The sequence below is a fragment of the Vombatus ursinus genome, unplaced genomic scaffold (assembly GCF_900497805.2).
Source record: "Vombatus ursinus unplaced genomic scaffold, bare-nosed wombat genome assembly UNPS02010320.1, whole genome shotgun sequence".
Taxonomy (NCBI): Eukaryota; Metazoa; Chordata; class Mammalia; order Diprotodontia; family Vombatidae; genus Vombatus; species Vombatus ursinus.
In genome coordinates this window covers 5349811-5493989 of record NW_020950098.1, presented here as the reverse complement: position 1 = coordinate 5493989, position 144179 = coordinate 5349811, and the positions used below count along the sequence as shown (strand labels likewise).

Here is a 144179-nt window from a genome sequence, read left to right as displayed (position 1 = left end):
GTTGAGGAAATAGAATGTTTTTGAGATAAAGGTAATGGAAGAAGATTATGAATAGCTCTAGCCATCTAGCAAAGTTGGAGTAGAGGTCATTTTCTGAGAAGGAGTGAGGTAAAGTTGTCATAGAAGCTTGAGAAGGTTTGAAACAGCCATTGTGGGGAACGTGATGGAGGAATCATAGATGAAAAAAAGATTTTTTTTTTATGTGCAAAGTATATGCTCTTCATATGGTTATGTATGTCCATGAGAGTTGTCTAAAAGTGGTTCACAGAAAACATTGAGAGATACCTCTCTCAATACTGCTTGTCTAGGGCCACAATTTTCATTCACTGTAAAAAAAAGCTGCTTTCTCATCATGCATGATCAACTATGATTGACTCAGCTCTTCTTAGCAATATAAGGATCCAAGAAAATTCCAAAAGAATCATGATTGAAAATACTATCCACCTCCAAAGAAAGAACTGATGGAGCCCGAATGCAGATGGAAGCATATATTTTCGTTTTCTTTGGGCTTTTTTCGCGTGTTTTTTTTTCCTTTTGTTCTGTTTCTTCTTTCACAACATGACTAATATGGAAATACGTTTAACATGATTTCACATGTATAACTTAGATTGCTTGCCATCTTGAGGAGGGAGGGAGAAAAATTTTGAACTCAAAATCTTATAAAAAAGTAAATGTTGTGACTAATGTGAAAATATGTTTAATAAGAGTGTGTATGTAGAGCCTATATCTTGGGGAGAGAGGTGGAGAGGTAGGGGTAGAAAACTTAAAACTCAAAAGCTTATGGAAGTTAATGTTGAAAACTAAAAATAAACTAATTAAAAAAAAGCTTTTTTAAAAAAATGTTGAAAAGTATCTTTACATGTAATTGGGAAAAATAAAATACTATTAACATTTTTTAAAAGCTGTCCAGTAAGTGGCTGGCTGGCTACTGCTCCCACTCAAGGTTCTAGAGTAATGTCCCAAGAGAAGCAAATATTTTATATAAAGATGGATTTAGCTATAACCTTGCAATTTGGGGAATTTTTGATGAGCCTGAATTTTTTTAGTCATATTTTAATTTATTTCATTAAACATTTCCCAATTACATTTTTATTTTTAAATTTTAAATAAATTTCCAATTATATGAAAACCTTATTTCAACCCTCATTTTAAAAAATTTGCTAATATAACTCTTTGCGATCTCCAGCAGGTATATTTTTTTCTACCCAGACTTTAGGATAACAGTCCCTAAAGAAAGTCTGAATAGAACATCTATTTTTGGAGTGATAAGGTCTATAAGTATTCCTGGCATGGAAAAGTCACCCATATTGTCCAAGAAAAATGGATTTTGCTTTAAGGATTCTGAGATACACCTTGCTAAGGTTGGAGACAATCTGGATGGAGGATTGTCCTCCTGGACTGGAAATCATTGCCTCTAGGCAAACAGATTGAACCACAACCCGGAAAAGCTAAACATATAGCAGTTGCTACACCTGCAACTAAAAGAGATAAAATCCTCCAAATTTCCCAATATGGAAAGGACTGGGGGGTCAGAGTGAGGTCTTTTCAGCCTAATCTCCAAACATGGATAATAAGATCAGCAATAGTCTTTATCTCAAAATAGGTGATTTTGTTTATGACTTCATTTTCTCCTCCTATTGATTAATGATGTAAACAGAAAAATTCTCATTAGTTTATCCCTCCAGGGATCAGGCAATTTGAATTTTGAGGTGACCAGATTTTCACTATTGTAAAACATCTAACCCCCTCAGGAATAATATAGATTTTTTTTTTTTACTATTGTAGTCATGATGGCTAGCCCTGGATTACTCATAAGAATATTAGAATGCCTCTCTGGCTCAGATCCATGATACCTCTAGCCTGTGATACCTCCTCCTACAACGGCACTAAAAGGACATTTTTGGGAGGACAAATTTTCTCTTTATAGTATGCCTTAGAAGGTAAAAACTATACCGCCAACCACCACTATTTTCTCTTAATAACTCATCATGAAAACAGCATTCCTAAATGTATTTAAAACTTGAAGGCATGCCTGCATGTGGAGGGGGGCTTGAAGGCATATTGCCTGAGGAAAATGAAGCAGAAAAAAGGTCAATAACTTACCCAGCATCACCCAGCTAGTAAAAGCTAGGAATCAGACCCACATCTCCTAGTCCCAGGTATAGCTGTCTTTCCATTGGTCCACAGTGTCTCATCCCATTCAATCATATCCCCTCCCTCAGCCTATATCTTTCTAGACAGAAGAGTCTACAATTTTCAGGGATCGATTATCCTGTACATGATATATTGGATTCAATTCAACAAGCATTATTGAGGACCTGCTGTGTGTACAGTGTTGTATTAGGATAGAGAAGTATATATATGATATGACCTTGTGGTGCCTACGATGTCATCAGGAAGATAAGATTGAGACACAGGATACAACTAGAAGACAATGTAAGAAAATATAAAGTCAAATGCCAAAAATAATGATAGCTAATATTTCTACAGCACTTTATATTTTCCAAAACATTTGATGTATATTATCTCATTTAATCCTCACAACAACTCTGTAAAGTATTATTATTGTCTTCATTTATGATTATTCTACATGAGGAAACTGAGGCAGACAGGTTAAGTGACCTACCCAGGGTCACACAGCTAATAGGTGTCTGAGGCTATATTTGAACTCAGGTCTTCCTGACTCCAGCTATTTGTTATTCCTCCTAGATACCTGTAAAAAGTATGGGGTAAAAAATAAGTGCTAAAAAAGAAAATCATTATGGATCTGAGTGATGAGAGAAGGCTTCATCATGGAGGAGAGAGAGAATAGCAGAGGGTGTCTTAGCTGGGGAGCAAATATGGCCTAGAACAAATATGACCTAGTACAATGAAAAACAAAAATCCTGATTTAAACACAGGACTCGTGTTAGGGAGTTGTGTTAATTGAACTTGGGTAAGTAGGGTGGGATCAAATTAATCAGGGCTTTATTTCTCTCCCTGTCTCACCCTCAGCTTCCCCCTCCCACACCCCTCTTTTTTAAGGAGAAGGTATTATTTTGGCTCCTTTAGGATATTTCAAAGTTTATTGTGAAGTGAAACTCAAATTGGTTAGTCTTGATACTCAGCAGCTTAAATACAAAGTGGGATTTGAAACAACAGTCTGAAAAGAAAAATCAAAGTTATTTATACTTAAGGTTTGAAAAGAAGGCTTCTCTTTTTTTTGTTTGTTTGTTTTTGTTTTGGGGTTTTTTTTTTTGTTGTTTTAGGCAATTGGGGTTAAGTGACTTGCCCAGGGTCACACAGCTAGTTAAGTGTCAAGTGTTTGGTCTGAGGGCGGATTTGAACTCAGGTCCTCCTGACTTCAGGGCCGGTGCAAGGCTTCTCTTAAATTTGAAAATCTCAGCCTTCTCTGTGTTACTATCCAATAGATGCTTTGAAACTTCTTCACTCACACTCACACACACACACACACACACAAAACTTTATGCTATGAAGGATAGAATTTGTTGCCCCTGAAAAAGTATTTTCTTATTCAGTCATTTTCCAGTCATGTCCAACTCTTTGGGACTCCATTTGGGGTTTTCTTAGCAAAAGTATTGGAGTGGTTTGCCATTTCCTTTTCCAGCTCATTTTATGGATGAGGAAACTGAGGCAAACAGCATTAACTGACTTGCCCAGAGTCACACAGCTGGAAAGTATCTGAGACCATTTTTGATCTCAGGAAAATGAGTCTTCTTGACTCCAGGCCCAGTACTCTATCCACAGCTGCCTGACAAAGTATATTAACAGTAATATAAAAGGTATCAGATACCTTCAATATTTTAAAAATATTTTAAAAGGTATCCCTCCTTCACTACCACCCTCTTCCATATTATGCCCTAGGCCTGTCTTGGCTACCTCTAATACTGAATCTCCGCTCAAGGACTCTCTTTAGCCAATAGTATTCTGTATTTCAGGTGGCTTCTGTTTCAGATTATGTTGATTGTTAATCTGTGCCACCTCTGGCACAGTAATAATTTCAGTAATGTTGGGCAGGTGGACAGGGGCTAGATGACTCAAACTCCTTTTGGAAATATAAAATGGAACACAACAGATTTGGAAGCAACGATAAAATTGATATAATATTGAGAAAGCACAGAGTCCATCCTCCTAAGGCAACTAAAATAATATTCAAACTTCAATTTTTGGTATTGTACTTGGTAAACAGGTTAAAAAAAAACCTAGAGATATCTATGGAAAAAGCAGATACTGCTTCACTGAGAAACCGGAAGGACTCACAGAAATATGGTGTTTGATTTGTCCAATTTTAACTGAAAACACTTTCCCTCCTGATGTAGAAATAGCTAAGATCCCAGAATGAAATCAAAAGATGCTCCAGGGGTGACATCCACAGAAAGTAATGCTTAGATGAGATGTAAATTCAAAAGCAATTATGTAATGTAGAGGTATGTAAAGTATAGCTGTAAATACTGGAGATAGAGCTGTTATTCTGTAACTATGACTTTATCCAGAAGGCATATACCATCTCAAGGCACCAGACAGAGTAGTCAGTGCTGGACAACAAGACTGTGATTTTGTCATACCTGTAAAGAGGAATTTTTTCTCCTAGGGCAAAAGCAGTTGGTAGGGGATAAACTCAGTGATGTAAAGGCAGTCTGATCATGCAGGTGTTTGTGCAAGGAGAGGCCCATTGCAGAGTCCAGCCTGTATCCCCATGGTGAGCAGGTGGGACCCATAACCAAGAAATGATGCCTCATAGTGGTTGTGGTTTGGTTTTATTTCTTGGCTTAAATTTAGGGTCATGGATAATTAGAGTTGGAAGGCAGCATGGAACAACTGGTCCAATGTCTTCATTTTGAAGATGAGAAAACTGAGGCCTAGAGTTGTGAAATGACTTGCCTAAGGTCATACAGGTAGGAATTGATAGAGCTGGAAATTGAACCTGAGTAGTTTGACTCAAAATCCAATGATTTTTCTACTATACAACACACTTATTTTAGAGATGTTCAGTACTGGTCAAATTCTATCCAGACCCAAAGGAAAAGTACACAACTTCTCTGCTCTTTATACTGTTCTTTTTTTCTGCCTTAAAAATTTCATGATGTCTCTGTCTCTCACATACATATGTAGTGGTAGGTTTTTCTTTCAATCTTAAAGTAGAGAAAAAGTTGTCTAGTTTTTTTTAAAAAAAATGAAAGGTAAGGACATCAAGGTACTTTTTGAAGAGGCAGAGAGGATTTTCCTATTAAAGAGTTTGTTTTGTTCCTAACTAAGTTCAGAACAAAGAAATAATTCTAGGAGAAAAAAGCTGGTCAGGAACCAGCTGTGCCAGCTTCTCCCTAGGGTGTACAGAGACTCAGGCAAGAGAAAGAGCAAATAAGGCTAGACACTACCCCCAGTGGGAAAAATAGGGTGGGGGTGGGTGGAATATATCAGGAAAACAGGTCAGAGGGAGAGAAACCAAGAACAATGACAGGAAAGGAACTTTAAATCAATTGCTTCTTCATAAAAAGTTTGGAGAGAACTTGATTACTGAGACACAAGAACGGGGGGGGGGGGGCAAAGAGAAGGGTGACATAAAAGTTTGTGACTTGGAATGGCTACCATAGAAACTTTTAGCTCTCCAGGAACCAGTTTCCTCATAACTATATCCCAATACATTCACATAGGGGCCTTCAAAAGTCAGGTGGGGAAAAAACAAATGTGGGAAATGCACCTCTGTCTGGGACCGGAAAGGAGATTCAGTATTTCTTTTACCTGAATGCTGTAGGTAAAAAGCAATGTGGAGATGGGAGCTGGGAGGGGAGAAGAGAGGATTATTGGAAGGAAAGTGGAAGGAAAGGGACCATTTTTGTCCTAACCCCGATCCCCCTGCCCCGAAGGGCGACTCTCCTCCCCATTCCAGTCGCACAGACTGAAGGAAGGATGGAGGAGCTGGGAGAAGCGGGATCTAAGGCGCAGCCCGGACTTCTCACCAGATCAATGGCCAGGACGTCCTTGAGGGCCACAATCCCTCGGATGGACCTGGGCGGGTTCTCGGTCAGGTAGATGAGCTTGTCGCTGAGCACCGCGTACTTTAAAGTCCTGTGCTCAGTGTCGGAGACCACGATGCACAGCTCGTAGGCGCGGATGGTGTCGTACACCTCCTGCCGCAGGTGACGCTTCAGGAAGGAGTCCAGACGGCTGTTCCTGCGGCAGGGGAACCCCATCTGGCCGAAGCCAGCCATGCACGGCGCCGGGGCCGGCTTCGGACGCCGGGCTTCGTGAGTGGCACAGAGCACCCCTCGATGGCACCGCGCCAGGCCGGGACTGCTCAGCGGACGGAGTCAACCAGCGAGGAGGGCTCAGAGCCCCGCCCGCGCCGCACACTCGCCTCACCTCGCCAGGTGCCAGTCCTCCCTCCCCCAGCCTTGGAACCTGTGGCCGCCACAAAGCATCCTGGCCCGCCCCGTCTCAGTTCTACCTCGCCTCTGGCTTCTCTCCCCTGGGAGGGACAGGGTCCGCCCCCGGATTACTCCCTTTCCGCAAATTCTGGAAGGGAACGAGGCTGTTGAGTTCCCAGCTGTGAACCCACTTAGGTTTAGACCTTTAAGGTTTATTCCCTGCCGGTCCTTACCCCATCCTCCATTCGGTGTTTTAATCCACGCCCCATCTAAAAAGAAAAGGTGGGATATTAGTCCTTTAGTCAAAAGTCAAGGATGATGTTGTTCATAGATTTAGAGGGGTAAGACTAACCATCTTATTTTACAGGTGAAGAAACTGGGATCCAGGAAGGTAAGTGACTTTTACTCAAGATCACACTGAGAGTAAACCCATTCCTCGGATTTGAACCCACGTCCTTTTGACTACAGAGCCAGGGCTTCTTCCCATCTACCACGCTGCCTCCTTATGGGGGATGGGGGGGGGCTGAAAATCGGGTAGAATAACACCCAAGACACATCTGGTCTTCGGTTTCCTAATTCCTTTTGTAGTAACCACTAGCTAGATAACAGCTGTTAGATAAATACTGGTTGGTTTCAGAAGTTGATAGGATTATAGATTTAGAGACTGAAGGAAGCTTTGAGGTTAGTACAAGTTCCTCAGAGAAGTTGTGACTTGTCCAGAGTTAATACAAGTAGCAGGTGGCAGAATCAGGATTTGAATCCAGGTCTTCTGACTGAATTCAAAACTCTTCCTTCTGCATCATGTTGCCCATAACTGAGTGCCTTAAGGCACTACTGAAGACATTATACAGACAAAATTGTTGGTTGTAATTGAGTCCTTCAAACCTGACCCCTACCACCTCCAAAGGATTTGAAGAACACTGTGGTAGAAACCTCTGCAAAAGGAGGAGACTATCTTTTGCTCTATTAACAAAGGATAACCAATCCACTGCCATTTCCACTATTGGCGCAGGAAGGGTTGGTCAGTGACACAGCTTGTCAAGAAATCTCAGGAACTCTAAAGGTTGTTACAGTCCAAATGTTTACCACAGTTGCAAGGGAATAACTTCCTAGAAGTAGAAATGAAAGAAGCATTCATTTGTATCCAGGATGTGGAAAAGCTTATGTAGCTCCATGAATGTCAGTAGAATTAAGAAATGTGTAGGAATCCCTCTATCGCAGACCATGAAAACAACCCACATCCACACACAATTTAACATTTAATTTAATTAATGGTCTTTTAATTCTCCAATTCTGTTTTAAGTTTTGTTTTCCTAACAAGATTGCTGTAATGTTCTCTATTAAGATCTCCTTAAGAGAAGGGATCTTGTCTTCCACCTCCTAATTCTTTTTCTCTTTTGCCCACCACAGCCTAGCTAACAGTTGTTCAATAAATGTTAGTTGGTTTCAAAAGCTGAAAACAATTGACTAATTGTAAGGCTCTGTTAAAGATACTGTATATCTTATGGTTATTGGTTGGGATTGATCTCTTCAAATCTGACTTCAGCCATGCCAAAGCGATATGGAGGACACTGTAGAAGAAATTTCTGCAAAAGAAAAAAGGAAAAAAATGCCTGGTTCTTTTCAGAAACTAGCAAAGTTTTAAGGAGAGAGCTAGGGTATCAGATGGGAAATGTCTGAAGTATTTCTGCCTGAAAAGGCTGTATTACCATTGAGGAATGAGGTGCCACCTGCTGGTGAAACTTTTCAAGACTAAAATTATTATTATTTTCATCCAGTAGTGAGTATTGGCACCTTGGTGATTCCTAGTTCTTTGTAACTTTATCCTTTGGGAGGAGAGGAGTGAAAAAGATCATGGTATGGTTATTTCCTCTGGAATGGAAAATAGCATTCTTCACATATGCCACATGAAAACCAGCAGTTTAGCAAATATAAAGGGCAAAAGACATCTTAAAAAAAAAAAGACATGTGTCTCTTCCATGGAACAACTTATAGTTGATTTTGTGACTTGCAGGTAAGTAATAAAATGCTAGTTTTATTATTTCAAGTGCTTGATTATAGTCATATATATTATTCCACAGGGCAGAGGGCAGCAGCCTCCAACATAGATAGTGAGGCAATCTTTCATGATGCGCCACTCCCAGGTGACTACTTTGATTTTTTCCCCAGAGTTTCCTATGTAAAAAAGGAATAAAATGGCACAATTTTGGCCCCAGAGGCATATGATCGAGGACATTTGTTTTTGTTCCTTTGGTTGAGAACCATGTGTGAGGGTTCAGACCTTAAATTTAAAACTAACCTAAGACTGTAAACCTAAGAGCTTCAAAAATAAAGCTACTAAGATGAAGATTTTTAAAAGATTTGGTATCTATGGCAACATATTATTTAATTTTTAACTCTGCTACACAACAAGAAGGCATTTGTGGTTTCCATGAACCATTGTATCCAATCATACCTTCTAAATTGTTGCTAAGGTGACAAGATGTGGGTTCCATTTTTGCTGGGTGGGTTTTATATTTTATCCATTATATTCATCCACAAAATATGAAACTGTTTCTTTTTTTCCTAAGTCCAGTTAAGCATTCAAGTCAGGAATTTGGCCCAAGGTCTATTCACGAACTGCTGAGCGTGGTAATCCATGCACCTGGCACTTGTCTCTTCTGTCCCTGGACAATGACAAATTTGTTCATTGGTTTCTGTTCTGCTCTTATAATTTTATACTGCAAGCTCAAAGTGCTCAATACAAATGAACAGTATTTTTGCTTTCCTTTTTTTAATAGTATTTTTAGTGGAAATGTGTGAGCTAGAAATAGTTACAAACGTACTCATTGGGCTTACAAAATAAGCAAGTTAGAAAACCACTGGCCTAATAATATACTTGTGTTCAACCCACAGAACACATGACAGATGTTTAATTCAGCACTAACATTTGTTGCATACCTACTCAATTCAGCAAACATATATTAATGGCTTCAGACTTCCTAACTGAACTGAAACTGCTCCCTCCAAGGAAACCAATGATCTTTTTATTGCTAAATCCAATGGCCTTTTCTCAGTTCTCATCCTTCTTTATTTCTCTGCACCTTTGGGCACTATTAACCATTTTTCTTTCTTCCCTTGTCTTCCATCTACTTCTATCTTCCATAGTACTGTCATCTGATTCTCCTTCTACCTAATCTGACAATTTCTCAGTCTCTTTTGCTGGATTTTCTATCCCAAGACTGTAGGTATTCTCCAAGGCTTTATCCTATGCCCTGTTCTCTATACCTTCTCTTGGTGATCTCATCAGCTCCCATTTTATCATTTCTGACATTTCTGATACTTTATCCATGGGAGCTGACGTTTGTAACTATCTCCCTACCAACTTCCCCACCAAAACCACTTTGTATTTATTTTGTATGTGCGTCTATGTCTCTCCTAATTTTTGTTTGTCCTTTGTTCTCAAAGAGGACCATGACATCAAGGAGATGAAGACGTGACTTGCAATTGACTTTGATTTGAGTGAGGTCAAGGTCACCAGCCTTACTTTCTCCTCCAGAGCCATCTGGGTCCAGTGGCCAGTTATTCATCAGGACGACTAGAGATGGCCCAAGATGCAATGGTAGACCCTGCCCCTTTTAAACTAAGGTCTTTTTCAGGTTCTCAGTTTGAGTGAGGTAACACCCATTCAGTGAATAAGCCTCTTTAAGAAGTGAGTCAAGGGATGGCCCCTTCAATAGAAAAAATAAATCAGATTGGGAGGGGAAGACCCTCAGGGTTGCTGACCAAAAGAGAAACAGTTACTTTTTACATTCACTCTGAGCAAGGAGGGCCTGAAAAATAACCTTGAAGTGGTGCTTGGGCAGGGAGCTATTGTTGTGCAATATATGAGCTCCTGAGCAAACTGGGTTTAAGGCTTGGTCTTTGAGAAAGAAATCTAGCCAAAGGGAGAGGGAAAGGAGGGAGAGATGGAGAGGAGACAGGACAAGCTGAGTTACCCAACTGGAACTGGCCAACTGAGCCCCTATTCAGGCAGCTCATACCACTCACAGGTTGTGTTTGTCCTTCATTCTTCAAGAGGACCATGGCATTGGGGAGTTAATGACATGACTTGCAATTGACTTTGATTTGAGTAAGGGAGGGCTGTGCAAGGTCACCAGCCTCACTTTCTCCTCCAGAGCCACCTGGGTCCATTGGCCTGATATTTGTCAGGACAACTGGAGATGGCCCAGTCTCCCCTAATAAAATGTAAGAGCAGAACCTGCTCTTTTTTTGGTTTTGTATCTCCCAGACACTAACATGGTGTTTGACAATAAAAGAGACAATTACTCATTGATGGGTTGAATGGTTCACTGATCAGTGCATAAGGAAGACGAATCAGGCAGGAGGTGTGATAACTTATGACCGGTGGGCGTTACAGGCAATTAGATCTTCTCTTCTGAGCAAAGCCTATACAAATAGGGTTAGTCTTTAGCTATAGGCCTTCCCAGCCACATCACCATGGGGATATAGGAAGATCAACTGCTAAATATGAGTGGGAGATTGGATAGCCATGGCCCTCTGGGAAAACGTTACTATCACTCTAACAATCTGGGGATGGCAGGAAGAGGTACAGCACCTGCCATGGTGCTAGAAAAGGGCATGGGGGGTGGGCAGGAAATAATAACACCCTTCTCTGTGAAGAAGCTCTAGGTATGACTCCTGAAACATAAAATTGAAACAATTACTCACTAGCCTGGCTGAAGGGGCACTGGTGCTAATAACATTGTACCAGAAAGCTAGACACCCAGGACCCAGGCATTAAGGGCCCTTAAGCCCCACCTAAGCTAACGGCATCTCCTAAAACCCACACTCACTTGGATGTAGGGAGCTTCTGAACATTGGTATCCAGGAGACCCCCCCCAAAAAAGGTTCATAACACTCTAGTTTCCAAGGAGAGTTTCTAAAGGGCATTCTTTTGAGGGAATGGCATCATAACCTCATGGGCATTGATATCTATATGGGTCCTTTGGGCAATCTATGCCAGTTATTGTGGGTAGGGTCAAATGGAAATTCTTGGAGTAACCTGAGTCATACTGTGTACGATACTGGGTCTGAGGTGGGGAGATATTTCCTTTTTGATGCAGATGAAGAGTACTTCTCCATATTCCTTTTATAATAACCTTGTGAGGCTGGTGAGGAAGATAGATGAAACCCGGTGGCTTAAAGTGGACTACAGGGAGATAAGTTGGCACGCTCATGCCCTTTGCTGCAGCTGTTTCTGTCTTTGTCAATGCAGTGGATCGGGTAGCTCAGCCCTGGTGCATACCGCACTCCTTCCCAGGGAAAAGTAAACTGCTCCTGATTAGTCTCAGTTATGGTAAGAGAAAAAACCATGCATGGTTGTTGTAGACAACTCCGTGCCACCTCACCAGGGCTGAGCTATCATATGACTTTTTTTCCTTCGCCCCATCCCTGTCAACTCTGAGATGGCTACCATTTTACACACACACACACGTAAGTCAGTTCCTGCCATTTGCTTTTTTTTTTTTGTCATTTGCTTTTGAAAAGCAAGACCTTGCCTGTTGTGTGCTCCAATTACTACTGAATTGATAATGCAACACCACAATGTCACTCTTTATCCAGGGATGTTCATTATGAGTTAGTTCATGCACCAATAGTCCCATTAACAAAACATATCATGGGAGGCTTTTATTGTTAAAAAGGAAATAGTACATTCAAGATTGAATTCAGCTGGGTCCTTCAAATGCTAAAGCCCATCACAAAAAAAGTTGTTAGGCTGTCAGAGACTGAGACTTCCACTCCTATCCCTGATACTCTATCTTCTGTTAGTCATAGTTGCCTATGAGTACCTGGTGATGCCATGTTGTCCTGGGCATGGAAACATATTCCCTCACTAAGAATGATGCAGTTGTCTTGGCCCAACTGGATTCCATGCCAGTCAGAGAATCTATCTACACATCATAATCTTTGACTTGCTCTCAAAAGGCAAATTGACTCCCAACTCAGGGCAGAAGTTTGTCTTAATCATTTTGTCCCCTAACTGCCAGGATCAAGTGTCCTGCCTCAAAAGCCATGTCCAAGATGAAATGATGCCAACCTAGGAGAAAGACACTTTGCTGCAATGGTTTCTTGGATCCAATTTCTTTTTTCTTTTCTGATTTTTGCTAGGCAATCGTGGTTAAGTGACTTGCTCAGGGTCACACAGCTAGTAAGTGTTGTGTGTTATGTGTCTGAGACCAGATTTGAACTCAGGTCTTCCTGACTCCAAGGCTGCAACTTATCCACTGGGCCACCTAGCTGCCTCAAAGTTAGAATGGACAACTCTTTTTTTTTTTCTTTTTGGTGAGGCAGTCGGGGTTCAGTGAATTGCCCAGGGTCGCAAAGCTAGTAAGTGTCAAGTGTCTGAGGTCAAATTTGAACTCATGTCCTCCTGACTCCAAGGCCACAGCTCTATCCACTGCACCACCTAGCTGCCCCTCGGATCCAGTCTCCGGGAAGACTTACTCAGAATGGATGAACTGCTTTGGGCCATAGATTGAATTGATCCCCTTCAGTTCCTTATTCCATCCCTGGTGAAGATCTCAGACCCTGAAGTCCCTGAACTTCAGAGGGTTCCATATACCCGGTTCAAATTCCCCTCAATAGGTAGGTCTCCTTTTTCCTGAGATAGTTTGAAAACTCCCTCCCAAAAAGGGCTTTGGGGACCTAGGAATGATATTGTTGAGAGGTGCCTTTACTTTTTAAAGAAAAGGTGGGGACATAAAATTGTCTCTATAACTATGGTGAATAAGTGTTTACCTGGAACAAAGGGGATTCCCTAGCTGACTGGGGGTAATCCTGAGTTTCTGGATAAAGATGAGAAAGAGTTCTTGCCCAGCCCTCTTGGAAGAATCAGGAAGGCCCTCAGCAGAGGCCTCTAAGGGAGCAGAGATTTGGTATTACCCTCTGCCCGCAAGGAGTTTACATTCTAATGGAGATCACATATACAGAAATTGTTTCATACAAGATATGTGTTATTGTTTGTCCTTTGTTTTCAAAGAGGACCATGACATCAGGGAGGTGATACCATGACATGAAAGAGAATCCAATTGGAGTGAAGGAGGGTTGTGCAAACTCACCAGCCTCACTTTCTCCTCTGGAGTCATCTGGATTCAGTGGCAAGATATAGATCAGGATGATTGGAGATGGCCCTGGATACAGTGGGAGACCTTGGCCCTTTTAAGCTAAGGTCTTTAACAGGTCTCAGTTTGATGGAGGCCACACCCCTTCAGTGATTAAGGCTAGGTAAGAAGTGGGGCAGAGAATGACCTCATAACCTAGTCAAAAAAAGTCAGTCTGGGAGAGGAAGACCCTCAGGGTTTCTGGTCAAAACAGAAACAATTGCTATTTACATTTGCTGTGAGCCAATCAGGGCCCAAACAATGACAAAGTGGGACTTGACCTGAGACCTATTGTTGGCCAATCAATGAGAGCCAGCCCGGGGAACCCCCAGTTCCTGCAGGAGGGAACTGGGAGGTTATTCTGGGAAACATTCAGGCCAGAAGGACAAGCAATAAAAAGTCACAGTGATAGAAAATGGAGAATTGTGTGCAAGGAAAGGCAAGTAGGCTAGAATGGCTGGACTGTTGGAGGCAGTAAGGTGGTTCAGCAGATAGAATGCTGGGCCTGGAGTCAGGAACACCTGAGTTCAGATCCAACCTTAGACACTATGTGACTCTGGGCAAGTCACTTGGCCTCGGTTTCCTCAATTGTAAAATAGAGATAATAAAAGCACCCACCTCCCAGGGTCATTGGAAAGCTCAAATGAGATAATGATTATAAAACATTTAATACAGTGCCTGACACATAGTAGTTGCTTAATAAATGCTTTTCTTTCCATCAAGTGTGTGGAAGGGAATAATACATTGAGAAGACTGAAAATGTAGGAAAAGATCAGATTGTGAAGAGCTTTAAATGCTAGAGTTTATATTCTCTCCTAGAGATAAGGAGTAATTAGAATTTATTTAGTATTGGGGTGAATCCTTGAATGACAGTGATTCAGGGATCAGGGATTTGGGAATGAAGTAAAGATGTATGCTAGCCATGGGGGAAGGGGACTACAGAACACAGATGGTTCAATAAGAGGCCTGGAATTTCATTTAAAATGTAGGTGTGCCTCAGCTAGAAATAATCTCTCTTTCCTTGGATCTTTCATAGCCTTCTGTACTCTTAATACCTGTTAACACACTCAGATTTACATTATGGGGCAGCTAGATGGCACAGTGGATAGAGCACTGGATTTGGAATCAGGAAGACTCATCATCCCGAGTTCAAATCCAGCCTCAGACACCTACTAGCTGTGTGACTCTGGGCAAGTCACTTAACCCTGTTTGCCTCAGTTTCCTGATCTGTAAAATGAGCTGAAGAAGGAAACGAGAAACCACTCTGTATCTCTGCCAGGAAAACCCCAAATGGAGTCATGGAGAATCAGACATGACTGAACAACAACAAATTTATATTATATTTATTTACATAGCTATTCTCTCATACTAGATTGTGAGCTTCTTAAGGGCAGGACATGTATTAGCATTCCCACACACCCATATAATCCTTTCTATCTTCATGGTTGATACTTTAGAGTGTTCACTGAATTTAAGTCCTTGAATTATTACCCATCATCCTTAATGTTCTGCATTTCTAGGTGCCTGTAGGTGGCAAAAAGATGAACAACAACAAAAAAAAGATCTTAGGTCACTCTATCTAGTGATCTTAGAGAAAACTTTCATCTCTCAATTTTATACTAAAATTACCTTCATAAAGTAAATGAAATAAAATCATTGATTTTCATTCTTTAAAAAAAAAAAAGAATATTGATGGGATATGTTTCAGGCTGATTTCCCTGAGGGGAGAGAGAGGACAAGCGACAGAGACAGAGAGAGAATCTAAACATTGTTCCCCAAAGCAACACCTGCTAGTTACAGATAATGTTTCCATAGTCTAGGTCCCACCAGAACTTGAATTCACCTTCAGTTTATAGGCATACAGGTATATGAGAGGAAGAGATGGAGACAGATGGAAGATTCCAGTTTGCACACTTCAAGATCCAGAGCTCTGCCTCATTACTTCTCTATCTTTCCTTCAGATTTCAGCTAAAATCCCCCCTTCTGCAAGAAGTCTTTCCTGATTCCCCTTAATGCTAGTGCCTTCCCTCCTAAATTTCCAATTTATCCTGTCCATATCTTGTTTGTACATAGTTGTTTGCATTATTATCTCCCCCATTGGAGAGTAGGGACAACTTGTTGACTGACAGCTCCCTTTGACTTATGAGTAACATCATAGATTAATAATAGTTTTCCTTAAACTCATGTCTGATCATTTGACACTCCTACTCAATCAACTCCAGCTGTTTCCTATTGAATCTAGGATTAAATACGAGCTCCCCTCTTTAGCTCTTAAGGCACTACACAACCAGGTCCCAACGTATTTTTATTTTATTGAACATTATGCCTCCTCCTGAACACTGCAATATAGCCAAAGTGGCCTTCTCTCTTCCTCATGCATGGAGGTTCCATTTGCCATCTTTGTGGCTTTACATTGGTCATTCTCCATGTCTGGAATATACTGCCTCCTTACCTCCGCATCCCCTTCCTTCCTTAAAAGGAAGCTCAAGCACCATCTCTTACATGGAGTCCTTGCTGATTTCACAACCACTAGTGTCCTCCCTTGTATATAACTACTTGGTATGTGTTTATATTTATTAACTTTATGTATATAAACTTGATATATACTTTAACTATATATAAATATAGAGGTATATATATGTTTGTGTGCATATATGTACATACATATATACATGTAATTGTGGTTTTACCTATTAGATCTTTACCTATTAGACTTTCAAGCAGGGATTTTTTTCATTCTTTGTATTTGTAACCCCAGCACCCAGCACAGTATCTGGCACATGGTAGGTGGAAGGTGCTTAATAAATAACTTAATTGACTGAATGTAAACAAGATTTTTAAGAATAATGTTTAACCCATGTTGAAAAAAAAAAGGAAGAAAGAAAACTAGTTTTTCAAGCAGTTGAGCATCAGCCATTTGTGTGTGAAAGGTGTGATAATGACAATCACAGTTACCCCTTCCACATCGCAACTTTCTCCATCACAGTTTCAATATATTGTAGGTTGGCATAAGAAATCAATGGGAATGGGGTGGAGTTTTGTGAAGGCCAGAAGATGACACAGAAAAAGTATTTTTACTTAACTTTTACCTACATATAGCCTACAACCAAATACTTAACCCAGATTTTACAATACGGTGCTGTAAATATCTCACAAAAGAAAAAGAAGAAATTCAGACTTCTCTGATCCAAAGGACCAAAAATTTTATGCAGATTTTCCACATTTCAGGGCGCCGAGTCCCTTACCCCCATGATGTGGAAGGGATAACTATTCATTAACTCACCAACGCAGGTCTGATTTGACTTCTGTTTTGGTCTTATTTATTTCCATTAAAATGCATTACTATATATATTTTATGGTATTAAATGTTTTGGATTTTTGTTGTTGTTGATTTTTGTTGGTTTTTAAACAGGAGGACTTTATCTCCCTTCTCTTCAGCTGGAGTCATTTTGTATGTGTAAAATTAGCTGAAATCTGAAGGAGGTACCTTGGCACCTAAATTCGAAAACAGGAGCCATCCCACAGAACATGCAACAAGTTACCCTTCCTGCTCCTGACCCACTTAAATGCTGAGTCACTCGAGTGGTTTCTCAGAAGCAGGAAAGGCAACTTTACAGAGATTCCTTAGCAAAGTCTTCTTTATACTTTCGTTGTAATGAGGCCATGGTGACCTGGAGCTCTTGCTGAGGCATTAAGGGTCCTAATTTAGTGGAGGATGCTGCTAACCATAGATTCTTAATAAATGCATTTTGAATTTCGTTGAATTCTTTCTTAATCTCTTGGGCAACTGGTATACTTTCTGAGGTCTTCTCAGTGTTATTTGGTTTGAAGCATTACGAATTTCTGAACCCCAGAGAGGACTGTACCACTCAGGTGTGAAGGATCACTAGTGTTAGGTAAGATAAAGAGGTCATTTGATATAGGGTAATGGGAGAAAGCAATCCCAAAAGACAGCTAACAAGTGAGATAGGGCTAGCATTCAAGACAATTCCAAGAAAAGAACAAAAGGGGCATGTTTATGTAAACAGAAAGAATTAGATGGGGAAAGCAAAACAACCGAACAAAAAACCCAAAACACTTCAAAGAATGAAGGCTAAATAAGCAGAGGAAGATCAGATAAAAAGAAATAAAAATAGAGTAGAATATTTGGAGAGAAAAGTCTTAGATTTAGATATTGTAAAATGAGGCTTTCATGTCAAGAGTGTTGGATTTGGGAAAGAGACCTCAGAGAACCAGCTGACATTTACTAGCTGTATGACCATGGGCAAATCATTTAACTTTTTTCAGACTCCATTTCCTTATCTGTAAAAATGAGAATAATCAAAAGCTCTAAAATGTGGGCTTTTTAAAAAAGAATTTAATAGTATTTTATTTTTTTCCAATTACATGTAAAGATAATTTTCAACATTCATTTTTTGAAAGATTTTGAGTTCCAAATTTTTCTCCATCCCTCCCTCTCCTCCCAGGATGGCAAGCAATCTGATACAGGTTATACATGCAACAATTTGAAACATTTCCACATCAGTCATGTAGAACTTGGTTTCACAGGGTTGTTGTGAGGACCAAATGAGATAACATCTATAAGGGTTTTGCAGCCCTTAAAGATATATAGCTAGAGATAGATACACACACACATGCATCCATGTATGTATGTATGTGCATGTATTGAAGGCTATCATTGTATGGACAGAAATTGAGGCAGAATAGACATCTCCAGCCTCTTCTCCCGCCCTTTCCCAAAGAAGACTTTGATTACTGCCAGGAGGAAAAGCAGGAGGTTAGACCCAGTTTGACCACCCTGCTGTCCTCTGAGAGAGGACCAGAATTATATTTATTTGCTCCCTTAAATATTATTAGTCTAGAGGATGTGATTTTTGGGTTCAATCTAACTTCTGGTCACTGTTTCATTAATGGGGGAAGCAGGATCCCAAGCTTTATATCCAAGGTTTGACTCCTTTCCCACCAAATATCAGTTCCACAGTGAACATACATATTAACCAAAACCAAAACCAAACCCAAACTATCCAAGTCAGTAGCTAAACAAAACTCAGAGAAAGTACACATAGGGGAATATATTCCAGACAATACAGAGTGAAGGAGCTCTCTCATTGGGAGGGAGATAACGTAGCTTAGCCAAGAGACAGAATCCTAGATTTCAGTAGAGCACTTGATCCCTGAACTGCAGCAAGTTGGAGACAGGAAGATGATGGAGACTTCCAGCTCCTCTCATGTCAGCTTCTTCCCAGAGTCTTTTCCTTCTGCAATCTGGGTGGTGGGAATGGAGAGGGTTGGCACTATCCATCGTCTCTCTCAAAGTGGGGAGCCAGGGGAGCCTGAAGCAAATGCAGAATGTGCAGTGACTGGAAAACTAATTTTTTTTTTTTTTTTGGCTAGGCAATGGGGTTAAGTGACTTGCCCAGGGTCACACAGCTAGTAAATGTTATGTATCTGAGGTCGAATTATGAACTCAGGTCCTCCTGAATCCAGGGCCGGCGCTTTATCCACTGCACCACCTAGCTGTCCCGACTGGAAGATGATTTGAAGAAGACTGAAGAGACCGGAGCGTCTGGTTTGTGCTAACTGCCTCCAGTTCAGGCTCAGGTTATTGATCTCTACCAATAAGGAAAGAATCTCATACTAATGGGATGTGGGACTGGGGTTTACATGTACATGTATATGTTGTATGTTGTATGTATATATACATCTATCTATAATATGCATAATATACATTCAACTCTTTTATGAATTTAATTAACTTTACGGGGGGTTAGATTTAGGGTTCCCCTTTTCACAAAACAAGTCCAAGCATAGACAACTTTTCATTTCAAAATGGGAAGGGAACAAGCTTTTATCAAGCAGTTTGTTGAATCCTACAATTTACACAGCACCGGGCTAAGCGCTATACAAATATTATCTCATTTAAACCTAACAACACCCCGGGAGGAGGATGCTATTATCATCATCCCTATTTTACAGTTGAAGAAGTGGAGGCAGACAGATGTAAAGTGATTTTCTGAGGGTCAGACAGCTAGTTAAGTGTCTAAGTTTGTATTTGAATTCGGATCTTTCTGACTCCAGGCCCAGCAGTCTCTATCCTTTGTGCCACCTAGCTGCCTCTATTTTATTTATTTTTTTAAGGCAATTGGAGTTAAGTGACTTGCCCAGGGTCACACAGCTACTAAGTGTCAAGTGTCTGAGGTCAGATTTGAACTCAGGTCCTCCTGACTTCAGGGCCAGTGCTCTATCCACTGCACCACCTAGCTCCCCTAACTGCCTCTAAAATAAGAAACATTTCCCAAATAATGATGGTGCCTTACCTTTGTATTGAATTCACCTCAATTTTCTCGTTTCTTCAGGTAGGCTTTTTCACAAAGTGAGAATTTTGAAAATTAGGAAAAGGCCCTTTGGGCTTTTAATGAATTTCTATTGCTCATGGTGAGGTAACTGTTTTCCATCAACAGTTCTATTTAGTTTAGACTCTACAAAGCTTCCCTTCCCAGACTGAATCTTTCGTGAAGGCAAACTAGGCCATCTGCTGCCTCAATTCTTACCTAGCCTTTAATGACTGAATAGGTGTTGCCTCAAGACAAACTGAAACCTGGGAAAGACCTTGGCTTTAAAAGGTCATGGTCTCCCACTCTATCCAGGGCCATCACCAGTTATCTTGACCTATGTTTTCCCATTGGACTCTGATAACTCTGGAGGAGAGAATGAGCCTGATTGACTTGGCACAGCTCTGCCTCACTGAAATCCAATTCACTTGCAAGTCAAGGCATCACCCTCCTGAAGTCACTGGTCCTCTTTGAGAAGGAAGGGCAACACCACCAACTGCTCTTGGCTGGTGCCCAATTACTAGGAATGAGGAACAAAGACCTTACTAGGGAAGAATAACTAAAGCTTTGCCCAAGGGCACTAAACTCTAGAGCATTGATTCTCTCCCAGCAGCTTAGAAACAGCTGAGTTTAGCACCTGGTAGCTGGTGAATAATCAGTTACAATAGAAAATTGCTAGAAGACTAGGCTTTAGTCTCTGCTCTTATCCCTTTCCCCAACACCGCCATGCCTCCTCCATAACAGTAATGTCAGTTAGCAAGAGCATATTAAGTGCTTGCTCTGAACCAGGCACTGTGCCAACGGCTGAGGATACAAAGAGAGGGGAAAAAAAAGAAAAACAAAACCAGCCCTCAGTCCCCCAGTCTAATAGGGAAAACAACAGGCAAACACCTAAGTACAAAGGAGATATAAACAGAGTAAATTGGAGATAATCAATAGAGGGAAGGCATTAAGGGGGATCAGGAAAGGCTGTGTGTAGAAGGGATTTTAGCTGGGACTTGAAGAACACTCCCCTCTTTAGGGCTCAATTTTCTCCTGCGTGGCCCCTCTCCATCCCAACTGAATTTGGCTTTGAAATTTGAATTGCCGTCCAGTTTCCTGTTTTGCGCTCCAAACCGTATTTTTTGTAAAGCTTGCCTCGGGCACTAAAAATGCTAGCTGTTGAGAAAACAGTGGATTAAAACTCCAAGGCAAATAATTCTAATTACATAAAACTTCAAATTTTCCTATCTTTGAGATAATTTTTTTCTCTCTCCAATTTTAACTCATTTTAAAGGGGAAAAGTGAAAAAAATACCTTTGGCCATAACCATTTATTCTCTTCAAGGAAACTCCAGTATGCACACAGAAATTTCTCCCAAGATAAGAAGGTTGCTGTTGACCTTGGAAGGATATATCAGCCTTTATTTTGATTGATTTTAGAGGCAGAGTCCAACTGATCCAGTTTTGTTGGCAATACTGAAGGAGAAGTGTGCACTGAATGTAAAGTTAAGGGTCCCTGTTCTGCTGTCTGCTCGACTCTGAATAAGTCATAATTTCTAATACCCTCAGTTACCCTGACTGTAAAATGAGGGAGCTGGATGGTAAAATTTAAATTCTGCAATTAGAAAACAAGTGAATGAAAAAGCATTTTCTTTTTGCAAAACAAGATAGTCCCTGATCTCAAGGAGCTCACATTCTAATATGAGACATAATCCATATATGAATTTCTGCTGCTAGTCAGATGGAGAGATCTCATGGTCTTTTTTTTTTTTAGATTTATGGAATAAAACAAGCATTTCCATAACATAGTATAACAAACAAAAAAAGATGATTGTACATGAGACTGTAAATCTATTATGTACAACTTGCTATTCTTTCTAAATAAAGTTATCATGTAAATTTTTTTTTCTTTTCCTTTTATTTTCTTCTCCTGCCCTAAAGATGGCTACCATTAGACACAAATAGGTATATACATATGTAAAATCATTCTATTCATACTTCTATTTATCAGTTCTTTCTCTGGATGCAGATAGCACCTTTCTTCATGTGTCTTCTATAGTTAATTTGGGTATTTATAATAGTCAAAATCAAGGTCTTTAGAGTACTACAACAAAGCAGAGGATGGTTATGTATCTTCTCTAAAGTCCTTTCCACTGATAACATCTGTCTCAGATCTTGAATCTTTTGACAATGCCAACAACTTTGGTGTGGAGAACTGTTTTCTGGGTCTTCAGTACTGTGCTTGGGTGAGGAGGTAGGGGCTTGAACACCTGCAGAAGCAGTTGCCAAGTCGGGAGTTGCTTTCCAGGGTGTTGGCTTGAGAGGTGGAGAGCAGGAGGAGAGAAGAGAAATTTCTTCGTGCATGCTTAAGTTGTTCTGAAGTGTGATGGCCAAGGGTACTTTTCAACTCTCACCTTTAAAGTGAATTGATCACTAAACATGGAGAGAGAAAAATGATCTTAAAGACAGGGAATTTTATCTAATTAGAATTCTTTCTCAACAGGGTATGTTGCAAAATATTTACCAGTCAGTGCAACTCTGTCTTTAAGTCTTCATGGCCTAACATACTGCCTTGCAGTGCCCTGGCACGTAGTAGGCGTTATTTTAATGCTTATCGACTTGACTTGCAATCAATCACACAGATTGCTGAATATATGTTTGAGCAAATGTCTAAGGCATGTGCATCTAATTGAATTTCCAGGATGTATTTGTTCCTTCTGTATCCATCTCTGTGAATTTCCATGAGATCTCCATGGAGCCCAAGGATCCATCTGTGGCCGCAGAACAGAAATACGTGCGCTCAAACCAGTTACCGCGGCTTCATTATGAGTTTGCAAAAGTCAACCAATTGCATGCAGGCATGCGCTCACAGAAGAGCTTGGAAGAGCTTGGATGGGCGGGGGAGCAGTACTACATTTCCCAGAAGGCACAGCTGGCACGCGTTTATGAACCCGGGAGATCTCGGGGCTTGAGGAGGGGGGAGGTGGGGGAAAAATACTACATTTCCCAGAAGGGGCACCGCTAGCATGAGCTTATGAACGCAGGCGGTCCGGGTCCTGGGGGAGGTGGCGGAGGAGAATACTACATTTCCCAGAAGGCATAGCTGGCATTGTTTCATAAACTCGGGTGGTCCAGGGCCTGCGGGGAGGCAAGGGAAAATACTGTATTTCTCAGAAGGTGCACTGCTGGCGTGCGCTTATGAACGCAGGCGGTCCGGGGCCTGGGAGAGGCGGCAGGGGCGAATACTACATTTCCCAGAAGGCATCGCTGCCACGTGATAAGCCACAGAGGAGAGACTGGTGCACTTTCCTGTCTCCGCCCTGCACCCGCCTTCCCGGAACAACCGTCATCCTTCGCTGCGTGGCATGCTGGGAACCGTAGGCTTCCTCCGCCCCGCGGGCGACGATCGGGGCGGCCCATGAGGTTGCCAGCGTGTGCCCGAGCTGGGTTTCCGCGAGAAGAGCTCGTCGGAGCGGGAGCTGAGGAGGAGGAGGAGGCGGCGGCGGCGGCGGCGGCGTGGGTGCCCCGGGGCTCGCGCTCTCCCCTTCCTGCCGCGGCGGTGACCCCGCCCGCTCTCGGGCGCCACGCAGTAGGAGACTCGGAGGATCTGCGAGCGGCCGGCCCCCAGCGGCGGTCGCGGCTGCGGAGCTCGCCGCCTCCCTTCCTCCACGGCTCCATGGTGGCGACCTGCTCCCGGGGCTGACCACGGCGCGGAGGGGATGGAGTGACCGGCCGGGGAAGGTGGGCTCGCCTCGGGGAAGGGCTGGGGGAGGGCCGGGGGGTGTTCCCCTCCCCAGCCGCTCCGGGGGTCGGGGCTGTCACCCCCGGCCCATTTCATCCGGGCCGTCGGGCCGGGGGCCATCCGGTGGGTGTCGGCGGGTCGCCTCCCCCTCCCACGCGAGCAGCACGTGGAGCCCCCTCTGCGCCACCCGAGACTCGGAGGACCGGATCCCTCCACTCTTGGAAGGACTCCCCGAGGATGAGAGGGAGAGCGCCCTGTAACATTCCATGCAGGGTCCTGGCTCTCTCTTAGTGCTTTTTTCTGTCTTTTTTCTAATTTTTTGGCGTAAGATGCTCCCGTAACCAGAAAAGCGAGTCCTGGGCCTCCGAAAGTGCTCATTAGTCGCCTGGGTCGGGGAGGGAGGGGAGGAGGGAGGACAGGAACACGCGGTTTGTGGTAGTCGCATCCAGGCAATTATAAACTTGTCATTCTCATAATGATGGGATGTTTTTTTTTTAAAAAAAAAAAACAACAAAAACGAAAACAGTCCAAGATGACTTTAAAGAACCTTCACCGCAGTATGGAAGGATTTCTGTTTTCTTCTTCCCAAGGCATTTGGTTATTGCTTAATGGATGAAATGCCAATGAGTTTTTTTAAAAGTGTCACGCACGGCTTTGTGGTTTAAATCTTTAGATGTTAGCAGACAGCATTTTATACTTTATTACTATCACCTGCAACTTGGAAGGGATGTAGCATTTTACTGTAGTTACCACTAGGTTTTTCTCTACCTCTCCTTCTTTTATCAAAAAAAAATCGAGAGGTGTTGAATTTGCACCTATTAAATTTTTATACTTTTTTGGTATATTGTGAGCTCTTGATTAGCCTTGTCAGTGAATTATTTTCATCTTTTAGGCAGCTCGATGTTCCTTGGAGTCAGAAAGATCTGAATTCAGTTCTAGCCTCAGAAACACTAGCTGTGTGTGGCCCTGGGCAAGTCGTCTAATAAATGATGAATGTTTGTTGACTGAGGGACTTGACCTCACTTAAGTTTCATCATCTGTACAATGGGGATCATAATAGCACCGAACTTGATAAGGTTGCTGTGAAGATCAATCAAAATAAACAGGGAAAGGGCATTGCAACCTTTAAAGCCTATATAAATGTTAGCAATTATTGCCTTTCAGGTAAGCACTGGCAGTTGGGTCAAGGTGTTTCTACCCCCTTTTTTAGGGTTTTTTTGGTGCCTTCTATAAAAGGCTAAGTGTACATCATTCTATTTTTGCTACCACATTTCTGGGGCTGTGGAAAGAATACTGAACATAGTCATGGAATTCCCTGAATCTCCCACTTGTTGCCTGTGTGACTTTTGGCAAGTCACTTTTTTCCTCTCCAGGCCTCAGTTTCCTCATCTGTAAAATGGGAGGATTATACCAAACGATCTCCAAAGCTCCTTCCAGCTCTAAATCCAGAACTGACATCCTATAATCCTATAAATAGATGACAAATCATTTTCCCAAGATCACAAAATAAATGCAGCAGAAATGAGATGAGATGAGAATTTTCTTTCCTAAGTAGTTTGCTGGCTTTTTCTTCTCATGTTCCCGTCCTAGCTTTAGATAGAAGGACCTTGGAAGTTCATCCAGTCCACTCCCAGCATTTGACAAGTTAGGTGATTTACCCAAAATAAACACGGATTAATCAGAGCTGGGATCCAAAGCTAGGCTATCTGACTCCAAATCCAGCACTCTTCACTGTGCCTATATGCTTTCATGAGGGATCTATGTTTCCTTCCCCCATTTTGAAGATAGAAGACTGAAACTTAAAAGATTTGCAGCAAAACAGCATGGCAGCAGGGTGCTGTGGAGCTAAGGTTCCCTTCTCCCCAATAGATAGAAGCCAATGATTTTAGCTTCACATTGCTTATGCATGTCAGGCCTATTGTGATAAAGACCTCTACATCCTTTATGGTTCAGTTAAAGACTGATAGAGGAGGCTAATGTAGGAAAATTATCAAAGTAATGGAAGGAAAGTGAACCTTAGAGGTCATTTGAAGCCTAAATTCCCTTTCCAGTGTTCCCAACAAGTGATAGAATAGCCTCTGTCTGACCCACCTCCAGTTAATAGATAATCTTTTAGTGAACTGAAAGGAGATTTAGTTACTTGAGACAAAATTTAAGGCACATGATCCCTATCTATCCATCGATTCCCTTTTTTAAGTTAATGAAATACTAAGAAAGATGAATTGAAGATATTTATTTCAGTTATTTAAGTGAATTTGGACTTCAAAAATGGAAATACTAGGTTGCCTTTGGTGACTGCATTTTTAAGCTTGGCTACTACAGAGTAAATTAAGAGTGCTCCTCGGCTTTTAACTGTAGACAATTGATACTCTGCCAAAAACTGGCTACAAAAAGTTGATAGACTTTTCAACACATGCCTAGTTCTGTAGTCTGTTCACATGTTAATCCAGAAGTGGAGAGTAGCCCTCCTCACCCGAGAGGTTTGTCTTCTCCTTTGATTCTATCCTAAATAGCTCATCAGCTTTGTTCCTCTACATTATTGAAGTGCTTAGAAGTGTATTTTCTTAACATTGACGTTGCTCTTTAGCCTAATCCTGTCCTGTGCTAGAGGAAGATCTCATTTCTATAACTGAGAAGTGTGCCAGACTTCGTAATTGTGAAAAAAGAAGTGATTCAGTACTCAAACCTTTTGGGTCTTCAAATTAGAGGCACCATCTTAGTGATTTATAATTATTTTAATGTTGCTTTTTTTTTTGGCTTTCTAATCACTCACTAAACTATTAAAATTGATGGTTGGAATTACATAAGTGGTATTTTAATAAGGAACTAGAAGATATTCTAACTGTAAGTTTTAAGAATTCAGATTCTGTGTGTTTTGTAAGTTTCTGTAAGACTTATATGACCACGATGAATTGCATTTATAGCGTTATCTAGTAGAAGAAAAACCATCAACAATTCTAGTACAGTTTTCTAAGTAGAATTAATTCTCCGTTATTCAGGGGTTCTTCTGTTTCTTTTTATTTGACTGCTTGTGAACATCTCTACCAGGAAATGAAATGCAACAGATCATGCTCACTCTTTGTCAACCACTCTGATTAAAAGGTTTGGGATTTGAGTGTCTGGTAGAGAAATATGTAGTTTTAACTCTTGAATTGCTCACAGGTTTAGAGCTGGGAGTCATCCAGCCCAGCCTCCCTCATTTTGCAAGGGAAGAAGCTGTAGTTTGGAGAGGTTAATTGTGGTCCTGACCCAAGGTCAAATAGGTAATGTGAAGACCTGGGACTCTTCATCCAAGCCCTCAGCCTCCATATTCTGTGTGTTGTCATTCCTAGTTCAGGGATAGTGGGGGCAGGGTTGTGTAATGATAGACACTTGATCGAGCCAGTTAGGGTTTACACAATTTAACATTTAATCCTTCCAGTAACCAAATGAAGTGGTATAGGATATTGTCTCCATTTACAGATGAAAAAGCTAAATCTCAGATTTAAATGACTTTCTCCAGTCATGCTGCTAATGTGTGGCAGGTCAAAGATTCAAATTTGTGTCTTCTGACTTAGAACTCTGAATTTTTTTCACTTTACTATAGTTTTTGTGAAAATATCAAGTATAAACAACCAGATTACTGTAGTTACTGGGTGGAGTTACGGGAAATACCAGAGAACTGCCATCTATAATGTTTTTACATTTACTTATAACCTATCTTGGAAAAGCAAAGTGATGGAGAATTATCTATTAGATTTTTATAAATTAAACCAAGAATTAAGGACTTCCTCTTAAAATTTGATTATTCTAGTTTAATGTAAACCTGCATCTTAGTTCATAGAAACAAAGAACTTTTTTAATAAAAATTCTATGTACAGGCTTTCATTTTAAAAGTTTTTTTTGCACAATTCTTGACTACTCTAAGTTATTTAGTTAATTTATAAAGCATTTAATTCCTTTGACAACTATCTTTTTTTGCATATAAATACTGTTTCAATTTTTTTTTTTTGTCTGCAGATGTTTGTGAATTCTACTGTTCCATCAGAGGGCAAACCTAATAAGATTCGGAAACTCGGAGTATAGCAGCAGGCATGGATGAACAGGCCCTCTTAGGGCTAAATCCAAATGCTGATTCGGATTTCAGACAAAGGGTATGTTAAATTTGTCTAATTTTTTTCTTAACTAAGTGTTACAGTGCAGCATAATTGTGGATGCTGTTAGATAATTGAAGATTAGACTAATCTTTTATTATATAGTACTATCTTACTCATGTAAATAATAATGAATATTTGTGCAGAAAACTCAATACTGACCAAGATGCTTTGAAATCTGCTTCATTGAGAGTGCTGAAGTAAAACCATAACTTGTCCTTTTAAATAAATACATAAAGATTTACCTGAAGGTGTAGAAATTTAACCTTTACTGGAAGACAGGGCATTAATGATATTGCATCCTTTATTTTTTTCTATTTAAGATTGCAAACTGCTACATTGTTAAAGGTAGAAAGGAACCCTTCCATAGCTGAAGCAATTTCTCCCCCATGTTTAACCTGGTCTATAGAATCACTTAATTGCTGCGTATCTAATACATCTAATATTTTTGGTAAGGTTTATCTCATTAGTGTCCTTCACATACAATCTAAGATGATTTAAAATAAACACGCATCTCAGTATATCAGTATTCAACGGAAAGTGGAATTTGAGATAAGGTAGTTTTGTCCTGGACTCTATCCTAAGAAACTTAGTTATTGAAGCACCTCAAAGGTGGTGTCAGCTGTAAAATAATTCTTTGATGTGACTCCAAAGGATAATATAATAATGAGGTGGTATTGTAGTTAGGAAGCTTAATCATTTAATAGAGTTGTTTTAAGTAATCCAAACTATAAGTTAATCCTGAATGCAAACATGATACAAAAAAAGCCTTAAGAACAATGTAATTAATTTTTTAAAGCCTTCAGGCCTTTTGAAGTTTAGACTACGTGGGAGAAAAGAGGGACTTCTTTCCCACTCCTCCTCTCTTTTTCTTCTTTCTGTTTCCAATTGGTATGGGTGGCACCATATGCACAGTGTATTTAATAACTACAGCCAACTACAGTAACACTAATTAATCTTATTCTAGTCACATTTTTGTCCTCTTCTTGAACAGATGTCTCTTTTTCCTTTTTAAAATATAGCATAGCTTGCATATAAGCTGCCCAGTGAAAGTTTCAATAGACTAATAGAGAACTCCTCCGATAATGTCCTCGTTAAAGGCTCAAGTGGCCCTGGGTTCTCAGTGGCTCTCCCAGCAAAGTACAGGCTGTGGCAGTTCTTAACCAAGCTCCCGGACGCTTGAGGCACAGACCTTGTGACAAGGACTAGCTAAATTGAGAGAGTTTCATTATCATAAGTTGATCACTGTTTTGGTTGGCCATAGCAATGCTTGGAATCAGCTACTAAGGCGGGGTGGAAGAGTTTTGGTTTTCTTTAGAGAAAGTACCTACATTGGGGAAACTGGAGATCATTTGAAACGAAAGGAGATAGCAATTACGTTCCTGATCAGTGCTTCACAGGATTAGTTAAGTGATAACTAAGTGATAAGTATCACAGGAGATTAATAGAAATCCAAATTTAAAATGTTTTCTGGATCCCAGATTACACACTGTATGAAAACTTTTTAAGAAATTTCATACAATTCTGTATACTAGAATTAAATGGAAAAAGATGGAGAAGTAAAAGAGATTCTGGTTGAAAGTGATTACAAAATAATTGTAGTCTAGACCACAAAAGTCAGTGAAAGGAATTACAGAAACTCATTTCTTTACTTCAGTCTCATTGTTGCTTTTTGTTGTTCAGTAATTTGTCATGTTCAACTCTTTTAGACCCTATTTAGGGTTTTCTTTCTTTCTTTCTTTCTTTTTTCCACTTAGATCCATTTAATCACTTAATTAGATTTTTTTTTATCATTGCATCAGTCAACTTATACCCACTCCCTGTCTATGTATACCCCTTTAAAATGGTATAACAGTACAGTTCTCAAGAGTTACAAGTGTCATGTTCCCTTGTTAGGGATGTAATATTTAGGGTTTTCTTGGCAGAGATATTGGAGCAGTTTGTTATTTCGTTCTCCAGCTCATCTTACAGATGAGAAAACTGAGGCAAACAGGGTTAAAGTGATTTGCCCAGGGTCACATAGCTAGTAACTCTAAGGCCAGATTTGAACTCGCATGAGTCTTCTTGACTCCAGTCCTAGTGCTCTGTGCACTGCTGCACCTAGCTGCCCGAGCCATCTCATTGTCTATTTCGGCATTTTTGGAGGGGGGTGGAGGAAGCAGGGGAGTACATAGAGTAAATCATAGGGTCGTGAATTTAGAACTGAAGGAGAAGAAGGCCATTGAGTCCAGACTCCTCATTTTACAGATGAGATGCTGGGGCCCACAGGTTAAGTGACTACCTAAGGTGACAAGCCTGGAGTCAGAACAAGATCTTCTGACTCCAGCGTGGTGCTTGTTCCATACCCTGTCTGTCCAGATGACTTGAGTTTTCTCAGGAATGACAGTAATTGATGTGATTGAGCTGCTGTGTAGGGAGAATGAAGCAGGTATGGCTAGAAGAGAGCTCTGTGGGAAGTTTATGGCTTCACTGTGGCTCTCAAAAAAAAGAACGTAAAGATAGGAGTGGATGGAAAGAGCAATGAGAAAGTCATAAGTTTAAACAAGGAAATATTTTGTCAGATCACTTTAAGAAATTCTAGAATCCCTTTTTTGTGTTGTCTTACACATTATCTGGAAAGATGGCTAACAACTTCAGCTGTTTGAGTTTTGTGGCCCCGGAACAGCCAGATTATCTCAGAATTTGCAAACGTCCCTGACTGCCTGTAATGAGTTAAAGCAGCACAATTTGTATCCAGCTACTGGTGGGTCATTTTATCAAGTGGCATTCATTGAGTCTCCTGCTTTCACTTGATGCTTTGTGCTATAAATTGAATTGATGATGCTCTTTGAAAACAACAATATCACACAGTGTATAAAATCATACCAACTCACATTTGTACAGGACAAAGATATTAGTGGCAACTCTTTGTTATATCTATTTTAATTATTTCAGAATTTCATTCACACAATCAGATTTTAAAATCATGTTTCTAGTCCCCTTTCCCAGCTACTCTTTGGAGCAAGTGTTACAAAATGTGAAACTTGTTCCCATGCACTCTTGTCCATATGTTTGTGTGAAACGTGGTTGATGTAAAGCTCTGGCTCAGAGCAGCCCAAATGTTGCTCCTGAGTTAGCTGAGAAAAAGGCATTCCTTTCTTTCACCTTGAGAGTGGGAAAACAGACTATTTGGTTCTGGTGGTGAGTAGAGCTGGCAGCAACAATATACCCGAGACCAGGGCCTGAACGACACCTCCACGTCCCAAGTCAGTGCCTGAAAGGACAGACTTGACTCTTTAAAGATACTCTAAAGCTTTGATCATTCAAAGATAATTGGCACTCAGTAGGAACACCTCCTAGATTCTGTATTATCTAGAGTTTTAGTCTTTTTTTCTACAAAGTTAAACACGTTTTGTTGACAAAAGACATTTCCTCTTCTATCCTATGATAGCTCAGATGATACACTATAAGATGTTTTATTCTCTCTTTAATAATGATTTCTTATTAACTTGATATATTCTATTCAAAACTCTTAGGTCACAAAAAGGGCTAAGATTTCAAACTGAAGCTTATTAGTAGTAAAGTTTAGGAGAGATATGACTGTTAATATTCAACACATACATTTTTATTATAAACTTGTGAATTATGAAATTAGATATTTAGCTTTTGATAAAATTAGGTAGCAAATTGGTGCCTGGGAAATTGTAATGAATGCTAATTCATTATTAATTGGGTAATGTTTGCTGAATTTTTGTTTTGAAAGTAGTAGGACACTAATCTTGTTCAATTCTAAGTGAATTTTCCCTTTTTTGTTGTAGGCACTGGCCTATTTTGAACAGTTAAAGATTTCCCCAGATGCCTGGCAGGTGTGTGCAGAAGCTCTGGCCCAAAGGACATACAGGTAATTAAAACATAATAATTCTCAAAAGGATTTAAACTTTAACTAAATTTAAGAAGGAATCAAGATTTTTCTGACTTCTGTATGCAAGAACATTTCATGAAAATTTATGATTTGGGAATGACTTCACATGTAACTGTTAAATAGGTAGGAACACTGAAGAACAAGTTAATAATCTGAAGACTCTTCCATAAATAATTCCAAATTCTAGGGTTTATTGGTTTTTTTTTTTAAACATGGAATAGACTGTAGGCATAGGTGGTGTTACTCTTCAATTAAAAAAATCCTGCATTATTTCAGTTTTTGAGTTAGAAATATCGTAGGTCTTACAGCAACCCATGGAAAAGGTTTAATTGATTCAGTTAAGGAGGGAAACACTAATATCTGATTTTGGGAACAAATAATGGTTAACACTTTAAAACGTAATTAAAGTAGAATAATAGATTTAGAACTGTAGAGGATCTTATATTTCATCTAGTCAATTTCCCTCCCATTTTACAGGTGAGAGAAAATGAGTCATACAGGTAGGAAATGTCAGAGCTGGGGTTTGAACTCAGGTCCTTTTCAGATCCAACACGTATTTTCTACCACGTAGCTTATGTTTTTTGAAGAAGCATTTAAATAGTGACTTAGGGCCCAACCACCTGGCATAGGGCTGGCTCCTGTGGTCACAAGAGAGCAGATGCTACCAAAAGAATGCTGCCGGAACCAGATTGCAGAGTAATTCGGGAATATTTAACAAATTAAATACAAATACAATACAACCTAGATAATATTAATTTGTGGTTTTCTGAGTTGGTATGGGTATAGTTGCTGCTGTGGAGCAAGGGTTCTTAACTTTTGTCTGATGAAAACTGTCGATCCTATCTTAGGTTAATGTTTTTAAATGCATAAAGGAAACCAATCATATTGAAATATAGTTATCAGAGTATTAAAACATTAACGCACACACCTTTAATATCAAACACTTGTGTTAAAGGGAGGTCTCACATTTGACTTAGCTTTGGAGATTAAAATTTTCACGCCTAGCTATATCCATAAACCCACCTGTCTTAGAAATGCAAGCTATCAGGAGGGGACAGGAGCAGTCCCGACAGGGAGGATGTGGTTGTCTCATTGTTACTCATCAGCTTATACCACTGCATTTTTTTATTCCAGTTTTGTCACTTAACTTTACAAACACAGTAATGTTTTGGGGAACATCACCCTCTTTGATTTCATTAGCAGCAGAACTTCATTTACTTAGTGAGGGCAGGGATATGAGTAGGGAGGCTAGAGCTGCCACCAGTGACTTAGCCTACCATCTCTAGGTTTCCCAGCATAGATCATTCTACTTTTAGAGACCTAGTGGTTTTAGTATTTTAAGATATTTCTTACTTGTCATACTTTTTGCATATGAAATATAAACTGAAACACGTTTTGATTGTTCCATGTTTATTAAACTAATAGAAATTTTTTTTTGTATGAGTAGTATTTTAGAATTTTGGTTAGCTTATGTGATAAAATAAGTTAAATGTAAAACTGAAAGATTATTTTTAAAAGCCTAGTGTTTTTAACTGGTTTGTTGGTGGTATCAGTATCTTGTATTGTCTATTAACCCTTCTGTTCACCAAATTCATTAATATCGTGAGAGTCAAGGGTAGGTTTTACTGTTAAATGTGGTGAGAATTTTTTGTAATTTTTTTTGTTTTGATCCTTATTTTGATTATTTTTCCTTTTTTTTTTTCCAGCGATGATCACGTGAAGTTCTTCTGCTTTCAGGTTCTAGAACATCAAATAAAATTCAAGTGAGAAATTTTTCCTTGCCCCATCCCCCCTTAACATTTAAGATCTACATGGGAAAATAGGTTTTGTTTTTTATTTACCTGGTAATAAAATTTATCATTTGTTAGATGTTCTTCAGAGAATTAGAACACAAATTGGCATAAGTAGTACAATGACAAATTAATTTTCTTTGATTTATTTTTAATTTTCAACATTCACTTCCATAAGATTTTGAGTTTTAAATTTTCTCCCCTTTTCTCTCCTCTCTCCTCCCCAAGACGGCGTGCATTCTGATATAGGTTCTACTTATATGTTCATATTAAGCATATTTTCACTTTAGTTATGGTTTAAAGAAGAATTAGAACTGATGGGAGGAATCAAGAGAAAGGAGAAACAAAACAACAAAAGAAAAGGAGAGCAAACAGTATGCTTCTGTCTGCATTCAGACTCCATAGTTCTTTCTCTGGATGTGGACGGCATTTTCCATCACGAGTCTTTGGGAATTGTCTTAGATTCTTGCATTGCTGAAAAGAGCTAAGTCCATCAAAGTTAGTCATCTAACAACGTGACTGTTACTGTATACAGTGTTCTCCTGATTCTGCTCATTTCCCTCAGCATCAGTTCATATAAGTCTTTTCAGTTTTTTCTGAAGTCTGCCTGCTCATTATTTTTTATAGCACCATTGTATTCCATTACACTCATATACCACAACTTGTTCACCTATTCCCCAATTGAAGGGCATCCCCTCAATTTCCAATTCTTGGCCACCACAAAAAGAGCTGCTATAAATATTTTTGTTTATGTGGGTCCTTCTCCCATTCTTAAGATCTCTTTAGGTTACAGACCTATTAGTGGTATTGCTGGGTCAAACAAAGGGTATGCACAATTTTATAGCACTTTGGGCATAGTTCCAAATTGCTCTCCAGAATGGTTAGATCAGTTCATTACTCCACCAACAATGCATTAGTGATCCAATTTTCCCACATCTCGAACAGTTATCATTTTCCTGTTTCGTCATGTTAACCAATCTGATAGGTGATGTGGTACCTCAAAGTCATTTTGATTTGTATTTCTCTAATCAATAGTGATTTAGAGCCTTTTTTCATATGACTATAGCTAGCTTTAATTTTTTCCTCTGAAAACTGCCTGTTCATATCCTTTGACCATTTATCAATTGGGGAATGACTTGTATTATAAATTTGACTCAGTTCTTTATATATTTTAGAAATGAGGCCTTTCTTTATCAGAGACACTGGCTGTAAAAATAGTTTCCCAGCTTTCTGCTTCCCTTCTAATCTCGGTTGCATTGGCTTTGTTTTTCCAAATCTTTTCTATTTAATGTAATCAAAGTCAAATTAGTTTTCATAGGGCCATTCTGATTTTGCTTCTGCCATGACTCCTTAATTTTTAAGATGGTACACCTACTCTTTCAGTGAACTGTAGACCTCCACGTAATCGCATGTATGGAATTTCTAGTTGCATAATAAGTTTAAAGGGACTCCTTAAAAGTTGCAAGAGGTGCCAATTTGAACCATTATATCAGACATTAAAATATCTTATGAGACTCTTTAGCATATTAAATTTGGTCAAAATTCGTCAACTTCATATTCACAGGATCTTGATCTAGAAACCATTGTCCAGCTCCCTAATTGAACAGAGGAGGAAATAGAAGCTTATAAAGGCACTTTGCTGATTTCTCTCACAGTGAGTTGGGATTCACACCCAAGTCTTCTGACTCCCAATCCAAGGCCATTTCCGATATATGAGGATACTCTTCCTACCCAGTCATGGGTGTGGTGAGGAGAGCACTTTTGTAAACCTGTAGAACTGTAAACTGTGACTGCCACTAAGTTAGGGAGCAAAATACCTTTTCAGTCAACTGCAGACAAACCTCTCAAAGCAAAACATCTATTTCAGTGAGAAACTGGTGAAGGTGAATTCAAGAGCATCTTCAAAATATATTTTTAGAAACTAGAACAAAATATTGCCAATTTCCTATTATAGAAACTATACAGAGATAGTAAAGAGGATATGTAGCAATGCATGCATATGAACGGGAAATGATGTCTATGAATTACCATTCACATGCATTCAATTGTTCTTGCCTACTTATCTCCCCTTTATATAAAGCATTTTAGACAGCTAAGTGCTTTAGAACTGTGATGTCACAAATTGAGCCTAGAGTCAAATTAAAGGTTGAAGTTCAAGTCAGATAATAATCAGATACCATTAATTGATTTATTTGATCACTGTCACTTGCCTATTCGTGTTTACTTTGTAATTTGGCAAGAAGAGAAAGAATAGAAATTTTGGATTAAGAAAATATGTACTGGTCTACACTTTTAAAACATTTAAGACTTCAGATAAATTAACGGAAGAGTTAAGTTTTCAATGTTCTGTACAGTTGAGTAAATAGCTTAGTTTTCCTTAAAATTTGGGATTCCTTGGTTCTTTCATTGTTCTGGGGTTATTGTATATCTACTTCTAGAATGAAGGGGATTCAAGAAATTAGCTTGAAACAGAGAGGTGAGGGAAGTTGATGATACAGGTGTACTCCTGCCAAGGGTGTAGAGGTGGGGGGGGGGGGGGGATGGTGTGAAAGTTATTCTGGTATGACAGAAGTGAGAGGTGAAGGGTGATGGATGAGAAGGGCTAATGGGACAGAGTTGGGAGGAACAGTGTGTGTGTGTGTGTGTGTGTGTGTGTGTGTGTGTGTGTGTGTCTGTCTGTGTCTGTGTCTGTCTCTGTGTCTGTCAGGGTCCGAACAGGTACCAATGTGGGGGGAAGAGGGGGAGAAGGGATGGCATTTTGTTGTAAGGTGGATGGGTACTGAACCACGGGCTGCATTGTGCTCGAAGAAGGATCCTTTGTGACCAGGACAAAGGAAGAGGAGTCCAGGCCCTGCTGCTTTCACTACACTGTGGCAGACCTATGATCTATTCATATGTGAAGACATAGAGCTCCTTATAACAATTGGAGAAATGTTGGCTTTGTGAATTGTGAACTTTATATTGAATGACAAGCATTTTCTTGGAAATGAATTGCTTCCCAGTTATGGTAGAATAGTCCATTGAGCCTTTGAGACTTGTTTAATAATGACTGATGTTTATAGAGAGCTTGCTTTACATTATATTACATCTTTGATCTTCCCAGCCACTCTAGTTATTATTTCCATTTCAAAATGAGAAAACTTAGGCTCAGAAGTTGCATGACTTGCCCATGTTCCTTAGCTGCTGAGTGTCTAGGGCAAATTCCAGGCCAGATCTCTTCTGGCTCTGAGATCCAATGCTCTTTCTACTCCATCAGGTGCCTCACTTTTTATTCTTTATTTCAGGTATTCAGAACTCACTGCAGCTCAACAACAGCTTATTAGGGAAACTCTTATAACTTGGCTACAAGCTCAGGTAAGGTAGTAACAGCATCAAAGGGTTTCCCACCTTCATTCACAGCACAAACCACTAAGTCTTTAGGCAGTTATCTGTTCTTGGGGTTGCATATTTTTCCATTGAGGACTGTTGGTAAAAGAACTGACTTTGATCTAAATGAACATTCAGAAATGTTCAGTTCTTTTGAAAGAAGAGGGGAAATGAAAGAAAAAACCTCTGTTAACTATTTTTGAAATTTCATAGAAGATAAGATTTTCTACATTTCAATTTCAAATTAGACTCCTAACCCAAGTCTTCTAAATATCTTATGTCTCAACAATTTATGCTTTTTCAGCTGAAGCAGTCAAATGAGTGTCAGTACTTGAAGTTTGTACTTAACGCTGTCCAGCTGTCCCCCAGTTTCCATGGTGCTTGATGTACACATTTTACTACTTGAGAAGTCCACAAAGACATTAACTAAAATTTTGTAGCATAGTTGAGATGTTGACAGCATGGTATGGGAAGACCTGAGCCAATTCTTACATTGATTGAAACTCAAGAAATGTGTTTTCACATGGGCAGTTTGAAGAGAAAGGTGAAATGAGGGGCTTTTTCGCTGTAGTTTCTAGGTGGTTAAATGAATTTAAATAAACAATATTGCACTATGTGAATGTGATCTAGCACTGGTCACGTGCCAAGCTAAATAAGTAATTTGTAGTTTAGGTAAATTTAGAGGAGTTTTTGATATGTTCATGAAAGTTAAGGCACCAGTATTACTTTCCTATCTATTTTATTACAGAGTGTCTCAGAGGACCTGAAAAATAAGGCAAAAAAAGATCTCACATACGTGGAGAGTTCTTTTTTGGCTTGTTTTAGTAATCTCGTATATTCAAAGCAGTTGTGTAAAGGGAAAACTTTGAGATGCTTATTTCAATTACCAAGTAATTAAGGAAAATTTTGAATATTTTCATATGATAAAACCATAGAAACTATTTAGAATTCCTTTTGTGGCCCTTGCATAGCTGGAGGTGAGGCAGATAATAATTTCATGCCCTCTTATTTCTACCTTCCCTTTGCCATGCCCCCCCCCCAAGTTTTGTTTTTTGACTATCCCTTTAAACATCAGTACTAATTGTTAAGCACATTTCAACCTAACATCATGTTGATCTGGCCTATGTTTTGGGGATGATGCATGATGTTTTGTTGAACAAATTAATGTTCTCAGAGCGATTCACATCAGATCCAGTGAAAAGTTTAGATGAAGATGAAATAAGTTTTACATTCTTAAACTAGATAAATTATGACAGCAACTTATGCTGCAAACATTACTGAACTTGTGTGCTCAGAATGTTTCTGCTTCTTTTAGATGCTGAATCCCCAGCCGGAGAAGACTTTCATTCGAAACAAAGCAGCACAAGTCTTCGCGTTACTTTTTGTTACAGAGTATCTCACTAAATGGCCCAAGTATTTTTTTGATATTCTATCAGTAGTGGACCTTAACCCAAGAGGAGTAGATTTATACCTCAGAATCCTCATGGCTATTGATGCAGAATTGGTGGATCGGGACGTAGTTCATACATCTGAGGCAAGTATCTTAACAGCATCGATTTCTAGCTTTATGTGGATTTTGTTTACAGTGAAATGGGCATATACATATGCTGGAGAAAGCTGTTTTGTGCTTTTTCTGCCGATGTATCAAGGTAAGGTTGGAAGTTTCCTCTGGTTTGCATGTTTGGTGAGTGTCTGTTTCAGCCCTGAGTTTCTTAAATGGGCATATCTTTATCTTGTTTACAGTGGAAGATAAGATACAAAATTGCTTTTAAGTGTAATCCATTTTTGACAGTAACATTTTAAAAAATAGTCGTAAGTTTACTATATGCTTTTCTTTGTAAAGTGTTTTGGTTATTTTTTTTTTTAAATCAGACAGTATGTAACTTGATGCTTTGAATATATTGTGTTAGTTCAAATACAGAATCTGACTTTTTCTCCAATTGTGTCTTGTACGCAACTTAATATGTGGCTTGTAGTCATGGTGTCAGTACTGAAGAGTCAGCTTTAGTAGAAATAGTGGCAACAGTTTCTCTCCTGGCATATACATATGCTGGAGAAAGCTGTTTTGTGCTCTTTCTGCCAATGTATCAAGGTAAGGTTGGAAGTTTCCTCTGGTTTGCATGTTTGGTGAGTGTCTGTTTTCAGCCCTGAGTTTCTTAAAGACATGGATCTCATGGCAAACTCTTCTCCCTCTGCCTGTATCATTCATTTAATATTTGAATATGTACATGATATTATGATAAGGCCTGTAACACGTACATAGAAGGATGAAACAACACCTGACCTCTTGAAATTAAAATCTCAGTATAAATGAGGTATAAATATAATGTAAGATTGAATTGGATGGTGGTTTCATAGAAGTATAGAAGGAATAACGTGAAATTAGATTTGAAATGGCATCCGTCGTTGGGAAAGAAGCATTTATAGAGTATCTGCTGTGTGCCAGGTGCCATGCTTTGCCATTATTCTTATTTGATCCTCACAACAACCCTGTGAAGTAGGTGCTATTATTTTTCCCATTTTATAGATGAAGAAACTAAGGCACACAGATGAAGGGACTTGTCCAGGGTCACACAGTGAGGTAGTGTCAGAAACCACATTTAAACTCGGGACTTTGTGGCTCCAGGCCCTGAGCTCTTCTCTTAGCCTGGTCTTCCCACCTGTGGGCTAAGGACTCTGGGGTACACCAGACATTGTCATTGTAACCTTTATTTCCATCAAAGTATACAGCAAGTGTTATCATGTGGGATATTTAGAAAGGGATCCTCCTCAAAGTTTGGGAGGCAGTGGTCACTGTTCTCCGTTGAAGTGGAAGGCCTGCTGGGTTTTGGTTTAGAGAATGAGAGTTTGTGTCCCAGTTTCTCACTTGTGTGGCCTTGGACAAGACACTTACAGACTCTGAACCAGGATTTGTTCAGTGTGGTGGTTAGCCCAGAGCAGAGGTATCACAGTCCTGAGTACATCCTGAACCTAAAAATAGACAGACATTCAAACATAGATAATGTGAATGTACACCCACAGGGATCCTGACGTATGGTTTGGTGATGCCTCCCCTGCCCCCCACATTTGTATTTGAATTTGACAGCACTGGACCAGAGGACCTGTTACAGGGTCCCTCCTAGCCCCACATCTAGGATCTGATGATCTCACAGGCTTTTCCCCCTTTATTGCAAGTGCTGTTATACAACAGAAAACCTCAACCCGAATGTATAGGGTTAAAGCATTTTTAACTTGGTTTATTTGCAGCTTTTCTTTCCTGCTCTACAATCACACTTTGAGTTCTGAATGATGTATATTTATGGTTTATAGAGTTTGGCACTGAGAAATAGAAAGAAAGAGAGAATTAGAGGACCTGTGGCTCCGCAGCTGATAAATAAGAAAAATAGTGCTGGGGAGTTTTGTCAAAATAATCTCAAAACCTATTTTTTAAAAAAATTTTTTAACAGTGATTTTCAAAGCCTATTTTTTAAGAAATATATTTGTATTTTGGTAAATATTTCTCAATTACATTTGAAAAGTTTAGCATTCATTTTTTAAACATGTTGTGGTCTAAATTCCCTCCCTCCCCCCCCATCCCTGCCTCACCACTTGTGATATCAGTTATACATGACATGTCAAGGAAAACATGTTTTCATATTAGCCATATTCAGAGCTTCATCTCAAAAGATAGAAAATTAACCAGAAAATATGCCATGTAAATTTGAAATTTTATCATGTGAAGACATGAATAGATGTACATAATTTTATAACTCGATGTCTGAAATGTTTTTGTTCCAGGAGGCTCGTAGGAATACGTTAATAAAAGATACCATGAGGGAGCAGTGCATTCCAAATCTGGTGGAATCATGGTACCAAATCTTACAGAATTATCAGTATACTAATTCAGAGGTGACATGCCAGTGCCTTGAAGTAGTTGGGGCCTATGTCTCATGGATAGACTTGACCCTGATAGCCAATGATCGGTAAGTCATTTATTCTTTTTTGATATGAACTTGCAAAATGCATGGTCTAAAAAATGTTTTTTGATTCATAAATTTGTGTATGTCCTAACCATGTTATGCCTCTTCAGGTTTATAAATATGCTGCTAGGTCATATGTCAATAGAAGTTCTCCGTGAGGAAGCATGTGACTGTTTGTTTGAAATTGTAAATAAAGGAATGGACCCAGTTGATAAAATGAAACTAGTGGAATCCTTATGTCAAGTGTTACAGTCTGCAGGATTTTTCAGCATTGAACAGGTTAGTAAGATGACTTGAAGCTTAATTGTAATGGGTGGGCTTGCTTGGGACAGGAATGAAATCTAATATTTGTAGTTGTAAAGAAATGCTATGTCGAAAGGGTTCCAGTGACAGCTGTAGGCTTAACCTTGAGCCATACCATTAATCCAACACGCGTTTAACTTCCATACGGCCGTAATTATAACTAGGAAACATACGTACATAGTTGCTGATGAAACAAATGCATGTAACATCTAGAAATTCCAATTAATTAGAGCTATTTAGTCTTAGTCCTAACAAAGCAAGTGTTTTCAAAATAATTTCATTCTCTGATGAAATCGGTTTTAAAAAACATGTTCTTAAGCAGGTATGTAAAAATCATGAAGAAACCTTGCTGATCTCTGTCATAGAAATAGAGGCTAAATGATTTTATTGGTAATGGGGAACTTCCAGGTGAGGAAACTCCTTCTGCCAGTGCATGTCAGCATCTTCTCTGCAACTTAAGGCCTGAGATCCTGAGAGAAGTGAAGGGGTTCTCTCAAGGATGAACAGCTAATATGTGTGACTGAAACCCCTTGTCCATTGTGTCATGCTGCCTTTCATGCTAGACACTGTCAGGGGTGTATTGGAGGAGAAGCTAGATTTTAAAATGTTCTTTTTTTTATAATTTTATTTCATTTGTATATTTATTTCAATATATAAATACCAGCTATTATTGCTTTATATACTAATCCTGTTCATTTTGTTTTATAAATTTAGAAACTTTCTTTTCTTTTTCTTTTTTTGGTGAGGCAATTGGGGTTAAGTGACTTGCCCAGGGTCACCCTGCTAGTAAGTGTCAAATGTCTGAGGTCGTATTTGAACTTGGGTCCTTCTGACTCCAAGGCCAGCACACTGTCCATTGCACCACCTAGGTGCCCCTAAAATATTCTTTAATGCTTTAGGTTTGACAAGTTGGAAAAACTTTAATTCAGTGCTTATTGATAGATACCTTGCTAAGTGTAAAGAAGGCTTGGTTGCCAGGTTGGCCACCAAATCTTCTAACTGTCTGTTTGTTTATTTATTTATGGCCACAGCAGCCATTAAACAGTTTTAGGTTGAGGGCAGTAATACTCATTACTTGAGGGAGATTGTTGAATAACTGAAATATCAATTTTGCAAATCATAATTGTTAAGCTATTTTAGTTTTAAATAGAGAAGGTAAGAAAATAACATTTTTGGTGCTAAAAACAGTGGGCCTGTTTCAAAGGGTATTTCTAAATTAAAAAAAAATTTCACCTCTATAATTTTATCTTTCTTTTCAAGCCTTCCTCCTGTACTTGGAAAGTGGTCTTAATTCACCTTTGGTAAATTGGTGGTTTGGTATAATTTGTGTTAAAGTGATGGCGTCTTTTCATTGCATATAAGAAGTTGTAGAATTCTTATGCAGGTTTTCTAAATTGAAAATACTTATCAATGACCAAATATTAACTTTTTCAACTTTTAAAAGTTTTTCCCAGAGACTTAGAGAAAGCTTTGTATATTAAGAGGTTTATAGGAGATAAATAATGTTTGATATAATATATTAGTATAATAATGCTACAAAGTTATTTCTCATCCTTCTCATATTCATTGTTCCTCCTGACACTTAATACTTCTGTTTTTCCTCGTAACTGAATAGTTATTCCCTGATCATTAAAATGACCTTAAATGATGAAAATAGAACATTAATGGATAGAGAAAAATGTTTATAAGATAGCAGTTTTCCCTGAACATTTAGATTCATTTTTAATAAGATACAGAAACCAGAAACTTTAACTTGTTAGTGATGCTTAGCCTCCAAAAGAAATTTGTAGTTACTTTTTGAAGCAGTATGTCGCTGATGCTTTAGTTTTTAAAAATTGGTACTATGTTTAGGATAACTTTTATTGGTGCTTTGAATTATATGTAATAAATTATGTTAATGATCTCATTAATTGCTTACAGGAAGAAGATGTGGACTTCTTAGCCAGATTTTCTAAGCTAGTAAATGGAATGGGGCAATCACTGATCGTCAGCTGGACTAAACTGGTTAAGAATGGGGACATGAAGAATGCTCACGAGGCACTTCAGGCTATTGAAACAAAAGTGGCTCTAATGTTACAGCTCCTAATTCATGAGGATGATGACATCTCCTCGAACATTATTGGATTTTGTTATGATTACCTTCACATTTTGAAACAGGTAAGTTGATACTGTTTCAAAAGTAGTTCTGTGCCGAAGTAATTATCACGTTTAATTTTAGACTTTGAAATGTTAGTGTCTCTTGTGATAGAGTCCTATCAAACATGGTTTGTTTGGGGGAGCTGGGTGGTGCAGTGGACGGAGCACTGGCCTTGGAGTCAGGAGGACCTGAGGTCAAATCCGGCCTCATACACAACACTCACTAGCTGTGTGACTCTGGGCAAGTCACTTAACTTCTATTGCCTCACCCCCCCCCCCCAAAAAAAAACATGTCTTGTTTGAATTCTTATAAACAATAGATTAATTCTTTAATCCATCTATGATCTCATTGATGTGGTTTCTCACTCCAGCAGTACAAATCATAATGTATCTGTTCCTTTCATTCTGTTTAACTTGTCTTTGTCCTCCCGTAAATCATACACATTGGGTCAATCCCATATGCCCTGAAAAAAATTACTTTAAGTAGCCTGAGGTTGCATGATCTGTAAGGCATATTGTTAGTCCTAACATTCTTAAGTTTTGTAGGCCAAGTCAATAAGCATTTATCAAATGCTTACTATGTGCGTGGCATGGTGCTAAGCGCTGGGAACACAAAAACAGACAGTCCCTGCCCTCAAGGAGCTTACATCCTAAGGAGGAGGACAACACATAGGGGAAGGAAAAGAGAGAATAACCTCAAGGGAGCATAGTAGTGAGAACACAGCATGGAGAGCAACGAAGACATGTCTAGCTTGGGCATCTTCCTTAAAGTGGAGATTCCCAGCAATAGTCAGCCAGTCGGGCGAAGAGGCACATGGGTGAAGAGTTGTTCAAGGGGTGCAGGGCTGTAGGGGTGGACAGTGTCCAGGGTGAAGAGGTTTCAATGGCGTGTATGGTAGAGAAAGGGTTCAGGATGGAGAGGAACGTAAACTTGGCTGGCTTGGGCATCTTCAGAGTGGAGATTTTAGGAGAAACCAGACAAATCAGAGACAGAGAGGCCTCAGGGTCTTCAGGTACTTTCATTGTGAAAAGTCCAAGGTGAAGAGGTTTCCATGAGATGGGTGGTAGAGAAAGTCTGGAAAGAATTGAAGGCCATTGTGTATTTTGATACAGCCATGATGTTGAGAACCTTCCAGCCACATATTAGGTCATGTAACACTATCTTGTTTAATGTAGTATTTATGCACATTAGACTTATTTCAAACTCTTTAACTAGTAGTCCCTGCTGAGGTACATGACCTAATCCTTTCTTAAAAGATAAGCCATTGTAATTCAAGAGCTGGTCGGATGTGCCAAAGTAGAAAGAGTTCCAGACAGTTGACTCGCCTATGTCAGTGTTTTGAGGACTGGCCTAGCTAAATGTTACAAAGCTCCTCAAAGGAAGGAGAGAGCCTCCATGTGAATTTAAGCCACAGAAATTCATGAAGATTGCTTACTGAGGTAGGAAGGAAGGGTTAGGTGCTGTACTAAGGTAGGAAGGACTGTTTCATTGGAGGAAAATTCACCACATAAGTCAAATGAAAGTGGAGTAAAAAATATAAAACTAAAATTAGTAGCCAAATAAATTTCCTAAAAAAGTGATATGACTGTCATAAATACAAGTTGGATTTACTGCCTTTTTTTTTTTTTAATAGCTCACAGTGCTCTCTGATCAACAAAAAGCTAATGTAGAGGTAAGGCTGAGAACTTTCCTTTTTGTTGAGTATTTTTGTAAACTGATAATGGAGTGTTAATTATATAAAAGTTGGGAATCATGAAACATTTAATTTTAAAAGTATAAGTAACTGAACCATGAGGCTTAAAGAAACTTCATTCTTTATTATAGGCAATCATGTTGGCCGTTATGAAAAAATTGACCTATGATGAAGAATATAATTTTGAAAATGAGGTAAGTTTTTTAATATCTTTGGGGGAATAATTTGTGTAGGAACTTAGTTACCAATTTTATTTGCCTCATAGTACCATAGATTAAGTTTTGTTAGTGTTTGAATTCTTGAAAAGGCATGTGAGAAATTTCACTTTCACCTCTATTAACTTCAAGAAATTTAGGTAAAATTTAATATGAAACTTCTTAGTCATCAGATTTCATTTTCAGTATTTTTTAATGCATTAATATTTTGCATTGGTGGCGATTAAAAAAAAAAAACCTTGTTTTTAAACTTGGTGAAGCACTAAATTGATGCCCTTCTGGGAGCTTAAGTAATGTAATGTTTTGGCCGTCATATGTGCCAGAATAAAATTGGCTCATAGCTTTTTGTCCTCAGCCTTGAGCAATTGCAATGCAGCTCTTAGCTGGCCCCAAAACTGATGGGCTGAGGGTCTGGATAGGGGCGGGGGGATGATGTCCATCGTACTTTTCAGTCGTGTTGAATGTTCTTCTCATAGGTTGTCCTACGCAGGGTGAAGATCCCTTAGGTTTGTCCGTCTTTGGAGTGTTGTTCCTCTGATGAGATAATCTACTCATCAGTCATTTGCTCCCCAATAAGGTTCCCTGGTTGGTAGTTGCTCCCAGATGAACACTAGAATTCTGAATAAAGGGCAGAATTGATGTGCTTGAACAAATTCTGAAGGTCCTGTAGTCATTTTAAATAAATTGAGATTTTTAGGACTTGTTGGGCCAGTAAGAGGAGATGGTAGATATTTCTAACAAATAAAATTTTATGTAATTTTTAACCTCAGAGTAGTAGTTTCATAACTTTGAATTCATTCTTAACTTTTTATTCTTCCTCATTATATATATCCAACCAGTTGTCAACTCTTGCCTCCATAATCTTTCACATTGATCCCCTTACCTCCCTTCAAATAGCCACTAACTTAGTTCAGGCTCTCATCACCTCTTGTCTGGAATACTGCAATATCATTGGTCATAATTGGTTTACCTGCTTCTCCCTTCTCCCATCCATCCTCCAGTCAGGCACCAAAAGAATCTTGTTAGGTACAGATCTGACTGTGCCGTTTCTTCCTAAATATCACTGGCTTCTTACTGCTTCTAGAGTAAAATACAAATAGCTTGACATTTAAGGGCTACCACAGTCTGGCTTTGATCAACCTTTCCAGACTTCTTAGTGTTATTCCTTTCGCCCACTCTATATTCCATAGAAACTAAACTGTTGGCTCTTTCTTAGGCTCAGGACTCCATCTGTCTCTCTGTACTCCACTGAGTTGGCTCCCCTATGTGAAATACACTCCTTTTCTAGCTCTGCTTTTCAGAGTCATTGTCTCTTAAGGTGCCCTCCTAGCCAAGTCTTCTCTCATAGCAGTTTGGAACTATGCCCATCCAACAACACCACTACTAGGTCTGTATCCCAAAGAGATCATAAAAACAGGAAAAGGACCCACATGTACAAAATTATTTATAGCTGCTCTTTGTGGTGGGAAAGAATTGGAAATTGAGGGGATGCCCATCAAATGAAGAATGGCTGACCAAGTTGCAGTATATGAATGTGATGGAATACCATTGCGCTATAAGAAATGATGAACAGTCAGATTTCAGAAAAACCTGGAAAGACTTACAGGAATTGATGCTGAGTGAAATGAGCAGAACTTAGGAGAACATTGTGCACTGTAAGAGCAACATTGTGCGATGATCAACTATGATAGATTTAGCTCTTCTCAGCAATACAATGATCCAAGACAATTCCAAAGGACTCATGATGGAAATGCTATCCACATCCAGGGAAAGAACTATGGAGTCTGAATGCAGATGGAAGAATACTGTTTTCACTTTTTTTTTTGTTTTTTCTTTCTCATGGTTTTTCCCTTTTGTTCTGATTCTTCTTTAACATGATTGTACATGTATCAGATTGCTTGCTGTCTTAGGGAGAAAAATTTGGAACTCAAAATTAAAAAAAAAATGAATGTGAAAACGATCTGTACATGTAAGCGGGGAAAAAAATACTATTAAGTGTTTGGGGGGGGGGCTTCCCTCATTCTTCAAACTCCCTGGCCACCTAAATTGTTAGTTTTTCCTTCTTTAATTTATCTTGTGTTATACTTACACATGTATTCCACTCACCTTCTCTGTAGAATGTAAGTTGCTTGAGGGCAAAATCTTTTTTTTTGTTTGTTTTCCCCTAGCACCTAGTATAATGCCATATATATGGTTATATATGGGGGGGGTAGCCATATGTTTTGTGTATCTAATAGTATATACTGGCAGCTCACAACTAGGACTTGTGCGGGACAGTGTTTATATAGTTTGACTATGTTTTAGGATGTACCATATTTTAGAAATCTACAGTTGTATATTTTTAAAAAATCATTTCAGGGTGAAGACGAAGCTATGTTTGTAGAATATAGAAAACAACTGAAGTTATTGTTGGATCGGCTTGCTCAAGTCTCTCCAGAGTTGTTGCTGGCTTCTGTTCGTAGAGTTTTTAGCACTACACTACAGTAAGTTTTTTTGTGTGTGACTTAACTTGAAAGCTTATGTGTGTTTAGACAGAAACAAGGTTTGAAGTAGTAATTTTACTTACAGGCCAGGTTTGGGATTGACATATCAATCACTCCATGAGGTGGAGGAAGTAGAACCTGAGACATAAGAAGGTGGTAGAAAGGGTCCTGCATTTAGAGCCAGGTTTTGAGTTCTGACTCTGCTGCTCACCAACTGACTACAAGCAAGTTAATGCATTACTGTGGGCCTTCCTTCTATCATCTGCTTTGAGTTTTGTTCCAAGATGTGAATTCTCCTCACCCTGACTGTCTATGCCAATGTCTGGTGTTCTATGCCAAACCCTTTGTCACAGCGCTTACATCTATTTCCTTGCCTCTCCTAGTATTCTGCTTTAGTGTGTTCCTTATTTCAAATGCTTATTACAACCTTCCTTGTTAACCCTGGAGGGGACTTTGTTCCTTGGAGGCCTCTATTTGGATATGTAAAAGTGACAAACATTTCAAATGCTTTATACATGTTGTTACTAATATAAATGATCAGTTGGGAGAAATAAAATAGATCATTTAGAAATATATGTCAAATAGTCAACGTATAAGAGTATCATTTGACGAAGCAAGTTGCAGTGAATATTTTATCTGATTTTTGCCTCAAGCAAAAATTCTTCTCAAAAAAGCATTTCAAATTAGGGAGAGACATAATTGTGCGTTGAATTATGATTTAGGTACTTAGCATTGTTCCTTTTAGACATGAACTTGAATACTTGGGTCAGGTGTTTTTGTTTGCTTCTTTATTCCAGATAAGTTGTTTTATTTTCCTGGTACTTTTTTAAAATAAATGGTCTCACTATATATAGAATGCATGTCAAAATTTCAAGATTAAATGTCTGGGCAACAGAAATGAACATTTCTAATCATTTATTTGATCCATCTGCCCACCACTCCCTCCACCTCGACATTTTTCGATGCCCACAGTAAAATCAATAAAAATCTTTTAGATGAATGCGTTTACCTAGTATATACAACTTAATACTTTTCCTAGGTTAAAACATTTGAAGCTTCAAAGATTGCTTTAAATAATCAGAAATGCATTTCATTACTACCTTACTATATTTCTTAAGACATTCAGGATCTACAACTGCGAAACTCTAACTTGAGTGTGTATGCAGATCACATTGACGCCTTATCTTTTTTCAGGAATTGGCAAGCTACTAGGTTTATGGAAGTCGAAGTGGCAATAAGATTGCTGTATATGTTGGCAGAAGCGCTTCCAGTGTCTCATGGTGCCCACTTCTCAGGTGATGTTTCAAAAGCTACTGCTTTGCAGGATATGATACGGACTGTAAGTATGTGACTGAAGATGATGGAATTTTACCTTCTTAAAAAGCCAGTTATTTCCTTATGAACTAATGGAACTCTTAACTCATTTCTCATTTTTTTCTCCACCGCAGTTGGTAACATCTGGTGTCAGTGCCTATCAGCATACATCAGTGACGTTAGAGTTCTTTGAAACTGTAGTTCGATATGAAAAGTTTTTTGCCGTTGAACCTCAACACATTCCTTGTGTTCTAGTAAGTGCCATTAATTCTGTATTGGTTAGTTTTGTGTGTTATCTGTGCTTTCTAGCTTCTCCCAGAGCAGACTCTTTTTTTCAGTTATTTTCAACTCTTTTGCACAGAACTGCTTTTTTCTTTGTAAACTTTGAGTAAATTGTATTCTAATGACTAAGTCTACAAGTGTCTCCTTGTGTTTGGCTGGCTAGCTTTTGTATAGAAGAATTTGGGCAGACCTGGGCCTTAATCTTCTAGGAACTTAAGATATTGTAATAAATCATAAGGACACAGATAACAGAATACATGTTGTGCAAGGGCATGGAAAGTGTAAAAAGCACTTTGGTTTTCCCCTCTAGATGGCGTTCTTAGACCAGAGAGGCCTACGCCACTCTAGTCCAAAAGTACGGAGCAGAACAGCTTATCTCTTCTCCAGATTTGTCAAATCCCTCAAGTAAGTGGAAACTGTTTTCAACTGCTGCTGGTTTGTTTGTTGTTGTTTTTTTTGTTTTTTTAACAGCACTTATTTAGAAGATTTTAATCAATGTAATAGAAGTTTGTCTGAAATAACTGCTTAAATTCTTTCCCAAGATTATAGGTTGGATTTTAATTTTGCCTGAACTTTTTCCATGAAACAAATATTAGCTGTTTATTGAATGAAATATCTCTTGTCATATCATTCTTCATTTTATGTTCTCTCTTTTCTGCATAGTGGCTACTATAGTTTGTGGTTTCCCTTTTTTAAATATCTTTTTGGGCTTGGCTTCTGTTCCCATATCAACTGCTAGCCATTACTTAAACCAGCAGTCTCATTTGCTACTTTGGATCATGTGAGGGGTTCGTCCTGGGAATCTAGTCTGGAGAAAGAGCTGGTTTATTCAGTGTTCTGGATGTTTTTGCTGTTGGCTTCATAGGATTATGGGTCCTGCTTTTACAAAAGATTTTGAGTGTAGCAAATAAAAATTGAAGGTTTTTTCCCCCCAAATCAGAACCACTTGTGAGTATGTATGTTGTAGGGACCATGTTGTTGTGTTTCCAAAATAAGTATTATATTTATTTTCCTGGGCTTTTAAGCATTTTATTTAAAACCTTTATTTTCTTCTTTTTCTTTTTCAACATTTTTTCAGTAAACAAATGAATGCTTTCATTGAGGACATTTTGAACAGAATTCAAGACCTGTTGGAGCTTTCTCCACCTGTAAGTATCAGTTCTTTTGCTGACAAGGTTTTCACAGTTAGTTAATACTGAGGTTGCCCTTTAGGAGCACAGAAATGGCAAATAGAGAGAACCCAAAGCCTGTTGATACTGGTAGTTGCTGATTACTTTTCATCTCAATCCTCTCATTGTTTGAAATATTAATGATAGCAAGTAGTTTGGGAACTGCTGCTTTGTGCAGGGCTATCCCTGTCAGTCAAAATTTTTTTGTTTTTTAGGCAATTCAGGTTAAGTGATTTGCCCAAGGTCATACAGCTAGTGTCAAGTATTTGGTCAGAGGCTGGATTTGAACTCAGGTCCTCCTGACTCCAGGGCCAGTACTCTATCCACTGCACCACCTATCTGCCCCCGCTGGCAGCCATTCTTAAATGAGTACTGATAGCTTCAGCTTCAGGGTGGGAAATTCAAGAATCATTCAATACAGATGTTTTTATAGGACTTGTTATAATTAATGACAATTTCAGGAGGCTTGGTTAACTGAAATCTTTTCCAGAGGTATTCAGTCCTGCTGTGCACATTATTTCTTTTCTTGAACGATATCTGTGTTTTCTAGTTTATAAGACAATTCCAGTGTTCTCCAGCATAATAAAAATTGCATTTTACAGCAAAGGCTCGTTAGACACATATGAGCATCTTCTCAGCTCTCCCATGCAACCTCTTCAAGAAAAAACTAGTCAGTCAGCTGACAAATCCACCTGTTCTTTTTTCTACATTTGTCTCCTATGATACACTGCACAATTTATTTCCCTTTCCTTGAAAAGTTCCTTGGCAGCTCTCACTGATTGCTCAGGGCTTTTATGTGAAAGTAGATATACTGATAAGGGCTTTCTAGTAGAAAAGCTATTTATTAGATAGGCATTTTTAGACAGATTTTAGACAAGTATAAATAATGATTTGTATTTAGTTAAATAAGTCCTGACTCACAATTTTGTTTGTCTCAAGTTTGTTGATAGATTTTCCCAAATAATTTGGCATTTCATTTTATACAATAGGTATATTTCTGAAACTGACATAAAATTAGGTGTATTGGGGCAGCTAGGTGGCATAGAGCACCGGCCCTGGAGTCAGGAGGACCTGAGTTCAAATCCAATCTCAGGCACTTGACACTTACTAGCTGTGTGACCCTGGGCAAGTCACTTAACCCTGATTGCCTTGCAAAAAGTAAAAATAAAATAGGTATATTTCATCATTTCAGGGTAGGCAAAGTAATTCTTTTTTAATATAAATAAACTATGCCTTTATCTCTTAGAAGACTGGACCTTGTGTTATCTTTTCTTAAAGTCTAGTGGTACTTGAAGATTTTTTTTGTGTAGTTTCTGTGAAAAATGGTAATGCAAATCCAAAATAAATATAAATTAGTTAATTAAAGTATCTATAAGTGAATATGTGTTAAAGTGATCTTGTGGCCATACTTGCTCACAATTTAATTTACTTGATTTTGTTTGCAATCTTTCAGACATGCTTGTAACATAACTTCTGTTTTAATACTTTCAAACTAGTTCTGAAGACTCTAATTTTTAGTATTAGAGTAAGATTTTTTCAAATGCACACTGAATTTGTGTTTTGCTTTCTCTGAGTACACTAATATCCTATTTTTATCTTAACCTTATCAACCCTTTAACATAGCTACAAAAATTTTTTTACAAATAAGAAACTGACACATATAAGTAATCTTGTTCAGGTTCCTGCTGCCATCCTACCCTAACTCCTTCCCCTGCCTAAAAAAGTTTAGAATCAAGGATTTTTGATTTACGGTAGTTCATATATACTTTATATAATACAGCCATTTAAAATGGCTACACTTAAAATGCACTTTAAATATTTTCTGAATGAGTTATTTAGATCAATTTTTTAAATAAATTGTTCTTTTGACTCATTCTGTGATTGTTGCTCGTTTTATTTTTATGAGCAAATGGGATGAACTAGAGCGTCATTAAAGGACATAAATCTCGTTCTAGGAAAATGGTTACCAGTCTTTGCTGAGCAGTGATGATCAGCTTTTTATTTATGAGACCGCAGGAGTACTAATTGTTAACAGTGACTATCCAGCAGAAAGGAAGCAGGCTTTAATGAGGAATCTGTTGACTCCGTTAATGGAAAAGTTTAAAATTTTGTTAGAAAAATTGATGCTGGCGCAAGATGAAGAAAGGCAGGCAGCCCTAGCAGACTGTCTCAACCATGCTGTTGGGTTTGCCAGGTGAGTATAAATTTATAATTTTTTTTAAATGAAGAATTACATCCATAGAACTTTCTTAAGAAATAAACAGTCGTTTGATCATGTCAGAGTAGGTACAGCAAATAACAAAAGTTTTAGTGAAATCCAGAAATGTGCTGATTTTGTGAAGCGAATCCCATTTTATTCACAGTCCTTAAACCTTCTGATTGGGCTCGTAATATGTTAATCCTTTGGAAGTCACTAGAACCTGCAGGTTTGGAGACTTAAGAAAGTGTATACTTCTATGTAAATGCTGAATTTGGAACCTTATGCCTTTGCCTTAACACTTACAAATAGGGGGATCCTGAGATTCTTACTTAAATACTTTAGCATGTTAAGTCATTCGGATTCTGCATCATTACTCAACCAAGAGCCTTTTACATCAGAACCTCTCTTCTTTTGCAAAAGATCAGTGCTTGCTACTAATTCACGAAGCTATAAATACATACAAGTAACAGAATCACAAAATGTGAGCAGCAAAAGAAACCTCTGTGACTATTCCATACCTGTTAGGAAACCCCATGATAACATACCTACCAAGTGGATGTGTGTCTGAGATTTGTTATCATGGATTTAATCTTCTTGATAAAAACCAGAGATCTAGATAGAAGCCATATATTAATGAAGCTGTAATGCAATTACATCTTTCGAGTAAGAAAACCATTCCATGTTGACCAGAAGGTTGCATTGGCACTTGAGCTCATCATTTCCGGGGGAAATTGAGTGAGTTAGGTATTGAGGTACCTAGTACCTGTTAATCCATAGTTTTAAGTATTTTTTATTTCTCTTTGGTCTTTATACTCTGTTAACCAATACTTTTAACATCCTTGCATCAAAAAGGACAATTTTAGAGTATTATTATCATTTATTTATTATATTTCACATTTTCAGGTGTATTTACCCCAGTATCCCATAAATCCCAAGGCTAAAGAATGCAACAAATCAATAGTGTCAAATTCACATGGGAACAGGGACCTGTCTAAGGTATATGAGGATCCCTTCAGGCACATACTGACTTAGAGAGACATTGTCTACATTAATTTATGTTAATTCTAACAATTTTTATTTTGTGGAATATTTGTCAGTTGTATTTTTATCTAGTTGACTGGGTAATGGTCATGTGTGCTAGAAATGCTACCTGCTAGAAATCATTGTGCTACCAAAATAACCCATGTTTTTCTTGGTTTTAGTAGAGCAAATTATATTGACAACCTTTTCCATTTTCTAATCTGTGGATGTTAAGTAACATTACTAAAGAAGTTTCAATTAAGTTTCAATTTTATTATTTACACAGCCGAACAAGTAAAGCTTTCAGCAACAAACAGACTGTGAAACAGTGTGGCTGTTCTGAGGTTTATTTGGACTGTTTACAGACATTTCTGCCAGCCCTCAGCTGTCCTTTACAGAAGGAGATTCTCAGAAGTGGCGTACGTACTTTCCTTCATCGAATGATCATTTGTCTGGAGGAAGAAGTTCTTCCCTTCATCCCTTCAGCCTCAGAACACATGCTCAAAGACTGTGAAGCCAAGGACCTTCAGGAATTCATTCCTCTCATCAATCAGATTACGGCCAAGTTCAAGGTATGGATTCATTCAAGATCCTCTAGTCCAGGTGGCTGGCAACGAGGTTGTCTTCCGGCATGTTCTGGCCTGTGCTTTGTTTTGCTCAGTGTAAAAAAATGCCCCACACCCTTTTCTGCATTCCACTCTCCCTTCACTATTGCAGCCAAGGAGAATTCTCTTATTGAAGAAGACTGGATGCCTCACGTATGTTTTAAATAGGGAACTTGGAGTTAAGTGGTATCCAGGCGGTCACAGATCCTGCTCCCTCCACGGCTTCTCCATAGGTGCACCCAATTAGTGAAGCATGACCTCTAGCAGTTCCTAGTTGGAGTGAATTGTGTCATTTGAAAACCAGCCTGTCACCTCCAGCGTGAACAACCCATCACTCTCACTCTCCTTGAGGTATCGAGAGATTGCAGTCTGCTTTGGTGCAGGAAAAGTATTTACACCAATTACATTATGTGTTCAGCACAGTAATTCTGTGTCACACAATAGTATAACAAAAATAGCAACCTCAAAGTATCAGTCTATTCATGTAGTATTATTAACAAATTGCCAGTAGAACCAGGTATTTAAAATTATTCTTCGATGTTATGATGAGACTTTGATTACTTTGCCCAAAATAATAAATTTTGTTCAATAAATAATTTTCATAAGAATTCTAAAGTTTGTATTCGTTAGTCATTGTTATTCGCAAAGATAAATTGCATCTTCATAAAGGTTTGTTGCAGCATCTCTGATCCCTTAGTTTTACATATAGAAGCTGGATGCTGTTTCTTAATAATCTAATATTTTGAATGTCATTTTTTGGTAAGCAAATGTATAACTGGACAATGGAATTCCCTCAGCTGATTAAAAGGCCTAAATGCTTAACTCGGCAAACCACAGAGAAATTTTTTGCTGTCAGCTAGCTGGCTCTGATAATTCAGCGTGATTTTAGGTTCTGTTAAGTGGAGTGGAGTTTGTTATTTCAAGATGGAAGTAAAGCTTCAGGGCATGCTTAGTGTGTGAAGTTGTGTACAAACATTGCTCTTGACTGCCTAGTTCAGGGGTAGTGTGGATTACTAGTTCCCCTCCAGAGACGAGTACCCTCCCTGGGGCCCTGTTGCACACTCCCTCTAGGCCTAGCTCTTCTCATCAGCCCCTCTTCCCATCCCAGCAGGCTGCTTCTGGATTCGTGAGGCCCTCTTCTCTCCAGCAGCCTTGCCGTCTGGACCCTTTCACCCAGTGCTATGTTGGAGCCAGCTCATAGGGGCTTAAGCTGATTGTTAAATTTTCCATGTGAGCATTTACATTTTAGAAATGAGTCAGCCCTACAAAACAGGGCTTGATTTATTGTATTGTTGATTTTCTCCTTCACTTTTTAAGTCTAGACAATATTAATAATGCAGATTAAACTTGAAAGCGTGTTGTGTTTATACTCCTCCTCCCCACCCAGAATCTTCCTTGGGGGGGGTCTACTTTGTGTGACCCACTGCACCTGGCTTCTGGCCAGCCATCCCTCCAGCTCTCCTGTCCCTCTCCCCTTCATACACCTCAAATGTTCGAACTCTGGATCTCTGCTCCTAGAAGAGGAAATGTCCAAGTACCACCCCCATCCCCCTATGGCGCCATCACCAGCCACACCTCCCCCACGAGCCCGGAACCTCCCACCTTGTTCTCCGTGTCCCTGGAGCTTGTCACATCACCTCATCAGGTCCTTGTATAATGAAGTTGGTTTTTTTCATTCATTTGAGATGATTAAGGTGAGGATCAGTCTTCCTGTCCAGGGTTTGCGGTTCAGAAACTTGGATCTTTTTTTCTCTTCCCAGACGCAGGTGTCACCATTTTTACAGCAGATGTTCATGCCCTTACTTCATGCCATTTTTGAAGCGTTGCTTCGCCCCGCAGAAGAAAATGACCAATCTGCCGCTTTGGAAAAGCAGATGTTGAGGAGGAGCTACTTTGCTTTCCTGCAGACAGTCACAGGAAGTGGCATGAGTGAAGTCATAGCCAATCAGGGTGAGAAAGTGCACACTGGCTTCCTTTTATTAACTACATAAAGTAAATTGTCTTCTCAGCTTAGCACATTACCATAGATGTGTTTTTAATGGGGGAACTGGGTATTTTAAATAGACACTGTTGGGATTAAAATTGCCCAATCTACAAGAAAAACCACTGAGGCAGAGCTCTGAGCCAGTGGCACTTTATTAAAGGGTCTATGGTCCCCTCTGATGAAGTGGACCTCAAATCTTCCCTCACGATCTGAGATGGTCTCCTTCTTCCAGGGCCTTATTTTTCTAAGATCTGATACCTGAACATGCTAAAGAGGCTATGCAAAGTACAGAATCCCATTGGTTGATCTTGCTTCTCAGGCCAAAAAATGATGCATCGGCTAGAAATGATATGTCAGTAGGGGGTTCTTGGGTTGGGCCAAGCATCAGGCATCTCCACTGACTAAGTGGTCATAAGATTGTCATCTGCTCATGTTGGAAAGGAGAGAATGGTCTGGAGGCACAAAAATAGGTTGGGGGACTTTCCGTGTCATCAAGTCACCTCCACCACACTGGGCTTGGTCACCATAACAAGGAAAAACAAGGTTTGAGGGCCTCTTGTTGGCTTCCTGTGATTAAGTAAGTGGATTTACAATCTGCAGCTCAGTTTTCCTGCCTAATGTACAGAACTTATCACTGCCCCGTGGAATCATAGCAAACCAATTAATACTGATTGGAATAGAGTAGAGGTCCAAATGAATTATTTCTCACAACTGTTTAATTTAGTTGGTCAACAAATTCAATTCCATAAACATTTATCAAGGACCTAATATGTGATGGGCACTGTGTGCTAAGTCCTGGGGTTACAAAAAAGAGGCAAAAGACAGGCCTTGCCCTCAAGGAGCTTACAGTTTCATGGAGGAGATGATATGCAAACAAATATATACAAAGCAAGCTCTATACAGGATAAATAGGAGATATATATAACAGAGGGAAGGCCCTGGAATTAAGAGGGGTTGGGAAGGCTTCCTATAGAAGAGAGATTTTAGTTTTGACTTAAAGGAAGCCAAGGAGGTCAGTAGTTGGAGTGAAGAGAGAGAGTGTTCTAGGCATGGGGGACAGCCAGAGAGAATGCCTGGAGCTAAGAGAAAGTCTTGTTCATAGAATAGGCAGGAGGCCAGTGTCATTGGATCAAAGAGGATATGTTGGGGAGTAGGAAGACTGGAGAGGTAGGAGGGGGCTGGTTAGGAAGGGTTTTGAATGCCAAACAGCATTTTGTATTTGATCTTGGAGGCAATAGGAAGTCATTGGAGTCTATTGGGCGATGGGGGGTGGGGAGTGTTATGTGGTCAGACCTGCACTTTAGGAAAATCACTTTGGTGCCTGAGTAGAGGGTGGACTGAAGTAGGGGAGAGAGTGGAGGCAGGCTGACCCACTGTCAGGGAATTACAATAATCCAGGTGGGAGGTGATGAGGGCCTGTGCTAGAGTGCTGGCAGTGTCAGGTGGGAGAAGGAGGTATATTCAGGAGATGTTTTCAGAAATGAAATTGACAGGCTTTGTCTCCTGGTTTATGAGCCTGGGGGACTTGCAGGATGGTGGTTATCGCCTGCAGTAATAAGAAATGGAGGGGGGAAGGGTTCAGGGGGAAAGATAATGAGTTCTGTTTTGGACATACTGAGTATAAGTTGTCTACTGGACGTAAATTCAGGATGTCTAAAAGGCTGCTGGAGATGCAAGATTGGAGGTCAGCCATGAGATCGGGGTAGGGATGTGGGGAGATGTTGCAAAGACTATTGATTAGCTACCACACACACCTGTCCTGGTGTGGGTGTCCATAAAGAATATACGTGATAAATTTGGGAGCACCTTTGTAGAATTCTTTGAATGCTTTTTAGGGAATTAGAAATCTCCACTTTAGAGTCCCAGAGGGGTAATAGTTACTTTTTTTTTTTTGGTCCCATCATGGTTCTCTCAAAGTAGATTTGCTCTCTTCTTGCTAACAGAATTTTCCTAAGATTAATATTACCTCTCTTTGCCCATCCTGAAAGCAGAATCTCGCCTCTTCAGAGAGTGTTTTAAATAGGAAACCGATAGGGAAACTTAAATTTATTGAATTTAGCTTTGAAGGGAAAGAATATAAAGAAGTAACTATATCTGGAAATTATGATAGTTGATGATTTTCATCATTTTGCAGAAATCCAGCTGGGACAGTAGATAGAGTACAGAGCCTGGGATCAGGAAGACCCAAGTATAAATCCAGCCTCAGTTACCTACTGGTTGTTTGACTCTGGGCGAGTTACTTCATGTCTGTTTACCTTAGTTTCTGCAGCTGTAAAATAGAGATCATAGTAGCACCTACCTCCCAAGTGGTTGTGATGCTCAATGAGATCATTGTAAAGGGCTTAGCACAGTGCCTGCAGGGCCCATAGTAATCCTTGTATAAATGTTAGCTATTTGTTAAATCCAGCCTATCAAACTATGATGACAATAAATTGAAGGGCATGTGTATGTCTGTCTGTCACTGTGTATATGGTGTCCCCAGAGTGTTAGTACAGCTTAAAACTAAGACTTTGGAGATACCTTGTATTACTAAAAGGAAAACCCTTCTGTGTAGGGCTGGGTGGGGGTATATAATAGTTAATACTCATGTGTCCATCTTATTGTGACTTCATGTTTTTGGGTTAAAACCTTTTCAAAGCATGAACATCATATTACATACCTAGTATTAATTTTTTTTTATCTCGAAGTAGGAGCGACAAGTGTTTTCAACTTTGAGACTGGAATTTTAGGGGAGGGTTTTGAGTCATGTCTGAAATAGGAGCTTTAAAAAATCTTGAGTTCTGTTGAAACCACATTGAAGCATTTATTTCTACCTGTTTAGGTGCAGAGAATGTTGAAAGAGTATTGGTGACTATCATTCAAGGAGCAGTAGAATATCCAGATCCTATTGCCCAGAAAACATGCTTTATCATCCTCTCAAAGCTTGTGGACCTCTGGGGTAAGTGAGGTGCTTAGTTATCATCTGGTTTTTGTCTCCTGGTCTGAACTTCCCTCTCTTCCAACTTTTGGGGTTCAGAACCCTTTAGTCCTGGCATATACCATAAGTTGACACTTAATTACTGCTTTGATACATTCATAATTAATTTCTTTACACAAAATGAAAATCTGTATTCTCTTCACAGGGGGCAAAGATGGACCAGTAGGATTTGCTGATTTTGTCTACAAACACATTGTTCCTGCTTGTTTCTTAGCACCTTTAAAACAAACTTTTGACCTGGCAGATGCACAAACAGTTTTGGTAAGGACCTAGAAATTTTTGTTTAAATCATATAAGTTGTTGTCTTTTACAAAGGCCAAGTTGGCTGTTAGATTTTTTTTTTTTTAATTCAATTTAGGTTCATTTTAAAAACGTTAATTCATGTTGACTCTAACTTTTGTGTTACTAAAAATCTATCTATTTTAGCAACTCATATGACTGGTTTTTGTGCTAATAAAAAGAGCAATATAGTGTCCCTGAAACACCACCTCAAAACATTTAAACATTGATTGTAAACCTATTCGCTTCTTCCAGTTATTGTATACTCCTTTCTCAGTGCCCCTTCACCACAGTTTGACTTCTTTTCTCTGTAAAGTCCTGTTTTCCTTATTTGCAATTGTTTTTAAAATCCGTCCTCTGTAGAGAGGAGATGGAGGTGCAGTGGATAGGCCACTGGCCCTGAAGTCTGGAAGACCTGAGTTCAATTCCAGCCTCACATATTTCCTAACTGTGTGGCCCAGGGCAGGTTACTTAATCTAAGGCAATAACTGCCTCAGCTTCCTCAGCTATAAAATGGGGATCATAACAGCACCCCCACCTACTCCCAGGGTAGTTGTGAGGATCAAAGGAGATAATCTGGTAAAATGATTCAAGCCATACCTGGTACGTAGTAAATGCTGTCTATAAATCCTTCCTCCCTTCCTAATGCTTGTCCACATAGCCCAAGTAACTCCAAATACTTTTCAAGCAGTGTCCCTTTTCTCTGAAGACTATTTTTTCAGACATGTCAGTATTTTGTGTATGAATTTATTTCCTGTATGTCTTTGATATCAATCCCTTAGAGATTTTTGACGCAAAGAGTTTTTTTCCTGATTTGCAGCTCTTAATCTCATTGCAAAAGCTTTTCAATTTTGCATAATCAAAATTACTTATTTTATCTTTTGCAATTGCCTCTCTTCCTGGTTTAGTTAAGTACTGTCCTCCCCAGTTATATCTAGTACCTGTTCTTTCTACTGCTGATCTTGTTAGGGTGTGACTCTTAATAGTGAGGTCCACCTGTGGTGTGTGGTATCATAGTAAGCCCAGTTCTTCCAAACTCCTAGCAGTTCTTCTTCTTAATAATTTATTGTCTCAGAGTCAGCACTTGAACCCAGGTTTTCCTGGCTCTGTGGCCAGCTCTCTCTTCACTATGCCATGCTGTCTCTGTTGATTTAGAGTAACAGCCAAAAATCACAAAGATACATTCTCCTGATAATTGAAGTTGGTGAATTTTCTAACATGTACATTATTTCAGAAATCTCAGGGCACCTTTTTTGTTTTGTATCAAGCCTGGATGTGATTTACAAAAAAAACCAAAAAACTTACAACTTCTCTGCACATTTTTCCTTATAACTTTGTCTAGAAAGTTATGAAAGGAGGAACTTGTGCTGGGGATAGACCGTTCAACTCTGCCCCCTATCCTCAGATTTCCCTGTATACCCCACTTCTGGCCTGTCGCCTTTCTCATGCTAAACTCCTTCCTTTTGATCCATGTGAGAACAGTAAGAAAGACACAGAAGAGGGGAAGTATCTGTAGACTCAGCCATTTGTCTAATTTGAAAAGAAATAAGCAGGAACTGACTATTAAGCTTTGTTTTTCCACAGGCTTTATCTGAGTGTGCAGTGACTCTAAAAACAATTCATCTCAAAAGGGTAAGTTTTGCATGTGTGTTCTTGAATATTATATTTAGATTTATCTGTATAAAGGTAAGAACTTTAATATATTGAATCTAATTTTTTTCTATCCCAAATCCTTTTAAAGTGGTAATTGAGCAACTTCGTGTCACTTGTTTCTAGGGAAAATGAAAGTAGCTGCAGATGAGTGTGGCCCTCTTGTTATAAAACATAACCAAAAAAAGTAGGATGCTCCCTCATCTTGAGGAGGGATATAGAAATCTCAACCAGCAGTCAACCACTTGGAATTTAGTATTATCTTATAGTGAAAGCAAGAATGACCAGAAATAAAATTAGAAAGTCAAACATTTTCATGAAGTGTGAGCAAGCTAAGTACCTCATTGTTTTCATTTGTGAGTTGCTACTACATAGTTCAGGTATATGTGGGAGAAAAGCGCTTTGTAAATAACTAATTACATGTTAAGTCCTCACTGTAGAACCAGCTAGTTGATTAACTGTGGACAAAGTTACTTAATTTCTCTGGGCTTCAGTTTCTTTAGCTTTAACACGAAGATTTGGACTAAATTAGGTTCCATTTAGGTTTAAGATTCCACTATTCTGTGATCACTCACTGATAGAGGTAACATGAAGAAGATACCACTGGTGACATGCTGGTGACAGTCTATTATTATTGTTGACTTTCCTAGGAGTCTAGTCACTGCTGCTACCACTGATTAGCACAGTAGCAGAAGCAGAATTAATAAGATTTTGGCAGCTTCTGCTTAGACATAAATCTTTTTTTAAGAATTATTCTAGAGCAGTAAACTCAAGTTTTTTCCCCTGATTTGTAAAGGGGGAGTATGGGTTTTTTTTTCATTTGTTTGCTTTTATTTTTTAAAATTCAACTGCTATCTAAACAACAAAGTTGTAGTTTGGTTGTTTTTACATTTGATTAAATTTTCAGGGCCCAGAATGTATTCAGTATCTTCAGCAAGAATACCTCCCTTCTCTCCAGGTAGCTCCTGAAATAATACAGGTAAAAATCTTATTTTTTAATTTAACTGTGGGAACAAAAATTTTTGTATCAGTTCAGCCTTTGATTTAGAAAAGTGAAAATTAATATAAGCATTTCACATTAGATTTCTGAATTTTTTACATGTCTTGACTGAAGGGTATGGCTTGGCCAGTTAGAGCAGTTAATTGAATGCCTAACATGTGAAATTAATTTTCATCACCACAAACCATTTGTCAAGAAAAGTAGGCAAGATAGCTCAGTTAGTCAACAGGAATTTATTAAGCACCTGCTCATGCCATGCACTGGCAGAAAGATAAGAGACAAAAGTCTGTAATATCTGTGAGCTTCTGTTCTGTCTGTGGAGCCAAGAAATAAAGCATATACGTGATGTGTGATAAGTCCATGCAAAGTAAATGCAAGAGGGGCAGCTAGGTGGCAGGGTAGATAGAGCACCGGCCTTGGAGTCAGGAGGACCCGACTTCAAATCCAGCCTCAGACACTTAACACTCACTAGCTGTGGCAAGTCACTTAACCCCATTGCCTAGCAAAGTACCAAAAAAAAAAAAAAAAAAAATGCAACGTAGGGAGGTTGAGTAACATCATGTTTGTGATGGCACTCAGTAAATACAGTATTTGATCTGTTGGTTTGCAGTTATCCAAACAAATTGAATTTTTGTAATGTATCCATTTAAGTAAAAGTTGTGTGTGTATCTATATTCTGCCATTTTTGAAATGGATTTGGGCTTTTTTTGTTTTTTAAATGTTAATGAAACTAAGGTCTTATGGTTAGGACTACTTATGATTGCAGAGAAATGTGGACCCATGTTATGGTATTTCTGGAATTTGCCATTACATTTTCATTTAACCTTAACTTTTATACTCAAACTCAATTTTCTTAGCCAAGTGTAAACTTGACTAAGAAACAAAGTAGAATCACAGTGACCTTTCTTTTATGCTTGCCAGAGTATCGAGGTCAGGGTCCCCACCCTTTCCTACTCATTGTTCCTTTTTCCTGTCCTTTCTTGTTGAGTCCTGGCCGGGCTGGTCCCTAGAGCTGAGCTGCTGCTAGAAAGATGCACATTTTGGGCTGCTTGGTTCTGTCCCTGAAGGATAAGAGAAAAAAGCTTCAGCAGTGCTCCCCTGCCCCTACACCCACCCCAGGTCGGTGAGGGGCACATCTTAATCGTGAGAACTGTACTTTTAAGAATTTGTGAATGAATAAATTCAACTGTTGGATAACATTTGGCACAGGGAACTGCTAGATTCACTACATTTGGAGGTGAACTGGATCCTGGATACAGTTCCTACAAGTGACCTTTCTTGAATTTTATGATGATAATCACAGAGGTTCCATTTTCCCCTTAGGAGTTTTGTCAAGCCCTTCAGCAGCCCGATGCTAAAGTGTTTAAAAATTACTTAAAGGTAAGTTTTTAAAGGCAGTTAATACTTTTGTGCAACCTCATAATGAAACCATGTTTAAGAGTAAAAAGAAAAACAATTTTAGGAGATATTTTAAAACTTTACTGTTGAAATGACCACCCCTCACTGAAACACTGACAGGTTTTGAAGAACCTTATTTTGTGGTTCATGTGGTAGGATATCTTATACAGCTTTTGTTAAATGCTGTTTGCTTCCAATTTTAGCAGATATGGCAGAGGAAAGAAAGAAGACAAGTAGAATTTGTGTGTATAGAAGAATAGTTTTTTCAAAAGATAATTCTGTTAAAGTGTAGTTTGGGTTACCAGCTTTGTATTGACTGCCTCACCACATGCACTCAACTGTATATGGAGGAAAAGGGCTGAGCAAAAAAACTTTGAGTAAGGATAGAGACCTAACCTAGACCTTGCCTAATAGATTATTGAGAGGAAGGTATTAGGAAGAATGTAAGAAGGCAAGTAAAAGGGAATAAAGTTTTGTGTTTATCCTATATAGAAAACATTTTTCCTTGTGATGTGGGACAAAGTTGTACACATATACCTATATATGTTTTGGTTGAGATCTATCAATGATCCTTTTTACATTTGTGCAGATACTAAAATTACGTAGAATGGTAGGGTCCTAAAAACTGACTACAGTAGGTTTTAGGTTTTTTTGGTGATTTGTTTATAAACTTAATTGGAATGTTAATCTCAACATGGAAGTAAAGCAGTATTTTTCATTTTAAATGGTGTTCTTCTACCTCCACTAAAGTCTTATTAGTCCAATATTTTACTGTGGAGGTGACTGGTTCCTGAAGGCTAGACCAGCAGAGGTCTCAAACTCTGGTAGATTGAACAAACATAGAACAGCTCTGTGCACAGGCCCACAGGATTCTGTCCTGTTCAAGGACACCTGCCCCGCCCCCCTCTCCACAAGTGAGAAGGTTGAAGGCAGGGAGGCAGCCAAGTTCTGGTTTGCAAAACTTTGCAATCATGCCCCTTGTGAAGATTTCACAGACATCATTCTCATCATAGAATGGTACCTGGTGCTTTAGTTTCAGACGGCCTTTTCTCTTTCTTGCTCTTTTTTTTTTTTTTTCTAGCTGCCTGGGAGAGTTAAGGAGATGTTCAGAGGACTCTTGTTGAGTAAATAAGTACCATGTGCAGTCCCTCATACATGGAAGATGGCCCTCAGCTTGGAATCATTCTCATAGAGCTGATGGGGCATCTGCTCAGCTCCCCAGACCTGTGGTCCCCTTCATGAGCACCATCACAGTTTATGAGCTAGATCAAGAGGTGCAATCTGAGCCAACTCAGCTTTGTTTGCTTTGTGTGAAGCTAGAGGCGTGTTGGAGGGTCACACAACTTAGCACTACGGGGTTGCCCCCACCCATTTCACAAGCTTTTAGGAAGAAAGTACTTAAAAAACATTCAGGCACAACTGAAGTGTGTTCTTCCCTGAGACAATCCTTTTCCAACAGGACACTTGTCTTCACTGTTTCCAGAACACAATTGGAGTGTTTGTGGCATTGTGTCTTGTATACCATTCCCTCCCCCAAATCTGTTCCTGTCTATGCTTGAGGATTCAGCCAGAGTAACCACCTTCTGTGAGGCTTTTCCAGACCACCCTGCTCCCAAATCATCTGCTCTGCCGCTGAGCTCTGAGTAACAGTTAATGGGCATCATCACTCACTTGGCACTTTCACCAGCACTGCAGGGTAGTAAATACAGCCAGACTGTAAACTGCACACATCTTACCCTGGGCTTTTTTGCATTTAGTAGCTAGCAGAGTGCCCTTTTTATGATATGCATTCAAAATACTTGTTGAGTGATGATTATGCCATTAATTGTTGGGGTATTTTGCACTATGATAAGCAGCACAGCCTTATTGGGAGAGTACTGGCCAGGCCTGTCTCTGGCACATAGTGGTGCTTTGGCCTGATTCACTTGATTTCGCTGCTTAGCACCCACAGCAGCTCTAGAAAAAGATAAGTGACAGATAAGCTGCTCGTCTGCATTAGGAGAGGGAACAAAAGATAGCTGTCAGATGAGACTTTGTGTCACTTTGAATTTCTTCAACATTCACATGATCTGTGGTCTCAGGTAATCAGCAATATGTGAAGTTCTTGTTTTGCCTTAATTTACCTATGAGATTATAGATTATGTGAAGTATTGATTTTAGACAACTACCATCTTTCACCACAGAGGAATGACTGCATTCCGTTGGTGAATCAAGTCCTAAGCAATGTGTTTTTGGGGGAGAAAGCTCATTTGTTTCTCTTTGAAGTAAATGTGTCTGATACCAGTACCAGGGGACCGTCCCTTCACCTTGTAAGGAATTATACTAATACTTTCTTTTTTTTGAAACAGGTATTCTTTCAGAGAGCAAAGCCCTAAGGATCACACTGGAAATCCCTGTACCAATTTCTGTGATCAGGAACTCCAGTAATAATTTATACAGATGGTATTTTTTTTTTGGTGCCATTCATACTGGTGATCTTTTTAAAGTTGCTCTGTGCTTACTGCAATATGTATTTTGACATTTTTCTGTAAAAATGGGTATGACTGAGTTGGCTTAAATACAGGTATGTAACAACATGAAAAGTTGACCTGCATGCCTACTCAAAGATTGTTGTATAGAAAAAAAAATTGCTGTAAAAAAATACAGCAAAGCTGTCATGGTATCTTTAATTTTTTTATTTGAAACTTAATTGAAGTCTTTAAAGAGCATAGTAGTGATTAAGCAATGTATATTCTAAAAAAAAATTATCGACTATAACATGTTCAACATAAGAATTTAATTTTCCCTCATGTATGCCAATATTAAAATATGGAAGAAAAAAAGAATCAAAACTGATTTTTTTTGTAGATAGCCATGACATTTCTTTAAGCTGTTTTAATGCTAACATGTGTTTCCTACAGAACACAGTGATTTCATAAATTAATTGATTTAAAAGTAGGTGCTGGTTATACATTTTTATATAAAAAATAAATTTTATGTAGTGAATTCTGCCAAGTTTTTTTTTTAAGTCATTGTTTATACTTCATATTAGCTAAATCTTTTGTGTGTCTAACTCTCCTCCTGTATTTTCCTAAATATTCATAGTGGAAGGTGGAGGAGTAGGGAGGGGAATGGAGATTGGTGGGAAAAGGCTCCAGTCTCAGAGTCCACAGGTATGGGTTCAGATCCTGACCCTGTCATTTACTGCCATCTGCAACAAGTGTATCTTAACCTGTAGTGTTAGTGCATACCTGTAGTACACAGTGGTGTATCTTGAGCCTAATTTTACAGGTTATGACATTTTTACTATGAACTCCAAAAGGTAGGGTTGTTCTGAGGAAAGCAGTAAAGTATAAAGTGCTTCTGTAGGGCAGCTAGGTGGTACAGTGGATAGAGCTAGTCCTGGAGTCAGGAGGACCTGATTTCAAATCTGGCCTCAGACACTAGCAATATGACCTAGGCCAAGTCACTTAACCCCGATTGCCTTGTGAAAAATAAATAAAATAAAGTGCTTTTGTAGATGTGAACTCTTGGAATCGGTGTCCTTCACATATTCAGGAGCTGTTTTCCCAAGAACTTGTGTATGAATCTAATTTGGCAAAATTGTAAGCACTATAAGGTGTTTCTGTTTTAGGAAATTATTCATTCATTTATTTACTTACAAGGCAATTGGGGTTAAGTGACTTGCCCAAGGTCATATAGCTAGTGAGTATCATGTGTCTGAGTCCGGATTTGAACTCTGGTCCTCGTGACTCCAAGGCCAGTATCCTATCCAGTGCACCACCTAGCTGCCCCTGTTTTAGGAAATCTTACATGAGTGTTTGTAAAGCCAACTCTGCTTTAACTTAGCTCCATCTTTTTCGGCATAGGACTTCAGTCAGGGCGGGCTATGCCAGTGTTTGTGGGCCTTCCGAGTAGCAATGACAAGAACTACAAGAGACATTATTTTTTCTGCACATGGCAATCATTTTCCACCAAACCTTCTTTAGTTGACCTGAAACAGTGACCACAGCCATCTGAGATTAAGCTCTCAGCCTTTGCGTTTTTGTTTCCTCTCTCCCCCATCTTTTTCACCAGCACTTTCAGCCCCTTGTCTCAGACTTGTGGTGTTTTGTATAAGGGGAGCACAGTGGTAATGATGGCAGAAGCACCAGGAATGAAGCCAAAGAAGGGAAAGAAGCAGTCGTATTCTGAATTGTGGATTCTCTCACACCCCCAGCCAGGTTACCATTCAAGGGACCTTGCCAAAATAGACTTAAGCCTGCTTTTCCTTCCCCTATTCAGAATGCCAAGAGGATATCTGAGCAAAATCTCAGGATTTGGGGCCAGGATCACTAAATTTAAATCACATCACTCTACCAAAACAGATCCCAAGGTGCTGAAAGAAAGCAAGCCCAGATGCAGTTGTTGAACCGATATTGGTAATCTTGAAGGAATTATGGGTATAGATGAAGGTCCAGATCATCACCAAGTACATTCTGTGCCAGGCTCTGTACCTGGCACTGGGTATATGAGACAAAAACAGTTCCTGCCCTCATGTAATAGGTATGTAACAGGTAGGGACACAGTAGAAATAGGGCGAAGATGGGGGATGTAGGGAGGGGGCACATCTGAAAAGGCATTAGAGAAGGTGACAAAAGCTGAACCTTGAAGAAAACTAGGGATTTTTTAAATTTTAAGGCAATTGGGGTAAAGTGACTTGCCCAGGGTCACACAGCTAGTAAGTGTCAAGTGTTTGATCTGAGGCTGGATTTGAACTCAGAAAACTAGGGATTTTGAGAAATGCAGGCAAGTAGGGAATACATTCCAGGTGTGAGGGACAACCAGGGGGAAGGCACATAGGCTGAAAATGCATGACCTTGTTTGGGCAAACGAGCCAAGTGTAGTGTGCATGGAAGGAGGTTGGGCCCATGCTGTAAGAGGCTTCAGAAGTTACAGAGTGTCGCTGGAGCTTACTGTTGGGGCTGGGTAACATAGACTTGCACTTCAGGAAAGTCACTAGCAACTTCTTGGAGTTGGACTTAGAATAGGGAGAAAAACAAGGCGAAAAGATAATCAGGAGGCTGTTATAATAATGCATATATAATCTGGGCAGCTAAGTGGTGCCATAGTGCATAGAGGGCTGGGCTTGGAGTCAGGCTCCAGGAATTAACTGACTTCAGATCTGGCCCCAGACACTTCATAGCTGTGTGACCCTGAGTCAGTTGCTTAATTGTGTTGACCTCAGTTCCTCATCTGTAAAATATGCTGAAGAGGGAAATAGCAAACCACTGTCTTTGCTAAGAAAACCCCAAATGGAGTCATGAAGAGGCAGACAACTGAAAAATGACCAAATAACAATAATAATAATAGTGCAGGTGAGAGATGAGAAAGGCCTAAAAGTAAGTGGTGGTGCAGTAAGTTCGGAGAACAGAGAAGGGGATAGATTCCAAAGACGTTGGAATGGAAATTGTAATACTTGGCAACTAAGTAGATACAGAAGTTGGGTATGACACCAAGTTTGTGAATTTGGGTAATTGGAAGAATGGTGATAACCTTGCCACAAATAGGGAAATTTGAAAGAGGAGTGAGTTTGGGGAGAAAGATAATGAGCTCAGTTTTGGACGTGTTGAATTTGAAATGCCTTAACAAGCTATCCATTTCAGTTGGCGATGTGAGACTGAGCTTAGGAAAGAAATTAGGGCTGTGCAATAAAGACAATAAGTAAACTCATGGGAACTAATGAGGTCGCTGAGTGTGTGTAGGGACAGTGAAAGAGGGCCCAGGACAGCTAGAAGTATAACGTGAATTCCAGAGAGAAGACTGAGGCAGAAGTAGGACTAAGAGAGCAGTATCACAAAAATATGGAAAAGATTATCCAGAAGGAGGGATAATGTCCAAAAGGTCAAATCGCTCTGGTCATGAACAGTGAGCATTGAGGAGAGGCCATCAGATTTGGAAACTGAGGCACAAAGATGTTACATGATGCCCAAACTCCGCACAAATAATGATTGGTAAGTAGATAGGTCTTCTGTTTTTCCTACCATACTGACCCCTGAACATCATTTTCCTATAGGTAAACACCTACTTTACAGTGTTACAAGGGTCAAATGAAACAATGAAAACAAAGTACTTAGTACTCATAAGATGCAATTTAAGTAATTATTATTTGGGAGATTTACTCTCCTTTGGAAAACTGAATAATTCTACCTCTGCTCAGAATTGAGGTGAAGAAGGGTGAAAATGTGGGCCCAGCTTTGTAGATATCTGGCAGCCTCCAAGTCAGGCCCTACAAGTGGGATCCACTAGGAGTTCTGAGTTTCTATCTGCTTTCATTTCTCCCTGAGCTGTGGACAAGTCACACTCCTAGGTCTCAGTTTCCTCCTCTGAAAGGAGGGGGTTGAACTATGCACCCTCTAAGGGCCCTTCTAAATCTAAGTCATGATGTTTTGATGTCACAGTAGTCCCTAGGATGCTGATCTCTGGTAACATTTTAGAATGAATTCTCAAATGGATATTATCTTCGAGGACTTCCAGCAAAGCTGTTATCATTGAGAACTAGCCTGGATTTACCATTGATGAATAATAGTGTTTCCTAGTGACATAATTTAGGGTTGCTGGGAACCAGGAAAAATGTTACGTGGGTACGTGGTGGAGTTGCCTGGAACAAATTCACACACTCAAACCATTTTCCAGTCAAGTGGCAAAGTTTATTGTAATGTCAACAGGAGTGGGCACAGTTCCTAGTGAACTTGCAAACTAATAAAGATGAGACTGCTGCTTATATGCGAAAGGGATGGTGAAACGATCTGGGTTGGATTAAGGAGTGGTAAGTAGTTTGATGGGCCAGGTGCAACAGTGAAGGAGCCTTGGGCAAGTTGATCTGGGCTGCTGAAATGTATGGGAAAATTCAGGAACTGGGTTGCTTTCAAAGACTTGGTCTTTTCCTTTTAGGGGTACAGGTCCCACACCCCATCACTAGTATATATGATGGAGAGTAGCACAGGACTGGAGGAATCAGCCTTGAGTTCTAGTCTTCACACTGCCACTTTCCTTGGTTTTGTGACCTGAGTCGTGGCACTTGCTACCTACCTTGTTTTCTCATCTGTCAAGAGGGTTTGATCTTCCAGTTCTAACCTCCTGGGAACTAATGAAAAGTAGCCTTTTTTCCTTCTTAGCTGGGTACAAGACTAGCAGATCAAGAAAACACTACAGTTTATTTAGACTCATACAAGCCATTGGACAAACTCTCAGACTATTTGTATGGACTTTTTACAAGTTGCAGATGAGTTGCTGGTCTGCATAGGTGGAAGGAGTTTTCAGAGGAGCATTCACTCCAATGAAAGATCTGCATTAAAAAAAAATGATGGGTAAGATCGAGAGAGAGAAGCTAGATGGAAGTACAGTTCAGTGGATTCCTAATTGATTGAAAGATCATTACCAAAGGCAATTGACTCATGCGTCAGTGTCAACCTGTTAAAGTTTATAGTGGTGAGCCATGAGTCCCTTTATGCCCAACATTTTTTTAATTAAATGATTAAGATGTAGACTGGTGAATAATGTAAAGTCTAGAAGGATAGCTAATGTTAGATGGCACAATAGCAGCTTGCAATTTTATAGTTTTTAAGTACTTTCCCAATATTAATAGATAACTTAATAACAGAGTTGGGATCTAAAAAGCCTAAGCTGGCTAGGAACAGTGGGCTAGATTGAGGAAACTTAAATTTTACAGGGATAAACATAAAATACTGAAGGAAAAGTAAAAGATGGAAGAGACACATGGCTAGATAAGCAGTTTATGTGGAAAGGATTTATGGTCTGGGTTTGTTAGCAGTGTGATGTGGCTGCCATAAAAGTGGTGATTTGGGGCTGTATCAACAATTTCCGAGACAAAGGAGGTTTCCAGTTTACCGGTGCTGGCAAGATCAAAACTGGAGTATTATGTTCAGCGCTGGGTCGGTTTAACCAGAATACTGACAAACGAGTGTTTCTAGAGATTGAGGGAGCTCCCAAACTAAATACCAAATTATGAAGTGTGATTTAAAAGACCTGGAAAGGAGAAGGCTTGGAGGGCAAGAGGAAAATGGTGGAGAGGAAAGGGATGGCAGTACACCTATTTTCAAATTCTTGGCAATCATGTTAAAATAGATGACTACATATGACTACATATTAGGAACAAAGGGTGGCAGAGGAAATGTCTGTTTAATATAAAATCTAACAATTAAAGGTGTTTGAAAAATGAAAAACAAATTGAACTGCTCAAGGTAATAGCAACTTACCTACACTGAGAGATTTTTAAGCAGAGTCTGGATGACCACTTTTAAGATTTGTTATGAAGGAGGTTCGTTCAAATATTAAGTTGAACTAGGTAACTTGTAAGATTTCTTCCAACTCTAAAATTCCTTGAAAATGATGACTAAAATGACAAAGTACTGCTTTGTTGGGAAATAGATTGAACACATCTTAAAACCCAACAAGTCAACCAGCATTTATTAAGCATACAGTGTATTATGTGCCAGTTGCTATACATTGGAGGTACGGAAAAAAGGAAAAAAAATTGTAGTGGTCCCTGCCCTCAAGAATGCACATTCTAATGAAAGATGGTTTACAAACAACTTTGTACATATAAAATGTATACAAAGTAAATTGAGAGTTAAACTCAGAAAAGGCACTGACTTAGGAGTGGCAGGAGGGATGGTGTGAAACCCAGAAAGACTCCTGCAGGATGTAGGATTTGAGCTGTATCTTGAAGGAAACCAGTGAAGCCTTGAGGTGACGATGAGGAGGAAGAGCATTTCAGAGATAATGAAAATGCAGTCAAGACATTGAGTATCTCGTGCTAGGAACAGTAAGAAGGCTGGTGTTACCCTATTGTAGAGTACGTGAAGAGCTGTGAAGTATAAAATGTCTACAAAGGTTGTAAATGACTATAAATGTCAAAAAGGAATTTGTTCCTGGGGGTAATAGGGACCTGCTCGAATTGACTAAGTGTGGAGTGGTGACGTGGTCAGACCTGCCCTTTAGTAAGATCGCTTTGGTAACTGAGTGGAAGGTGAACCAGAGTAGGGAGACCAACCAGCAGGCTATTGCAGTAAGTCTGAGAGTGAGGTACTTGAGAGAGTATCTGCACCAGGCTGGTATCTGTGTTAGGAGAGAAGGGGACATACAGAGAGATGTTGCAAAGGTAGAAACAACAGGGATGTCCTACTTATAGTATTTATTGTTACTGTTAAGGCTTCTCAATTCTACTTTGCCATCATATCTCACATCTGTGCTGTGCTCTCTGGTCACGAAGCCACTACTCTACTGTTGTTCAGTCATATTTGTCACTTCATGACCCCATGGACCACAGACACCAGGCCCCTCTATCTTCTGTCTCCTGAAGTCTGTCCAAGTTCATGTTGTTTCCATGAGACTCTATTCATCTCATCCTCTGCTGTCTCCTTTTCCTTTTGCCTTCAGTCTTTCCCAACATCAGGGTTTTTGTTTTTTTTTCCCAGTGACTCCCATCTTCTCATTATGTGGCCAAAATATTCAACCGTCAGCTTCAGTATTTGACCTGCCAGGGAATACCCTGAATTAATTTCGTTAAGTATAGACTGCTTTGATCTCCTTGCTGTCCCAGGGACTTTCAAAAGTCTTCTCCAGCAACACCTTTCCTAATAACAGCCGTACATTGTTACTAGAAAAACCATAGCTCTGACCATACAGACCTTTGCCAGCAAGGTGATGTCTCTGCTTTTTAGTATGCTGTGCAGATTTGACAGAGCTTTCCTTCCAAGGAGCAAGTGCCTTTTCATTTCATGGTAGCAGTTGCTGTTTGTGGTGCTCTTTTAGGCCATCAATTATCTCTTGCTTGTACTATTGCATTTGTCTCCTAATTGCAGTCCCCTAGGGATAGCTAGGTGCAGAAGTGAATTGAGCATTGGGCCTAGAGTCAAGGAGGCCTGAGTTCAGATCCATCCTTAGATGCTTATACTAGCTGTATAACACCGAACAAGTCACTTAACCTCTATCTCTCAGTTTCCTCAACTGTAAAATAGGGATAATAATAGCATCTACCTCACAATGTGTTGTATATAATTGTTGAATATAATGAGATAATATTTATAAAGCTTAGCACAGTAGCTGTGATGCGATTTGGGGTGCTGAGAATCCTGAAATGTAAAGGTACGGGGTGAGTCTGCCTGGAAAGAATTTGAGTACTCAAGCGTTCAGTCAAAGTAGTGAAGTTTATTGTAACACCTATAGGAGCAGGTGAGCCTATAGGAGCAGGTGAGATTCCAGTGGATCTGTACCTTCATGGGGTGAAATTGATACTTATATACAAAAAGAGGTGAGAAGATTTGGATGAGATTAGGGAATGGTAAATAGCCTGGGGTGGTCCAGGTGTGACAGTGAAAGGAGTTAAGTGGTTTAGGGTGGGTTGGAGAGCACACAGTGAAAGGATTATTGAGTATCTAGGTGGGCTGGAATCGGCCAGATGCCTTGGGCAGAGGTACCAGTGATCTGGGCTGCTGAAATGTATGAGAAAGTTCAGGGACTGGGTTGCTTTCAAAGACATTGTCTTTTCTGTTTAGGGGTCTAGTTCCCATCACCCCATCAGCTGGAACATAGTAGGTGCTTAATAAATGCTTGCTCCCTTGCCTGCCTTTCTAACTGGTCTCCTCGCCTCATTTTTTATTAAGCTTTAATCACTGAATGGGCGCTGCCTCAGTCAAACTGAGTCCCTTTAAAGACCTTAGTTTGAAAAAGCCATGGTCCCTTACTGCATTGTAGGCCATCTCCAGTTGTCTTGATCCATATCTGGCCACTGGACACAGATGGCTCCAGGAAGAAAATGAGGCTGGTGACTTTGCACAGCCCTCCGTCACTTAAATCCAATTCACTTGCATGTCATGGTATCACCTCCATGACATCATGGTCCTCTTTGAGAACAAAGGACAAACAGCAACCTCTGTCTCCAGACTCTCCCTTTTCCAATCTGTCTACCCTGCTGTTAAAGGGATCTTTCTAAAGTGCAGGTCAGAGCATGTCATGTGGTTTCTTTTCCTTTTAGGATAAAAGACAAACTCCAGTATTTGGCTTTTCAAGTCCTTTATAATCTTATCTTAATCTACCTTTCTAGGGTAATTGCGTATTCTCCTATTTGCACTCTACTTTCCACCCGACATTCCATCCCCCTTCTTGGTGCCTTTGCACAAACTATTGTTTTTGCTTGGCTTGCCTTCCTTCCTCAGCTTCACTTTGTAGAATCTCTTCCCTCCTTAAGAGCTCAGCTCAAGATCGTCCCTCTTCAGGAAGCCTCTTCTAATCCTCCCAGTGGCTAGTGCCCTCCTCTCTCTCTCTCCAGAAATTACTTAATATATTTTTGTATTTAATGTTCCGTGTACAAGTTTTCCTCCCAGTAGAATAAAGTCTTTGAACACATTGACTGGTTCATTTTGCCTTTGTATCCCCAGTACCTAGAGTCAAGGTTCTAGACTGTGCCAGGCACATAATTGGCACTTAATAAAAATCTAACAAATGCCTGTTGAATGTGGAGTAGGTAGGATGCTTTGCTTGGTGACGCGGCCGCTGCAGTGGTGAGCATGAGACCAGCTCAATACTCTTAACCCGGAGGCACATTGATGAGGCGGGAGACAGCAAGATGGCAGAAGCTCCGTTTATTAAGTGCTAGTAGCTTTCTTATATCCCTAGTAACACCTGATCAAAGCATGATCTTCACGTGATAACCAATTACCAAGTCTGCTGGACACCTGCAGCCCTCGTATCAGGGATATGAGTAGGACTTTTCTCCCAATGAGAGGAGAGCCGAGCCAACCGTGGGAGCTGCGTGTCAGCAAAGGAGAGCTCATGTGAGACTTCCTTGTTTTTGCCACGCAACAGGTTGTGACCCTCAGCTTCTGCTGAGAGAAGCTAGAACTCCCATGAGAAAATTACCCTAACAGCTTGGAGTTTAGTAAGACCTGCTTTCAAATCCTGCCCTTGACACTTGGTAGCTCTGGGCAAGTCACAGCCTCTCTGAGCCTCAGTTTTCTCATCTGTAAAATGAGGAAGTTGGATTAGATGGTCTCTAAGGTTCCTTTCAGCTTTAAGTCTTATGAGTAGGGTAGGAACTGGCAAAATCACTTGGATTTTCCATATATGTGAGGATATTCCCCTCCTAGACTCCCCTCAACATTTCTGAATCATACAAATTATGTGTGAAAAAACCTATGTTCCCATAGGCACGTATGGAAGGAAAAAAATAAGTGACTGTAGTCATAGAAACTAGATTCAATAAATTGTTTGATTTAAAATTCAGATAAATACCCTTTTCGATAACGTGAAATTCATACTTGGAGAGCATTTGGAGCTGGCACTATGCAATTTCCTAGTAAATAGCATTGCTCTGGGTAATATAAATCCATCTAAAAGTTGATTTGATGAGAGAATTTAGTCACAATTTCTTGTTACATAGACCTGCACAAATGGCTTCTACAAATATGTGTCTATATGGAAGTGAAAGCCCAATAGATTAGCTGGTGGATAGTTTACTCTGATACCTGTAAGAAACTTTGATGTCTGTCATCTAATCAATGTCTTTCATACAGGTTCTATCGATTGGTTAAATGTCAGGCAACAAATTTTTTTTCCATGCCACTTTGGAATGTTATGTTACAGAATGAATTCATTACTGGGACTTTGACAGTGTTTTCAACACATACCTTCATTGAAAGAAAGCCTTCCTTTACCCTTTTGAGGACCTTCCTTAACGTTTTTTTAGTGTGTCCCCCTTTAGCAGTCTGGGGAAGCCTATGGACTACTCAGAATCATGTTTTCAAATGCATAAAATAAAATATATTGGGATAACAAAGGAAGCCAATTGTGTTGAAATTCATTTAATAAAATAAAATTTAAAAAAGTTTTAGATCCCAAGCTTAAGAGCCCCTGGAAGGACCTGGACTGTTTTTAGTCAAGAGACTTGGTTATCAATCTTCAGTTTCTTGTCTGTATGATGATGGTAATGATTCTTATACTGTCAGTCCCATAGGCATATTTTGGGAAATGTGCTTTTGTAAAATTTGTACAAATATAAAATTTTCAGGTATTTTCATAATTTGTAGAATTAATTACTAATAAAAAGGTTTTCATTATATTTAGGGAAAAAGTGAAATCTGGAATTACGCATGATGTGTTATTACTAGGACCTAAAAAAATTTTGTTACAGTGTGCTTTGCCAGATGGTAGGAATTCAACAAATATTCAACAAAGGAAGGAATGAGCTGTGTCAGCTGTGTTGAAAATAGATCAATTAGAGAAAACATCTGGGTGCCTAGGCCTTAGTTCTAGAGATAAGTGTCCCAAATCAGGGTGGGCATGGTAGGACAAGAATAAGTTATTGTTGATAGTATTTTCTCTTTCTCCATATAATAATAGTAATAGCATTTATATAGTGCTTTAATGTTTGTGAAATACTTTCATAAATATTTTATCCTCACAACAACCCTGGGCAATAGATGCTGTCATTATTCCCATTTTACAGATGAGTAAACTGAAGCACACCCCAGTTAGGTGACTTGCCCAGAGTCACACAGCTAGGTAGTATGAGAGGCTTCTTCATGACCTGCCTGCTACCTGGGTGTGAAACTCTAGGTCTTCCTGACCTAGCTCCAGGACTCCATCCACTGCACTGACCCAGACATTACCGGTGATAGCAGTAGGATGCACACACACGTAGGCCTTATCCCTTATGAACTGTAATATACGGACACTATTGTTCTTTGGTGACAGTTGTGAGAAACAGGTATGGCTCAACATCCAGGAACCTAGAGCCCGTAATTCTGGATTTTAACTGGGTTAAATAACAGTATTTGACATTACCTAGGGCTGTTGCAGTGGCTCTCAGACTGTGTACCCTGGTGGATGAATTTAACTAGTTTATGAATTAATTCGTTAAATGAGTTTAATAAGTCTACCTCATTAGAATTTAAGCTAGTTAATTAAATGAGTTTAGTCTATCTACCTGATGAGAGTTTAAGGAACTAGTCAAGCCATCTGATTACAATCCGAGAGGAAGACCATAGAAAGAATTCCCCAGAAGCTGCCCAGGATAATGTGCTAACACTGAACTCCACCCGCGGACCTAGGGATGGGTAAAATAGGTGTTAAATTTTAAAAAGGCAAGGCGGGGAGGGGTTGAATTGTAAGCTTTAGAACCAGCATCCATTCAGCTGTCAACTCTCAGTAAGCACTTGGCAGAGAAGGATGAAGACCGCACCTCCCCGCCGTCTACACGAGGTTGCTAAGTGCGGGGAAGGGAAGGGGTGGGGAGGAAGGAGAAGGGGTTCTTTTGCTCTGGAAACCCCTGCCTTGTTCTTGCTAACTTCGGTGTGCACTCGGTTATCGCCGTTTCAAAATGGGACTGGACCCTAAGCTCCCCAGGAGCACACTGGGCGGGGGGCTGAAGGGACGGGGAGGTTCTGCCCTCTACCCCCGCCCCCTTCTTTTTTTGCGGATTGGCGCCGTCTGTCTACATTTGCTGCCGATGCCTGGCGCTTTGCTCTGCCAGTCCAAGGAGAGCGGTAGGTCACTTTGCCACTGGCATGGTGGGTGGGGCAGCATCTTGGCCGGCCACACCCTCCCCAACTCAGCCTGCACAGCCCATCTAGGCAAGGCCCCACCCCGGGAAGCTGGAGGATCGGACACCCCCATCCTGGAAAGGGGCGACAGGTGAGGAGGGGTGACAGGTGAGGAGGAGGGAGCGTCGCGGGAGCAGAAGGAGGAGCTGCGGAGGAGGTGGGCAGGGAGAGGAGGAGCGGAGGGGAGGAGGAGCAGAGGGGAGGGGGAGGGGAGGAGGAGCAAAGGGGGAGGGGGGCGGGAGGGAGGAGGAGTAGCAGCGGAGGGGGGAGGAGCAGAGGGGAGGAGGGCGAGAAGGGGAGGAGGGCGAGAAGAGGAGGAGCAGCGGGAGAGGAAGGGAAGGGGGAGGGGAGGAGCCGGGCTGCCGGGCTGCGCTACGTCGGGCGGCCGGCCGGCCGGAGGGCACGCGCACACGCACGCGCACACATGCGCGCACGCTCGGGCCGGTCACGTGGCTGCCCGGGCCGCGCTCGCCTAACAGGAAGTGGCCCGGGGTGTGAGGAGGAGGCCCGCGGAAGCCGAGCCGCGCCTGGGACCCTCGCCCGGTGAGTGAGGCGGTGGGGGCGGGGGCGGCCGGGCAGGCTCAGGCCGGGCCCCGGAGGGCTCCCAAGACCGAGGCCCGCACAGGGGCCGAGAAGGGAATGCTGAGTCAGAGCCGGGCAGAAGCCGAGGGGGGGCGGGGCTGGGCGGCCGGAGCCTCCATCCTCTCCCCGGGACCGGGCGTCCGGAGCCGGCCGCACCCACCCCATTAGTGCGGCCCGGCCCTGGCCTCGGGGAAAACAGGAGGAAGTCCAAACTTCCTCGGAGACAACGCCTCGGGCAAACTTAAAGCCGACGTGATTCGGGAAAGGGGGCTGAGGGGGGGTCTTCCGTGGGACGTGTTGTGAACTTTACCGACTCCGGAAGCTGCCCCGGTTTCCACCCCGCGCGTGAGATCTGCACCCCCTCGCGCTCACTTCGGGTCCTTCCCTAATTAGTGCCCTTGGCCTTTTCAGCTCGCCTCTGCTTCGGTGCGCCCTGTGTCGGTCCGGCGTCCCCGGGAACATGGGCGTCTTTTTCCCGGAGCCCTCCGTCTAATAACTCCCTGCCTGTGGAGCATTGGCGAGCTGCCCAAGCCGGTCCACCTGGCAGGTACATTCCGCCCCATCCCCCCACGCGTGGAGGGGGGTGGCTCACCACCCAGCCCCCCGTCTCTGCCCCGCTCCTAAGTACCCGATCTCGGGGGCTGGGACTCGGAGGGCTGCTGAATCATGTTTGGCTTTGCTGGTGTGTAGAGCGGTTGTTTGAGCTCCGCATCAGAGGACATTGGCTTTGGTGATTGTGAAACCAGGTCAGATTGTATCTCGTGAACTTGTTTCCTATGATGTCTGCGTTTAGCCTCCTGTCACTGTGCGACAGTATAGTGCCTCACAGTATATAGTATAGCTATGTATTACACGGTATATTATACATAGTGCCTAATGGTATATTATATAGTACAGTCATGCACTATGTAGTAGACTATAGCATAGTGCCTAGTCACACATAGTGTACACTGTATAGTAGACTATAGCATAGTGCTTAATAATATATGTAGTATAGTTATACACTATATAGTATATTAAAGTGTAGTGTCTAATAATACATCTCATAAGTTATACACTATATAGTGTATTATAGCATAGTGCCTAATATATGTAGTATAGTATATTATAGCATAGTGTCTATAATATATTTCATATAGTTATACACTATAGCATAGTGCCTAATAATATATATAGTATAGTTATACAATATATAGTATATTATAGCATAGTGTCTAATAATATATCTCTCATACTTATACACTATGTAGTATACTACAGCATAGTGCCTAACAATATATAGTATAGTTATACACTATATAGTATATTATAGTGTAGTATCTAATAATATATGTAGTATATACATATATTAGAGCATATACATATATTAAAAGCCTAATAATTATACATGGTGATGGTATTGAATAAGGAATGAGCAGAGTTTAATGAGAGATCTCACCAGATTTTGAGCATCTTTTTTTTTTTCCCCTTAGAGAACCTGTGGGGAAAAATTGGTCATTAGTCATAGGGAAATTTGATCCCCCTCCTCCACCCCTTCCAACAAAACTCTTTCATTTTGTATTAGATATGTAGAAAGTGGTAGAAGGAAGCTTTATACCCACAATTGGCAGAAGTCCATCAGTGGGAAGAAAGCAGCGCCCTTATGGTTTTGCATGTAGTGTTCCTAAGGGCACACTTTTGTAGGGATTTGATTCATGTCTATGTCTAGTTCACTAACTTCCCAAGTTTGTTCTGAAAACAGCAAGCTGACAGGACTCCTCTGTTGGTAGACGTGAGGTACTTTAGTCTTGATGGTTTGACCTCTCTCTTGCCCTCGGAGTCACCCATTGAAATTTTACCCATTCTTTAAAACTCAACTCAAAAACCACCTACTCCATGAAACTTTCAAGAAAGAGTCAGAAATAATCTTTCTTCAGACTTCATAGTTCTTTGTTCCTACACTTAGATTTATCATGTTGTATTTTGTATTATGTTCCTAAGACCATAGTTTAAAGATTGGAAGGGACCTTAGAGGCCATCAGCACCAACCTCCTCACACAGAGAAGTGAGGTGATTTTGCTCAGGGTCTTACAACTAGAAAGTATCTAAGGCAGGATTGAACACAGGTCTTTCTTATTCCAAACTCAGTGCCTTAGCTACCATGCCATACTGTCTCCACTTCTTTGTGTATGTGTCACTTTCTCCTACCAGATTTTAAGAATTATGGATGTAGAATTATGGATGCATCTTAATTAAATTGTTTTTCACAGTTCCTGTCATAGTAAACTGCAAGTAGTAGAAGTTTTATAAATGTATATTTGAATTAAATTGGAGTTACTATAATAGTGGCACCCCAGTTTTCCCTTAGTCCAGCATGCGTTCAAATATTTCACTGCCCATACTAATTTATTCTGAGAAGCAGACTGCATTTATGAATAGAGGCCCAGTCTTAGAGGGATCTGAATTGAAGTCCTGCCTATGACACATACTGGCTTTGTGACTATGGAGATACCATTTGACCTCTCAGGGACCCCAGGGCATTAAGTATGTAAGTTATAGTGCATGACTTTCCTCTGAATGGAAAGTTACCTAAATTTAGGCATCATATTTAATTTTAAAAGGTGTTTAGATACATAGTAAATTGTGGCATGTCTGAGGAAGCAGACTTCAGGTTACTCCAAAAAAAAAAGCAAGCCAAGAATCTCTGAAGGATGACATTTTTCACACTTTTCAGTCGTGGTTATATTTTTTAATACACATACATGGTTGCAGCTAAGGAATTTAAATTGAAATTTTGCTCTTTGAAACACTTTGCATTTACCTTGGCCTAGAAGGAAACAGTAATCTCTTAAAAATCTTTTTCTGAAAATTTATACAATTTTCTTTTATCTTCTGTTCTTTGAGGATTCTACAAATAATTTTTTAATTGTTCTTTACAAAAATCTTTGCAAAGAAAGTTGGGAAGTAATATGCCTTTAACCTGTTTTATAGAAAGAAAATCTAAGAGTAATTGAAGTTTTCTCTGGAATTTCCATGTAGTATGAGAGCTCATAGATTAGTGCCTTTGATAGGTTACTTTGGGTCTGTACAGATTGTTGAGACATCATCATTTAATGTTTCTTCATAGTTCGTTCAGCATTTTAGTTTATAAGGTAGTTGTTGAAAACTCCTTTGAAATTGAACTGTTTGTATACTTTGAAGAAATAATAATTTAATATACTTAAATGTGTGTATATATTTTATAGATATCTATAAATACATATGTCTTAAATCTTTTTCCCCTCAGTATTTGAAGAGGATTCCCTAATCAAGCAGAAATGCAGAGTACTTCTAATCATCTGTGGCTCCTATCTGATATCCTAGGGCAAGGAGCCACTGCAAATGTCTTTCGTGGAAGACATAAGGTTAGTGTGGAGAAAAATTTTAGAATTTTAGAGCTTATAAAGCTCTCATTCATATTCTCAATAATGTATAATTTATTTTTGTATAAATACTCTTACATGGAGCCTACTCAAACAAAAATACAAAAGTTTCGTTATTTTATTTAAAGTTATGTTAAACAATAAAGAGATGTCTTAAATATTACTTGTTTTCTGAGTGAGAATGAGGACCAAAGTCTGCCTCAGAGGGGAGAGTTAATGTTGAGGGTTATTGGGACATAAGAGTGGATAGGTAGAGAACCTTTAAAATCTGGGTAGAAGTTTGGATTTTGTTTCAGGCAATAGAGGGCCTTTCATAGGTTGTTGAACTGGGAGGTGAAATGATGAAACCTAGAATTAGAAAGATTAGCTGGCAACAATATACAGGATAGATTGGAGGTAGAAAGAAGTAGGGAAACCAACTGGGAAGATTAATGGAGTAATCCAGAAGGATTTGGAACATGGTGGTGGAATTAGGAAAGAAGACAGTGTAGATCAGAGATTTCAGGGGCGAAATAATAGGACTTGGCAACATTAGATAGGAGAGAAAAATTAAAGACAATTCCCGGGTTCCTAACTCTGAAAATAGGTGAGAGAGAGAGAGAGAGAGGGAGAGAGAGAGAGAGAGATAGTAATAATAATAATAATAATAATAGCAGTATATGTAACCTGAATCATTCATTTTGTAAATCAAATCATTTTATAGTGCTAAAATGAACCCAGTTTGTCAGTTTTGAGTGTTTGGAATTTTGTACGTAGGGCTTTTTAAAAGTGTAACATAACTGTCATAAGGACTTGTGGTGTGCTAGTTTGTATTTAGAACCTTTTAAATTATTATCCCTTAAATTTGGAATCTCTAACCTTTTTTGTAGGGGAGGAATTTCCTGGTCTGCTAAATGAAGGGGTAGGACTGGGTGGTTTCTGAAGTCAGGCACAGTGTGAGGCTGGTGATATAAATACAAAGGATGGACAGAGGAGACAGTATATACACATATAAGCATATGCAGAATAAACATAAAAAGAATAAATATAAATAAGTACAAGGTGGTCTGGTAGGAATGGCATTAGGAATTGGAATCAGGAAAATACTCATGTAAAGATATTGTTTGAGCTATGTCTTAAAGGAAAAAAGGGATTTGAGGAGGAAAGTGGTACATTCCAGGCAAAGGGGATTGGCGGTCAAAAGGCAAAGGGTTGAAATATGCTGTACCATATGTAAGGAACAGAGAGAAGGCCATTTTGAGCTGTGGTATTATGAACTACTTTTTATTTATCATAAACCTTGAGAAATAGGGAGTTGGCTTACAAACTGGACATTTCCCCAGGGAAGGTTGGAACTGGAAGTCAGTGTTGTGGTTTGTGGGTACTTTAAAGCTGAGAAGAAGATATGATGATGGCTTACAGATTTCTAGCATGGAAAAAAGTGGTACCACAGTATAAGAATGTAGGAAATTAACTTTTAGCTTTTTTTAAATCAAAGAGTCGTTTTATAATGTGAATATAAACTGGGCGACACATTGATTGTTTCTGTTCCAGAACTGACTGTGTATGTGCTTGAGCTCTTATATATCAAGGGAAACACATGACAGTGTCACAGAATTTGGCACTCAGAGTACACCACTACGTTCCTGCTAGTCAGCCAGAGATGGGTAGTTGAAAACTCATAGAATCTCAGGGTTGGTTGGAAGGACTTTTAGATGTCATCCTAATTAGATTCGTGCCAGCATAGGAATCCTCTCTATAATATCCATAATAGTGTTATCTTTTGCTTGAGGGCCTCCAGTACTATAGAAATCTCACCTCCTACAGCAGCTCATTGCATTTTTGGACAGTTCTAATTGTTGAGAAATTCTTCCACATCTTGAACCAAAATCTAGTTCTATAACTCTTGTTTAAAATCTCCACAATTTCTGCTTTTTCTTCCTTCTTCTGTCTGTTGGGACCAAAAAACCCAAATCTGATGTCTGAACCCTGTAGCATGTTTTCAAATATTTTGAAATTATATTTTCCTCCCATAAGTCTTTTTTTTTTTTGAGGGATCAGGAAGTTTGTTGTAGCACTTGGCTGAAAGAGTTTCCAGTTAGAGTCACAGGGGATTGAGGGTCTCCATTTCCATGAGTGTGGAAGATGAACGAAACCTTTTCTCAACTTGCAGAGATTTTACGTGTTCCTTCCAAAGCCAGTTAATGTCTCCATGTGTAGAAAATGCAGGTTGCTGTCCTTTGGGGAAGGTGGAATGGCTGGAGAAACACCTTTCTCTTCTCTTAATTACCAGGGAGGATGAAGTGTTCCCTTAAAGAGCGGAAAAAAGTACTTTAAGAAGAAAAGAAAGAAGACAGAGAGATCTGAACCACTGTCAGGAGATTAGAGAATAAAAGGATGTTACCCGAAAAAAAGAAGGAAACAAGGAACACTGAACTGGTACAGTTATATAATAGTTTTGATCGTCTTCGTTGAAGGTAGAATTGGATGCTTTGAAGAGAAAGCAGAAGAATTATGAGAGTATTTATAGATGTCACCAGGAAGAAGAACATCTTGTGTTGGCCACAAGGAAAAAATAAACGTGGTTGTCAGCTCTCTGCTGAGGGCCTTTTGTCAGCTTAATGTGAATAAACAGGTGGTATACTCTCTTACCCAGGTGCTTATCTGGGGTGTAACTGGGTCCTTATAAGATTTGTTAAATCTGACATCCAGTATTGACCACCATTTGACTGACATCCAATGACCACCATTCCTGGTGATTGATGAAGGAACATGTGATTCTGCCAGAAGAAACCTGTTAAGCATCTCTAGGGATCGTAACATCCTTAGGCAGTGAATTTTGAAGACTTTAGAGACAGAGGCAATGTTATCATCAGTATTGTTAATTGAAGGCATAGACTTTAAAGAGGACAAAAAAATATGGAAATAGCAGCTGGTGTTAAAATAAGACTTGAATTGTGGGATGAGGCTTAAGATAAAGGCTAGGGATGGAGCACATCTGAGAGACGAAAGAAAATTTGGAAATTTACAGATCTGATTAAAAGGACTTTGAAATGAATATAGAAGAGAAGAGAGAAATCTGTACCTATGAACTGCCAAGGCAAATGTCACAGAAAGTAATACATAATATAGAAAGAATAATGATGGAGGTGCTGGTGATTCAAAGAAAACAATATCTAGGAATTGGGAAAGTATTGATACGTCCTAAAGGCTGAGTCCTGGGTGGTTTTCTTTACTTAATACTCTTTATTGATAACCTTGTCTGCCCCCCATAGTTGTCATCTCTAAGCAAATGATACCCAGATCCATATAATCACACTAGACTTTTTCCTGAGCTCCAGTCTCACATTACCAATTGCCTGTTAAACTAAAGGTCTCCTAGCCACCTCAAACTAAGCAAGTCCAAAACTGAACTCACTGTCTTGCCCACCAAATTCATCCCTCTTATGACCTTTCCTGGTTCTGTTTAAGTTTCCACAACCCTTTCTGGTCCACCAGGTTTACAACCTTAGAGTTAACCTCATTTCACAACTTGACTTATATGGCCACTAATCTGTTGTGTCAGCCTCCTAATTAGTCTCTGTCTCAAGTCTTTCCCTTCACTTTATTTTCCGTATTAACTGCCTGAGTGATTTTCCTAAAGCATAGGTCTGACCTTGTGATCCTCTAGCCATTAAATTCCAATGGCTCTTACTTTCTCTAGCATTATAGCTAGCATTTGTATAGCATCTACTGTGTGCTAGGCTAAACACTTTAAAAATATTTTGTTTGATCCCTACAATAACCCTGGGAGGTAGGTACAATTGTTATCTCCATTTTATAGTTGAGAAGAATTGAGGCAAACAGTTTAAGTGACTTACCCAAAGTCACGCAGCTGCTGAGTCTGTGAGGCTGGATTTGAACTCAGGTTTTCCTTATTCTGGGCCCAACCTTCTGTCCACTGTGCCACCTTGTTTGTTATTTAAAGCCCTTCACCTACTTTCCCAGCTTTATCGTATGTTACTCTCCTTCACACATTCTGTGAGTCCAATCAAACTGACCTTTTCACCATTCCTCACACACAATCCTCCATCTCCAGTTTCTGTGCTTTTGCATGGTCTGACTACCATGCTTGGAATGCGTTCCTCCTCACATCTACATAATCATGTAACTTAGGGGGACCTACTTTCAAGAACTAATGGCCAGGGACAATGTGATGCAGTGAAAAGAGTGCTGGATTTGGAGTCAGATAACCTTGGATTGAATTCCAGCTCAATCACTGACTTTGGTTATCTCCATCTGCCCTGCTGTTTCTTTCTTCAGACCTCCCAGCTTTACCATCTGTTCTGCAGAAGCATATCAAGGAACCCTGGCACCTGTCATCCGTCCTGCTACCATACCTTAAGAATCCCTCGGCCTTTCCACTAGCCCTGCAGCTGGACCCTCCAATTGTGTTGCCTCTCCATCCCCCTTAGAATGTGATCTCTTTTGAGAGCAGGAACTGTCTTTCCTTTCTGTTTGTATTCCCCGCATCTTAGTACAGTGCTAAGCACTTAATAAATTATTTTTCTTTTTTTAATATACATTTCTATTTATATCTTTTGTTTTATGTCATCTACATTTCCCATTGTACCACACTCCCAAAGAGAGTGATAAAGAGGAAAGAAGTTCAGCAAAACTATCCAAAAAAGTCTTAACATTATATGAAGTGTTCCATACCTATAGTTAAATGTTTTTTCATTCATTCTTTAGAATCCTTAATTTCCTTCCAAACTCAGTTTGAGTTCACCTTGTACATGAAGCCTTTTCTGATTTCTGTAGCTGGTCGTTTCTCCCCCCAAACTAATTTGTATTGATTCGTACATATTTTGTATTTATTTGTAGTTGTACATATTGTATCCCCATGGAAAATAAAAAGATTTTTGAGACCCAGTACTGTTTCATTTTGAGCTTTGTGTTTCTGGCACAGTGCCAAGAACATAATAGGTCTTCAATAAGTGCTTGTTGATTGATTGGTCTCAGATATCTTTACACCAGTGTGCAGAACATGGAAGTGAACTAGAGTTCTTAACCCGAGGAAGTAGATGTAACTTCATATTGAAGCTTGGTTAAATTATGACTTATGCTGTAGAAGGGTATACTTTATATAAAAGGAGCAGATTCTATAGTAGGGGCAGTGGAGCAGCTCTAATTGTGATTGTGTATCAAGAAGTTATTCTGTGTGGAGATAGAGTAGCTTGAGGGGGAAGTGTGGCACAGAATGTTTGGATGAGGATCAATGGCAAGTGGGAATAGATTACAGGAGAAAGAAAGGGATGGTGGGTTCGCAGAGTAGAAGGTAAAAAGGGCTTGAGGCCCTGATTCAGTCATGAGGGTGGACTCATCTCCTTTACTTCTGCTAAAGGTTTCCCTTCAGGAAAGCTGAACAGTGAGACATTCCATGCAGAAATTCCTTCAGAAGATGGAAAAACCAGCAAGAGGAACTTCTATTTTGGACCTGATTTAGACCAGTAAGGAAGAGCTGGGTACACGATTAGAATATAATGCAACCCATAAAGTCAACAGCAAGAAGTCAAGTCACTTATTAAGCCCCTAACTATCAGGCTAAGTTGTGCTTCAGTTCTGGGGATACAAAGAAAGGCAAAAAGCAATTCTTGCTCTCAAGGAGCTTACAGGAAAGTTATGTGCAAACAACAGGTACAAACGATATATACAGGATAAATTAGAGATAATTCAGAGGGTGGCACTAAGACTGGGAGAGGCTTCTTGCAGAAGGTGGAGTTGTAGGTGAGACTTGAGGGAAGCTAGATCTAGGCCTGGGATAAACAGCCAGAAACAGGTTAAAAAGTCTAAAATTCCTCATTAATAAAAATAAATCACTACTCCCTTCACATTTCCACATTGATCATGACAACTACAGTGTTAGGTCAGAAAGGCATCCCTGCAGGGCAGTAGAAATTCTGCTGAACCTGAATGAACACCAAGTTCCCAGTGGCTAGACCTTTTATGCTTTAGGTGGTAAGTTAGCCAACTCATTGAGAAGGAATCAAAACCAAAGATTAGTGAGGCAAGAAGTAACTAGCTGCTCTCAGTAAATTTGTCACTAGGCTTTGATAACTGAAAACTGAATATACTTAATGAACGTGCAATGATGTGATCCTGAAACAGGTATTCTTAAACTTTTTTGTATCATGGACTTCTTTGGCAGGCTGGTAAAAAATTATAACGTGAACCCCTCAGAATAATGACTTTAAATGCATAAATAAAATAGACTAAGGAACACAATTATATTGAAATGTAGTTATCAATTTTTTTAAGTTCATGGATACCGAATGAAGAACCTCTGCCCTAGAGGGTTGAGAGCCTAAGGTGGAGATGTTGAGGAGCAGAGTTGTAAAAGACTGATTGCTTTTTGAGCAAAGAGTTTCCTTAAGGAAGTTTACTTTGACTTACTTTGACAGTAAGATGCACTGGAGTGGTCTGGGACTTGAAGCAAAGAGTCCAATTAAGAAGAAAGCTGTTTAAATAATCTAGATGAGTGGTGATGAGGGCCTAAACTAAGGTAGTAGCTGTACGAGTCAAGAGAAAGAGTCAAATGTGAGAGATTGGGAAGATTGAAATGGCAAGATTTGGATAAAATGAGGAGTGAAGGATGATTCCAAAATTTTAAACCTGTGAGACTAGAAAGATGGTGGTGCCATCAGCAGAAATAAGGAAGTTTGGAGGATGGGAGGGTTTAGGGGAAAGATGAATTCAGTTTGGAACATGCCTTAAGATGCCTTTGAAGTATCCAGTTTGAAATGTCCAATAGGTGACTGATGATGCAGTTCTCATACTTGAGGAGCGACTAGTGCTTTCAAGGAATAATCATCTGCATAGAGGTGACACTTAAACGCAGGTGCTGATGATGTTACCATGATTATGTAGACAAGAAACCCAAGAACAAAACCTAGAGGAACACTCACAGTTAGAGGGCATAATATGGATGATGACCCCAAAGAACCTGAGAGGGAACAGTCGAATAGGTAGCAGGAGAACCAGGAGAGGATAATGTCATGGATACCCAGGATGGAGAGAGTGCGGAAGGAGAGGGTGGTTATTAGTGTCAGATACAGCAGAGAGATCAAGAGGTATTAGGATTGAGAAAGGGTTATCAGATTTGGTAATTGAGATCCTTGGTAAACTCAGAGAAAGCCTCTTCAGCTGAGTGATGAGATCAGAGGCCAGAGTGCAAAGACCCCATGGAGGAGTGGAAGTAAAGTCAGGATATAATATAGACAGTTTTTTGAAGGAGTTTGAGAAAAGGAGGAGAGACATTGTATGATAACTGACTTTATATACATACATATATACACACATACATATATATGGAGAAACATGTTGAAACATGTTTAAAATAACTATTTATACATCTACACCCACATACATACATACATACAAGGAAACTGTTGAAACGAGTTATACTCTGAAATCTCATTTGAGTCTGACAATAGTTCTGTGAAGTAATGTAGGTATTACCCCATTTTACAAATGAAGAAACTGAGGCTCAATTTAAGTGATCATACCCCATTGTATCTCAGAGGTGTGATTTGTCCCCAGGTCTCTCAACTCCACATTCAATACTTTGTCCGCTATACAGCTGTGCCTCTGAAGGCACTTTGTATTTACTAGTTTGCAGTGGGCACTATATGCAAGTGAACTGCAGAGTAAAAAGGGGAGAGGTGGTAAATTCAAGGAGGAGACACCTTCACAGATCCAGGATGACAGCAGAAAAGTGACTTAAGCAAGCAGTAATTAAGTTGTACTCCAAAATATACTGTTTAAGGCTACTATGAAGGCTGTTTTTGGTCGTTGATTTGAAAGAGTTTTTCTTAGTTGATTGAATTGTCTCTAAGATGAATGTTTTTGGGTCCTCCACCCCCATTTGGAATGTGTTTTTAAATTTATTGTATGAGTTTTTAACTTTTGTGTGTGTAAGGGACCCCTTTGGCTGTCAGTCTGGTTTAGCCAATGGACCTCCTTTCTCAGAAGAATGTTTGTAAATGGATAAAATGAAATACATAGGATTACAAAGGAAACCACTTAAATTGCAACCATTGCTGTTTGCAGTTAAGATTTCCTTTGGGCCTGAGAGTGAAATAGATAAGTTTCACTTTTGTTTCCTTGTGATTTAGTGTTTATTTAGAGTAGGAACTCTTATCTTATCTGCCAACTGCCAGGAACATATGTTAATATAATGTTTTCTTTGAAATTTAGCAGAAAAAAATACTTTAAGTAGTCTAAACTTTAAGCTTACATGATCAAACTTATTCTATTCAATAGAATAAGAAAGAAACTCTGATTCACTGTAGCTTTAAAAAAAAAAAAAGTCCTGTAGAAGTGGCCTAATCTGAAAATTGAGGCTTTCTCCAAGATGAAAATGTAAATTAATATTAGTAGTAGTGGTCATATATCCTGGAAAAGAGAAGACTTGGTAGGGAAGACATGTAATGACTGTCTTAGTATATTTGAATAAATTTCTATCATGTGGAAAAGAGATGAGATTTGTTTTAGTTAGCTCCTAAAGGCAGAGCTAGGAAATGCAAATTACAGAAGCAAATTATGGTGCAGTATGAGGAAGAATTGTCACCTTTAAATAGCTGCTACCAAATGAAATGGTTTTTCTTGATACTCATGGGTTTTCTCACTACTAGTGAGTCCCCCACCGCTGAAAGGTATTCAAGTAGAGAGAACCTCAATGACCTCCCGGAAATTACTGCTGAGTAGTGGGTTGGGACTATATGGTTTCTAAGGGCCCTTACAACTCCAAAATTTGTTGATTCTTATGTTGTTGTTGGCTTTATAGATCTGCTGCTTTTCAAAGAGCTCATTGTGATCTTTGGTTTTTTAAATAAAAATACAATTTTAGTAATATCTTTTACTTTTATATCACCTGCATTTTCTAGAATAGCCCCTTTTCAGAAAGCCATCCCTTATAACAAAGAATAAAAGGGTGGCGGGGGGGGGGGGGGGGGGGGGGAGACAGTTCAGCCAAACTAACCAGCATTGAAGAAGTCTGACATTATAGCCATTCTTCCTCAGTGATAGTCTCTTAACTCTGCAAAAAAGGTGGGTGGGGAAGGTACCTTCCCATATCTGTTCTTGAGGGCCAGGTTGGTCATTATAATCATATGACATTCTGTTTCAGTTATTTTGTCATTAATTTTTCCATTTACGTTTTTGTAGTTATTGTGTTTGTTTTCCTGATTTTCATTATGTTACTCTATATCAATTCATATAAATCTTCCTGTGCTTCTCTGTATTCATCATAATCATTACCGTACAGTAATAGTGCATTACAGTCACGTATCACAATTTGTTTAGACATTCCCCAACATCATTTTTTATATTGATTGATTTTCATGTGTAGAGTTTCAATGTGTATTAATTTAAATATTTAGGTACTCAAAATAATATCTGTTGTTTCTGAAGTCATAGAATGAAGTTTCTTCTGGTACAAAAGCTAGTAGTATCCCACTTTAACTGCATGGTGCTCTTAATTATATTAAGCGTATGTCATATTTAAAAGTAGATTTTGTTCAGTCTTTCTCATGTGTAGATTAAGTACTTCCTAAGTTATGATAAGTTATGATAGTTATAATGGAAACTGAAAGTGTTTATGTGACATAGTTCTTACACTTTTGTTTAAGTATTTGTACTTAAGCCTTTGTACCAGATTGTACCAAATAATTTATAAAGATGTGAATAGTTGTAATTTTAATTTTCTATATAATATGTTTAATTAGACATTTTTCTCTTTAGAAAACTGGTGATTTATTTGCGGTCAAGGTATTTAATAGCATAAGTTTCCTTCGTCCTGTGGATGTTCAGATGAGAGAATTTGAAGTCTTAAAAAAATTAAACCACAAGAATATTGTCAAATTGTTTGCTATTGAAGAGGAGGTAAGTATGTGTTGTATTTCAATCAATCATATCTTATGTTTGTCATAGTTATGTAAGTTCTAGGTATTATTAGGTATATATTTAATTTTTTTTATAGTTTTAATACTATTTTATATTTCTGGAGTGCTTTACGGTTTACATAGTGATTTCATTTGATCCTCACAGCAATCCTTGGAGGCAGGTATTGTTATCCCCAATTGATAGATGAAGAGCCTAAGTTTCAGAGAGGGTAGATGACTGCCCAAGGACACAGAGCTTATAAGGGGCAGAATCTAGTCTTCTGACTTCTAGCCCAAAGCTCTTTCAACTGTACCACATTGCTAACAGGAGTTTAAATCAAGAAAGGACCATTATAGAAAGGCAATCAGAAAAAAAATCTCCTAAGAATAAACAATAAGTGATAGAAGTTAGAATTCTAGATATATGGTATAATATTAGGAGGAACATAGCTAAATACACATATAAATAAAATATAGAGGAAAGTCAGTCAAGTACAAGAAACCAGTGGAGAGGAAAAGAGAACAAAATTTGAAGATGAGACAAGAGAAATGGGACTTATTAAAAGGAAACAGTAACAGAAATGAAGATAATTTTAAAAACATTTTATTTTTTATTATTATGAACATAACAGACATCAACAAACATAACCATTTCCTTATACAAAGAACAGAAAAAGGATTGTATAGGAAAGCGTGGTTCTCTTTTAAAGTATCTTTGGGGGGGGGGGCGGTGTGTGTGTAACACAATTAAATCTAATCTGATTTAGGTACCTGAAGACTTAGAAGACATTAGAGAAATAATAAGAAAGGTACATAGTTTCAAAATCTATACTTAGCCTTTTTCTTCTTGTTGCTTCTGTGTGCTTATACAGTCAGATATTGCAATAGAGTAACATTATTCATTCAGAAACTCTTAGGAATAGAGAAGATGATTGATAATGTTGATAAAATGATTTTTTTCCAAGTAACAGGAGGTAGAAAAACCTCTCTACCCCCTCAAAGAGAAACATCTCACAAGGAATTGGGCAAAACCAAAATGGAGTGATACCCAGTTGCTGAACTTCACTGCTGAATTGCTTTATGGTTTCCCATTTCAGTTAAGCAGTAAATACAACATTGACCTGCCTGTCTCAATCCCCTTCATAACTTCTTTCTGCTCTCTTCTGTGTATTTTTTGTTGTTGTTTTTCATGTTTGATTAGGATATCATTACTCTCCTTTAATATATTCCTCTCTTCTCCTCTACCCCTAAATAAAAGTCCTCCTTGTAACAGTTATAGTTAAAAAAAAAAATCCAATCACTGGCTGTCTGAAAATATATATCTCATGCTCTACCTCTAGTCCTTCACCTTTTGTGCAAGAAGTGGAAAACTTCATCAGTCCTCTGGAGTCTTGGCCATTTTGTTGATCTTGGTTCTTAAGTGTTTCACAGCTTGTTTGAAAACATATGCCTCATTGGGCATCTGTAGTCTGTCATCCCTCTGCCAAGAAGTGCCTCCTCATCAGTCTTCTGGAAAAGTGATCATTGTCTGGATCTTAATTGTTCAGTTTGTCAGCGCTTTCTTTCACAGTATTTTAATCAATGTATGGATTCTTCCGGTTCTGTTCAATTTTTATACTGATCGGGGTTCTCTTGAGTCTGCTTTCATCGTTTTATGCAATACAATAATATTCCATTATGGTCATATGTCACAATTTATTCGGCTACTCCTCAGTTGTCTGAGAGGCATTCCAAGGCATTCCCTTATGTTCTGTTTCTTTTCCTTTCTCTTTCTTTTTTGCTCTTTTACTCCTCTTTGAAGATGAGGAACTTTGTTTTGTTTACAACCATTCACTCTCCCTAGCCTCCTAACTCTACCCCTTCCCTTGTTTTCTTGTTGAGTTTGATGGATTGCTTCACCAAACTCTATGTTTGTTCAACCCTCCTTTATCCATTTCAGATAATAGTGAAGTTCATCTGATGCCCACTCCTCCATCCCTTCATCCCTTCTCATAGCCCTCAGTTATGAGAAATCGTTCCATTACCTTTCCTCCTTTCTACATTCTTGCCCTTCCTTCTCTTTCCTCTCAGGATTTCTATTTTTCTTATTTAATTCCCTCAGTACCTTTGAAGACATTAAGGTTCTGAAGGGATAACTTGTTTCTTTTTCTAAACTAAAATGTTAGCACTATACATTCTACAGCTTCTTCCAAATTCTCAAATCCATGTACCTTTCTAGGTTTCTTTGGGCTTTTGTGTTTGCATTTGAGAGTTCTTGAATCAGCTCTGGTGTTTTCATCAGAAATAATTAAAAGTTCTCTTTTCCATTAAAAGTCCATATTTAAGATTATACTCAGCCTTGGTTGTAAGCCTTGTTTCCTTCCTTTGCCTTTTGGTATAATTTTCCAAGTTCTTCCCTTGTTTGTAGTAGAACCTACTAGGTCTTGTGTGATCCTGACCATAGTTCCTTGGTACTTGATATATTTCTTTCTGGCTACTTGCAATATTTTTTGTTTGATATGGAAGCTCAGGATTTGAATTATGACTTTCCTGGGACTTTTTCATTTGGGGATCCTTTCAGAAGGTAATGACGGAGTCTTTCTGTCTTCACTTGGTTCTGTGGATAGATTTGAGCAGTTTTCATTTATGATTTCCTAAAGTATAGTGTATCCAGTTTTTTTGAAGTCGTGGTTTTTGGGGAATTGAGTGGTTCTTAAATTTTCTCTCCTTGAACTGTTTTTCCACATCAGCCATTTTTTATATCAGTTCATTGGTAAATCCGTCTTGTGCTGGAGATGTTTTATATGGAAATTCCTTTATACCTTGTTCAGTTTCTTTTTCTGAAATTGGGTTAAGGTCTCTCTGTTCTGTTAATCTATATTTTATATTTTTGTAGATATTTAAGTTGTTTTCTTAGTTTATAATAATTTCCTTTGCTCTTCATTTGTTGTGAAATCTCCTTTTTCATTTTTGATATTGCAATTTTATTTTCCTCTTTTTTAATCAAACTTGATTAACCATTTATTTTATTAGTTTTCTTTAAAAACATTTTTTTCAGTTCTCTCTACCTCTTATTTGAATTTCAGAATATCTATTCTTGTGTTTAGTTTTTGTTGTTATTGTTGCTTTTCCAGTTTTGTTTTGTTTGTTTTTTAGTTTCATGCCTGATTTATTGATCTTTTCTTTCCCTCTTGATGAAAGTGCGTAAAGATTTTAATTTTGCCATAAATACGGCTCTGGCTGCATCTCAGTAGTTTGGTATGTTGTCTCATCTTTGGCAGAGTTATCTGTTGTTTCTGTTTGTTCTCAAACCTACCAGTTCCTTAGGATTAAATTATTTTGTGTACGTGTAAGTGTGAATCCTTTCTTCAAATGCCCTTTCTTGGTTATACTTTTTACTGCATTGTGGTCAGTAAAGATTGTTTTAATATTTCTGCTTTTCTGCATTTGTGTATGATGATTTTATGTTTTAGCACAAGATTAATTTTTGTAAAGACACCCTGCACAGGTGATAAATGTATGCTCCTTTCTGTTCCCATTTGCTAATCACCAAACATCTATTGTACCCAGTTTAGATTCTGAGTCTGTGCTTGTGCTTGTTTCTCTGGCAGGGATCTCCAGACTCTGATTTGACCCTGCTTTGACTTGCAGTGTTCTGATTGTCCACATGGGTTCTGCCTTACATAGGGGGGAAGGTTCTGTCCACTGGTTCTCTTCTAACAAGTCTGGGATTTGTCTTCAGGCCATGTTATCAGAGTTAATACTTGTGAATCCTCCTGGGGCATCCTCATTTGGAATATCTGCTTGCTTCAGATTTTCTGCAGACCTATTTTAACAGAACTGGATCCCCCCCACTAGTGCTTGCAGGCTTCAGAGTTGTTTACCAGGGCTTTATACTATCTTTCCTAGTGTGAACTCTCACCTCACCTCTGTTGAGTTCTGGCTTGTGTTTGTGCTGGTGATTGTACTTGCATGTGTGTTTGTGTGTGCACATGAAGGTCTAAATGGGATGGAGGAGCTTGGCTTACTTATTATTGTTCTGGAAGGGAGATGGGAGAGACAGAGATATCTTCTGTGGCCTTTCACATCTCCATCTTAACCAGAAATCAGGACATGCCTTTAGATAGAATTAAAAGTTTTAGAAATGGCAACAGTCTTAGTGTAGCCTTATAAATAGCGTGACAGAGAAAACAGATGTATAGTACAGAGCAGTGGTTTCATTTATTTTATTTATTATCTATTAATGAGTAAAACCTTACGTTGGTAAGAATAGCATTGTGTGCTGGTAAAGTTTTTTTTTTGGTAATGTCTTGCATAGATGTGATTAATTTCTGTTCACAAACTTTTACCTACCCTAAATTTTCTGCCTGCATTTATACAAGTGCTAGCAGCTACTTACAGTTCAAAGAACATGGGATTTGGAGTCAGAGGCCTGGATTCAAATCTCACCTCTGCCACTTGCTAATTGTGTGACCTTAGGCAAGTCACTGAAACTTTCTGGACCTCAGTTATTCCATCTGTAAAATGACATCTCTAAGGTAGCTTTAAGTTAAAAATCTCTGATTCTGTGGCATAGAAACTAAGTATTTTATGGCTATATTCTATACTGTGTGCTTTTAGGAGCAATGATAAATTTTAAAGTGTTAGAAGAGAAGAAAGCAAAATTCCTTTTTAACATTGATTATCACTGTAGCAGCACTGGGCAGGCTAGACTCTGGCCAAACAGATGGGGGCTGTTCAGCACATGTACCAGCCAGTCGGTTTAAGGGTCTGATTCCATCCTTGGAGCAGGTGTATTTGTAAACAGGAGTATTTAAACTTAAATGTTTTCCATTAAAAATTGTTTTCTTTGTAATAATGTACTTTTTTAGGTACTATTTATTAAGAGTTATAATTTGGGGAAACCATTTATGAAACCATTTATGATGATTATCCCTGAATTTAGTCCTTGTTTTTAGCAGTTCAGCTTCCTGATTCAGTAGAATTTTAGAAGATCTTAAGTGGAATTAAGCGCTAAAATTACTGTAGGAAAGTCTCTTCTTACAAATTATTATAGTAAGTCCTGGGAATGTGAATGAAGTTACTGTGTTTTATGCTCTTATGCTGTGTCTCACCCATTGGTTATTTGTTTTTCTTAGACTACCACAAGACATAAAGTACTTGTTATGGAATTTTGCCCATGTGGTAGTTTATATACTGTTTTAGAAGAACCATCTAATGCCTATGGACTACCAGAATCGGAATTTTTAATTGTGTTGAGAGATGTGGGTATGTTGAATCAGTTTTTAAAATATAATCTTAATTCCTTTCAGATTTGGATATTCTTATATCTCTTCCATTCAGAGTCTTAGATCATTTTTAGAGTAGTGCTGGGCACAGGATTGCTTATTATTCCTGATCCTATCCACCTGCTAGCACCTTCCTTTCCTAAATATCTTGTATTTTTAAAATTTATTTTGTACACAAACACACAAATAACGTTGACTTTTCTGATCGAATGTAAGCTCCTTGAGAGTAGGAATTGTTCCATTTTTTTTTGTATTTGTAACCCCAACAAAGTACCTGGGATATAGTTGGTGCTTGATAAATGTTTTTGATTGATTGATTGTAAGGCAAATAGATTCCCAGTAATAGTACAATTATCCCTTCCATGTTGTGACTTTCCCCATCACAATTTCGATATATAGCAGATCAGCATAAGAAATTTAAATGGGAACTCTTGGGGAGTTTTGTGGAAGCCACAGACAACATGTGAAGGCCAGCAGACAACACAGAAAAAGTTTAGAAATTCAGAAATGCGTAAAATATATGTATATTATATTGTATATCAACCCAAATTTTACAATAAAATACTGTAAACACCCCACAAAAGAAAAAGAAAAAATTCAGACTTCTTCTCTGATATATATCAGAAGGGAGGGCCAAAAAATTTTACACAAATTTTCTAGATCATGGGGGCATCGTACCCTTAACCTCCGTGATGTGGAAGGGATAGCTGTGGTTCTGGTACTCTACTCTCTTAACAGTTTCATGTCATTTATGGAGAGCTTTTGAACACATAAGAGATATGTAAGACTGGGGTTAGCAATTGTAACCCTAGGAAGGAGACCTCCAATTCTTAGGTTTAGGCATATTATCACATATTTCCCTGAAATAATGCTGTGCTATTAAAATATACTTTATTTCTGCTCTGTTTTTTCTTCCCATACTCAAGACGTTTGAATCACACCCAGAGTAAATTGGTCAAGATCACATTATAACCCTCAGGAAAGTACAAGATGTTATTAAAAAAAAAATAACACTCATTATCCGTGTCCTGGCTTGAAATACTGGGAAAAATTTGGTTTTAATGGATTTTAATATTGAATGATCACAGAATATGCAGATTGTTACACAACCTTCTTTGTTTTGTTTTGTATTTGGTGTTGAAGTGGGTGGAATGAATCACCTCCGAGAAAATGGAATAGTGCACCGTGACATCAAGCCAGGCAATATCATGCGTGTTATAGGGGAAGATGGACAATCTGTTTACAAACTGACAGATTTTGGTGCTGCTAGAGTATTAGAAGATGATGAGCAATTTGTTTCTTTGTATGGCACAGAAGAATATTTGGTAAGCTATTCATCACAATTATAGTTGGCTGAAGAAATTGATCTAAAACATGATTCATCAACTGGGAGAATGAACCCACAGTGTAATGGTGGGGAAAGGAGGTTCATTATCCATAAATTGTCTTCTGCTATGGGGGGGGTCTTACCTCTTATGAGCACATAGTCATTTGAAAGATGAAAAGTTAAATCTAGATTTGTAAGAGTTTTCTGATTTTTAGCACTATTGATGCCCTTGTTAGCTGTATGGAACTTATATTTTTGCTGTTTAAAAAACCCCAACTATCATTAGATGTTTAGTCTCTGTCCTCAATTACCTTACTATCTTAATAAAGTATTCAGTTTATCATAAGAGCTGTTTATACACTGGCACACCTTACCTAAAACATTTGCAATGGAGAAGAATTCATTATAAAATAAGTTAGTCTTGGTCCCCATCCAAGGGAATTTACCAAGAAAGATCACCTTTCAGATGATCCTTAGCATAGACCCTGAGAACATTGTCAAACCAAAATTTTGATTTATTTCAGACTAATATTTGAATATGAGAGGATATTTTCTGGAAACACAATAAATAAGCAAACCCACACTGAAAGAACTGCCTTAAGCAGTGCTGAATAGCTTTCCAGCTGAAAAACACCAAATTTTTTCTTTATGAAGTTAGAAACTATTTAACTTCACTTGACCTTTGCCTGGTTCCGCTGAGGTGGGTATTTCTTCCATTGACTCAGATTATAAATCTGGTGATAATTTGGTTGAGAACCTTCCCAATTTGGCTGAAAAGTACATCATTCTATGTGTAACCTAGTGATGCTGAACCTCTCCAAACTTAGCTGGTCATTGACTCGTAGACATTGATAGGTTTAGGTCTGAAAGAGACCTTAGTAGTTATCTAATACTCCTTCATTTTGCATTTGAAGACACTGAGGGCCAGAGAGGTTAAATGTTTTGCCAAGAGTTACATAGGTAGTAAATGACAGGCTAAATTTGAACCCAGGTCCTCTGACTCCTGCACCAGTGCTTTTGCCACTGTACCATGTTCCCTCTCAGCATGGTCCTTGGATGATATCCTGGAACATCTACTTGAACTTGCCCACTTTGTAGGACCTAGTCAAGCTTATACTCTTCATCCAGGATCATTTACATGCCATAATGAGGATGTCATAGAGGAAAATATAAGTCAGATTATCAAAATTGAGAGTAAATAGGTTTAGTAAATGCTTAAAAAAAATTTGAGGTTAGTTTCCCCTGTGCCTCCAAAGAATTAATTTTTTTAATTGCTCACCTTGTTGCATCTTATAACTATAGCTTGAAACATAAAAGGGCAAATTTCTTTTGTGTACATTTTATCATTTATTATCTAAATAGCCTTTTTTAGATTTGTAAATTCTGTTTTACCTTAACACGTCACAGTGTGTCTGACCAGGCCTGACCTCCACTCAGAAAACTGGTTCCCTCTTAAGATAAAATACAAATGCTCAGGCATGTTTTTAAGTCTCTCTAAAGTCCAGCTCCTACCTTCTTTTGCAGTTTCATTTTAAAAACTCACTTTCATACTCCAAATTTCAGCACTGCTAGATGACCAGTTATTCCCCAAATTGGGTATTCCTATTCCTTCTCCTTTATCCATGCTTTTGATCAAGGCAGTCCTCACATCCAGAATGTTCTACTCTCTTGTCATCTCTTGCGGTATTCTTATGTTCAGCCAAGGTGCCACCTTCATGAAGCCATCCTGAATCTCCTGTTAGTGTTCTCTCCCTCTTCAGATTACCTTGGGGTTATCTATGTACATGCTGTGTTCCCAAGTGGATTGTAAACGATTTGAGATCAGGGACTATTTTTATCTTGGGATTCTCAGTGCTTTGAACAGACTAGCTGACTAGTTTTTGATTCCCTCTGTACATAGTATGTCTAGGAATACCAACAGTGTATAGTATGTACTTGTCATATACCTGTAGCATATTATATGTATGTGGATACCTGTAACTAACTTGTGAATATATTTGATGATCCTTTGTGTGAGTCCACAGAAAATTTTTGTCTATGAGATACAGATTGCCATATGTCTCATCTGTATTTTCACATTTTTCTCTCAGCATCCTGATATGTATGAACGAGCAGTGCTAAGGAAAGATCATCAGAAGAAATATGGTGCAACAGTTGATCTTTGGAGCATTGGAGTAACATTTTACCATGCTGCAACAGGGTCACTACCCTTTCGCCCTTTTGAAGGACCTAGACGAAACAAAGAAGTAATGTAGGTAGTTGTTTCATGTAGAATTCTAAAAAATAGATTAGTTTTTTAAGCCATTTTTTATCAAAGAATATCTTAACATACACATAATATTTACATACATACACATAAAATTTAATGCATGTAATATACTATATATAATATAATTATTACATGTAAATATGCACTATACAAACATGTTTCAAAATTGTTAATATACTTAAATTTCTTTGTACACTAATTTTAAATGGCAGGTGGTATTTCATTGGGATTGTTTTCCTATCTTTTTAGCTATTTCACTTGAATATCTTAAGTCCTTTGTGCTACCGTTAAACATACACAGTTTTCATGAATTTAATTTAATTTTAATGTTGGTTCCTACCCTCGCACCTTTCATATTATTTGAAGGGGGGTTTTTAGGGGGGAGGGGAGGTTTATCCAGCACTAAAAAAATTACTGTAGCTGCTTTGCAGTGCTAGTTCATTTAATCATTTAAACAAAAATGTCATGCCAGGAGCTGATTTGTTTTATATTTCCCAAAAGACTATTTTGACAGATGTAATACTAAACATTTGGGTCTTGTACTAAAGACATTGCTTCAGACTAGTTACAATTCACCAGTAAAGTATAGCGTTATATGGAACCATTGTTTATATTGTTAGAAAATAACATCTTTTTTTAAGAGAAGAAATCTAAATTATAAAATGCTCCAAATCACTAATAAATAGAGAAATGAAAATTTAAGCAACTGAGAGGTTCCGTCCTGCACCTATTCTATTGGCGTAGATAAATGTTAGAGAGGCTTCAGAAAAACAGGTACATTATTGCACTGTTGATGAGTTGTAAATTGGTTCAGCCATTTTGGAAAGCAATTTGGAACCATACCCAGAAAGTTACCAAACTCTGTATATATTCTATTACCCAGCAATACTATTACTAGGCCCCAAAGAGATCAAAGAAAGAGGTCCCATATGTACAAGAATGTTTAAAGCAGCTCTTTTTGTGGTGGCAAAAAACTGGAAGCTAAGGAACAGTCCATCATGTGGGAATGACTGAGCAAATGGTAGCTTAAATGTAGTGAAATATGATTGTGATGTAAGAAACACTGAGGAAAGCATGGTTTCCTGGTAAGATTTGGACACGGAATGAAATAAGTAGAACCAGGAGAAGAGCAGCATACACTGTTACAATACAGTAAATGCAAACAGTTCTGAACGATCTAACAGTGCTGATCAATATGTTGGCAATCCTGGTTCTGGAGGAGAGACAATGAAACATGGTTCTCACCTCCTGAGACAGACAATGAGCAGCAGAGGCAGGAGAGAGAAACGTGTTTGGACGTGGCCAAGGAGGGAAGCCATTCTGCTCAACTGTGCATGTTTGTTACAAGGGCTTTTTTTTTTTCCTATTTCTTTTTCCCAATAGGGAAGGAAGAGAAAAATGAATGCTTGTTAATTGAACAGCAGAAAGGGAAAATTTAATTTTTAAAAATAGCATACTTACTATGTCACACAGTGAATGGGAATAAAAGGATTATGTTTCCAGCTGTGTACAAAGACCCAGGTTTGAATTCTACCCCTGATACATAGTGGATCTGTGACCCTTAAGTTCTCTAGGCAATGTTATAGTTGTAGAGAAGGTGCCAACCTGCAGTGGTAGAGGAAGCTTCTTTACCCAGGAGTTCCCTGCACCAAAGAAATCACAGGTTCAGTTCTTGTCCCTGTCCCTGTGTATTTTCCACAGAACTATCACTTTGATTTCTCATTATGGCCTAATGATTACTCTGGGTTTTTAAAGGCTTTTTATACAGGTGGAAAACAAGCACTGGTAGGTTCTCTCTACCTGGAGAATTTTTAAGTCTGGGTTGGTGACATACTGTTCCTGCAATCCACATATAAGCTTAACTAAGTTCAGAGTGTATCTTTGCCCAAAAGCGGGAGACTTGGTGAAGAGGTTTTGATCATGGGGACCCATGAAACATGAAAATATGAGGACCTTCAGTCCTTTGCAGCCGTCTTCTGTTTTTCACAGTATTTGGAGCACAGAGTGCTAAGAAATACAGAGATCTTAACCCATCTACAAACACTAATAATATAACCATTGGCACTCAGTGTATTATCTGTATTCAGTGAACAGCTAGGTGACTCACCTACTGAACTGATCGTGTCAGTATTGACAGTTATTACAAATAAAACAAGAAGTTGCAACTGCTTGTAAAAGGACAGCCCATAGGTTCTCTTCATAAAGGCAAATCAACAAGTTGATCATTGCTTTTATTGAGAATTAAAGGCAAGAAATAATATTTAATGAACTTGGTCATCTGACCTTTCAGTGCTCACTATTAGTAAATGAACAAAAAGACCCTGAAGAAAATTGTAGTACTTGAGTCAGCATCTGGCAGCTGGGTGACAGAGTGGATGGAGCACCAGATCTGGAGTCAGGAAGACCTGAATTCATATCTGTCCTCAGACACTTATACTAGCAGTGTGACTGTAGGCAAGTCACTTAACCTGGTTTGCCTCAGTTCTTCATGTACAAAATGAGTGGGAGAAGGAAATGGCACACGCCACTCCACTATCTCTGCCAAGAAAACCCCAAATGGGATCAGGACAAGTCAGACACTGCAGAAACGACTCGACAGCACGAACTAACAGCTGCTGCAAACCATGAAGAAGTAAAGAAGTTCCGTGAAGAATATGGCAAAATTCTCCCAAAGTAATTCATTATGCCTTAAAATGACAAAGATTTATAGATTACTGAGAAGGCTTATGCCTTCAAGAAGAAAGTTGGAAGACATTGGATGTGGTAAATGCCAACATGTAGAGTAGAAAGTGCATTGAACTTTCATTTAGAGGACCTGGGTTCATACCTACCTTTACAGCTTTAAGTAATTTAACTTCTCTGAACCCAAGTTCTCATCTGAAAAGTGAAAGGGATTGGATGAGAGAGCCTCTAAGTTCCCTTCTAGAACTAAATCTAAAATTATCTGAACATCACAGAAAGTGAAGTTGGTGTTAATGAACAATAAAGCATTATTTACCACAGATCATGGAGGTCAAAATCAAAACTAAGTTAAAAGAAAGGATTAAGAGGAGAGAAAGACATTGGATGTGTCTCAAAGGAGGCAGCATGGCCCAGGAAAAGAGTGCAGTACCACCTGCTAGAGGCTTCTTTCTTCTCTCCCTCTAAATGGTCTAGTGGAGTTAAGATTTTCTTAGATAACGTTAATGGAAACATTACTATAGCTTCTCTGCACTTCAATCATAGTCACTGTATTTTGACCCCTTTGTGATTTCTGTGCGTATTACAAAGTGTCAAGAAATTATTAGAGGTGCACATGTAAAAAGACTTTTATAAAACTGATCAATTGCCACGACTTAATGAATAGTTTGTTTTTGTCTGCTTTTGCTATTTCAAAGGTATAAAATAATTACTGGAAAACCTTCTGGTGCAATATCAGGAGTACAGAAAGCAGAAAATGGGCCAATTGACTGGAGTGCAGACATGCCTGTTTCTTGTAGCCTTTCTAGGTAAGTGTATTGTCCTTACCTGATCTCTTCGTATCATGACCATAGTTGGTTAACATCATAGTTTTTCCAGCTCTCTTAACAATAGAAATATTCTCCAATGAACGGTATGTCTTGTACAGAGATATAACTACTGACCCACCATTCATAAGGTATTTGCTTTGAATGGTTCTTTTTTTCCTAAATGCAATAGATTTTCAATGATCCTACACATTATTACTTAGTCTTATAACTAATGGCACTTACTTGTGAGATGACTAGTCAGGGGTTGAAGTATAGTTTCTGACCTTAAAATAATATGGAAATGTGGCCCAGAATGTTGGTCTCGGTAAAACTGTGCTTCACCTGACTGAAGTGAGTGGTTACAGATAAAATTACTCAATTCAATTCAACAACAATTCAACATTTATTAAGCGCTTATGTGACGTTAGGCATCTTCAAAGCCTAGCTCAAGTGCTATGTCATATGTAAGCCTTCTGTGATCAGTCCCTCTAGTTGTTAGTGTTTTCTCTCCCCCACCTCACAAAAAACCTGTCAAATTACTTTGTATTTGCCTGTCCTCATGTTCTTTCCTCACTAAGGAAGCTATTCTTCGAATGTTTTTTATCTTTTTATCCCCAGCCCCTGAGGCAGCATGGCATAGTGAATGGAGAGCTAGCCTCAAAGTCAGAAAAACCTGGGGTTTGAGGCTGACCTCTGCCACCTACTGATCACGTGACCCTAGAAATTCATTTACTTCTCAGTGCCCCCAGACAGCTCTCTAACTCTGTAAGTTTCAGAGAAAGAGTCAGTCTGTGTTGGTAGAGGAATTCCTTTGTAAGAGCATCCTACACCAATGAAATCCAAAGTCCAGTAAAAATGGGGAGCCCCCAGTATAGTGGCTGCCATGAGCAGCCAAGTGCCGAATGGACTGAGATACAAGGTCCTTGCTCTTGTATTCAAAGACCGAAATAAAAGTTTCCCAAAGAACAGGAATTGAAGGATTATGACACTGCTTTTATTTTTGTGAAATATTTGTCCAAAACCCTATATAAGGTCTCGTGAAGACTAAGAAATTATAAAGCACTTATTATTTCTAGTACTTTTTTCCTCCAACAGTTCATATATTCTACTGAACATTGGTTCATTGAGTTGCCATAGCCAGAAAAATTTTGTGAGATGAAAATCTTATTAAACAAAACACTAGATTGAAAGAAACTTACAAATGATAAAGAATTTCATTATAGTCTCCTCAGTTGTTAGAACCAAGATAATGTTTTAATTACTTGGCATTTGTGGTTTAACTTCTTTCTTCAACACGATGAGATTCCAGCACATTGTAGGATGTTCAGAGCTCTTCTTTCTCAGATATTCTTCCAGGATTTCTCTTCAGTGTGTAAAGTTGTTCATTAAAAACATCAGACCTTTTTTAAAAAAAAGAAGTGGGGTAGGGGATATAATAGGAAATACTGACCTGGGATTGGTCCAGAAGAAGGGATATTGCCATACCTACTACCTGGTGGGGTCATTAATTTGTAACAGGATTCTCTTAAGGATTAGGTTCAAGAGCTGAGTAGTTCTTGAGCAGAAGTTAGACTGAATCCCCTGAGCCCGAGTTCATTCCTTTCCAGTGAAGGCAGCCCAGTATGGTAGAAGAAGCAACGGTGCTAGAGCCAGAGGACCCGGCTTCTTCCACTGCCCCTACTGCCCTCTGTGGTTTTCTTACCCTTCTCTGGGCCTCACTTTCCCCCTGGATACAAATACGAGGATTGGACTCGGCTGTTGTCCACTTTTCTGTCAGCTTTCCACCAGTGATCCAAGAGCAGCAGGAAACCTTTTTGGATGTAATTTTTAGCTGTCTGCCTTTCTGTCTGCTAAACCAGTGGCTACTGTACTGTACTATACTGTATGATCTCGAGTAGTCACTTGGCTTTCTGAACCTCCTTTCTCCATCTGTAAAGTGGAGAGTGATAATCCCTGTTCTCCCTCACAAGATTTTTTGTGGGTACTCAATGAGATATATGAAAAATTTTGTCCCTGTAAAACAATATAAAAATGTAATCTATTATCTAGCTACCTTTAATAATTTAAATAAATATCAGACAGTCTCTTCCAGAGCAACTCAGAGAATTTGTATTTCAGTTTATAAAATTTACCAGTTAAAAACCAGCAACTAAAAAGTTAATTTTCTCAGCTATCCACTTCACTCCAGACCAAGGAATCCTAACCTTTTTTTGAGGCATGGGCCCCTTTGTCCATCTGGTAAAGTCTATAGACTCCTCAGAATCATGTTTTGAAATGCAGGGGATTTTTTTGTTTTTGTTTGTTGAAGCGATTGGGGTTAAGTGACTTGCCCAGAGTCACACAGCTAGGAAGTATTATGGATCTGAGGCTGGATTTGAACTCAGGTCCTCCTGACTCCAGGACCGGTGCTAATGCAGGTATTTTTTAAAAGGTCACAACTTCCAGAATAAAAATTACAGCTCTAAGCAGTGCTGGTCTGCTGTCTCTGCTTCTCTCTCTTTCGCATGCACACACATATTTTTGTTTCCTTTTATAATAATAATGCTGTTAGATTTGATTTGAGAAACATTAATTTCTGGGACTTCAAGAAGGCTGATAGAATTTGAATGCCTCAGAAAATTAATATGTGCTGTTTAATAATTAAGAGTGTTGATGTTTAAGATTTATTTTCTATCTTCCAACTCTAGGTCATTTTCTAATAGTATCCCAACAGGCCATCACTTTACAAATGTTAGAAGAGAACATTTGGTTTAGGCAAATTATGATTGTCCAATAAAGAACCCACAAACTAAAATAATTGAATAAATAATTAGAGTGTTGAAACCTGTTCTTTAATATACATAGTTGCCTTCCTAAATAATTTTATAATCTGATCTGCAAAGCATATGTAGTAAACTTCTGTAGGACAAGAGACCTTACCTAAATTAATCTCTATAGCCCTGGATATTTAGTAAGTATCCTGTGATAAGAATTGGAGCATCTCAGCTACTAAGGAGCATACAGAATGAATCTAATACTTGGGTCTTACAGTTCAATTGAACTGTGCAAATATGTTCCAAAAATACAATAGGCCACAAAATCTTATCTTGATCTACCTTCCTATCTGATTGTTCCATGGCTAATCACTGAAGTAAACATCATTGATCACGAACATGTTATAAGTTAATGCTGGGCCTGAGTAAAGCACATTTCTTGGTCGAAGATTATTAAATAGCTTTGGTACATGGTGAATGCTAAATGTCAGGGTAACTTTAAGAGAGGTTGTCAGTAGCCTCATTTATAAAAGAATAAATTTAACATTTTAAATGATCTCTTCTTTTTTGGTATACATAAAATAGTAATGACCTTGTGAGCATAGAAATCAGTACTTTACTTTAGATTCATGACCATCATTCCAACCAGCCCTGCCTTGTATATGTAGTATTATAATGTGCTTGGGGAGGTACGAAAACATGGGGGGAGAGGGGAATAGCGTAAATAGTTGTATAATGAATTCATCATGGAATACATAATACTTAATCTCTTTTTTTTGTTTGTTTAATTGTTTTTTGGGTGAGGCATTTGGGGTTAAGTGACTTGCCCAGAGTCACACAGCTAGTAAGTGTTCTGTGTCTGAGGCTGGATTTGAATTTAGGTCCTTCTGACTCCAAGGCCGGTGCTCTATCCACTGTGTTACCTACCTGCCCCCCCGCCCCATTTATTAGTAGTGAATTGCATTAGGCAAAAACTCTTTTTTTCCTCCTGAAAATGGCAAATTTTATAAAACATCGAGCAAATTAAGTAACCATTAATTAACTATAAAATTTTGAAAATAAGCTTTTTTTCTTCCATAGGTATGTTACAGTATTATTATTGCCAAACTATGAAACACTGATCTTATAATTAAATGTTATTTTAGGGGTCTGCAAGTACTACTAACCCCTGTTCTTGCAAACATTCTTGAAGCTGACCAGGAAAAATGCTGGGGTTTTGACCAATTTTTTGCTGAAACTAGTGATATACTTCACCGAATGATAGTGCATGTTTTTTCTTTACAACAAATGACAGCCCACAAGATTTATATTCATAGTTGTAATACGTAAGTACTTACTTTGTATTCTTATATGTTGTTATGTATATGGCATATTCTTTAGGCCAAATAAGCAGGCTGATACAAAAGTTATTTTTCTTGATGAATGAGGAGAATGGAGAACTGTCATAAACACTTAATGATTTAAAAATAGACAAATTATATTTGAATTTTTAGCACGTCTTCATTTCTATTTTGTCAATCAGTCAACAAGCCTTTATTAAGTGCTTGCCATTTATTAAGTGATTCCAGACACTGTGCTAAACACTAGAGATGCAAAGAAAGGCAAAAACCCTCTTCCTGCCCTTATGGAGCTCATAATCTAATAGGAGTTTTTTCTCAAATGTTAGCTGAAATTGGCTATTTCTTAAACTTTTCCATTATTGTTATTGTTTATATTATTTCCTGATTTTGCTTACTTCATTTTATATCAGTTCATAATAGTTTTCCTATGCTTCTATTCTTCGTATTTTTCATTTCGTACAGTGCAATAATATTCCATTTCATTAACTACCCCCGATTGATGGGCATGTGCTTTATGACAAATTTTATTAAGGTTATTTCATATTATGTCAGTATTCACGCATCTTACAAAATTGTTGAATAAATGAATGGAATCTTGTGACTCTGAGAATTTTTTTGTTTATAGAACTTGTTCTGTTCATATTAGAGTAGCATTAGTATGTATTTATCAGTACATGAAAATAGCCTCATTATATAGACCCAGATATTATATTATTATTGCTAAAATATTACCAGTTATCATTTGCCTAACCATGTTCTTTGTGGATTCTTCTGCACAGTGCTACTGTATTCCATGATTTGGTTTATAAACAGACCAAAATTGTTTCTTCAAATCAAGAACTGATCTATGAAGGACGACGATTAGTGCTTGAACCTGGAAGACTGGCACAGCATTTCCCTAAAACTACTGAAGAAAATCCCATCATCGTAGTAAGCCGGGAACCTATGAGCACTGTAGGATTAATGTATGAAAAAAGTATGCTGATTTCTTATTTTACATTGGGGGGAGCTCATTTTTAACATTATTGCATGTGCTTTGTAAAGGTTAATAATGATAGAAAGGTAGAACTTTGAGTAAATAATTTGTTTATGATTATTGTGAAGTTTCTGATAAAAACTGGTGTTAAGCTAAAACTTTTTTACATCATATAGTTTAAAATGTATCGTACAATATGATACAATTTGTAAATGTAACTCTCATCATTGTATTTTTTTAAGAAAAATAGGGCAAAATGTTTTATCAGCATCATCTTTGTACAGAACTACTTTTTTTTTTTTTTTAAACAGAGAACTCCTAGTCACTGAATACATTCAATAAATTTTTTTTCTTTTTTTTTTTTTTTCTTTTTCACGGTAGCATCCTCATGGCATAAAAGTATTGAAGCACTTCAAAAATTATTTAACCTTTCAACAGTAGAGTTGAATCCATTATCTTGAGAGATTTATGAAGTTACAATGTAATTTTGGAAAAAGTAAATTTGATAATATATCGAAGAGGATGTTATCTTTGAATGGGCAGCCTACCACAGTCTCTTGCACAGAGTAGGCACCTATTAAACGTTTAAATAAGTAGCAAGATTTATGTTCATTTAATGATATATGAGGCATTGGTTAAGTGATTGTTTTTCCTGAGGAAATTAGCTTGATTGTAGTTAACATTAGTTAGATTAAAAGTTTTTACTTTGCAGGGAATAAAATAATTTTGGAAGTTATGTTCACTACTAATTTTTTAGTATCTGAATAATTATTTATTTCCTATTTCAGTTTCACTCCCTAAAATACATCCACGTTATGATTTGGATGGTGATGCTGGTATGGCTAAGGTTAGTATTTAATCAGAATATTTCATATTCCTAAAGACATTAATTTAAAATCAGAAGTGATCTGTGGAAGTGAGAAATAACATTACTGATTTTAAAATGAGCTTTGTCCCTGTATTTACTCAAGCCAAGGTGTAATTCTTCAAATATTATTGACCTACCTGAAGTACAGTTCTGTAAAAATAAATGTTCTAAACAGAGGAGTTCATTTTTAAAAAAAGGTGGACCACTCCAAAAATACAGGCAATTTACTAACCCCTCCACAGAAGATAATGAAAAAAGAGACCAAAGCCAGAGTTTAGGAAAAGAGGAATAAATTAAATGGACTCCTGATACAAGGGAAATCCTCCTTTGCTGCACTTTGACTTTTCTCTTTCTTTTTTCTTTTTCTTTTTTTTTGCTTTTTGGTGAGGCAGTCGAGGTTAAGTGACTTGCACTCACACAGCTAGTAAGTGTCAAGTGTCTGAGGCCAGATTTACACTCAGGTTTTCCTGAAATCCGGGCTGGTGCTCTATCCAGTGCGCCACCTACCTCTTACTTTTTTCTTGCTTAGCTATATGCATACTTGGTTTGCCAGAGTGGATCAGAGTTTAATAAGTTGCCAATACCTTACCCTGTATTTTATTATGAATTCCTTGGTTTAGAACACTCATTTTCAAATACTCAAAAAGCTGTGTGGATTTTCTTTTGATGTGTGTCACATTTATTTCTCTTCCTTATTAACCAGTGTGTGGTTACACACTTTTTTTTAAAGTATCCATGCTTTTAAGTTTCTTGTGCATTTAGTAAACTCATTATTGAGCTTGAAGTTCATCAGTAACACTCATAACAAACTTGAAGATTTTTGTGTAAGTGTCCATTTTTTATGGCTTATTATCATTAGCCCAGTTATCACTAACTTTTTTCCCTTTAGGTAATAACAGGTGTCGTCTGTTATGCCTGTAGAGTTGCCAGTACCTTGCTGCTTTATCAGGAATTGATGCGAAAAGGAATACGATGGTTGATGTAAGTAATACATTAAATTTTAGAAAATGGTCATTTATATGAGGAGACAGATTATCATGTGAAATAACACGATGGGATCATTGCCCCCAAAAAGATGAAATTGGCATGGCTTTATCACTCTGCCTGCACAGATAGGCACATGCTTGCCTTTTTCTAGGTATACAGTTGCCATTAATTACTACTGGGGAAGGATTTTGTATGATAATTTAGTATCTTCTCATTGCTGCCTTCTAACATGATTTTAATTCCTCAAAATACTCTGCCTGCCCTTTGCACGTATCTCTGATCCACTCTAGCAAACGAAGTATGCATATAGTTAAGCAAGTAATTTAGACAAACAACTTGATTAAATTAATTTCTTAAGAACATATCATATTACATCAGATCCATTCATTCAGCATTCAGCAAGCATTTAAGGACCTCCTATTAATATGCTACCAGGAGCCTTTGTTAGAAGTAGGATAATCCCCCGGGATGACAACCTCAGAAGGTTAGACTTGCATCCTAAAGTATTCCTTTTATTAAGTCACTGTGACCATATCCTTCCAGTCTTATGTTAGTTCTCCAAGAGTCTTTGTTAGTGGTTCAATGTCAGAGTGACATGTTGTATCTAGTAGAACATCCCAAGGACCTGTTCATTCTCTTTTAATCTGCAAATGACAAATTTGAGATGGATAGCTTATGATGTCTAAAACACTGCCATCTAGAGGGTCTCTAACCCCTTTCGATTGATGCATGGCAAGAACCATTCCCTCCAGAGATCATGACATGAAAGAATTCCTCTCATGGAGGAATCGAAGCTCACAAAAGACACAGTGGTTCAGTAGTTGAGTCTTCCTTTGAAGGGCAAAGAGATGTGATTGGGTGGGTGAGTATCCACGCTGGGTGGGGGAAGAGACTGTTAGTCTGACCAAGAGACCATGAAAGACCGATACCTGGTCCCATGTTTTGTTATTGCTTGCTGTCTTGGGGAGAAAGGAAAATCTTACAAAAATGAATGTTGAAAACTATCTTTACATGTAATTGGAAAAAATAAAATACTATAAAGTGGGGGAGGGGGGAAAGTGACAGGATGCAAAAGGCATGATAAGGTGAAATTTAGTAGGAAGAGATGTAGTCTTGTCGGGTACAAAAACTTAGCTTCATAAGTATGATACGAAGATTAGACAGCAGTTCTTTTGAACAAAATCTCTGGATTTTAGTTGACTGCAAACTCGATATGAGTCAGCATTGTGATGTGGCAAGCAAAAAAAAAAAAGTTAACGAAATGTTGGACTGCATTAAGAGAGGCAGAGCTTCTAGGACTAGGGAGGTGACAGTCTCATCACGCTTGGCCCTTATCAGATCTGCTCTGGAGGGCTGTGTTAAATTCTGGGTGTTGTGGTGTAAGAAGGATGTTGAGCTGGGGAGTGGCCAGCTGCCAGCAGCCAAGATAGTGAAGGCACTGTGTCCGTGTCCGTGCCCGTGTCACATGTCACACGAGGGTCAGTGAAAGAATTGAGAATGTTTGGCCGGGAGAAGAGACTCCTCGCGGGGAATGGCCGCCCCCTCAAGGATTTGAAGGGCTGTCATGTGGAAGAGGGGTGATGAGGCTTGTTCTGTTTTTCTTCAGAAGCAGCGGGGGAAAGGTGCAAAGAAGCTGCTTTAGGCTTGATTTCAGGAAAGGCTTCTAGGGATTAGAACTGTCCCAAAGTGGAATAGACTGCCTGGAGAGTTAAGGGCTTGTGCCTCCTTAGCTGTCATAAGCAGAGGCTGGGTCACCATTTGTCAGGTATGTTACTGAAGGAATTTCTTTCGTATAGATGGTGAATTAGGGGTCACTGAGGTCCCTTTCCAGTCCTCAGATTCTTTGATTAGTATGTCAGCAGTGTGAAGGTTGTTGGAAAGGAGCACAAGGAAGTGGGCAAGGGAACCCTGTTAGGAAACTCTTGTAGTAGCCCAGCCAGTGGAAATTGGGACCTGGACTATGATTATGGCAGTGGGAGGGATAGAGGTGACAAATATTGTAGAGCTGTGTCTACAAAGTGCTAACTGTATATGAAAGGTGAAGGAGAGGGAAGGGTCAAAGATAAAGCCAAAATTTTACGGTAGGAGACTGGCTGAGTGGTGGTGCCACTGACGGAGATAGTGAAGTCAGAAAGGCATAGATTTGGGGACAAATATAAAAGGTTTGATTTTGAAAGCTTTGAGTTTGAAGTTGTTCAGGTGGGAGTGTTCTGTAGGCAATTAAGAGATACAGAGCTGAAATTCAGAAGAAGTTGGAGGGAGAGATCTAGGAGCCAGCTGCATAGCTGGGATCATTGAAGCTGTGGGAGTCTATGAGATTGCAAAGGGAGCCTGGAGGGTGGGAGGAAAGGGGAGAAGAGAGAGAGAGAGTGTGAGTGTGTGTGATAGTTGAGGACAGTTTAGATGTTCAGGAACCACTGGCAACAAGTGAGGAGCATTTAGAAATAGGAAGGGAGTCCAGAGAGTGTAGTGTTTCTGGCTAGGGAAAGAAGCCGAGTTCACAGGGGAGGGGTGGTGATCAGTATTGTCAAAGGCTAGGGAAGGATAGAGCAAGGACACAGGCTGAAAAAAGGCCATTAGAATTGTCAGATGGTGGTCATTTGTAGCCTTTGAGAGAATATGTTCAGTGGAGTTGTGGAAACAGAAACTAGATCACAAGGGGTAAAAAGAGAGGGTGAGTGATGAAGAAGCAGAAGCTTTGGGAGTTAAGGTCACTAATTTTTCAATAGCTAATTCCTGTATTTTAAGGGGGGAAAGCTTCTTAGGAGGTTCTGTTACATTTATTGAAGTAGTACTGTTTCATTTGCTACCTGTTCCATTCAAGTGGATTTTCCAGTGATCCATGTAATTGTTGTTTCTTTTCTTTATTAGCTTAATGAGTCATAGGAGTATTAAGATTTTATGATTTTTCAAAAAAATTGTGGAAAAGAAGAACATTTATCTATGTTACATAAGTGGTATTACAATTTTAGAGGGCAAATTAATGGTTTAATTTTAAAGGAATGTATGTTACTATATCAGGTGTTTCCAAGGGGGAAAAATAAACCATAGTAGCTTGTAAATTGAATGCCAAATAAATTCATTAGTGTACTTTGCATCCATAGAATTATAAAACTCTCAAATTCTAAATCATTAAACCAATAGTAAAGCTTGCAAAATTAAGTGCTATAATAGTGCTTAGAAATAAAATTTTTAGCAGTATCCTCCTCAAAATCTGAATCAAATTTCATATATGTTAAGAATGTTGTTCTAAAGTATGCATATGGTATTTCATATGATCTGTAAGAATAGTACTTCTCTTAACAGCTGTTGTTACTATAAGTGGTAGAAAAGGGAAAATCCAATGACTCTGTAGGTAGACTGACATGGTTAGTATTATTTTACAGTGAACTGATTAAAGAAGATTATAATGAAACCATACACAAAAAGACAGAAGTTGTGATTGCTCTGGATTTCTGTATCAGGAACATTGAAAAAACTGTGAAAATGTAAGTAAAATTACTTTCTTGCTTCTAGTCGTTAAAATGTTAGATTCAGTTGCATTTCTTAGGTATCATTGTCATAACATGATAAAAGTTCTCAAGTTCATTTTAATTCTCTTTTAAAAAGAACTTATTTTATTAGTGGTATTAAGAATAAAGTTCCTAGTGGTTGTATGGCTATGATATGAAAACAAAATACCAGTACTGTTTAGAAAGAATTAAATACTAAGTCATTAGTGGGTTTGTTTTTGTTTTTTTCTAAGAAGGAAAAAAAAATTGAAAATAAAGTCATCTAATTCCTACCTTATAAGCCAAAAACCCTATACACTGAAAATAAAATAAAATTTTACTCTAAAGTAAAGAATAGTTACCCTAAAATCTTATTTCAATACCTTTTTCAGAGCTATGGGATAAACCTGATTTTTCATTTCTTGTTCATCTCAACCACGATTTCACATTCTTATACGTAGTCTAGTTACATGTATGGCTGAGGCTATAGTAGAATAAATTTATTTTACGTCTTTAGGTGTTTACCCTTCATTTCCATTAAGTAGTTACTGAAATTAGATATCTGAGTGAATATGTAGCCTTAATTGTTTATTATTAAATTTAACATGCCCACTTTCTTCCTTAACTGAATAAGATTACATTAGAATAATGTGAAATTTTCTTTCTCTTAGAAAGCTACTATTCTCTTTTGGGAGTTTGGTGGCAGCTGCATATGTCACCTTTTCTTGATTTTTAAATAGGATAGTCAGTGGATCTGATGTTGTTAATTAACTTCTAAATGTAACTTTTCTAAATATCTTTTAAAAAATACGTATATATGTATGCATTGTATTACCATTTAGTCTTTTTCCTGATGACTTATTTTTATTGTGAATAGATATGAAAAATTGATGCAGATTGATTTGGAAGCAGCTGAGTTGGGTGAAATTTCAGACATACACACTAAATTGTTGCGAGTAAGTAATTACCAGATCTTAAGCCATAAATCCATAGTCTACCTTTTGTTTATCAGAGATAGAAATGGAACTCAGGTTGATGAGTTCTTAGTCTACCTATGTCAAAGACTTGGAAAAAGAGTCTTCCATGTCCTCCCAGAGCAAACAAAAATTTCAGTGATAGAGTCTATCCTACCCAAATTATTCCTGCTGTAATTTAAGCCTTTTCTTAGAATTGTAACATTTTAGGGCAGAAGGCAGCATTGTAGATCATCTAGTCCAACTCTTTCATTTTATCAAAAAAAAGGAAACTAAGTCTCAGAGAGGAGCAGTGATTTGCCAAGTATCAAATCACTAGTCCATTTGTGCTCTCCATAATGTTCCCTTGTTTTGCCTTTTGTGATAAAAAAAAAAATCCAACTTACACATGCAAATTAACATACTCCTTGAAATTAACCAGAAATGATTAACAAGGTAGGTAATAAATGAGCAGTTATTCTAAGGTTCTTGTCAAGTGCCTCATCGTGGCGCAGAGATGAGCCTGTTCTCTGTGGCTGTGTCAGTGGAGCACAGACCAGAAAGGTTTTCAGTGCAGGCCTGCTGGCAGACTAATGGGTCACAGAATTAGAGTTAGCAGTAACCTTAGAGGGTGTGTAGCCAGCTTTGTAGCCTTACTTTGTAGTTGAGGAAACTGAGAGACAAAGAGGAGAAATAACTTGCCTCCTGTCACAGAACCTGCCTTCTGACTCCCGTTTTAGCCTTCTTACTGCTCATTCTATAGTGTGTGTATAACAACTATCTTGACTCCATCCATTTTTCTCTTAACTTTCTCAGTTTCCTCATCTGTAAAAGTTTAAGCTAAAGCAATGAAGAAATCTTAAGAAAACAAATATTGAATGTGTCCTTACCATCCCTGTGCTTACAGATGGAAATGACTGCTTTGAAGTCTGCTAAGGAAGAGCAGAATAATACACAGATGTTGTCCCCAATAGGATCATCAACATTGTGATTTTTGGCACTCTAATCCCAAACCTGTTACTCTCCTCTAGCTCTCCAGTTCACAGGGAACAATAGAAACCAGTCTTCAGGATATCAAAAGCAAATTGTCTCCTGGGGGATTATTGGCAGATACCTGGGCAAACCAAGAAGGAACACATCCAAAAGACCGCAAGTAAGTGAAAGCTTTATTTGCTCAGCTCTTCATTGTTACCTGCCTTTTGCCACACTGACTACAGTAAAACTCTTGATCTTTTTTTCTCTGAATAGTGCAGAAAAACTGCAAGTCCTGCTGAGTTGCATTACAGAGATTTACTATCAGTTCAAAAAAGATAAAGCAGAACGTAGTAAGTAAATTTTAACTTATTTTATTTGGTAAGTCAAATTGAATGGATTGTATGTAATAGTGATTGTTATTTTAAGAGATGTGATTCTCGATAGTAACGGATGCTTAAGGGAAATAGTTTATTCTTAAGGTATCTTTTGAAAAATTTAAATTCTTAGGCTTTTTGAACTATATGATCTCAGAAAAAGAAATTCTGCAACATTTTGAGATTTTAATTAACAAAATTAATATGATAAACTCTTATTTCTAGGACTAGCTTACAATGAAGAACAGATTCACAAATTTGACAAGTAAGTGTCTAAATTATATTTTTAGTCATCAGATTGCTTCTTGTTGCCATTCTGCTACTGTGATATTTCATAGAAACAATTGTCCTTTAACTTCGACTTAATCAGGCTGCTTACCATGTGTATGTTGGACATTAAGACCCATGACATTCCTGGAACGCAGTGATGAGGTGGTAGGGAGAATCTGAATTATGTTGAACCACACTTTCACAACTGAAATAATGGCAGAAAGAGAAGGGCTTCGTGCCTCTACTCCCTATTCTTCTTTTTTATGACTTCTCTTATTGCTATTCGCCACGTCATAGTGAACGGTGCTGCCCTCACCTCCCCACCTCCCAGTAGCTTCAAGTATTATTAACATGGACTTTTGCTTTCTAGTATAGCTAGTGTAAAATCTCATGTCAAACCACATTCCTTTTATTTTGGCTGAGTCACACATATTTAAAAAAAAAAAATGTCAGTGTCAGAGAGTAAATGACTCAAAAAGAGAGTATTTGCTCTCTGGATCCTTGTCCAAGCCAAGGCAGGTAGCCTAAATTTATCTCTTATCCATATGAATTGATTGGTATCCCAGCTTCCATCCTTTCCCCTCTCCAATCCATCATCCACACAGCTGCCAAATTGATATTTCAAACCAAATGAGCTGACCACTTCACTTCTGTACTTAGAAATCTTTAGTGGCTCCCTCTTATCCAAATAAAATACTGAATCCTCAGCCTGACATTGAAAGCCTTCCCACAGTATGACTCCCACCTACCTCTCCAGTATATTCTTCTCCTTCACACATTTTGTGTTACAGATTGGCCTATGTACTCTGATTGTCAGTCTGTTATTTCTCCCATTCATTACATGACTTCTTTGCCTTTTCTAATTATACATGTCCTTTATGTTTTTTTGTCATTTCTTGTATTCTAGTCAGCATTGGTAAGATACAGCCTATTTGTGCCCACCAGGCATTTTGCCAGTGCCCTTCATGTCCCTTGGAATTTTTTTTTTGAAGTTGTAGAGTTATAACGTGATTGGCAGCCAGATCTTCACCAGGGGAACATCAGTGTTAAAAAAGACTGACTCGGGCAATAGGAAATAGATTGAGATCATTGAAAGCCCTTATATAGTTTACTAAATATGATCCAATCTTCTTTCTTCCTCCTGTTAAATTTCAGTATTACTATGGTAGCTTTCAAAAACAAAAATCATCCTGAAAGGTTGGAATGTGTACATATATAAGGTTTGCTGATGGAAATATATTCTTCATTTTAAGAGTGATGAAAAGGTTCCCTTCCCCCTTTGGTAATTTTACTCTTTTGCATTATATATTTAATAAATTTTTAAGGTGTGAGGTAGGGATTAAGAAATTTGTGGGAGAAGATTCCATTGATTATTCTTAAATTACAGGCAGAAACTGTGTTTTTATGCAACAAAAGCTATGAGCCACTTCACTGATGAGTGTGTTGAAAAATATGAAACATTTTTGGATAAGGCAGAAGAGTGGATGAGGTAAAAAAAAAAAACCCAAAAAACCCTTTTTTGATTTTTACAATTTTGACATCTGTTTTTGTAACTTGCTTATTTTAAGTGAATTCATTTTACTTTCAGAAAGATGCTTCACCTAAGGAAACAGTTGTCATCTCTAACTAATCAGTGTTTTGATATGGAGGAAGAGGTATCAAAGTACCAGGACTATACTAATGAGGTACTGGAGCCTTTCTGATTGCAGAAAAAAGGCCTTTTTTTCCCCTTGAAGACCACTGATATTAAATTAGGATAAACAGTATTTGAGAATATTTGTTTTAGTAATTAGTTGGAGAAACAGCACAGGCTGTTTAATCTAATCTAGCTCTTAATCTAATTTCTAATTCAGTCAGTAAACATTTATTAAGCACCTACTATGTGCCAGGCACTGGGGATCCAAAAAGAGACAAAAGACAGTCCCTACCCTCAGGCAGCTCACAGTCTAATGAGGGAAAGCAACACATAAAAAAGAAGTTGAAAACAAGGATTGGGAAGGGAGGGAAGGGAGGACACCTGGTATGGAGGCATGATGGAGTCCTGCAGCCAGGTGGGAAATAAATTTCTCATTGATAACCACAGACACTTAAGTATACACAGGGCATCCCAGAAGTCGTGGTGTGCTTTTAAGCTTGCCCTGTATTGCTGTCATTTTGAATATAGGATGAATAAAGATTCAGGCTGACATCTTTTAAATAAAACGAGCTGCCTCTCAGTGTGAGTTCCAGAGTCTTTCACAGAGACTAGATGACTACTTATTGAAGGTGTTACAGACAGTATTCATACTTGGGAGAAGAGATGGACTAGATTACCTTGAAGGTTACTGTCCAACTCTGCAGTTTGGTGGTTCTCTTCTAAAATAAGTGCCTAGGCTATTGCAGTAACCTCTAGATAAATCTTCCTGCCTCCATTGTCTCCTTCATGCAGCCCACCTTTCTTGCTCTTTCAGATCAGCCTTCTTGATGACTGTCGTGATCACGTCAAACCTGTGCCTAGAAAGCACTGCTGACTCCTTTATGCCTATAGAGAGAATTCCTTGTTTCTTTTATTAGTATTAGAAGCTCTCCATAGTTTGTTACCTCCTCACCTTTCCAGCTGCAGCTTCTATTATTTCTCTCCTTGCACTGCATGTTCCAGCCAAGCTACATAAGTCTTTATTCCCTGCACATATCCTCCTTATCCCTGCCTTTTCTGACTCCTCCTACTGCCCAAAATGTCCTCCCTCCCCTTAGACATAGTGATCTAAGTATGTACCTTCCTATAAGCTGCTGAACTCCATCCTGGCAGAGACAGTTAATGTAAATGTTATGTCGTTTCCAGCCTTGAGCACAGTGCTTTGTGAAAATAGGCATTTAATGATGCTCCGTGGATTGAATAGCACTCTAGGAATTAAAAGTGGAACATTGACATATACAACTACTTGTTTCAAAATACCCAGGTGTTTGTTTAATCCCATGTAAAAGTAATTAACTATTTACTATGTTTAAGGACCTGGGATTGCAAGGAAGAAAAACATTTGTATAATTAAAATATCTTGGTTGGAAACATGTTTACCTATATGTTCCATATAGCTACCAGCTTAAAATTATTTTCAGATTTTTGTATGAGGCATAAATGTTGTCACACTAGCAGTTTTGATTCCAAATGTTAATTAGTAATTTTACTAAAAGGTGTAGCATGAGTTCTGTAGTAGAAAATTTGTTGCTCTTTGTTTTGTGATTCATATATACCTTTTCTGTGTTTCAGTTACAAGAAACTTTGCCTCAGAAATTGTTTGCAGCTTCCAGTGGAATAAAACATACCATGGCTCCCATTTATCCAAGCTCCAACACACTAGTGGAGATGACCCTTGGGTAAGAAGTTCACAATTGAGTGATTAATTTACAGTTTGTCACCATTTTTAGCTCTGAGTATTTGATATTAGTAAATAATTCTAGGATAAAGTTCAAAATTGCTCGAGAATTGCTAACATTACTTGCAAATAAATTAAATCTGCAGGTGGAAATTTCAGGTTATAAAGTAATGACAACTCATTGGTTTTTGTTTTATAGCATGAAGAAATTGAAGGAAGAGATGGAAGGTGTTGTTAAAGAACTTGCTGAAAATAATCATATTTTGGAGAGGTGAGGTTCTTCTCCACCCCCACCCCCCCAGTAAATATCTACTAAATTAAAAATAGGCACAGACTTTAATATTCCTGGATCATTGGCTAAGCAGTAATGGAGGATATATGTGCACAAGCCTACTTCAGATTTTTCTCTAACTTGGTCTTGTTTGACCCCTCTTGCTACTTGTTATTTATCTTAAGAGATTGTAATACCTGTCTACTTCTCATAGTTACTGTGGGGAGAAAATCATATAAATAATTTTACAGTAGATTCCATATTATATAATTATTTCTTGGTAATACTAGCTTTTTGAATCAGTTGCTGTTTGGTTCAAAACCATCTTTACCTTGTATGTAAAGATTGCTCATTTCAACAGTCATTTTGCATTTTCTGAACTCAAAGCTACTTGTTAGGTGCTGTTCTGGAATCCTTTGGTTTGTTATTGGTTCTGGAGTATTGTGTAAATGCAGTTACTTAGCAAGCCAGCTGCATGTGTACCTTCAAGTATTAAAGATGCCAGCACCTGACTGTAGTGCAGAGCCAGTGAGACTGTCCTCATCTGGCTGGAGCCACGTTCACTTCGCAGGGTAACACAGGGCTTGCCAAACCTTTACAAGGTACATAAATGGGTGTTGTTTTTATTATGCCTGGCCCCTCTTGAGTTCATTTTCACAAATATTTATTGAGTACCTATTACTGCCAGTCAGCATTCTACTAGTAGTCGTTTTGAAATATGGCATCCAGGTTTTTTTATTTTTATCATCTGGTATCCCTAGTGAGACCCCTCTCCCTGCAACTGCCAGGTTTCTAGACAGCTTCTTGGGGAATTCTGGACTAAATGGAGGAGCTTACTTCTGTTTCTTGTTTTTATTGGTCTGTCTGAGGTTCTTTTAAGATATTTGCCTGGGTTTATGTGGGAGAACTGAACTTCTCTACAACCTCTCATATTACTATCAACCAGGAGTCATTCCCTTAACATTTTTTCGAAACATTTTATTGTTTTGGGGGGAAGGCAGTCACATTTAAGGCCAGATTATGAAGGACATTAAAAGCCAAATAGAAGATTTAATTTTTATCTTGGAAGTATGTATTGAATGAGAGGGAGGGAGGGGTAATATGGCCAGACCTCTACGTTAGGATAATCCCTTTTGATACTGAGCAGAGGATATACTGGAGTGGGGAGCGAGTTGGGGCAAGGAGATCAACCAGCAAGCTATTGCAGTAGTCCAGGAATGAGGTGATGAGAGGCTGCACCATGGTAGTAGTGGTGTCAGAAGAGAGAGAGGGAGTTTATCCAAGAGATATTTCAAAGGTAAAATTGAGCCCAGGTGACAGGGAGGATGGTGGAGCCCTCAACAGCAATTAGGAAATTCAGAAGGGTTGAATAAAGAGGAAGCTTCAAAGGGTTGATCATAAAGGATGATGAAGAAAAACATGTCAGAAGTAGAGAGTTGGGGTCTGGCCTTAGCAAGAGAAGAGGAGGAAGAGCTCTCTTCACTTAGGGGTTTCTAGTGTTGATCATTTGTTCTGTCTCTGCGTTCTGTACTTTATATAGGGTAAACATAAGAATAGAGGGGAAAAGTATAAGAGATTATGATGGAGAGAAATAACACAATTAAGTCATAACCGAAAATGTGATGAGTGAAATGAATGTACCCAGAAAGTAGAAGATGGTGGAATGTATTGGAAAGCAAAAGCCAGCCAAATGTTTATAAGAAACATGCTTGAAACATAAAAATCCACAGAGTTAAAATAAGCGATTGGAATAGAATTTATTACACTTAAGGTGAATTTTTTTTAAAAAACAGGGCTAGCAATCTTAATTTCAGACAAGATAAAGAGTTAATAAGGAAACTGTTATGTTTAAAGGCACCATAGGTGATGAAATCAATACTTAATGTACAAAGTGTCCCCAAAGACTTAGTTCAATTTTCCTTTTCTTAAAAGTTATATATACACAAAATATCATTGCATCTAAGTACTTGAAGGAAAAGTTAATTGAATTACTGGGAGAAATAGCCAGAAAAAATTATGATAATACAAAGAACTCAGTATGCTCCATTTAGACTCAGACAAATCTAACAAAAAGATAAGTTAGAAATATATATATATATGTGTGTGTGTACATATACATACGTATGTGTATATAGAGATACATATGTGTGGATCTGTGTGTATGTGTGTAGTAAAATATTAGACTAGGGGTCAAGAAGATCTGAGTTAGACTCCTTCCTCAGACACTAGCTCTATGTTTTTGAGCAACTCTCTTAGCCTTTCTGAGTCTGTTTCCTAGTAGTGCTCCATGGGGTTGTTGTGAGGAACAAATACAATAATATATGTAAAATGTTCTGTAAACCTTGAAGTGCTATATAAATGTTTGCTATCTGTCAATTACTGAATATTAATAGAAAGGAATATGTATATCCTATACATATTTCCTAGATATAGATGATACTTTTACAAAAGTTGACCATGTGGGGGCAGCTAGGTGGCGCAGTGGATAGAGCACCAGCCCTGGAGTCAGGAGGACCTGAGTTCAAATCCAGCCTCAAACACTTGACACATACTAGCTGTGTGACCCCGGGCGAGTCACTTAACCCCGTTGCCTAGCCCTCCCACAAAAAAGTTGGCCATGTGCTATAAGGAATTAAAATCTCACAAACAAATGTAGAAAAGGATGAATATTAAACCTATCCCTTATTACAATGTAATAAAAATTACAATTAATAAAGAACCTTTGGAGAAAGGAGTCAAGTGGAGAATAGATCATTTAATTCTAAAGAATTGGTGGATCAAAAAACAAATCATACAAACAATAGGTAATTTCTTTATGGAAAATTAAAATAGTAAAACAACATAACCCAAACTTTTGTGGTTCAACCAAAGTAGTCCTTTGGGGAAATATTTCTCTCTCTATAAACATTTTCATTCCTAAGAGAGAGCAGACCAGATCAGTGAATTGAGCATGTATTAGTCAATTAAATACAAAAATAAAAATTATGAAAATTAATAAAAAGTTGAACAAAATTAAAAGGAAAAATATTGAATTGATATAACTAAGGTATTTGAAGAAAAAAGCTAATCTGATCCAGAAAATAGAGGAAAACCAAATTATCAGTATCAAAAGTGAAAAAAAGGAGGCAGCTAGGTGGCGCAGTGGATAGAATGCCGCCCTGGATTCAGGAAGACCTGAATTCAAATCCACCCTCAAACACATAGCACTTACTAGCTGTGTGACCCTGGGCAGGTCACTTAACCTCATTGCCTAGCCAAAAAAAAAAGAAGAAGAAGAAAAGAAAGAAACAAAAGTGAAAAAAAAAAGATAATTCACAATAAATGAAGCGAGAATTATTAGAAATTGTTTGCCCAATTATATTTGGAAAACTGATAAATGGATGAATGTTTACAAAAATTATTAAGTGCCCAGATTAAGGGAATAAAAAGAGAATATTAAAAATCTAGTCTTAGCAATTGAACATGTTATGGAAAGAACTCAAAGAAAGCAACCCTAAGAGCTGATCTACTTATAAGTTAGTTCTGTCAGATATTCAAAGATTAATAAATACCAGCATTATATCAGTTGATTACAAAAGTAGAGAAAAATAAGATCCTGCTAAATTCCTTTTATAAGAAAAATATGGCCCTGATGCTTAAACTAGAGAGCAGTGAAGCATAGAAAGAAAACTATAGCTAAAAATCTCTAATGAATATCTATGCGAAAGAATCAAAATATTAGCAAAGAAGATAACATTAGATATGAAAAATTTAGGAATCCAGCTTCTAAGACACAGGAATTATGCAAATACAACTGCAAAACAGTCTTTAATTTAATTTGCTAATTAATAATTGATTTTTCCCAGTTTATGTATTAGTACCATATTTGTATCATAAAAAGAATTTGTAGGACTCCTTCTTTGCCTATTTTCCCAAATAGTCTATATTGTATTGGAATTAATTGTTCTTTAAATGTTTGGTAGAATTCACTTGTAAATCCATCTGGCCCTGGAGATTTTTTCCTAGGGACTTCATTGATGGCTTGTTCAATTTCTTTTTCTGAAATGGGATTAAGTATTTTATCTCCTCTTCTGTTAATCTGGGCAATTTATATTTTTGTAAATATTCATCCATTTCACAGAGATTGTCAAATTTATTGGTATACAGTTGGGCAAAATAGCTCCTAATTATTGTTTTAATTTCCTCTTCATTGGTGGTGAATTCACCCTTTTCATTTTTGATGCTGGTAATTTGGTTTTCTTTCTTTTTTTTTTAATGAAATTAACCAGAAGTTTATCTATTTTATCAGGGTTTTTTTTTTTTTAAAAAACCAGCTCTCAGATTTATTTATTAGTTCAATAGTTTTCTTAATTTCAGTTTTATTAAATCTTGCTTTTGGTTTTCAGTATTTCTAATTTTAACAAGTTTTTTTATTAATATATTTATTTATTTTTAGTTTTCACCATTTACTTCCACAAGATTTTGAGTTCCAAATTTTCACCCCATCTCGCCCCTCTCCCCACCCCAAGATGGCATGTATTCTGAATACCCCTTCCCCAAGTCTGCCTTCCCTTCTATCTTTCCCCCCTTCTCTTAACCCCTTCCCCTTCTGTTTTCCTGTAGGGCAGGATGGATTTCTCTACCCCATTTCCTGTATTTCTTATTTCCCAGTTGCATGTGAAAACATTTTTTTAAACATGTGTTTTTAAAACTTGGGGTTCCAATTTCCTCCCTTCCTCCCTCCCCACCCACCCTCATTGAAAAGGCAAGCAACTCAATATAGGTTATATTATGCAAAACACTTCCATAGTAGACATGCTATGAAAAGCTAACTCTATTTCCCTTCATCCTATCCTACCCCCCATTTATTCTATTCTTTCTTTTGACCCTGTCCCTCCTCAGAAGTATTTGCTTCTGATTACCCCCTTTCCCAATCTGCCCTCCTCTCTATCATCCCCCTACTCTCTTGTCCCCTTTTATAAAAGTTTTTAAAAGAATATTATGACATCTAGAAAAAAAGAGATGGATTCAATGAAATCAGAGGCTTTGTAGGGACTCATTAAGAGTGAAAATGAGCAGAATCAGAACAATTTTTCAATGGTTACAATGTCATAAAGAAAAACAACTTTTATAAAGATAAGAATTATGATCAAAGCAGTGAACAATTATAGTTCCTGAAAACTGACAATGAATTACTTCTTGGCACAGGAGTGATGGATTAGAGATGCAGAATGAGACATAAATTTCCTCAGGCTATGTGTAAATGTGTTTTTAATGATTATTTGTTTTTTTGTTTTGTTTTTGCTAGGCAGTGGGATTAAGCGACTTGCCCAGGGTGACACAGCTAGAAAGTGTTATGTGTCTGAGGCTGGATTTGAACTCAGGTCCTTCTGACTCCAGGGCCGGTGCTCTATCCACTGCGCCACCTCGCTGCCCTTTAATGATTATTTGTTACGACAGAACCTTTGACTTTTGTGGTTGAAATGGGTTGGGAGGAAATAGTTATACTCCCAAAAAAAGGAAGATAAAGAAAAGAGTATTAATGAATCATTTAAAAACAAACAGAAAAGACCAGAAGGAAATTTGAAACTGACAGACAAGCAGAATTGTGTTGGAATTACCATGTTAAATTTGAATTACTTAAAAACCGTACATAGTAAGGGGGGGAAACAAGCAGTACAGACAATACATTTTATTTTTTAGAAAAATGGCATTTTACAAGTATGAGGTAATGGTCCTTTCCTAAAATGGTTTTATAAGTTTTAATTATCAGGAATAAAATTACCATTTCTTACAGTGTTTGTAATAAGCAGAGTCTCCTTTGTTTATTTGTAGTTGCTTGTCAAAATCAGAGGACCTATTATTAAAGCCTCCTTGATTTTAATTTCTTTTTACTATTCTGACTATGACTTGGGATAAAACATAAGAAATGAATAGTTATTTAAAGTTCATTTTTAAAAAAAGACTTTTTTTTCAGAAATATACGCTGTTTTCTCAAATATATTTTAATGATCAGTTAAATTTTGGGAGATTTACTTTTTCTTCTGTTTCAGATTTGGCGCTTTGACTATGGATGGCGGCCTGCGGAATGTTGATTGCCTCTAATTTTCTGAGGAGGTTGAAAAAAACCTCATTCATTTTGCACAAGAAAAAAATGTTTTGGGGGCATTAAATGTTAGTGACTCTTCAGGTGTCCTATTTCTGTATTTCAGTATTTGACACAAGCATGTAAATATGTAGTATATTGTAAATACATAAAAATATATAAATTTTTGGCTGCTGCTAAAATGTACTTTTCTCTTTTAACATTTATAATCAAGTGAGGAAATTTACCTCAGTGAGCACTAGTACATGAACATGATGAAAACAGATACTGAGATTTGTAAGCTACTTTGACAGAAGACTAGATGAGCCATAGCTTGCTCCAGCTTCTAAGGGAGAATTTTTAGGTGGAACCACACCTACATTGTATATTACTGTATTGCATCCTTAAAATTCAGAAATGGAATAATTTTTATTGCTGGTGAGACTTTTGGTTGTAATTTTGGGGGCAAAGGCAAGAATGGAAGCAGTTGTTTTTCTCGTCTTGGCTTTTATTTTATAGGAATTCGGAATTGAACTTGTGTGTTTCTCGGAAATGAAATGACATTGTTTTTGTTTGGAAAATGAAATGACATTGTTTTCAGGCTACAAGTTGCCCAGGACCCTGTTTATTCTGGGAAAATCATCTGATTATTTTAGGATAAAGTCTAAAGCAAAATTTTTATCAGTTTAATAATTAAAACTCATCCACCTCTGATAGCAATAAAACTTAGTTGTGATTTCAATACAGAACCTAAACTAGGGGCAGCTGAAATAAATTAATGTATTCATTTCTTATCATCTTTTCTAAAACTAATTTTGCTCAATATTTTATGAAAGGTAGTGAATTTACTTGTTTTTATGAGAAGAATGCATGTGCATATAGTGCATATGCGAAAAATTCTTATTTTTTAAAAGAAATAATATGGGTGATGTTGGTAAATGATACTTTTACGTCCTTCAAGTAGAAAAAGAAGTTTCTGTCTCATGTCCCCAAAGGTTTTGCAAACTTGGTAAAGATTCATTCATTCAACAAATATTTATTGAGCACCAATCGTATAGGGAATACAGAGAAGAATAAAATACAGTCCTTGCCCTCATGGAACTTAATAGTCTACTAAGGGAGGTGAGACCAGGTAAGACCAGAAATACATAACGAATACAGGGTAAACAGTTGAAAAGACATATAAAGAGGAGGCAGAAGTTTCTTCTGAGGAAAATGGAAATGGGTAAATCAGGGAATGCTTCGAGGACATGACATTTGAACTAAGCCTTAAAGAATAGGTAGGAATTAAGCACAGCTAGGGGAAGTGCATTCCAGGTAAAGGAAATCGCATGAGCCAAGGCACAAAAACAAGAGTACTTCTAGTAAAGGAACAAGTAGTTTGGCTAGAATGTAGGCCGCATAGATGTAGATTGGAGAAAAACTATAGTCTTTGAAAAAGTAATCCTTTTAATACAAAAAGAGTGTTCTCGTTGAAAGGTATTCCAAGAATTTCAAACTGAAGGGTTGCGCTTAGCACTTACTTTTATTATTCCACCAATAATTTTTGTAATGATTAGTTTCGGTCTCAGACATATCAGATCTGTTGAGTGTTGTTTTGATCAGTCTGTGTATCATAATTTCCTGACAAAAACAGCAGTGGAAAATAAACAAATTTTTTAAAAACTGACATTGTATTAAGATTTTATTTGGAATAATGATGCATTATTGTATGGGGATGGTTTAAGATGCCCGTGTATTCATTAAATAAATGCATGAGTGAATGGCTTTATTTACTTAAATATAGTATCAACAGCCAATCCATTTTATGGTCTGAGTGTGTTTTTCTTCAAATCACACATTTACTCTTTGTTGACTTTTTCTAAGGGTCACTTGACCATATAAATCTTACTTATGTTTTAAAATTTGATGCTCTTGAATTATCTCTTTAGATTTTTATATTGCCAACCCTAAGCAGAACTATCAAAGAAACTTTCACTGTAGACCAAGATGAAGAATTTTTTCACTGCAGGATTTAGTGACATATCAACAAGGCTTCATTAGTTTCCCCATTTTAACCCCACAAATATATAATCGCAGTCCAAAATATTTTAAGGCAATGAATGCATTTTGCTTTCAAAATGTAGTAATTTTATAGAGTGCAGGGAGACCAGCCAAGATGGTAGAAAAGGAGGTAGGGCAGCCACGCACTCCCACACTACTACCATGAAGATCTAGAAAATGCTTCAGAGTTCTTCACGGTAAATCCAAGAAAAAGTTATGAGTCAGTTTTTCAGCTCAGGTCAACATAAGGAGATGAGGTCTGCAGATCCTGAGTATGGAATCTAGCCAGGTGTAGCTGCACCCAAGCTCAGGGACTGAAAGAGAGCCAAGGCTTTGAACCAGGCAAAGAGGAGATACCACATCTGGTGCAGAGCAAACCTCATAATGTTCAGGGAGCAAAAAATTATTTGTTAAATGAGAGTACTAGTGGAAATATTTGGAGAACATAGCACCAGGGAGAAAACTGGAAAAGAAATGAGAGCTATGGAAGAAAGAAATGAAAAGAGAATTCCATAAGAAGTGTGAAACCTTACCCAAGCAACAGACTTTATGAAAATTAGAATGGAACAAATAGAAGTTAGTGACTTCGTGAGGCAAAATACAGTGAAAAAGCTACTACTGAAAAATAGAACCATAAAGTATCTTATATAAAACGCAACTGATCTGGAAAACAGAGATAGTTTAATCATTGAACTACCTGAAAATCATGACCTTCCCTCCCTCTGGGAAAAAAAAAAAGCCTAAACATCATATTTCAAGAAATTAAAAGAAACTGCCCCATATCTCTTAGAACCAGAGGGCAAAGTAAAAATAGAATCCATTGGTGATGTGAAAGAAACCCAAAATAAAAAATTCCAGGAACATTATAGCCAAAATCCAGTTTCTAAGTCAAGGGAAAAATCCTTCAAGGAGCCAGAAAGAATCCAAGTACCAAGGAGCCACAGTTAGGATCAGATTTGGTAGCTATCAGATGAAGAAATGGAGAGCTTGAACTGCAGTATTCTGGAAAGCAAGACGAGATAATCCTACAAGGGGGGAAAATAGATCTTTGATGAAATAAAGGACTTCCAAAACGTACCTGATTTAAAAAAAAAAAAAGACCAGAGCTATATAGAAATTTTGAAATACAAACACAAGACTTAAATGAAACATAAAAAATAAGAGTGAACAATCATAAGGGACTAAAATATAAGTGGTGAGGAGAGATACATTTGTGATCTCCAAACCCTATCTTCAGGGCTCATAAGAGGTACTTAATATGACAGAGGGCCTGAAAGGCTTTTTGTTTTTGTTTGCTGATCTTAGAGAAGAGGAAAGGAATACACTAGAGGAGAAGGATGGGAGAAATTATCTCAATTTTGGTGAACAAGTGGAAGACTATACACATAAAGAAGGTGTGTGTGGGGGCAGAACAGGTGAAACTTGAACCTCATTTTCATCTGAACTTGTTAAAGGAGGGAAGAATATACATACATAGAAAACCATTTTATTCAACAAGGGAAGGGGCAAAGGGAAAAATAAGACAAGTTCAAAGGAGTCTTAGTTCTAAGCAAAACAAACTGTAAACACAGAAGGTGGCTGGAAAAGAGGGGTTTAAAAGGAAAGAAGGGATAAGGACCTTTGGGTTCTGAAAGAGGGATAGAAGAGAGAGGAAAACAGAAGCAGGTTGTGTCAAACCTAGAACACAGGTGCTGAACACACTCTGCTCTGACCATACTCTTCTTTATGAAGAGGGAATGGAAAACTGAATGATGGAATGACCAACCAAGATTCCAAACGACTTATGGTGAAAACATGGTACTCACCTCCTAAAAGACAGTTGATGGACTCAGGGTACAGATTGGCTTTGCTCCAAATCACCAATGATTAGAGAAATGCAAATTAGAGTAATTCAGGTTCCATTTCACACTCTCAGATTGCCAAAGCTGACAAAAGAGGAAAATGACAAGTGTTGCAACAGATGGGGGAAAACAGGAATATTCAATGCACTATTGCTGGAATTGTGAATTGGTCTTACCATTCTAGAAAGCAGTTTGGAACTATTCCCTACAAGTTACTAATCTGCATGTCCTTTGACACAGCGATAGCAATACGAGGCCTCTGCCCCCAAAGAGATCAAAGAAAGATTAAAAGGACCAATGTGTACAAATATAGCAGCTCTTTTCTTTAGTGCCCAACTAAGGGAGTGCCCATCAATTGGGGAATGACTGAACAAATTATATGAATGTAGTGTACCATCTTTATGCCATAAACAATTACAAAAGGGATGGCTCCAGACAAACATGGAAAGATTTGAATTGATACTGAATGAAGTGAGCAGAATCAGGAGAACAATTTATACAATAATAGTATTGTAAAGACAAAACAACTTTGAAAGACTTAAGAACTCTGATCACTGCAATGATCAACCACTGTTCCTGAAGACTGATGATGAATAATGATACCCACCTTCTAACAGAGGGGTGATAACTTAAGATACAGAATGGGATATACTTTTTTACATTGTGAATATGGAGCTTTGTATTGCTTGATTATGCATATTTCTTTTGAAGGTTTGTTTTTTATGAAAACGAGGAAAGGTGAGAAATGCTTACTAATTGAAAATTTTTAAATTTAATTTTAAAAAACTATATAATACATTAGCTTTAAGTGAATTTGCTCTCATTTTTATATATCATGTTTCCATTACCACATTATGCTTCCACATTTGATGGTAGGCTTGTTTGCAGGCTTTTTGTAACCGAGATGCAAAATTAAAGCAAGTAACAGCAACAAATAGAAAACCATGTTTAAAAGGATGTAGCTATGGTCAAATAAGGATAAAGATGTGTTTAGTATGCAAACAGAAAGTATGAACTTTTTTTTCTTCCAAAGTTTGGCCAATTTTTTTCCATATTTGGTTTTGTATATGGTAAATTGTTTGAATACTGAGGAGTACAGCTTTAAACGTTCATATAAATGCAGTAAGAATTAGGGCTTTTAATTATAAGAAAATAACTGTCACTACATGTCTCACCTAGTTTCAATTAAGTAATATCAGGAATGATATGTGAAACATCATCCTTTAACATCTTACAAGTTTCTAATTCCAATTAAAAAAAATTCCTTGCTATATACCATCACTTTTTTCTTCATTTTCTTTTCTAAAATTTAATTAAAATTTTTTTGGTTACATTTTAAGCTTGTCTCCCTCCCAGCCTCCTCACCCCACACTAGAGAAGTTCATCATTTAACACAGATATACACAGAAATGTGTGTGTGTGTGTGTGTGTGTGTGTGTGTGTGTGGATAGCATCTTCATAGGTCCTTTGTAGTTGATTTGAATATTTATATTCTTCAGAATAGCTAGTCACAGTTATTCTTTGAACATACTGCTGTTACTCTATACAACATTCTCTTGGTTTTGCTCATTTCACTATTCATTATTTCATGGAAGTCTTTCCATGCTTTTTATAAAATCAACCTGCTCATCATTTCTTCCAGTACAATAGTATTCCAATCACAACCATACACCAGAACTTGTTTAGCCATTCCCCAATTGATGGGCTTCTCCTCAATTTCCAGTTTTTTTGCCACCATGAAGAGAGCTTCTATGGAAATTTTAGAACATATAGGTTCTTTTCCTTTTTCCCTGGAAACAGACCTAATAGTAGTATTGCTGGGTCAAAGGGTATACACAGTTTTATAACTCTTTGGGCATAATTCCAGATTGCTCTCCAAATGGTCAGATCAGTTAACAGTTCCACCAACAGTGTAGTAGTGGCCCAGTTTTTCCACATGCCCTCCGATGTTTATCATTTTCCCCTTCTATCATTTTAATGAATCCGATAGGTGTGAGATGATATCTCAGAATGTTTTAATTTGCATTTTTATAATCAATAATGATTTAGAGCATTTTTTCATGTGAAAATACATAGCTTTGATTTTTTTCCTCCAAAAACTGCTTGTTCATATCCTTTGACCATTTATCAATTGGTATATGACTCATATTCTTAGAAATTTGAGATTTATATTTGAGATATGAGACCTTTTCCCAAGAAACTATCTATACGTTTCCCCCAATTTTCTACTTTCCTTCTAATCTTGGCTACATTGGTTTTATTTGTACAAAACCTTTTTAATTTAATGTAATCCAAATTGTCCATTTTACATCTCAGTACTCTGTATCTCATTTATTCATAAATCCTATCCATCAGTCTAATAGGTAATGTGTTCCATGTTTTTCTAGTTTTCTTATGATATCTCCCTTTATATCTATATAGGTCATGTATCCATTTTGACCATATCTTGATAAATGACGTAAAATATTGGTCTATAACTAGTTTTTGCCAGACTGCTTTCCGCTTTTCCCAACAGTTTTTACCAATTAGTGAATCCTTATCCCCAAAGCTTTTTCTTTACATTTGTCAAACACAAAATTACTATGATGATTTACTACTGTATATTATATGTCTACTTTGTTTCATGGACCCACCTTTCTATTTCTTAGCCAGTACCAGGGAGTTTTGAAAATTATCACTTTATAATACAGTTTAAGATCTGGTTCTGCTAAACCTCCTTTCCTTTTTTTTTTTCATTAGTAACTTTGATATTCTTGACCTTGTGTTCTTCCAAATGAATTTCATTATTTTTTCTAGCTCAATAAAATACCTTTTTGGTTATTTATTTGGGATGACATTAAGTAAGTATATTAGTTTAGATAGAACTGTCATTTTTATTATATTGGCTCTGCCTACCATGAATAATTAATATTTCTCCAATTATTTAAATGACTTTATTTGTATAAAAAGTGTTTTATAATTATGTTCATATAGTTAGTGGGTTTGTCTTGGCAGATATACAACTAGGTATTTTATGCAGTCTACAGTTATTTTAAATGGGGTATGGTATGTCTTCTCACTTACTGAAGGGTTTTGTTAATGATATATAGAAATGATTTATGTGGCTTTATTTTACATCCTGCTACTTTGCTAAAATTATTTGTTGTTTCAACTAGTTTTTTGGTTGAATCTCTAGGATTTTCTAAATGTATTATCATATTATCTGCAAAAAGAGATAATTTTATTACCTCATTGCCCATTCTGATTCCTTTCATTTTTTATCATTGCTGCTGCTAATATTTCTAATACAATATTGAATAATATTAATAAAAATGGACAGCCTTGTTCTATTCCTGATCTTAATGAGAGGGCTTCTAGCTTATCCCCATTACAAATAATGCTTGCTGATGGTTTTAGATAGATCCTTCTTATCATCTTAAGGAAAAATCCATTTATACCTATATTTCAAGTGTTTTCAGTAGGAATGAGCGTTGGATTTTGTCAAAAGCTTTTTCTGTATCTATTGATATACTCATATGATTTTTGTTATTTTTGTTATTGATATAATCAATTATGTTTATAGTTTTCCTTATGTTAAACCATCCTTGAATTCCTGGTATAAATCTCACTTGGTCAAAATGTATGATCTTTGTGATATTTTGTTGTAGTTTCCTAGCTAGTATTTTATTAAGAATTTTTACATCCATATTCATTGGTGAAATTGGTCTGTAACTTTTTTTCTCTATTTTAGCTCTTCCTGGTTTAGATATCAGCACCATATCTATTTCATAAAAGGAGTTTAGTAGTACTCCTTTGCTTATTATTCCAGATAATTTATTTAATATTGGAATTAGTTGATCCTTAAATGTTTGGTAGAATTCACTTATAAATTCATCTGACCCTGATGCTTTTTTCTTAGAAGCTCATTTATGGATTGTTCAATCTCCTTTTCTAAAATAGATTTATTTAGATATTCTAGTTCCTCTTACATTAATCTAGGCATTTTATATTTTTGTAAATATTTTTCCATATCACTTTGTTAAATTTATTGGCATGTAATTGGGCAAAATAACTCCTAATAATTGCTTTGATTTCATCTTCATTAGTGGTATATTCACCCTTTTAATTTTTGATTCTAGTGATTTGGTTTTCTTTTCTCTTTTTTTGATCATATTAACCAATAGTTTATCTATTTTATTGGATCTTTCATAAAACCAACTTCCAGTTTTATTTATTAATTCAATGGCTTTCTTACCTTCAATTTTATCAATCTCACCTTTAATTTTCATAATTTCCAATTTGTTGTTTAATTGGGGATTTTTAATTTATTCTTTTTCTAGTTTTTAAATTGTATACCCAATTCATTGATCTGCTCTTTCTCTTTTTTTGGGGGGGTGCGAGACAATTGGGGTTAAATGACTTGCTCAGGGTCACACAGCTAGTAAGTGTCAATGTCAAGTGTCTGGTCTGAGACTGGTTCTGAACTCAGGTCCTCCTGACTCCAAGGCCAGTGCTCTATCTACTGCACCATGTAATTGCCCCTCTCTATTTTGTTAATGTAACCATTTAGAGATATAAATTTTCCTCTGATTCCTGCTTTTGCTGCATTCTGTAAGTTTTTGTATGTTGTTTCATTTTTATCATTCTCTTTAATGAAATTATTTATTGCTTCTATGACTTGTTCTTTAACTCACTCATTCTTTAAGATTAGGTTATTTAGTCTCCAATTTTTAATCTGTGTTTCCATGGCCTCTTATTAAATGTAGTTTTTATTACACTATTACATTTACTACATTTACTACTATTTCTGCTATTCTGCATTTGACTATAAAGTTTTTTATGCTCTAATATGTGGTCAGCTTTTGTAAAGATAACATGGACCACTGATGAAAAGGGCATATTCCTTTCCATTTCCATTCTCTAGATATCTATCCTATTTAGCTTATCTAAGATTTTATTCATTTCTTTGACTTTCTTTTTTTTTTGTTAGATATATCTAGTTTGAGAGGGGAAGATTGTAGTCCCCCACTATTATAGTCTTGCTATCCATTCATTTAACTTAAAAAAAATGGATGATATAGCATTTGGTGCACATAAGTTTAATATTGATTTTACTTCATTATCTATGATACCTTTTAACATAGTGTAGTTTCCTTTTTATCTCTTTTAGCTTTAAGTTTGTCTAAGATCATGATTATTACCCCCTGCTTTTTTTCATCAGCTGAAGCTCTTTATTTTTACTCTGTGTGTGTAACTCTAATTTTTAAATGTGTTTCTTGTAAATAACATATTGTTGGGGCAGCTAAGTGGCACAGTAGGTAGAGCTCCAGCCTTGGAGTCAGGAGGACCTGAGTTCAAATCTGGCTTCAGACACATGAAACTTACTAGCTGTGGGACCCTGGACAAGTCACTTAACCCCAATTGCTTTGCAAAATAAATAAATAACATATTGTTAAATTCTGGTTTTTAATCCATTTTGCTATCCATTTCCATTTTATGAGTGAGTTCATCCCATTCACATTCAAAGTTATAATTACTAGTTGTGTATTTTCCTCCATCCTTTTTTCTACATTATTTATCCTTCTCTCTCTCCCTCCCCCCTTTCTCTCTCTCTCTCCCCTATCCCTCTTCAGACATTCAATTTACTTCTGACCACTGCCTCCCTAATCCTTACCCCTTCTCCGAATCTATCCTTTATCCTCTCCTCTTACCCTTCTATTTCTCTAGAAGTCAAGAAGACTATTATACCATTCTAGATTTATATGTTATTCCCTCTTACCCCAATTCTGATGAGAATGAGATTCTAGCACTACCAGCCTTCCACCCACTCCTACCCTCCACTGTAACAGTTCTTCCATTTATACTTTATTAATATGAGGTAATTGCTCCATTTTACCTCTCACTATTCAATGTTATTTTTTAGGATCATACCATCACACTCAATCCCAAGCCTTCTATCTAATGTATGCTCTTTCAAACTATCCTAGGGATGATAACATTTTTAAGAGTTACCAATAACATTTTCCCATATAAGAAGTAAATAGTTTGACCTTCTTAAATCCCTTATAATTGCTCTTTCATGTTTATCTTCTTATGTTTCTCTTGATTCTTGTAGGTCAAATTTTCCATTCAGTTCTGGTCTTTAATTCACAAATACCTGAAAGTTCTTTAATTCATTAAATATCCACTTTTTTTCCATGTAGGATAATATATAGCTTTGCTGGGTAAGTTATTCGTGGTTGCAAGCTCCAGCTCCTTTGCCCTTTGGAATATATTCTTCCATGCTCTTTGATCTTTTAATGTAGAAGTGCTAAATCTTGTGTTATCCTGACTGTAGCTCCACAGTTTTTAAATTGTTTTTTTTTTCTAGCTGCTTGTAGTATTTTCTCCTTGACCTGGGTGCTTTGAAACTTAACTATAATATATTTGTGAGTTTTCATCTTGGGATCTCTTTCAGGTAATGATTGATGGATTTTTTTTCAATTTCTATTTTACCCTCTAGTTCTAAAACTTCAGGGTAATTTTTCTTAGTAATCTCTTGATGTATAATATCTAGACTCTTTTTTTAAATCATAACTTTCAAGTTGTCCAACAACTCTTATGTTATCTATTATTGTCTCTCCTTGATCTATTCTCCAGGTCAGTTGTTTTTCTATTCTCTTCTATTTTTCTCATTCTTTTGATTTTGTTTTATAAGTTCTTAGTGTCTTATGAAGTCATTAGCTTCCCCTTTCCTAATTCTAATTTTTAAGGAGTTTTCTTCTGTAAGTTTTTAGATTTCTTTTTCCAGTTAGTTGACTGTGTTTTAACAATTTTCTTGATTTTTTTGCATCACTCTTATTTTTTCCCTAATTTTTCTTCAACCTCTCTTATTTGGTTTATAGTCCTTTTAAAGCTCTTCCAAGAACTCTTTTTGAGCTTGTGATCATTTTACATTTTTCTTTGATGCTTTAGAAGCAGCTATTTTGACTTCACTAGCTTCTCCTGAGTTTGAACCCTGATCTTCTCTATCACCATAGTAGCTATTTGTGGTTGGGTTCTTTCTCTTTTGCTTGCTCATTTCTTAGTGGCTTATTTTTTTTTTTCTGTTAACTTTATGTTGGAGTCAGGCCTTAGTCCTGAGGTGTGAGGGATAATATCTCAGGCTTCCAGTTTTTGTGCTCTTGGTTTACGAGCTCTATCTGGGGGCCTGACCTCAGGTACTCCTCTCCATCCCTGAGCCACAACCAGGGCCCCCAACAATGCTGTCACTGCAAACGCTCTTATTCCCTGTAGGCCTTTCAGTGTCCACAAGCTTCAGCTTACCCCTCTGCATTGGAACCAAAACCAGAGACTGCTGGCCTGCAAGTGACCACAATCAGCAGGGGACCTGCCCTTTTGAGACTGCACTTACCACAGCATGTGCTCACTCCTCGTCACCCGCAGCCACGGCCTGGGACCCTATCTGATTAGCACATCAGGCCTCAAGTCCAGCACCAGCTAAGAGCCCTGCACTCTTCCCCTGATCAGCCATCCGATCCCTCCCACTGTCCGTGGGGTGAAAGTTCCTGAAGCTGAGGATTCTGCCTACACAGCTGTCCCCAAGACCTGTTATTTGTTGATTCAGTAGTAGATACCGCTACCTAAAGGTATCACCACTTCAGTTGGGTCAGACCGCCTCTCCATCTCTGCCCCCCCAGGGAGGACAGGTCTTTCTTAAGGTCCTTTCAAGTTGTTTTAGGCTGGGCAACTGCTTTACCCTGACTTAATTATTTCTGCTGCTCTAAAGTTCACTTTGAGGCATTATTTTAAATTATTTCTGGGGGAATTGGGAGAGCCAGGTAATTTCCTGCCTTATTCTACCATCTTCCCAGAATCCTCTTGCCTATACCATCATATTCTTAACACAGGTCTGTCTTGCAAATCTCACTGTATTCATTTTAAGGAATTATTAAATTTTAGCCTTAGTTACCTAAGTATAAAGGGCCTTTTAAAAACATTGAAAAGATACCCCATTTGCTAAAGAACCCAGAAAGTCGGCATGTAATGTAAGCAGCAAAGTTTACCTTCTTTATGAACTGTGTCTACGAGTAAGAAGTTGATGTTGGTAAGAATACAAAAAAAAGGTTAGAAATTAACAATGAAACTTTGAGAAAATATTCTAGTCCGACATCAGCAAGAACAAGCAATCACAAATGTGAGACATAGAGCTCCTTCTCTTTCAGACTTACAGCTCCAACCAGTCAGTTTTGTTTTGTTTTTTAACATTCCAAATTTCACCCCGCCTACGGGAAGGAAGCATGTTTTTCCTTTATGTTTGAGAAAGTACAGGAAAACTGATTTCTGCTATTCAAACAAGTTTTTAAAAGCCAGAAATTGGTAGGAATGTGGGGGGCAGGGGGTGAGATTCAACCAATACATCTGTGTTCAAAATAAATTTCAAATATTACCCTGTTGTTTTAGCTGGCTTTTAGACTACCTTCTTCCCCTCTCCTCTCCCTACCTCCCACTTTAAGAAAACTTGAGGTCAAAATTCTCAAATCTTCAAGGTAGAATGAAGAGCAAAAGTAGAGCAAACTTTACTAAGACTAAACACAAGAATACGCACCCCTGCATGCTTCTTTTGCAATTTCCTTATTCTCAAAAAAAATTATTATTATTTTTTTTTTTTTTGGTAAGGCAATTGGGTTTAAGTGACTTGCTGAAGGTCACACAGCTAGTATGTGTCAAGTGTTTGGTCGAGGCCAGATTTGAACCCAGGTCCTCTTGACTTCAGAGCTGGTGCTCTATCCACTGTGCCACCTAGCTGCCCCTTGAAAAAAACTATCTTGAAAATTTGTGGTGAACACCCAACTTAAAGGTTATATCAGACCATCTTAGAGATAAGATTAATTGATTTAAAAAGCCTGCAATGAAACAGAACAGAATACCAAAGCAGATACGGGGCAGCATTTTGAGAGTCACCATGCGAGGCACAATGCAGGTACTCATCAAATACCTATCAAATGTGTTTCAATTGACCTTATCAGTTGAAATAATACAAATTAAAATGATTTTGTATGTGGCCTCACCGAAAAAATCCATGGTTAAAACTGAATCAACTAGGCAGAAAGCGTATTGAACAGGAATAACATCATAGTCATAAAGATCTAGAACTTTGGAAACCCAGGACGACTTTGGGACAACAATGAAGAGAATAAAATCTGAATGTCTTTACAAGGAAACAAGACACATGCATACGTGACAACTTAACAGATTCACAAAATGGTGTTTTTCCCCTTTATGCATACATTGCCAACTAAAGCCTTCTCACATTTGTGATATGGTAGACAGAGCACTGAATTTGGATTAAGAGAACCTGGGTTTGAGTTACAGTCTTGCCACTACTTGGATATTCCTTGCACAAGTTACCAAATCTCAGTTTCCTTGGTGCGAAATAGAGATAATGACGCTTTTCCTCACTGGGTTGCTATAAAGTACACACTTTGTAAACCTTGGGGTGCTATTTAAATTCAAGATGATTATTTGAATCAAATAGTATTGAAGGTCCAAACAGGCATTTTTTCATTGAACCTGCATGTACAAAAAAAGGACGAACTGATACCCTGTGGTTTTGGATAATAAATGCTATGGATAACTCTTTTCTTTCATGCTAGATTTATGGGACACTGATTTCCTGAGTGTCTCAATGGAATGACTTGTGCAAAAAGAAATGCAAAAAGAAATGTTCCTTGCGAGAAGGAAAGAGGGGGGGGGGGAGGTTGCTTTAAAATTTTCATTAACTGTGGAACCAGGTTAGGGTTTCTGAAGCTTTAAAATCTTTCTTTAGAAAGAACATCTATTAATACAACTTCTGGTTACAAGGAGTGAGGTCTAAAGGACAACGTAAAGGAATGACAAGAGGAAAGGATTTAGGGCTAACAGGTGGTCAAGAGACACACTGGCTGAAGCTCAGTTCACAGCTAATGTGTCACATGTGGGTGTTTATGGGTTTTCTTCCTTTATCCTTTCTGCAGAGTAATTCTTGATGTCACCCTGGACTGTTCCTGGCTAGAGCTATGGCCATAAGAAATGACTTTAGCAAAACCATCCGAAGGATAGCCCGGCTTTTTTACTGGTTCCCCAAATCACTGATTTGCTCAAGGAGTCAAAAATTCAAGCTACTTTGGAGCCAGGGTGGGGGTAAGTTACCTTAGATTAACATTGCTTTAGCTACATTTTTTTTTCTGTTACCAAATCCGAATTTTAAAAATTAAGGTCCTTGAAAAAATAAAAGGTTCTTAAAAACCATCTGATATAGTCACGTGGGAGAAAATGAAGAATGAATGAAATAAAGCAACTTTGAGTGAGACAATAAAACCATGACATTTCCTATGATATAGTTTCATGTTTTTACAAGTTTCTTCATCTGTAAAATGGGGATAATAATAACACCTAACTCCTATGGTCATTATAAAGATAACATAATATCTGTAAAGCAGTTTGCACAATTTAAAGTGCCAAATGAGTGCTAGCTATTATTATTATTATTATTATTACAATATATTTCTAAGAAAATGTGAAGGGATTTTTTGCATTTAAGATAGAGAGAAGTGGCTCTTTTCGTTTTAGAGAGTATTTAATTTTGCTATTGGAACTTGTCCAATGCCTTAGACTAGTGGTTTTCAAACTTTTTAGTCTCAGGACCCCTTTATACTCTTAACAAATTATTGAAGACAACCAAAGAACTTTTGTTTATGTGAGTTACAGCTATCTATATTTACCATATTTGAAATGAAAACCTCTTAGTATTATGGAAATAGTTTTGATCTCATGGACACCCAGAAAGGATCTTGGAGACCCTCAGAGATCCCTGGACCACACTTTGAGAACTGCTGCTTTAGACAAAACCAAACAGAAAATATAGATTACTGTCCTAAAATCACACATTAAACCTTTCCCCCCTCTCCCCAAAATGGCGAACCATTAGTTAAATTTAAATTTTATAAATCTGAGTTGTTTGCCTCAGTCTGGCTCAGGGTGTGGTATGTTTTAATTAAGGTTAAGTAGGAGATGGAGAATTTTAAACACCTGGAATTTGCTACTGATGATTTGGTAGGTACCTTCCAGAACTAAACATTCCATTCTGGCCTGATCAGAGTGATCAATAGACTGCTCAGAGCTGGGGCAAAAAGGATGGAATTAGCTGACCTTTCAGGGACTGACTTCTCTACAAGAAAACACTTGTTTCCACACAGCTGCTCCTTCACTTCCACCAAAACTCTATCAGGCAAACATCACCTTACTCCTCACCTTCGATGCTGAGTGGGAATGTGTTATAAGCTTAGAGACGTTACTTGTTTCTACTTTATGTAGTCCTAGAAATGCTTTCTTACTAGGTAAACAAAGTCTCTGACCTTGCAGATATAAAATAAATACTTAAATAAATGTGCCAAATTCTAACAGACAGAATCAGGAAAGCAAATCCATTCCTGACCCAAAGCACAGACTTTTTTTCAGGTTGCCCAAAAGAAGAAAGAATCATCACAGTGCTTAAGAGGTGCAACACCGTATACTGTGCTTGGTGCTTTCAACAATTAATCTTTTATGACAAATTAGTGACTTTACTGTTTAAATAATAATAATAGTAGTATTGATATAGCATTTTAAGATTTGCAAAGTATTTTACAAATATTATCTCATTTGCTCCTCATAACAACCCTGGAAGGTAGGTGTTATTATTATCCCCATTTTACAGATGAGGAAACCAAGGCAGAAGTTAAGTGACTTGCTCAGGGTCACACAACCAGTAAGTGTCTGATGCCAGAGTGGAATTCAGGTTTTCCTGACTTTAGGTCCAGAGCTCTATCTAGTGTACCACCTCTGGTCTGTAGTGAGCAGAATCTTGATTCTGGAGCTTTATCCGTTCCTTTGTTACAGGAGAAGGCAATTTTCCTGTCTTTATCATACCTGGTCCAGAGAAACTCAATAATTTAAGGTCTGGTACAAGTGAAAACTTGGCTTCCTTTTAAAATTTTTTTCTAAGTCAAAAATTTCCATCCTCATTCCATTTTTCCAATTTCAAAATATGAGGCACCATTATAAAATGTGACTAATAATACTTGGTAATACTTACTTTACAGTGTTGTTGTGAGGATCAAATGAGGTAATGTATATAAAGTGCTATATACATATCTTTTAGGGTGTTTTTTTTTAAAATATGAGATAAAACAACAATAATGTAATAGGAATTCAACAATAAACATAATAGGTGACTGCAATGATTGGGTATGCAGACTGTTTACAAATAAGTAGAATGAAAGGTAGAGTTGGATGCAGCAAAGGAGAGATCCAGGCAACATGCCCTAAGAAAATCTGAGGAGGGAGAAAACTTGATGTAGGTGAATCAATGGAAGATTTCATGGAGGAGGTGGCTGAGCTCTTGAGCCTTGAAGAAAGAGATTTCTGAGAGGTAGAGCTGAGAAGAAGTGCCTTCCAGGCATGAGGAATGGCCAGGGTGAATTCAGAAAGGCAGAACCTGGGCCTGAAAGAATAGATGGAGATGCATACTCTCAAGAACATACAACTTCAGTGAGAATGATGGATATGTGAATGGAACATGTAGGTCCAGGACACACTTATGGAGAGGCAGCTCCTGCCTCCAATGCTGTTGGGTCATTGATGTCTTAGTGATGTTATTATTACATTGCTCTCATTGCTCTTATGGTCTCTGCTGGATGGATGTTATAGTCACCCCTGGATACTACTATTCGCTAGATACCACTTCACTGGCTGCTGCTCTGATAAACATCTTGAGTTGTTTCCCCTGAAATAAAGCCCATAGACTTTTCCTAGCTCCTTTAGAAAAGAGAGAGATCCTTACATAGATGCAGAAAAAAAGACTTCCCTCAAAGTGTTGACTCTGAAGACTATCACCTCTACAACAGGTTATTCTGAACCTCAATTGCCAGATTCTTCAGAAGAGAAAGGTCTATTCAACATGCTAATGCACTTAGGCTTAATTCTTCCTTTAGGAAACTCCCCCTGTTCCAGAAGTTTGGTTCCCTCGGTCATAAGGCTCACTTCAGGTGATGGTGAGCACTCAATATATCTCTCAATTTTTAGTTTCTAATGGCTAGATTTTAATCCACATAATGTTTCTTGTCCAATAACTACCCCATAGCTCCAAGGTTCAGGATTCTCCAGTTTTTGTACCTTTTGTTTCTCCTGTTTTGTCCCGTAGAGATGAGTAAGTGGCGTAAAGGCACAAAGAGAAATCATTAAATTAAGATCTAGAGGATAAGTTATTTTATCTTTTACCAGTCTAACCATATTCCTGGTCTTTTCACATACAGATACAGTAGCACAGTGCTTTCTTCATAGTTGCATATGCTATAAAACCATAAATATTTGTTAAGATAAGTGAAAATGAAATTATCTTAGTTAAA

At 38.2% G+C, this 144179-nt stretch overlaps 3 protein-coding genes across 5 annotated transcripts in view; 2 read left to right on the top strand and 1 right to left on the bottom strand.

Moving 5' to 3' along the window:
• Nucleotides 1–6209, bottom strand: part of CUNH12orf56 (chromosome unknown C12orf56 homolog) — a 112176-nt gene extending 105967 nt beyond the window's left edge. Inside the window, exon 1 of the mRNA XM_027854203.1 lies at nucleotides 5958–6209. Coding sequence (XP_027710004.1) covers nucleotides 5958–6209 — 252 coding nt within the window. The remainder of the gene's footprint in view (nucleotides 1–5957) is intronic.
• A 17247-nt stretch (nucleotides 6210–23456) lies between these two features.
• XPOT (exportin for tRNA) lies at nucleotides 23457–66361 on the top strand. The gene is made up of 25 exons (XM_027854176.1): nucleotides 23457–23561; nucleotides 27562–27695; nucleotides 31493–31575; nucleotides 33303–33359; nucleotides 36671–36740; nucleotides 38068–38286; nucleotides 40530–40714; nucleotides 40822–40990; nucleotides 42935–43171; nucleotides 44785–44823; nucleotides 44976–45038; nucleotides 47418–47542; nucleotides 48737–48881; nucleotides 48991–49110; nucleotides 49449–49543; nucleotides 50217–50286; nucleotides 52263–52501; nucleotides 53814–54099; nucleotides 55893–56082; nucleotides 58938–59054; nucleotides 59239–59354; nucleotides 60957–61004; nucleotides 61930–62001; nucleotides 63346–63402; nucleotides 65769–66361. Exons 2-25 carry the CDS (start codon nucleotides 27636–27638, stop codon nucleotides 65793–65795), a joined length of 2889 nt encoding a protein of 962 aa, XP_027709977.1. The 5' UTR covers nucleotides 23457–23561; nucleotides 27562–27635; the 3' UTR covers nucleotides 65796–66361.
• Nucleotides 66362–78467: 12106 nt separating this feature from the next.
• Nucleotides 78468–128579, top strand: TBK1 (TANK binding kinase 1). Of its 3 annotated transcripts, XM_027854163.1 has the most exons (22): nucleotides 78493–78545; nucleotides 78996–79131; nucleotides 81850–81967; nucleotides 91745–91885; nucleotides 97002–97131; nucleotides 98295–98476; nucleotides 100569–100729; nucleotides 104125–104235; nucleotides 108134–108313; nucleotides 109108–109304; nucleotides 110093–110151; nucleotides 111062–111153; nucleotides 114546–114647; nucleotides 115528–115606; nucleotides 116635–116756; nucleotides 116852–116928; nucleotides 117178–117217; nucleotides 118610–118711; nucleotides 118811–118907; nucleotides 120470–120576; nucleotides 120775–120846; nucleotides 126879–128579. In XM_027854163.1, exons 3-22 carry the CDS (start codon nucleotides 81881–81883, stop codon nucleotides 126928–126930), a joined length of 2190 nt encoding a protein of 729 aa, XP_027709964.1. In that variant the 5' UTR covers nucleotides 78493–78545; nucleotides 78996–79131; nucleotides 81850–81880; the 3' UTR covers nucleotides 126931–128579. The 3 variants fall into 3 exon arrangements, with proteins under 3 accessions (XP_027709965.1, XP_027709964.1, XP_027709966.1); XM_027854164.1 differs by lacking the exon at nucleotides 78996–79131 and having other exon boundaries at nucleotides 78468–78545; XM_027854165.1 differs by lacking the exons at nucleotides 78493–78545; nucleotides 78996–79131 and adding an exon at nucleotides 79173–79330.
• Nucleotides 128580–144179: the final 15600 nt, after the last annotated feature.

Bases quoted from the DNA above. Each gene is read 5' to 3' on its own strand.
- XPOT (XM_027854176.1), top strand. From the start codon at position 27,636: ATGGATGAACAGGCCCTCTTAGGGCTAAATCCAAATGCTGATTCGGAT. The intron at 40,991-42,934 runs GTTAGTAAGATG...AATTGCTTACAG, and splicing joins GATTTTTCAGCATTGAACAG to GAAGAAGATGTGGACTTCTT. The intron at 43,172-44,784 runs GTAAGTTGATAC...TTTTTTTAATAG, and splicing joins ACCTTCACATTTTGAAACAG to CTCACAGTGCTCTCTGATCA.
- TBK1 (XM_027854164.1), top strand. From the start codon at position 81,881: ATGCAGAGTACTTCTAATCATCTGTGGCTCCTATCTGATATCCTAGGG. The intron at 114,648-115,527 runs GTAAGTAAAATT...TATTGTGAATAG, and splicing joins ATTGAAAAAACTGTGAAAAT to ATATGAAAAATTGATGCAGA. The intron at 116,757-116,851 runs GTAAGTGAAAGC...TTCTCTGAATAG, and splicing joins ACACATCCAAAAGACCGCAA to TGCAGAAAAACTGCAAGTCC.